The 144,179-nt window shown below is 39.3% G+C and overlaps 3 protein-coding genes and 2 pseudogenes across 5 annotated transcripts in view; 2 read left to right on the top strand and 3 right to left on the bottom strand.

Moving 5' to 3' along the window:
• LOC111142139 (netrin 4) overlaps window positions 1-43,993 on the bottom strand; it is a 114,146-nt gene extending 70,153 nt beyond the window's left edge. For 2 of the 3 annotated variants that reach the window (XM_022495120.1, XM_022495121.1), the window contains exons 1-3: window positions 43,045-43,252; window positions 39,722-40,251; window positions 3,777-4,055 (exon numbers count right to left, since the gene is read on the bottom strand). In XM_022495120.1, coding sequence (XP_022350828.1) covers window positions 3,777-4,055; window positions 39,722-40,251; window positions 43,045-43,099 — 864 coding nt within the window. In that variant the 5' untranslated portion in view covers window positions 43,100-43,252. Of the gene's footprint in view, window positions 1-3,776; window positions 4,056-39,721; window positions 40,252-43,044; window positions 43,253-43,938 lie in introns of those variants that run through there. The other variant, XM_022495119.1, reaches the window with a different exon arrangement.
• Window positions 69-1,949, bottom strand: LOC111142298 (annotated as a pseudogene).
• Window positions 43,994-89,149: 45,156 nt separating the features above from the next.
• Window positions 89,150-90,301, top strand: LOC111142323 (annotated as a pseudogene).
• Window positions 90,302-94,297: 3,996 nt separating this feature from the next.
• Window positions 94,298-101,032, top strand: LOC111142193 (small nuclear ribonucleoprotein polypeptide F). The gene is made up of 4 exons (XM_022495206.1): window positions 94,298-94,442; window positions 96,295-96,420; window positions 100,249-100,313; window positions 100,902-101,032. Exons 1-4 carry the CDS (start codon window positions 94,440-94,442, stop codon window positions 100,966-100,968), a joined length of 261 nt encoding a protein of 86 aa, XP_022350914.1. The 5' UTR covers window positions 94,298-94,439; the 3' UTR covers window positions 100,969-101,032.
• Window positions 101,033-102,063: 1,031 nt separating this feature from the next.
• On the bottom strand, window positions 102,064-143,505 carry LOC111142105 (coiled-coil domain containing 38). Its single transcript, XM_022495061.1, has 16 exons — window positions 143,466-143,505; window positions 139,749-139,849; window positions 137,755-137,920; window positions 132,715-132,779; window positions 130,841-131,004; window positions 130,649-130,729; window positions 127,868-128,028; window positions 126,349-126,438; window positions 125,598-125,649; window positions 121,757-121,826; window positions 113,665-113,816; window positions 112,251-112,386; window positions 108,153-108,338; window positions 106,940-107,145; window positions 104,873-104,966; window positions 102,064-102,177 (listed from the first exon to the last, which is right to left on the bottom strand). Exons 1-16 carry the CDS (start codon window positions 143,503-143,505, stop codon window positions 102,064-102,066), a joined length of 1,878 nt encoding a protein of 625 aa, XP_022350769.1.
• Window positions 143,506-144,179: the final 674 nt, after the last annotated feature.

Raw genomic sequence — 144,179 nt, 5'->3', positions numbered from 1 at the left:
TGTGAATCTCACATGTGCAAAGGCTGAAGGCAGGACAGTTTCGTCTCTGTTCCCTCTCATTAGGGAAATCACTTGGTGACCTGGTGAATGTCATGAACAAGGTAGCCCAGTTGTCCAAGATGACCCTTGCTACAGGGATGCAGCTGACCTCTGTCATTTAGATGGAGAACTCCTTGGTCAGCTGCTCCACCTGTTCAGGCTTTAGCCTTCTGAAACAAAACAGGCCAATCTGGTCGGGGATGTGCTGTCCAGGGTTGGGAGAAGCCCTCCCTCTTGAGGTTGGAGACCAGCTGAATCTGCATAGTAATAATGCAGTTGGCCATGACTTGCACTTCCTGCAACTATTGTTTTGGAAAAATCTGGGCTGGTCAGAATGGTCAAGGCAACCTGAGCTCTATTGAGAGGAGGGCTGGAATACACAGGGAAACATCAAGGTCTTCAGTTGTGACTCCACCCCTCTGACTTCAACATCTTTGCAGAGCACAGTGAAGTCTCCCACATGCTTACCATAGAAGCCCATGTTCTTGGTATGGGATTGGCAGAGACAAACATTAATGCCCTCTTTAGTGAAGTGGTGCACAACCCAGGCACCCTTGTTATCATCACTACTGGCAAAACCTTGGTAGGCCATGTCAAAGAACTAGAGAGATTCTTCTTTCACTGCTATTGCTGTTGCCTTCTATTGCTCAGGATGAGGGTCCACTCCCATGGGATTGTGGGCAGGAGTGTGCAGAAGAACACTTTGCTCTGGTGTTTTTGAAATATCCTCTCTAGTGCCTGTGAAGTTAAAGCTACAAGTCTTGGGGTCATAGTATTGATAACCTTGCAGCTGCATGCTAGTGTGTCTGATGGTTTGGGCAGAAGGACATCTTGGCTGAACTTAAAAAATCTTTGCAGAAGACTAGTTCTGATCCCTAAGGCCTCAGTTCCAGAAATGGTCTGCACAGTGACATACTGGCCGATTTTCAACACTTTGCTGTTCTCACCCAGGGTTAGTTTTACAGGTGCCTTGCAAAATTCAGCCAGTCCTGCAAGGGGCAGATTTTCTTTGTTCAGATATTTTGCAGCAGACTAGGCCTCTGCCTTCCAGACACCAGGAGGACGTAGGCTTTTCATGATACTGGTAGGCACCACCTACCAGATTCTTCTTTTTACTGCCGGTATCTCTCTTATAGGCTTTTGTGATTCCCAGGATTGGATCTGGGGGCCCCACCTCCGTATGGGCTCACCAGGAGCTGACTCTTGCAGAGGGCAGCTGGTGAGGTTGGTGTGGAAGGTGGCAGTGATTTTGGATAGAACACTGCTGGAATGCACAAGGTCATGGTGGAAGCAACAGGTTCGGTGGGTAGTGGCAGAATGGAGTGGAGGGCCAGCGGCACAGACGTGGAGGCTCAGGCTCATAGGCTGAGCCTTCTTGTTGGCAGAAGACTGTGTGGAGTAGTTATATTTTAAGACTTTTGCAGAAGTTTCTGTTAACTCTGTGTACGTGTCCCTTTTAGAATTTAGCAGAATTAGTAGAATTCTTTTTTTTTTTTTTTTAAATAAGAAAGCCATTTTTTAAAAAATTTCTAAAACTCTAGCATATATTTATAGGGGGTGCTGATGGTCACTCACCATACCTGTACCAAGTTGTCTGCGTAGCTAGCAAACAGTCTGGCCATCAGTAGAGCAGGGCAGGTGCACTGGGGAGGCCCTGACTTCCTGCTGGTGCTGATAATTTCTTGTTTCAGTTCATCTACAATGATCTTACCCTTCAAGTCCCAGATCTTGATGCTGTGGCCTATGGCAGCCCAGAGCCAGTAGTGGTGGGGGCTGAATCACAGGGCATTGACGATGTCCCTGCCATCTAGCATATGAAGGTACTTGCTTTTGTGGAGGTCCCACGTTATGGCCTGGCCAGCCATGCCTCCAGAAGCACAGAGGAATCCATCTAGCCAGTCACAGCCCATGTGGCCCAAGTGGTTGGTCTTCAGCTTACAGTTTTCCACATTTTATACCCTGACCGACTTGCGGCTTATGAACAAAAGAAATTTATTTCTCACAATTCCGGAGCATGGAAGTCCAAGATCAGGGTGCCGGCAGGGTCAGTGTCTTGTAAAGACCCTCTTCGGGGTGACAGACTACTGCCTGCTCATTGTATCCTCACATAGCTGAAAGAGAGCTAGCTAGCTCTCTGGTCTCTTAAGGCCACAAATCCCACTCATGAGGTCTCAACTCTCATGACCTAATTACCTCCCAAAGGCCCCACCTCCACATCCCATCACATTGTGATGAGGTTTTTGACATATGAATTTTGGAGGGACACAAACACTCAGCCCATTACAGCCCGCATGCTCTCCTTTCACTCATTCACTGAAATATAATGGCAGAAATGTACTGGCCTTCTACCTCACACCATCTTTCTAGTTTACAGTCTAGTAGATTGGCACATCTCTAGAATATCTGAGTTATTTTCTTTGTGAATCATACTCGAACCCCCCTAACTTAGGTATTACAAATTATTCCATCCTTTATTTGAAGCAATGTTAACTCAAAAATCCATAGTGTCTGCAAACCAGTAGGTGTTTTCCGGGTGAGTACTGCTTTTTCTCCAACTTGGAAGCCCTAGCTTCATTTCTAGAGTAAATAGCAGTGTTTTTGTTTTTGAAACTCTGGTCACTACCCTACTCATTTTCATTACTGCAGTGCTGTCCCACAGCCCAGGGACTTAGCCCAGCAAATACAAACTTCTCTGTTGGTTAACTGGTTCATGGTCCCTTATGGCTCTGTCCTCTATTAGGGCTGGGTGAAAGAAGACAAATGGTGGAAGTCTCCTCTCTAGGAAATGAAGTAAGGATACTTTGAGGTCTTAAATTTTTATTTAGTTTTTTGTCTTGCTCAGAAGTATCAGAGAAAAATATAAAATTTAAAAATTGGAGTGCTCTCTTCCTTGCCTTCTCTTTGCCCAATACCCAGCCATGGCTCTGGGTGCATCCCAACAAGGCACTTGCTGTCTGAGCCACTTCGTGTGTGTATGTGTGTGTGTGTGTTTTGGAAGAAAGTGATGTGAGGACAATGAGAAGTTTGTCATCATGTTTCTATTCCTGTGTTGCTCTCATTCAATCAGACACCTACCAAACACCTAACTCTGGTTCAGGTAACACACTGTCCTGAGGAGACATAGGTCATGCAGTCCTGGTCTTCGGGAGTTTGCGATCTCCCAGGAGATGCAGTCAAGTGAGAGTTCAGAGGAAACACAAGGGGATGTGTGACTGTAGAGGAAAGGGGGTTAACTCTGGCTTAAGGTGACAGGGGGTCAGGCCACTCTTCACAGAGGAGAATTATTATTCATTCTGTTGGCCAGATAGCAAAAGATACCAGGCATTAAACTGAGGTTCTTGTTTTTTCCACTTTAGAGTCAACTCAACAATGGTGCCCATTTACTGTCAAAGCTACTCCTGTGTGATAATGCCACAAATATGATTATGCCAACCTCTCCTGCCGCTCACCTTACACTTCATATCTGAAGGTCATAGTACTAAAAATTGGCATGGATGTATTCCAAGGAATCTGGTTATCATGCTTGACTATTTATAATTCTAAAATTGAAGAGTTAAAAAACGAGTTAATTGGCATTTTATAGCATGGGTATGGAGTCGGAAGAGTGAATCAGCAGAGGGAGAAACAGAAGCACTGTGTGAGCCAAGACCAACTCTGAGGAGACTTCGATTACCACTGCCCAAAGCTGAGGGTAACCCGTGGTTTGTTTTTCATAGGGGAGGAATTGTTTCACATACCACGTGGAATGCTCCTGGGGCCTTGACCGGTCTGAAGCCGTCAACAGGTACGCACTGGTCAGCATGGCCGTTGCAGAAGCAGCTACCCTTGACAATGAAATCATAGATTGCGTAATGTGTAAAATGTTGAGGCTTTGCGGTCAGGTCATTCCTCTGACAGGGGCAAGACTGCCGTTTCAGCAGCTGCACGCGGAGGTTGGTGATCTTCAGCTGCTCCTGCACTTTGGCACTGTAAGGGTTCTCTGCATCGTATGGCGGTGACAAAGCTCGGAAAATAACCTGTAAAGAAGAAGAATATTACCATGAGTATATAGGGCTGTGTGCAAACCCCAAATCATTTGCCTCATACAATTTTGATGCGACTTATACCTTTTGTCATCTGCAAGTGATAAGATAGGCAGCCTTTTGACCTTGATCACACAGCTGTGCTGCCTGTTTGGATGCAGGATAAGTATGAGATAAGTAGCCAGCAGGGACCTGACTCTTGAGATGAAGGCAGCCATGCAGAGACTGGGAAGAGCATTTTGGGCAGAAGAAACACAAGTTTAAAGGCCTGGAAGCTGAATCAAGCCTGGCTTTTTTTTTTTAAGATTTTATTTTTATTTATATGACAGAGAGAGCAAGTGCATAAGCAGGGGGAGCAGTGGAGGGAGAGGGAGAAGCAGATTCCCCGCTAAGCAGGGAGCCCAATTCGGGACTCGATCCCAGGACCCCAGGATCATGACCAGAGCTGAAGGCAGACGCTTAACCGACTGAGCCACCCAGGTGTCCTCAAGCCTGGCTTATTAAAGGAAGAAAAACAAGGCCAGTGTGACTGAGGTCCAGGAAACCAGGGGACAGTTTTCAGAGCAGAGGATGGAGCCAGGACAAGACAGATCATGAACAGAGAGCCCTTAAAGGCCATGGTAGTTATTCTAGCTGTAGTGGGAAGCCACTGAAAGGTCATACACAGAGAAGTGATGTGATCTGATTTGCATTTTTTAAAAAGACAATTCCCGCTCCTGTGAGGAGAATGGATTATAAAGCATGACGAATAGAAGCAGGAGAACCAGTTAGGAAGTGATTGCAAAATCAAGATCCAGACACTTCTATTTCCAGATAAAATGTGACCCTTTCGAAGACTAATCAGTTATTAATTAGGGTCATGGTTGCTACAAATACTTTGGGGTTCCCCTCTTCTGGATCTGCCTTCCACGCTTGTGGCACGTTCTTGGAATATTCTTACTAGCAGTAAATATACAGTCCTTTCAGAGTGGATTTGATTTCTGAAATCAGTTAAACGTCCCTTAAATCCACATATAGAGAGTAAAATGGCTGATCAAGTTAGTTAAGAGTACTTTGGTTAAATGCAAAGTAGAAGTAATAAAACGGTTTTTATTGTGTATGTTAGAGATAGACTCGAAAGGCCATTTAAAACTTGAGTTCTGAGGAGGAAACCAGAGGGAGGAAGATTCAGAAGGGACGGGCTTTGGGCATGTGTGTGTATCTATACATTATATGGGAGTAACAAAAGGGGCCCTGGGGTGGAGTGGTACAAACTTCTCTAAGGGTCTGTTAACTTTGGGGGAATAGAGGCTGGTGGAAGAGGAAATCATTGCTAGTGGAAACCAATGAATATAAAAAAGGAATTCCAAACAATCTCATGACATAAACCAGTATTATAAGGAGGCCAACACTAAATTACACCTTATTATGGAGATTTAAAAAAAAAAAAGAATAAAACCTCAAACAATCTTGTTAATTTATATAACGAGAGACAAAGCTCTCTTGAAAAATTCTTAGGTATCTCTTGATTTTTTAAAGATATGTTAAGGGGCTGGGTGGCTCAGATGGTTAAGCATCTGCCTTCAGCCCAGGTCATGGTCCCAGGCTTCTGGGATCGAGCCCCACATCGGGCTCCCTGTTCAGTGGGGAGAAGCAGGCTCCCCCTGCTGCTTCTCCCCCTGCTGCTTCCCCTGCTTGTGCTCTCGCTCTCTCTCAAATACATACATTAAAAAACCTTTAAAAAAGATATGCTAGAACTCTTTCAGAAATATTTGGATAACCAAGTAGTTTGAAAGTAAAGTAATTATTAAAAAGTAGGCTTTGGATAAACTTCCATTTAGAGAGAATGTATCTAAAAGTAGTTTTCTAGGAAAAAACTTCCTTAAGGAATACTTTGGATGTAAAAGTTTCATTTTGGAAATTGATTTTGCACTGAAAGTATGAAAGGCAAGAATCAACTGTGCAGGATCACATCTTCAGGCCCACTGGTACATAACTGTCCTAAATAAAATATAACTTTGGGGGAGGTGGTAATAAGTCAATGGATACTCTCTGTCCAGCAGCCAGAGTGATCCTCTATAAACAGAAGTTGGATCATGTCACTCTGCTTAAATTTACCTCCACCCAAAGACCTCCCATTTGTCTCAGAATAAAATATAAAGTCCTTGTAGCAGCCTTGCCTCATTTTTGTCCTTAGTGCTTATTACCAACTGACACATTGTAGTAGTAGTTGTGTAATGTTTTACCGTTGTCCCAGTCTAGAAAGTAAACTCCTTGAGGGTAATCACTGATCCCAGGACAGTGCCTGGTGCAGAGTCAATATTCAGTAAATTTTTCGTAAACTAATTGGTTGATTTTAACATTGTTCTTGTCATTCAAGTAATAGGTGAGAATTTTAAATAACTTAGCTTCCTCTTACAAGGTCTTAAATGGATTCACATACTGAATTCATGTTATAGCACTAGAAAGGAAGAGGTAGGAACTTGTATTATAAAAGTTATAAATAATTGAATCATTAACCAATTTCTGCATTTCTAGGTATTTTTGAACTTGAAAAAAGTTGTAGCCTAAACGTTAACAATATTCCACACCATTTATTCACATGTAAAGTGTTGGAAACAACATAGGGAATAAAATTTTCCAACAAATAATATGTTACCTACTTGGAAGTCAATAGATAACTAATGTCTCTTTTTAATTTTTTAAAATATTTTACTTAAGTTCAATTAAATAACAATAATTAAAAATTAACATCAATCAATTAATAAATTAACTAATTTAAGTTCAATTAATTAACTTTGATTGAATAATTAATAGTGTATTATTAGTTTCAGAGGTAGAGTTCAGTGATTCATCAGTTGCATATAACACCCAGTGCTCTAGAAGTAATCTCTTTCAATGATAGCCCATATCACAGCATAATTTTACATTTGAATCATTAAAAAAAAAAACACTGAATCCATTGTGAGTTATGTGGAGCTTATTTTTCATAAAATATCCCAAATACTGGCACTCTGTTAGACATGTGTGAGGAACTCTAAATAAAACCAATAATGTGGCTTCGTTTATTGACCACAGTAATGCAAGGACATGGAAAAGGTCACAGTGCTAACCAAGTAAGTAGTCTACTGGAAAGTCTACAGCATACTTCTCTAAATTGTGGCCCACCCTTCCTTTTCCTCCACATTGGTGGCAACTGTTTGCTCTCTGGGTTCCTATCACATATTTACCCTTGACATTTACCCTTGTTTCCTCTCCCTCCCTCCTTACAACCCTTTCCCTCCTGAGAATTGCTTTGCACATGCAAGGCTAGAGGAAGGTCTGTCAAGGTTTGTAGGAACTTAGAAGCTCTTTGGCTTCCTGAACCCAGACTGTGGAAGCTGAATGGCGTCTCTGTGCCAGTGTGCATGACACCACAGTTGGCACACAGATATCAGCGGGGAAGGGACATGATGACCCCTGAGGCTGTATGCTGGAACGGAGACAGCCAAGTGCCACAGACACAAAAATCAACGGGAATTTAAACCATGAAATCTTTTTTCCAGAAAGGAGACGCCTTAATCTGATACTCTGGGAAAAGGATCTACCCTGCATCAGGAAACAAAGAGTGCGCCAATCCAGATGCTTCAAGCTTCTGGCAGGTCGCCCTTTGGGTCCCACCCAGTTTTTCTTCAAACATCTCCAGAAGAAGTCTGCATGGCACTGCTAAAATGAAGAAAAGGCACAGAAACCCTCCCATAACACCAGCCTCTTCTGGTTTCGTCCCCATCAGGAACAGGACGTATCTATGAGCCCATCACTGCTCTTTTGTCTATGACTGCTTCTGAAGAGACACTCCTGACAAGACATAGAAGCCAGAAGGGAACTAAGACCAAGTCTGTTTTGATAGCAGCTTGTTACTGCTATTGGCCAGGACCTCCTGATCACTTTTTTTTTTTTAAGATTTTATTTATTTATTTGACAGACAGAGATCACAAGTAGGCAGAGAGGCAGACAGAGAGTGAGAGAGGAGGAAGCAGGCTCCCTGCTGAGCAGAGAGCCCGATGCAGGGCTCGATCCCAGGACCCTGGGATCATGACCCAAGCCAAAGGCAGAGGCTTTAACCCACTGAGCCTCCCAAGTGGCCCTCCTGATCATATTTTTCAAATTAAGAAAGTTGATTGTGTTTCAGTGGCTAATACTCTCATTATAGAGAAATCTGTCACTCAGAATGTAGGAGACATTAAGAATCTACAATGAGATCCCAAAGACAACCAGGAATACTAGCAACTCCACAATATTTTCCCATCCATACCTCTGTCTATATAGAATATATATAATATAGAATATATTGTAATATAATCACAATTATATGTTATTTATTTATTTATTTACAATAATTATAATTATATAATAATAAATACATAATATAATATAGAATATAATGTAAACAACTTTGTTTCAACTTAACAATACCTTGTAAATGTTTTCCGACTCAATGAAAGTAACTCCCCATCAGTGGTTCTCAAAGTGTGGCCCCCAGACCAACAACCTTGGTATAAAACCTGGGAACTAGTTAGAAATGCAAATTCTGTCTATCTATCTATGTATCTATGTATCTATCTAAGAGAGACAGTGAGAGAGAACAGGAGGGAGAGAGAATCTGAAGCAGACTTTGTGCTGAGCCTGATGTGGGGCTCGAACCCACGATGATGAGATCATGACCTGAGCAAAACCAAGAGTCAGAACCTCAACCAACTAGATCATCCAGACTTCCCGGAAATGCAGATTCTTGATCCCTGTACCAGACTGACCGATCAGAAACTCTGGAGATGGGGCCCAGCAATCTGGGTTTCAGCACGCCTTCTGATGCACAGATGCATGATTCTGATGCACAATGAAGTTTGAGAAACACTGCTGCATTACTTAAAAATCTGGTTAGAGATCCATTGTGTGGATATGACACAATTTATTTAACCAGGCTGCTGTTGTTAGGCATCTAGGTTGTTTCCGGCTTTTCAGTATAATCAACTATAGTGAACAATCATATAGCTAAAATGCAGAAGTTTATAATAATGTCTTGAAAATACATTTCCAAATGTGAATCTATGTTTTAGATTAAATGCATAATTTAAAAACATCTCTGAGCTTCTGAATGAATCACAGCCCCTTTCCTACCTAATCCTTGCAATCTTCACATTTCTCTGGTCTTGCCTCACTTTCTAAGCCTGGAATCCCTCAAACTTTACCTAAGGATCTGGATTTTTGGCTTAGGTTCTGCCATTTTTTATGCCCAAGTGTAACAAAGAGATCCTTAAAAAGTTCTGAGCAGGTTAGAATTATCTATATGTTCTTCCTTTTCTAACTCTCAATAATACTGAAAATTAGTTAAAATTGTGTTCCCTAGTCTTACTTTTACTCTGATATGAAACTTTCAACAGAGTATTAACACAATATGAACAGAATAAGAAGTAGAGTAAATATTAGGTACATAGTAGTCTGGGGTCCTTTTAATATCAAACTCATACCTTACATTTTACTCCATAACTCAAATTTTATCGCCTATGTTATTAGATCACAATAACACAAGAAACTTAGTTATCACATTTAAAAAATTATTTTTAGCCACTAGCTTGAGGAATATTTCAGGTCCAAGTTGATTACCCATCTTGTAGACTCTGTTGGCACCTGTCTTTCTGTGCTAGCACTTTCACACTAGTCCCTGTTATTGCCTATTTACTTATCTGTATCACACAATAGACTCTGCTCAGTGGGCAAGGATCTTGTTTGTCTGGTTAACAGCTGTGTCCCCAGCATGTCCCACGGTCTCTGGCATATTGTAGCATTTCATAATTACACTGAATGAATAAATGAATGAACTCTTTTTCCAAACAGTATTTTTAAAAAGGAGAAGCCAAATAGGGAACAAGATTTAGAAGATTAAAAAAGCAAAATGGTCTTACCACAAGTTCTGCACTTTTGATGAAGAGTGTAGAAACACACATATATATGTATAAGTACCTATGTAAAAATATGTAATACATTTCAAATGGTTTTATGGATTCTTTCTCTTCATCAGCACACAAGATCTTTCATATTCTTAAGAAAAGGGATCAGGCAGGTATTATCAAGCACCCAAACACATAGAAATATTAGGTCTTTTCCACGGTTTCTGGTCTAGCTTTCTTATTTACTAAAAATGGAAGCCTTAGGATCACAACTGCAATGGTTCTTTAATGTGTTTTTTAAATTCTTGAATTTTCATGTTCTCAAAAAAGCAGCTTTATTTTCAATGATTTTTTTTTCTATTTTATTTTTGCTTTTGTCTTTATTATTTTCTTCTACTTTGGGTTTAATTTTCTCTTCTCTTACTGGTTTCTTAAAGTAGAACTATAGATCCTTGATTTGAGGTGTTCCCCTCCCCATCAAATCCTTCTTTAGTTGCATCCATAAATTTTGTTACGTTGTGTTTTCAGTTCAAAATCCTTTCTAATTTCCCTTTTTTATTTCTTTTTTGACCCATAAGTTACTCAAAAGTATGTTATTTAATTTTCAAATATTTGTGCATTTCCCTTGTACCTCCTGTTATTGATTTCTTTTTTTTTTTAAGATTTTATTTATTTATTTGACAGAGAGAGACACAGTGAGAGAGGGAACACAAGCAGGGGGAGTGGAAAAGGGAGAAGCAGACTCCCCTACTGAACAGGGAGTCCGATGTGGGGCTCGATCCCAGAACCCTGGGACTGTGACCTGAGCTGAAGGCAGACCCTTAAAGACTGAGCCACCCAGGTGCCCCTCCTGTTATTGATTTCTAATCTAATTCCTTTGTGGTCAGAGAACATACTTTGTATGATTTGATTCTTTTACATTTATGTGTATTTGTTTTATGGTCTATCTTGAAAAATGGTCCTTTGGCCCCTGAAAAGATTGTGTATACTACTGTTTTTGGTGAAGTGTTATATAAATATTAATTAGGTCAAGTTGTTTGACAGTGTTAATCAAATCTTCTGTATCCTTACTGATTTTCTCTACTTGTTTTATCAATTTTTCCAGAAAAAAGATCTGAAAAAACTCAGCTATATTTATCAACTCATCTGTTTCTTTTTGCAGTTTTTTGCTTCATGTATTTTGAAGCCTTGCTCTTAGATGCATAAACATTTAAGATTGTTACATCCTCTTGATGAATTAGCACCTTTATCAATATGAAAATGTCCCTCTTTATCTCTGGTAATCTTTGATCTGAAATCTACTTGTCTAAAAATAAAGCCACTGCCAAAAATTTTCCTTTGGTTAGTGTTAGCATAGTATATCTTTTTACATTCTTTCACTTTTAACTTATTTATGTCTTTTTATTTAAAGATTTTATTTATTTATTTATTTATTTATTGCAGTGGGAGAGGAGGACAGTCAGATGATTAAGCAATCAACTCTTGATTTCAGCTCAGGTCTTGATCTCAGGGTCCTGAATTCAAACCGTATGCTGCTCTCCATGCTGAGCATGGAGCCTACTTGAAAAAATAAAGTGAATTTCTTACAGTTGCACCTTTTAAAAATTTTATCCAATCTGATAACCTATGCCTTTAATTGGAGTATTTAGACATTTTACATTTAATGTGATTGTTGAGATGGTTGTGTTTAAATCTTCCATTTTGGTTTTTGTTTTATATTCTACTCTTCCTTTTTTTTTTTTTCCTATCTTCTGTTGGATTGACTATTTTAGGGTCCTTTTTATTTCCTTTTTTTGTTTATTATTTGTAACCTTTTTTAAAAAAACAGTGGCTGCTTTAGAGTTTATAGTATATAAAGTATATATACTCTCTATATATAGAGTATATAGTATATATCTTTAACTTAACACAGTCTTTCCTTAGGTAATCTTTCTTACTTCAAATATAGCATAAAAAACTTAGAACAGTATACTCCCTTTTCCTTCTCTCAACCACTGCTCCATTGTTGTCATGCATTTGACTTCTGTATATAATTTAAGCTTCATAACATACTGTTAAAATTTTGGCTCTAAAAAGTCAATTATCTTTTATTTATTTTTATTTTATTTTTTAAGTAAACTCCATCCCCATCATGGGGCTCAAACTCATGACCCCAAGTTCAAGAGTCACATGCTCTATTGACTGAGCCAGCCAGGTGCCCCTCAATTATCTTTTAAAGAGATTATAAAAATAAGAAAAAAAGTATCTTATATGTATCCACCTATTTTCCCTTTTTGATGATCTTCACTCCTTTGTGAAGATCCAGATATCAATCCAGCATTATTTTTCTTCTGTCTGAAGGATTTCTTCCAATATTTCCTGCAATGCAAGTGTGCTGCTAATGAACTTTTTTTTTTCTTTTTAGCTTTTCTATGTCTTAAAAAGTCTTTATTTCACAGCTCTTCTCTCTGGTACATTGGCCTGCAAACTCTAGCCATCTTCCCTTCCCAGACTCTCAGCTCTTTAATTTAAAAAAAATCCATTAGGCTCCTCCTAGGTTCCTGCTTTCTGGACCTAGCCTGGAAGCTTTCTCTAGATAATAAGCTGGGACAATCATAGGACTCACCTCATTTGCTTCCGTTCTCTCAGGGATTACTGTTCTCTGCTGCCTGATGTCCAAAACCTGAAAACAGTTCTTTCATATATTTTGTCTATTTTTTTTTTTTTTTAGTTGTTTCAGGCAGTGGGGTTAGTCTGGTTCTTATTACTGCATATTGGCTAAGAGCTAAAGTCTAAAACACCAAGGCAGACTAACTTTTCTGAAGTACAATTTATAAAACTGTAACTGGATTAGCCCTTTTTAAAAAAAATATTTATTTATTTATTTATTTATTTGAGAGAAAGAGAGAGAGAGAGCACAAGTGGGAGGGGCAGAAGGAAAGGGAGAGAGAATCTGAAGCAGACTCTGTGCTGTACATGGAGTCTGATATGGGGCTTGATCTCAGGACCCTGAGATCATGACCTGAGCCAAAACCAAGTTGGCTACTTAAGGTACTGCACCACCCAGATGCCCCAAGCCCTTATTTTTATATAAAAATTTCATAGAAATGACATCAGAAGTTTGTTTTCTTTAAGATTTTATTTATTTATTTGAGAGAAAGAAAAAGAGAGAGAGACAGCATGAGTGGGGGGAGGGGTAGACAGAGGGAGAGTGCAGGAAGCCCACCCCAGGGATGATCCCAGGACTCTGGGATCATGACCTGAGCCAAAGGCAGACACTTAACCCACTGAGCTACCCAGGTGCCCCCAGAAGTTTGATAATAAAAGTATGAAAACTTGCTAAGAAGCCTTGACTCTCCCTGATGATAATACAAGTCAAGATTTTGGACCCCAGATCTGGACTTTTTCCTGTTCTACAAATCTAGTAACATTTTTGTAGGATGCTCATACATTTCATTCCTAGAGACACTATAATCAGTTTGCCATAACCATAGATTCTTATGGGTCAACTAGAAGTACAGTTAGATTTAATAGATTAAAAGTCCTGGAAAAACAAATTTGTTTTCTTATTGGCATCTCAAACTAAGAAATATGAAAAATAATTTAAAATATAAGCATCTAAATTTTGTATGTTTATTCAATAATTCTATTTTAGTAATTTGGACTTTTTAATAAATGGGTAAACCTCACTATAACTTTATAATTTATGATACCTATATATATTTGTCTATCTTACATTTTTTACATTTGTGCTATGCTTTGATTCATCTTTATATGCCCATCTAATACCATGTCTTATAGATTCTCAATAATATGTACTGGAGGGCCTGGGTGGGACAGTTGGTTAAGTATCCAACTTCTGGTTTCTACTTAGGTTGTGATCTCAGGGGTGTGAGATTGAGCCATGTGTTGGACTCTGTGCTCAGCATGGAGTCTGCTTGAGATTCTCTCTCCCTTTCCCTCTGCCCCTCCTGTTGTGCTCTTTCTCTCTATCTCAAATAAATAAATAAATCTTTCAAAAAATTATGCATTGAAGGAATGAGTCATTATAGAATTATGTTAAGACAGGTTCATTTTAATTTTGTGATATAAATTAATAATAAAAATATAATAAAATTTATTCATATAATTGCATTTTATTCATAAGAAAATATATTAGGCACATGGTACTTCACAATAAACCTATTATCTTATGAAATAGCTTACTGTATGGTATTCTTATACCATGTCCAACATGACTAGTAAAATTTAACTTTATAGAAAAAAAGAATTTAATATTAGTAAGTATTAAAATATTTTTTGAGTGCCAAATTTGAATAATGTATTGTTCAGGAATAAACCTAAACCAACCGCAAGAGTAACAATGACACATTTAGACAGGAATCATGCAACTCTGGCTTAATAAAATCTAATAAAAAGACAAATCACCTCAACAGTAAAAAATGATTTCTATAAAAGAAAAATAATCACAGTTTTTCCTTACTCTATTGAAGCCCAGTTAGAATAACATGTATATTGAGAAACATTTCCAGTTGTATTCATTTGTCTTATGTGGTTATTTACTAGTTGTTTACAAATAGCATCTGGTTAATTGAGTTGAATCTTGTGACACATTGACAACTCTTCTGTTTATTGTCAGGTAGATGGTATACCTAAGACCTAGCATGGAAACCGATATATTTGTCTCCATACCTACTGTTTATCAAGCTCTGTTATCTACCGTTTATTTAATATCAAGCTTGATATTAAATATCAAGTTTCTGAAGTTTAGTAGGATTCAAGCATTCCCAGGTCACCCCACCAACAAGGAAGGTTTCATATTAGTTGACTTCTGAAGCCAGTTATTGGCTCCATTTAAGTTGAAGTTGTAAGTACGTGGATGAAAGAGCATAGATTCTTTGAATGAGTACATGTGCCCTAATGTGTTCTTGAAACAGGGTTCCTGCTTTTTTGGATAGGCACCTTTGGGAAAGTATGTGACATTTTAGCTTTTAAAAGGTTGCCGTGCGTGGGAGTTTGGGTTTCATGGAGAGAGAAGGCTGGACAAGAAGATAGCATAATTGACTGGTGGGCGTCTGCAGCTGAGCAGCTGGTTGGTTTAATTTTAGAACATTCGTCCTTGACTGTGCCACTGCAAGTGGAGCACCTACTTGTCTTGAGAAGTGTGTCTGTCTTTTGGGCAGAACCAAAATCCTTTTTGCTTACACTCTGGAGCATTAGGCACCCTGTTTCATCAGATAGCCCACCTTTTAAAGTGGGAGAGTCTTATCTACTCAACTAGTCCTTCTGAGATAGGACAATATAACCTAATAAAGCTTTCAATGGAACAAGCTGAGGAATGCAGTGCACTCAAGTGACTTACTTGTACGATAATAACCTCAATTTGGGAGTACACAAAAGCCTCTTTGCATGTTTCAAGGGCATATTTACAGTTCTAAAGTGATGAAAGGCGGCTTCTTAAATATCTTCAGGGACAAGGAAAGTGACAGAACTGGAAGGAGGGACAAGAAACGAGACAGAAGACCAAAATAAAAATAAAGATTCGGGCTAAAAATAATATATAAAAATTGTTCAACACATTTGAAATCCTAGCTTTTTCTTTTCCCTCAGTACTTGGAGTCCTAAGATTTGGGAGTCAAAAAAGTCCTTGCCAATCAATGATCTGGTCCAACTGAGGAAACTGAGGTGCAGAGCACTTATGGTGACTTGCCAAAGGTCAACTGACAGGTTTGTGACAGAGCTATGACAAGAACCCAGTTTCCTGACTTCCAGTCTAATGATTTTTCCACTATAGCCCACTCTATACTTGCTTGGCAGCTAGCCATTCCTGGATTAAAGTTAAGTTAAAAATGTAGGATTAAGGTAAATATGACGTGTGATTTATCACACCTCCACTTGTCATCCTAATAATGGATAGGACTAACAGTGCCCCCTTTATTCTAGTAATGGATGTGACTAACTGTGTCCTTGATAAAAGTAATGATACCTGCTTCCAGTTGGTTTACAGGAATACAGCGAAGATTTTTAAAAACATATCAGATGTAGAAATGCCTTGAAAAATCACCGCTCCTATAAATACAAAGGATTACTAGACTTTTACTGGGGACCTGCCTTGTTTTTGCCAGTCTTACTTCTTTGAGCCCTATTAGTGAATGTGGCCCAGTATCCAGGATTCATTAATGGGCCTCTCAGTTGCTGATTGTCTTTCTACCTGGGTGATCATCTCCATTTCTTATCCCCATGCTTGCTTGGCCGACAGTTCAGAACACCCTCTGCTTCATTCTGATCACCAATACCTTCTGTTTGCCTGACCTATTCTGGAAATCGCATGCATAATCTCTCTGCTTTCACTGCCCATCACTTCCAACTCTTGCTCCTTCTCTTTGTACTCAACTTTATACTCCACTCATACCGAACTCTTTTCCATTTCTAGAAATCTCCTTGGTCTCCCTTCCTGGTCTTTGCCCATGCTATTACCCCATCAGGAATACTTTTCACACCTCTTTGTCATGGACACGCACTGCTCCACTCCCTTACTTGGCCCACTCTTCCTATCTTTTAGGTACCATTTTAAATGTCTCTTTTTTCAGGAAGCTTTCTTCACTATTTCTCTCCACTGCAAGCCTAGAGGAGATATTCTTCCTATGGGCTACTTCAAGCACCTGTTATTTCTCTTAGACTTAGAACTTACCATGTCTATTTTAATTGCTGTATTTCCTTCTAGACTGTCAGCTCCAGGTACAGAGGGCCTTGTCTGGTTGCCCACTGTTGTATAACCAATGCTGGGCACATATAAGTGTTAACATGTTCATCAAAAGACCATACTCATGCTTAATAATGATTTACATTTAATGAACCACCTGTATTTTTATTTATCTCATTTCAACCTTACAGTGAAACTATGGCATAGTGTTATTCATTCCCACGTTCAGATACAGAAACTCTGAGATGTTCATTGACTTGTCCATGGTCACCTAGTTAGTAAGTGGTAGAGCTAGTATTTGAACACAGGTTGTTGGAATCCAAATTCAGGATTATTACCATTATCACAGCTAACTTGGTTTGGTTAAACAATGATTGAAGGTCTTAACCAGGTGAACAGGGGAGTGAAATGATCAGAGTTTCCCTTCAGGAGAGTAAATCTCACAAAGAGAAGAGCCTGAACCATGGTGGAAGCAGTGAAGGCAGGGAGGGCAGAACAGCCTCACATGAGAGGCAAAGAAATGAGTATCAGGGCAAACACTAAGAACTAAAGGCTAAGCTTTAGGGGCCACTCATAGTTAGAGGTCAGAAGGGAAGAGACAAGCCAGAAATAATTCCAAAAAAAGGATCAGTGCAAAATGTAGGAAAATAATGGAAATTCATTGTTACAGAAGCCAAAAGAAGTGAGAATGCAAAGAAAGAAAATGTAATTAATAATGGCAAATGCCATTGAGGAGACAAGAAAGACGACGAAAAATTTGGGGGTTTGGCTGGTTCACAGAAGACTTTTAAGAGCCTAGATGGAATAAAGGACAGTTTGTAGAGCTTTCAAGAAAGAAGAGGGGACAAGGAAGTGGAAGTAAGAAAGAAGTGATTGAAGAATTTTGGCAGTTTGTTTATTCATTCATCAGTTGCTCGTCATTTGGGTTATTTGCAGATTTGGGCTATTATGAATAAAAGTGCAGTGGGCATTCACACAGAAGTCATTGTGAGAATATAAGTTATTTCTCATGGGTACTTAGGAGAGAAATTGCCAGGTGGTATGTTAAGAGCATATTTAACTTTATAAGGAACTGCAAGACTGTTTTCTAAAGTAATTGCACTATTTTGCATCTCTACTAGCAATATATGATGAAAGTGTAAGTTTTTGACATCTTCATCAACACTTGGTATTGTCGGTCTTAATTTTAGGCTTGATAGTGAATGTAAGCAGTATTTCATTGTGGTCTTAAAGTGCATTTCCCTGTTGACTAATGGTGTTGAGCATCTTTTATCTGCTTATTAGACATACATCTTCTTTGGTGAAGTATCTGTTCAAATCTTTTGCCCATATTTTTTTCTTGCTGTCATTCTTCTTGTTGAATTATAAGAGTTCTTTATAAATTCTGATATGTAAATATATATTTAGAGACATGATTTGCAAATATTTTCTCCTGGTTTGTGGCTTGTCTTTTCATGTTCTTAATAGTGTCTTAAAAGAAAAGTTTTAAGTTTTTATGAAATTCGGTTTATCAATATTTTCCTCTTATGGTATGTGCTTTTTGTGTGCCATCTAAGAAATGTTTGCTTCACTCAAGGTCAAAAAATACATTCTTCTAAGTTTTCTTCTAGAAATTTTATAGTTTCAACTCTTACATTGAGGTTTATGGTCTACTTCAAGTTAATTTTTCTGTATCATGTGAGCTGAGTATTGAAGTCCTTTTTTTTTCTTACTTCATTTTACAAATAGATGTCCAATTATTCCAGTACTATTTGTTGAAAAGACTATCTTTTCTTCATTGAATCACCTTGACAACTCTGTTTGAAATGGTTTTCTTCCTTTTTTTTTTTAAAAGATTTAATTTATTTATTTGTCAGAGAGAGAGAGCATGCACAAGCAGGCAGAATGGCAGGCAGAGGCAGAGAGAGAAGCAGGCTCCCCACTGAGCAAGTAGCCTGATGTGGGACTTGACCCCAGGACCCTGGGATCATGACCTGAGTCGGAGGCAGCAGCTTAACCCACTGAGCCACTGAGGCATCCCTGAAATGGTTTACTTTATGATTCTTTTGTTTGAGACTTATGGAGCTTCTTAGATCTGTAAATTTATCATTTCTATCAAGTTTGGAAAAATTTTGCCTACTATCTAACATTTTTTGTCCTTTGTTTCTCCTTTTAGACTTTAGTTAGGCCACCCAATATTGTCCCACAGTTTACCAGTGCTCTTTTTATTCAGTTCTCTTTTCTCTTGTGTGCTTCATTAATTTATAATTTCTGTTAGTCTGCCCTCAGATTCACAAATCTTTTCTTCTGCAGTATCTCATCTGCTATTCATTCCTTATAGTGTATTTCCATTTCAGATACTGCATTTTTTTCCATTTCTGGGAGTTCTATTTGGGTCTTTTTTTATATCATTTATTTCTGTCTTCAACGTGTTTGTTGAATGTGTGAAAAATATTTATAATAATGCTTTAATGCCCTTATCTGCTTTTTCTACCAGTTATGTTATTTCTGGATGTGATTCTATTAACTGATTTTTCTTCTAGTCAGGAGTGATATTTTCGTCCTATTTTAAGTTTTTGATTGAACATTAGACATTGTGGATTTTATGTTGCTGGTTGGTGAATTTTGATGCATTTCTCTAAGAAGGATTAGACTTCGTTCTGACACACGGTTAAATTTACTTGGGGTCAGTTTAATATTGTTTTAAATTTTTGTTAGGATGAATCTAGTCTAGCTTTTATTCTAGGGCTAATTTAATCCTACTACTAAGGCCATCTGAGGACTCTGCCCAGCACCTGTGAATTATGAGGACTTCCCCCTTTGGATGATAGAACATGAGCTATTCCCTGCCTCATTGGAATACTAGGAATTGTTTAGGTAGCTATTATTTTCTGGGGGTTCTTTCCCCACTCTCATAGAGTTTTAGCTCACACATATGCACCTCAGTATTCTGCCAATGATTTGAGAAGGTCTTTGTACAGCTTTCTGGATTTCTCTTTATGATGCACCCTCTACTCCAGTATTCTGCCCCACAAATCCTAGCTGCTTTGGCCTTTTTCAGTACTGATCTTAACCTCCTCAACTCCGTGAGACCACTGGACTGTGGTTCCCCTTCCTGGGCCGTGGCTTGGAGATGCCCCATTAGTAAGCTGGACAATCACAGGCCTTGCCATGTTTTTTCTCCCTCTCTCGGAAATCAGTCTTATGCTGCCTGATGTCCAATGTCTGAAACAATTGTATCAATTTTTTTTTCTGGTCTAGCGTTTTTAATGTGGGAAGGTAACTGACAATAGCAGTTACTCCTTTCTGAGCAGAAGCAGAAATTTCATTTCAAACTGAAAACTTCTAAGATGTTGCAACTTCTGAAGCGTCAGAAATGAGAGAAAAGGAAAAACTTTTCTGATTAAGGAGATCAGTCTGAATACTTAGATATAATTACTCTTCCTTTCTTATTCCTTCTCTACCCATATCCCCTTCCTTCCTAAAGGGAGAGGATCCTACTTGAGATTTTTCACTTGAGCAAATGAAACTTGCAGATGCAACTGCTTTTGATATAATTTGTTGCATTTGTAGGTATACTTAGTATTTAAGGAACAAAACCTATAGTGTTGCAGATATCCTTTTTTTGTCCAAAGTAGATGAAATTACAACAGCTCTGGGTAGCTGTTTTGCTTACAGAATTAAAAGTTCCAAGGATTTCACTTTTTCCATGCTATCATTCAACATGATCAGAACAAAGTTGTTTACACTCTTCTATGCTTCAGTCACTTAATTGTGATATCAGGGTAATTTAATGCATAATGTGAAGTTATACATGTAGTAAAAGTGAATTTTCCTACAGCAGGACAACAGAGATATTCCTTTAAATGAAGTGCACTAAGAGTCATCCTTGGATCTCCAGTTTACTTATAAAATCCAGTCACGTTACAAAAAAGATAAATTGTTAATATCCAATTATTGTTAATATCCAGAAATTCTCTGGGTCTGCCTAACTACATCTACATTTCTGTAACCACATAGTTCCTTCCTTTTACCCCTTCTTTAAGAGTAAGACAACTCTTAAACTTTAACAAGACCAAATGTGAATGAAATTACCCTTTGGGGCAAAAGATTTCAGCCATTTTTTTTTCACATTAAAGGCCTTAAAATGTTTTTATCCCCTTCTGTCTATTCCCTCCATTAATCTTCCTTATTAAAATGCATGCATGCATTAAAAATAAATACCTTGTTAAAAATATTATAATAATGTTAAAAATAAAAACTTTTCCTAGCTGGGTGCCATAGAAAACCACAGTTGGCAAATAATTTGACTTTAAAACTAGCTAACTTATTGAACATGTGTGTGCCTATTGGGGGATTTCCATAATGCAGAACTACACTAGAATGTGCTTTCAACTTTTTATTCAAGACAACCAAAATGTCCTGATTAAGGTTTAAAAAAATATCAAACTTTAAACACTGTTACCCTGGTGGGGAGATCCTGGCTACCAAACAAATAGACTTCAAAGGGACCTCCCAACTTTCTATAAACCACAGACAAATGTTTGCTATTACTATAGTACTTGGATAGCCTAGGGCCACTTTGTCCTTCACTTGTCGGAGACCTTGAAGATAGGATTAATCACTACCATGAAAAGGGTTTCCAGTAGAGATGAATCTCATATACCTTTTCCCCTTAAGTTCTAGTTTTATGCATAAAGATTAGCTGCAAGAGTTAAATTATGGAAGAGACCTGAAAGCCGGATGAGAAGACAGACTTGCAGCAATAAAGACCAGTAACGGGCTTAAAAAGCAAAAAAACAAAACAAACAAACAAACAAACAAAAAACAAAACAAAAACAAAAACAAAAAACCCCTCCAAAAACAAATAAACAAACAAACAAAATATACTACTTTCTCTACCTTGACTGATATATAGTGAATTACAATCAGTTCAACCAAAGGGCTGGTGACTTCATTTATATAATTCATAAAATAGAAAACAACAAATTTTTTAAAATTAGTCTATGTTTCCTTTGGCTCTAGATAGAGGTTATTTAGAGAAGAGCTAGAAATACAGAATTTTTCAGAATGCTGAAACCATTGGTTTACAGAGCAAAGAGCTCACTGTAGAAATTCTGACTGTTTTCTAAGGAAAAACAGGCCAACAAATTCAATCTCATTTCAGTTTTTGAGAATTTCTTTCTTACTCGTTAGAGAAGAAAAAGGCATTTCCAAGCTGATAGCTTGCAAGCTTGCTAATATAAATTCTAATTGTGTCTCATCATCAGTGGCATTTTTGTTTCTAAAATTCCAGGCCTCTGTTCCATTAAAATCACTTATTTATTAATTCAACCATTACTTAACCGAGGAAACACCATGTCAGGCATTGTGCTAGGTACTCTGGATACAGAATTGAGTAAGAAACCCAAGAATGTATAGGACATCAGTTGTTCCCTAATTCTCAGAAACTGAGCTCTGTCAGAAGTCATGCTAGAAGATACCTCAAGATATTTTTAGAAATCAGAAGAGAACACAAGGCCATTTAACCCAAATTTCTCAATGCAGGACATTTCCTCTAGAAGAGCTGATAAACCATCCATTCTCTGCTAGATCCCTCATGGGGCAGCATGTTTCATTTTTTTAATGGTTCTAGTTATTTAAAAGTTCCTCTGTGTTAAGCTAGGATCTGTCCTCTGAAACTTCTAGTACTGGTCTTGGACCTATACAAAAATAAGTATATTTTATCTTCAATAGGGAAGTCCTTCAAATACTTAAGGCCAGCCATCAACTGAACTTTTATTCTCCAGGTAAAATATTTGCAGTGTCTCATATCACATAGTTTCTAAACTATAGCTGAGTAGCAAATGACCCCAGTTTTATTTATATATGTAAGCTACTGATGACAATATTTTCCAGACATTTTCCTTCTGTAAGATGTCAAACAAACCCTTAATCAATTTCTGAGCATTCCTTTTTCTAATTTTATTTTACTTAATCCAAATGCATTTCAAAGTTTTTTTCTGTAACCTAAGCACATTCAGATTTTTAAAAATTTATAAAACTCACCTACAGCAGTTTGGGAAGAAATGGGATTGACAAGTGGAGACAGTGGTGTGAGAGGAAATAAATGAATTCTCTATGAGAATATCATTCATGTCAGCTCTTGGGCACCCATCTCCAATCACGGTAAAACAGGGAGGCAAGATTTAGGTCCAATATTATTGTTTTGGGAGGTGGGGAAGGGGAAGAAAGAATCACTTTAAAATCTCAGTAGAATGCCATGATACCTGCATATTTCTGTAGCATCTGTTCTTACATTATTTAATTCATGAAAATATAATATTTCTGGTTACACACCAACTAAAGTGACAGGTAAAGTTGAGGTTACAAAGGGGCCGAGTGGAGACGGCAGCAGTCTAAAAATTCAGTAGCTCCTAACGAAGGAGAATCCATTCTCCTTATCATCAGAGAGAGGAAGAGAGGGAGAAGCAATAGAAATGATGCAGGTGACTGGCTGGAAACTGACCAGGGGATTAAAATGGTCTTTGAGGACAATAGTACCAGGGGCCAGCCCCGTAGGTAATATATTCTCCCAATTACACTCACGTTACCCTCTAGACCATCTTGAAGTAGCTAACTGCTTTATCAAGTGGACTTTTTAAAAAGGAGAATTAAAAAGGAGCAGAAATAATTTATCACTGAACTCTTGACCGTGAATTTCCATGTGCACCTGGGGCATATTTTATAAAGTTCTAGGAAAACAGGTGTGTGTGAGTTCTGCCTACAGCACTGCAAACTGATAATCTTTTAAACACAGCTCCTTAACTTGAGCAGGACCTCAAGAAAGATTTTTTGCAAGCATATTATTTTAAGATCATTAACAACAAATCTGCCACGCAAAATCACAGAGTATATGTTCTTCACAAAAGAATGAAGGCAATTCCAAATAGGGAATCCAGACAAGAGCCGGGAACCTAACTGCTTGTTCAATCTGAGTTTGCTACCGAGCAACCTCTTACCAGGATTACTTGGAAATTCCTCCGTGAGTCTGAAATACCAACAAGGTGTAGGTGGATGCATTTTTTTCAGTTTTGATAAGAAATTTTACTTTACACTCATACTTGTGTCTTACTGTAACATTGCCATCTAAAAATATCTTTAAAAACTTAGTTCCTTATCTTGTACTTGACATAATACCGTTTAAAAAGAATCTGTAGAGTCACAGTAGATATGTAGGACTAAATATGGAATGGAGAGACATGAAGTGTCCTTTGTACATCTGATTTGTTCATTTTTCTCTAAATCTAATTCCTTCCAGTCTCTTTTTTGCCTATGAAGATGACTCGGTTACTGCTTTAATAACAAGTATATAATTCCTTTTTATTATTTTTTAATTTTTTAATTAACACATAATGTATTATTTCCCCCAAGGGTACAGGTCTGTGAATCATCAGACTTACACACTTCACAGCACTTACCATAGCACATACCCTCCTCAATGTCCATAACCCAGCCACCCTACCCCTACCCCCACCCCCCCAGGACCCCCCAGTTTGTTTTGTAAATTCTTTTTGGTTTTGTCCCCCCCCCGATCCCATCTTGTTTCATGTTTTCTTTCCCTAACCCCACAACCCCCCCCCACCCTGCCTCTCAAATTCCTCAAAGCAGGGAGATAATATGATAATTGTCTTTCTCTGATTGACTTATTTTGCTCAGCATAATACCCTCTAGTTCTATCCACATCATTGCAAATGGCAAGATTTCTTTTTTGATGGCTGCATAGTATTCCATTATATGTATATGTGTGTGTATATATATATATATACCACATCTTCTTTATACATTCATCTGTTGTTGGACATCTAGGCTCTTTCCATAGTTTGGCTATTGCGGACATTACTGCTATAAACATTCGGATGCACGTGCCCCTTCGGATCACTATGTTTGTATCTTTAGGGTAAATACCCAGTAGTGCAATTGCTGGGTCATAGGGTAGCTCTATTTTCAGCTTTTTGAGGGACCTCCATGCTGTTTTCCAGAGTGGCTGCACCAGCTTGCATTCCCACCAACAGTGCAGGAGGGTTCCCCTCTCTCCGCACCCTCGCCAGCATCTGTCATTTCCTGACTTGTTAATTTTAGCCATTCTGACTGGTGTGAGGTGGTATACAAGTATATAATTCTTTACATTCATTTTATCTACTATTAAATGACTAAGCTGATGTTCTCGGTTTGTCCGTCCAAAAGCATTAAGCCAAAATACAGACCTTCGGTGCTCTTGGAAACATTGACAGCTGACCAGTGTTAATATACGAAGTGTGAGTTAGGGACTCACAAATGGTTTGTGCTCTAAATTTTTTTTTTTTGTAAGTCATAGCCTAGGCTTTAGAATGCATTTTGTCTATTTTTGCTTACTACTCTATCCCCAGAGCGTGGTATAGTGCTAGACACAGAGTAGGAACCCATATATTTGGCTGAATGACTAGATAAAGTGGCCCCAAAGTTTACTTCGCTAATAATGTAATTGAATTACATGACTATGAATAATTAGTATTAATATAGTACTTTTAGCCATTTATAAAACACATTTATATATGGCCTGTCTTACTCTTTCTCACTTTGATTCAATTTACAAATGAAGAATCTGGAGCCCCTAACTGAGAGAGAGAGGCTACTGAGAGGTTCGAGTGTAAGATAAGGGAGTTTGAACTAAAGTGGTGACAGTGCCGGTGAGAGCTAACTTACAGACGGAACCACCGGAGCCTGGTAAGGGACCAAACGTGGGACTCCAACTCCTGTACATGTGCTGCCTCATTTCATCCGTTGATATTATGAACTACACATAAAATGTCATCTCTAATTACAAAATAGAGACTCAGGGAATAGGGACTCATTTCTTTTTCCCCTGCCTCCCTTTTCTTTAACAGTTAAGTGACTTCCTCTTGCTCAATGGTTAAGAAGAAGGACCACTCACTTTGCAAAAAAATGAGAACCCCCCCAAAAAGTTTACACCAAAACTGAGGACTGCTGCCTAGCTGGCCAGAACAACGCGCTGTGACTAGCTAAGCAGTGCTCACTCCAGGACCTGCGCTATTGGTGTTGTGTGGAGATAAAGGATTTTCGTAGTCATTTACTACTCGATGGAATGATCTGTGTGTTCAGAGGTAGGTGGGACACTAGAGTCCTGAAACAGACCTTTGAACCTATACACGATCACTCAGCCTTTCCTGACACATTCCATGAGATGAGAAATGCAGGGGAGCCCTCTGTCTTTTGGATACATCCAGTTTTTAAGAAAGTCTTTCTTTGGTCATAATCTTGCCTTCTGAAAGCATCAGAGTCCATTTAATCCCTCTTCAAACATCTGAAGAATGCTAGCAATTCCTGAACATCCATAAATCCTCTCTCATAAGCAAAATATCCTGAGTTAATTGTTCATTATATAATGAGATTTCTAATTGCTCTCACCAGTTCAGCTTGGCTTTCTCTAAATAGGAATATCTTGACCTGAACATAATATTCTAGCTATGCTTTGATAGGAGAACACAGCAGAAGGACTAGTCTCTCCTTTGTTTGAAACATTATTCTATTAATGTAGCCTAAGGTAGCATTAGCTTTTATGGCAATCATGATATATTGTTGACTCACAGTGAGATTACAGTCAACTGAAACCCTGAGGCCTTTTTCACACGAATGGCTGATAAGTCACACCTCTCTGGTGGTAGTACAGTTGATTTTTGGAAAAGAGGAATTGACATTTATCACTATTAAGTTTAATCTCATAAATTTTGCCCAAGAATTTTTCACACCGCTCCCTGAGTTGTTTTTTGTGAACAGTTCCAATTAGGCTATCCCTACCCTGAAGAGCTATCTATTGGTCTCCACCACCTACCAGACTGAGTCCAAAATATGGACACACTAGACCATTTGTAGTCTGACCCAATCCCCCAGGGCCAGCCTCGTGTTTCCCACATCCCTCACTCTTCCTCACTCCCACCATACTGTAGGCTCCAACCATTCTGAAAGTTGACTTTCCTTATACAGGTGCACTTTTCCATGGAATTCCCTGCCCCACCTTTCAATTATTATTCATCCTTTAAAAGACAGCAGTTCAGAAGTTTCAACTGGGGAGCCTGGGTGGCTCAGTCTGTTAAGTCTCTGCCTTTGGCTCAGATCATGATCTCAGGGTCCTGGGATGGGTCCCACACTGGGCTCCCTGCTCAATGGGGAGCCTGCTTCTCCCTCACCCTCTATCCCTCCCTGCTGCTTGCATGCTCTCTCTCAAATAAATAAATAAAATCTTTTTCTGAAAAGATTATTTACTTATTTGAGAGACAGCAAGAGAGAGTACAAGTGGATGGCAGGGGTGTTTGGGAGAGGGAGAATCAGGCTCCCTGCCAAGCAAGAAGCCAATGCAATGTGGGTAGATCCCAGGACCCCAGGATCATGACCTGAGCCAGCGGCAGACGCCCAACCAACTGAGCCACCCAGGCGCACCAAATAAATAAAATATTTAAAAAAGAAGTCTCAATTGGACAATAAACTCCTTGAAGCAGGAATATACTACTATGAATTTCAGGCAACAGAAAAGAGACACAGCTTCCAAATCTTACTTTTTTTTTTTTTTTTTGAGAATTTTTGTCTGTTTTGTCAAAGGAAATAATATTTAAACTTCTTTCTTCAAAGCTATGGAAAGCAGGTTAACAGAAACAGCAATTCTTTGGGAGAGGAAGTAACAAGCGTTTCAGTTTTTCTAAGTGAACGAAGTACCTACCCCAGTTTGTCCAGAGGCAGTGCCATGAGGTGACTGTTCCCTAGAATCACGAAACAAACACCCCTGCACCCAGCTTAGCATTCTGAGAAGAAACCCAGCTGGAAAAACTGCAAAAGCGTAATCAGGAGGCCCTCTGTGCGATCATTCTCAATGATACTGAGGAAAAATTAAACAAAATTCCCCAATTAACTTTCCATGCATCCTTCACTGGCTTTTGAGGGGTGGTGATAGATTTGTACCTTTCCATCTGTGCCAGGCCTTCAGAGGTTAGGAATAGAGCCTATGGTTTGGGTTTGCAAAGACACAGAACCGATGACGTTGTCCTTGCTGAGAAACTGTACTGATCAACTGCCTTGGATCTGTCATCCTAAATGGTAACTTAGGGGACATGCAGCAAGTTTTCTCCCAGACTGTTCAGTGTATCTGCCCACCACAGACCCTGCATACAAGCGCCTCAAGCCACAAAAAGCAGTAAGTGGTTATCACTGATAATATTAACAATAGCACCTCGGAGTTCATTTACTTAAAAAATATCTATTTACTATGTCAGGCAGCATGTTAGATGCTAAGATAGTACGTCTCAAAGCGCGACCTGAACTGCTTGAAGGGGCTCAGAGAACAAGGTGATAAATGCTACGACAGAGGTGAGCACGCGCTATGGGTGCACCCGTGTGGCACACATGTATGGTGCACATAACCCAGATTCTTCGGAAGAGGAGAAGTATAAGCAGCCCTTGGGGATGAATAATCTAGCCATCAACCCACCCACCCAAAAAATATTTGACTGACAAGTCAGCTAAGTGAATGAGAGGTAGGACTTGGGAAAGGGAACAGAAGAGAAGAGAGGAGCATCAGGACAAGGAAGCACGTGTGTCAGTAGGTACAGCTGGAACAGGGCAGATGAGGCCAGGGCATTCGGAAAGATCCCGGCATGCCACAGTAAGCAATGTCGACTATGTGGTAGGGGAACTGGGCAGTAAGCAGAGAAGTGACATTTCGGATTTTAAAGAAGCCCCTTGAGTGTGGCATAGAGAACAGATCAGAGAGCAAGCATGACCGAACAATGAGAACATTCAGAAGAATACTGCAATAATGAGTATAGGTGACAAATCACGGTGACTTGCGCCAGGACGGTTGTGTATGATGGAGAGAAGCAAGCATACTCAAAACAGACCCCAGGGGCAGAACTGGATAGGACCTGGTAAAAGACTGCCACTGGCTGAGGGAGAGAAAGGAATTGAGAATGAATCTCAGCTTTTGCCCTGATGGGCTGTTCTGGGTTAGCCTGTGATGCCATTCCCACAAGTTTTTATTTTCTCAGTGAGATAGGAGGCAAGTTCTTTAGCTGAAAACAAGAGGAAGTGGGGTGGTGGTGAGGAGGGGTGTGAGGGAGACGAGAGAAGCTCTTGAAGACTCACTACAGGAATGAAAGAGGGCTGAAGAAAAAAGGATTTCCAGGGAAACTTGAGGGCCAGATTAGACTGGAAAACATAAATTCATAGCAGTATCTCTCAGCACAATTGTGTGTTAAATTTTTCCCAGCAGAGTTCAGCTGTCTAGCTGAAGGAGCAAGAAGGTGAACAGTAGAATAAGAATGTGATGGGAACACAAGGGGAAAATGGAGTTGAGAGAAGCGACTGAAGATTCCAGAGAGAAAATCATGGGGGCAGGCTCGGTTGTCATGTTCATTTTCACAGACAGGTTCATATTTTGAGCCAGAGAAGAGATAAAAGAAGTGGTCTGATGTGGAAGAAACTCAATGCTTTGAGGAAAGAAATGAAAATTTCAAAGTAAAATGGCCATAAATAACACATTGGAATTGATAGCACACATGGGGAGGAAAGGAGTTGGGGAGAGGGAGCTGACAGTTACCTTGTGATTTTGGGTTTTTTGTTGTTGTTGTTTTTGCAAACTATACCTCCTCACTACACGCCACCCAAAGGAACCCCAGTGGGCTTACATTCTCCTGCACTTTGATAATCATCATGAAGGAAGCTGTTACACAGGGGTGAGTGTTGCCCCCCTTTGGGTGTGTCAGGGTAGGAAGCAACAAAGATAAGGGTTCTTGGGGAGTGCCTGGTTCTTCTAATAGATCATTGGTTTGAAATGTCCTTCATTGACCTTTGCTTTCATATGGAGATAGGGACAGAAGTCACATGAGAGAAATATAGCATGGATTACAAGAGAAATTGATGGAAACCCTCAAAGACCTCTGAAGGCTCAGATCGGCTAGAATAAAGGGAAACCATAGCCCTTAATGGAGATTAAACAGTTTAAGAGAGTGACTATATTTTCTCCAATCTAATTTTAAATGTAGAAGCCCTTTTCAGTGGCAGCCAAAAGATACAGTGTTAGCACAAATGAACATGATGTCATGTAGAAAGCATGGGAATATTTTGCACAATTATTTTATTGTTTTAGGAACTGTAATTATAAGCGTAAAGTAATATCAGCAAACACAGCTGATGCCTGAAAAGGCTTCTGTTCCTCTATCATTTGCAGGAAGGTTAGGAAGAGAAGAGAAACATGATGTAGAAAGAAGGTTGGTGTTTTGTTTTGTTTGTTCCTTAACAAGACAAACAATCCAGGAAAAGAGTTTATTTGCTCCTTAGAGATACAGAAAGATCTCTATGCAAAATGCTTGGCACGTTCTACCATGATCTCCAAATGTTGGCTTTCTGTTCCCCTCCTTGGCAAAATAATTAAACATCAATACAGTGAGCATTAATTAAAATATTAATAACACATTTTAAAAATTGTGACTGCATTTATTTTTTTTTAAAGATTTTATTTATTTGACAGAGAGAGATCACAAGTAGATGGAGAGGCAGGCAGAGAGAGAGAGAGAGAGGGAAGGAGGCTCCCTGCCGAGCAGAGAGTCCGATGCGGGACTCGATTCCAGGACCCCGAGATCATGACCTGAGCCAAAGGCAGCGGCTTAACCCACTAAACCACCCAGGCGCCCTGTGACTGCATTTAAATGGGATTAACCATATAGTTCCTGTGCCCTAGGTCGCTGCCTGTCATCGCATTCTGCAAATCAAATTTCACAACACACTAAGCAGGAAAAAATGTGTACAATGCTACATTTTAGTTTCCGATACTGTGATGGCCCAGGGGCACTCAAAAATAATTTTTTATAATCATTCTAAAAAATTGCTCCTGCAGCTGCAATTTTGAGTCAGAAGAGGGTAAAGAGTGGGATAGGTCAAGAGGAAATGGAATACAAGGCCCTTAAAATCTGAAGGTCACTAAAATCAACTTTTCCCTTCAGTACTCTTCCCTTTCCTTTTTCCATCCTCTTTCCGAATGCAGTCAGCACTTTCTCTTTTCCCTATGCGTTCTGGTCTTTCGGTGACCTAAAGTTGCAGCCCCTATGCCTTCCTTCACACTTGTCATTTTAGAATTTGCACTGGCCATCCTGACTGTGGAAAGGCAATGTTATTCGATGCATGCTGTTTCTTAATTAAGCAACCATTGGACCCCCAGACTGGCAAGACTGGTTTTCATATAAGCCTTGGGATTTGCAAGAGCGTTTTTTGTTTGTTTGTTTTATTTTTATTAATGGCAGCATTACTGGACGGAGTTTGATCCTCCCCGGACTCAGTTCTTGGACTTTCCTCTTTTCCATCCACATCCACTCCCTGATAATCTCATCCAGTTTCAGGGTTTTCAGTATCACCTCTACACAGATGACTCCCAAATTTATCTATGTAATACTGACCTCTCCTCTGAATTCTACACTCACAGATCTAGCTGCCTACTTGGTATCCACTCGTATGTCTCATAGGCAACTCATACTTAGCGTGTCCAGTAATGAGCTCCTGGCATTCCTCTCCAAATCTGCTTCCCTAGAGTCTTCTCCACCTGAGTAAATGGCCAGTCCATTCTTCCAGGTGATCAGACTAAAAGCATCCTTACTTCTCTCTTTCTCTCACACACTCCATCCCACCTGTCAGCAGATGCTGTTGGATCTTTCCACAGAATTGATCTCGAACTCAACTACCTTTCACCGTTTCCATTGCTCTCCTTTGTCCGTGCACTGTGAGATCTAGCCAGAATTATCACAGTAGCATTCTAACTAGTCTCCCAGCTTCCCTCTTTGTTTTTTTCTTAATACATAAGCCAAAGTGATCCTATGAAAAATAAATTCATCTTTTCTTCCCTCTGCTTAAAACCTCCAATGACTTCCAATCTCATCCAGGGTAAATTGATCTTATAATAACAACTTATAATACTTTATAGTCCAAATTGGGACTACTTGGAGAATGAAAGGGGATTCTAGAAATAATTAACAGGCTTTAACTGATCTGAGTGTAAATTTGGGCTATCCTGACACCTACTCTGAGGCATCACCCTCTAAATATCTCTCTGACCTCTGACCTCACATACTATGCTGTACCTCCATCCCTCTGTTTCATCACCAGCCTCCTCATTGTCCTGGTGACATCAGGCACACTTCCTTGGGGTCTTTGCTCTTTCCTTATATGTCCACTGCTCACTTCTGCTTTCCTTCAAGTCCTTATTCAAAAGTTCCAGTGAATTCTTTCCCTGGGAGTTCTTTCTAAACACTAAAAATCTCCTTCCTACTTTCTAGCCCCTTCCCCTGCTTTATTTTTTCCCTTACACTTACCACTGTCTAACATTGAGTATATTTTATCTTGTTTAGCATCTTACATTTAGAATGTAAGCTCAGGGGTAGGAATTTTTTTATTTTTTGCTCTGTATCTCCAACTCCTAAAATAATGGTTGGCATATAGGAGACGCTTTATAAATAATTATAGAAAGAATAAATGAATCATGACTACTTTGAAAAGCTTAGCGCTTAGCACTTAGTAGATGTGTAATATCCAACATAATAAACATTCATATGATTCAGTATGATTCAATTCAATAAATGTATTTTGGACAGTTATGCCTTGCAGAGATCTGTGCCAGGTACAGAGGCTGGGGGGCTGGGAGCCACAGGGCACACACAAGGGTAGATGCGACAGAGTTCCTCAAGAAGCGAACACTATAGGAGTAGAAGAGATAGGGGACATGATATGGTTATGTGCGAGTGACAGAGTACATGGGGGTGCAGAGGAGGGAGAGGGTTGTATTTACTGAGTTTTCAGACACTTCTGATTACTGATCAGAAGCAGTAACTTCTGTATTCTCTGTCATGATTCATTTTCCTCATCTTCCTAAGCCCTCAATCCCTATCACTGCCATTCTGGTTCTAGGGTTCTCCATGCCGTGGTAGGAAGCGCCTCTTCTATGCCCAGATGTACCTGACCCCCAGGTGCCTGCTCCTCGTCTGCTCTTCAATTTCTGGCCTTAATTTTTCAATGTGAATCATTCGTTGCTAACTCGGCATTTTATAATCTGATTTCTCAAAGTTTCCAGAATATTTTAACAAAATATTGGCAAAGTTAAACCATCTAATTGAACAAAGGCATAGCAAACAGATGCTAACAGACTTTTTTTTTTTTTAATAGCTAGAAAGGAGGTATTTTTGGAGGAAGAGTCTATTCTTTGAAATCAATAAATCAAAGTTTATTGATTTAATCTCTGGGGTGGTTCTAATTTTTATGTAGCTTCTTTAAGTAATTTTAATTAACAACTGCCTTGTGGATTTTTTTTTTTTAAACTAAAGGCATTTTTTTTTTTTTCCTGAAGAACACTGTTATAAATTTCTGGCCCCACCCCTACAGGAAAGGAGTATTCCAGGGTGTGGCTAATTGAAACACTCTAAACAAATATATACAACATTTTATTTTCAAGGAAGTTCAACAAAATTATACCTAGGAATATGCTTCAAAGCAAAACATTAATACACAGGATGAATAACTTGGTAAGAAAAATGACTTAAAGCAGCTACTAGCTAGTTTACTTTTTAAAAAATTTTTTTAGCTATAATAAAACCTAATCATGTAAATAATTTAAAGGCAAGCTGATAATCCCTGCTCTGGCGTGGGTTGGCTCATTTCTTATTTGAGTCTGACCAAGTTACTCTGACTCACTAAGTCTCAGTTTCTTTTTCTGTAGAATGGGGTTACTACTGGACCTAATTACCAGGGTTCTCGTGCTAATAAGGGGTATGGTGCTCTCTACAGAATGCCTGCCACATGGGTGTTCGCTGCCCCCTTGACTCACGGCATTGCTACTGCGACAATCAGCACAAGCAGGTTTCAGTGATTAAGAAAACACAAGGAGCTAACCAAAGAGGAGTGTTTAGAAAGTATTCCAATTCATGTATTACGTTATCTTTTCAGCTAAAAGTCTAAATATTGCTTAGCATATTGTAAATGTAAATACCTGCAAAAACCTGATTAAGTAATTAATCATTTTCTGCACACTTGTGCCAGTGACTTTACCACAAGGTATTGAAATGTAATCTTTTCTGTGCCAAAGAGACATCCTTCAAAGAGACAAATGATTACTCAGATTTTGAAAGGCGTGTTATTTGCACAACGTATCTGGGAATTAATCATACACTATCTCATATTATTTAATAAATCAGCCACCCCAAGGATCATGTTTAAGTTCTTACCCAGTAGATTGTAAGGACAGTAAAAGAAAGGAATGTATATCTTTTTTGTATCTTTCACACCACCTGACTTGAGACAAAGGAATTTCAAACTATTATAGTGGAAATAGCACTGGGCTACAAGTTAGGAAACAGATTTCAGCTGAGTAATTACAGACAAGTCATTTAACTCCCTTTAGGCTTCAGATTACTCATCAGTCATGTGTTTTTCCATCGATGACATGTAGGTTCCTTTTCAAATGCTCTCATTCTAAGAAACACTTGCAAGAGGAATTTTTCACAATGCTTGTCATTATAATACACAACTTCATTTTTCCATATCTACAGGTTGAATACACGGGACCCTTAATTACAGATTTTGTTCACTCAGAATAACTTGCCAGGAACTCAGAATTCTTGACTATTCCATCAAACACGAATCTTTCAATCTGTTTAGAAACATCAAGCCCTCCTTGCTAGCACTCCCCATCCTCCACCTTGTTTTCTTTTCCTTTCTTTTTATTCTTATTTCTTTTAATTTAATTTAATTTAATTTGGTCCTTATCACACTCTGACATACTGTCTATTTTACTCAAGTATTGGTTTTCTGTTCTCCCTCCAACCCCCTCCCCCAGCACCTAAGCCTCACGGGAATGGGGACTTTTATTGTTTTGATTCGCCACCATATCCCCAGCACCTGGAATGGCATCAGACACCTAACAGCCCAAAAATTATTTGATGAACAAATGAATGAATAAACGTAATTTAAGGTCCTTCATTAACTGCCTTTCCCCAACCACAGCTTATTTCATATTTTTACCAGTTCAATTTCTCCATGTTAACCAGGGTTTCTGAATCTTATCCCCCTCCCCGAGGCTTATATTCATTTTCCCCCTCTGTGTCATCTAAGGATATGCTCTTCCTTGTCATCTCTCTCATCTGTTCATGCTCATTTATTCAGCTACAGATTTACTGGATGCCTCCTGTGATCCCAGCAATGTGCTTACATGCTGGGAATACAGAGGCAAATAAGGCCGGCACAATCCTTCCCTGGTGCTTCATTTGAGACCAGCCTTCTTCTGTTCTTGGCTTCTCTGTGCTGCTGCCTCCCTTTGAATGTTTTATATTCATAGTGCCCTGGAGGGAAAAAAAAGTCTGTGTGGTTTGGTTGGTTGCTATCCAATTTTGAATAGAGCTTTTCTAGCAGTAAGTTATAGAGCAAGGGGCAGCAATGCTCGCTTCTGAGATGATGACTCCATCACCCTAGAGTTGCCGTGGGGTCGCTGGAACATTGCTGTCTCCTGAACAGTGACGACTGAAACTCCCTTTGAATGAAGCCTCACTGTGCAGAGCCTAAAATGATTTGCTGTAACTCACTTCCCTCTGTTTTCTGTACCCAGAGGGAGTCTGACAGTGCTTCTCTGAATCCCCCCAAAAGCTGACCTAACCTCTCATCTTTAGCTTCAAAGTTGTTATTACCCACGGCTCCAGCTCAGTAGAAGATGAAGCCCCCAACAGGCAAAGAGCTTTGATATCAAACCATGACAAGCACCAGGCCTCTCTGTGCCTTTTTAAAAATTATTGAGGTATATGTGAAAATTGAGAAGTATGTATATTTAAGGAGTATGATTTGGCGATTTGATGTACACATGCGTTGTGAAATAATCACCATGTTCAAGTTAATTAACGTACCCATCACCTCATTGACCACTTTTTTGTGTATGTGTGGTGAGAATCTTGATATGCCCTCTTAGTAAATTACAAACACACAAGGAAGTGTTGGTAAGTATAGTCACATTGCTGTACACTAGAATTTATTCATTATAAATTCACTAGAATTTACTCATCATCTCCAGAATTTATTCGTCTTGCATAACTGAAACTTTGTCCCCCTTGAACAACATCTCTCCCATCTGTCCTTTCACCAGGATTTGGGGAGCATTAACACCTCCATCCCAGCATTTTCCAACTTGTAATCTGGGGATCTCTGGGGTTCTGAAAGCTAGTAATTGGAGTTCTGCAAAAAGAGGGTTGCACTGGGTAAATAAGTTTGGGAATATCACATCCTATATTTCCCACTTGGGAACACAGGTCACATAATGAGAACATTTATGTATTTACAGGTGTTAATTTTGCTAAACCCACTCAGTGTTTCTCAACCTAGTTTGGTCATGGAACCTTTTATGCCCAGAACACCAGTAATACTCAGAGGACACTCCTGCTCAGGAGAAAGCTGTTTGGCACCACTTTTTTCACCTTCATGTCACATCCAGATGAGTAACAAATGGTTGTGACAGAGTGAGCAAGAAGAGAGATATGCAGACATCTCTCTGCAAGCAGTTCTTTGGGGGTCAATAATGACAACAGAACATAGTTTTGTGGAACAAACGCTAGACTTACAGTTACAAGACCCATGATTTAGTCCTACGTCTGCCATATAACTAACTAATGCAATGTTGTTGGGAAAATCGCTTCACCTCTGAGCCTTGGTTTCCTGTCCTGCAAAGAAGACACATTGTAGGAGAACCATTCATTGTAAATGCTGACTAGTTTAGGAAGTTGTTGTATAGCAGATTTAACCTTGATTTAACTTGATTAAAAAAGTATCCTTCTGGGAGGCTTTTGAGGACTGTATTGTTTTTAAAAAAGATTTTATATATTTATTTGAGAGAGAAAGTGTGTGCAAGTGGGGAGGAGAGGGAGAAGCAGGCTCCCAACGAGCAGGGAGCCCAATGTAGGACCCTAGGGTCATGACCTGAGTTGAAGGCAGACACTTAACTGATTGAGCCACCCAGGCACCCCACGGGGGCCCATATTTTTGAAAGTCCTCTTTCAGATGTCTGGTGCCTTCAACTCTGAAGATGGAGGTATCTGATTTCTTAGACATGAAGCTGCAGGTCTCTCTAAGGCCCTAAAAATCCAAAGAAGTATTTTGGAATGAATAATGGAAACAAATTAAGTCTGGGATATATTTATGTTAGCCTGAGTAGGAGGATAATACCTAGAGAAGTCCTAAGCAGTCTTATATTGAATGGAGAAAGATAGAGGTCTATAATAGTATAAGTAAGCAACAAATGAAATTTGAGATGACTTATTTGGCCCTAGGGTAACTGGCTTATTTTTCTGATCAGACAGTTTCCAAAGATGGAGACTGGGATAGAGAGTTGTACTGCAAAATTAATCTGTGGTTCAGCACTAACTTATATTTCACAGCAACACAGGAGACATAGGTAGTAAATACCTCCAGGGAGGTGTCCTCTGAACCTTATGTTTGAGGAAGACTCTCTCTACTTTCCAACTCAGGAGGGAAAGATTCACTCCCAAACCTGTGCTCTGAAGGGAAGAAATTCTATGATGGTTTACTGTATGCTTGCAAAAATACTTGAGAGGGAACCAGATGGCTCTTGATTTTTTTTCTTGCCATTGAATTTTAAGTCTACTGAAACAAACTGGATATAAAAGGTAACTAAAACTGGATATAAAAAGCAAAATATCTAACACAAATTTTAGTCTCTCTGTGCTTGAAATTTGATATAATAAGCACTGATGACAATAAGTAGTTGGGCTTTAAAGAAGATAAGATTTTGCGTCCACTCTGAGTTAAATAAATGTTACTTTAGTTATCTCTAAGTAATTGCTGGGCCATTGTAATACATTCAATGTGATATTTGCTAAGCAAGCATGCCTGCCATCTGGTTACTGAAAGACTGTATTTTTGCTGCTTCATAGATACACATGGCCCAGTAGCACTGAGATGTAGGGAACCGATATGAGCGTGTGGATCAATTCCAAAGCAATTTGAGAGTTCAAGCCATTCCCTTGTTTGCAACACAAAGTGTTCTCCACATAAGAAAACAATGAGTCTAACTTATCCGTCTCTTCCTGTCCTGGTATCTTTAAAAATGTCCATCGTGACAGGGTGCACATGGGTTTACAATATGAAGCCAACTTTATTATTTATTTAAGATTTATTTATTTATTTGAGAGAGAGAGAGAAAAAGAGAGAGAGAGCATGAGCAAGAAGGGCAGGGGGGAGAGAAGAGAATCTCAGGCACCCCACGCAGGGCTCCATCTCATGACCCTCAGCTCACGACCTGAGCCAAAACCAAGTCGGATGTTTAACTGACTGAGCCACCCAGGTGCCAACTTTAGAGACCAAGAAGAAGAAGTAGGAAAAGTCATCTGTTGGCTGTTTGTGCCACTCCCACTTGGTTCCCATGCCAGCGGCACTGTGCCCGGTCCACAGACAGCACACCAAAGAAGGAGCTGGGTAACATGGCTAAAGTCCATATGTGACTTTGGTAGCAGGGGGAAGAAGTTCCCAACAGCTTCTTCATTAGGCCGCTCGCAAGCACCCCTCTCCTCAAACCAAAGGCAGAATTAGTGGCACTGACTACAGTCCCTAATACATAGCAGGGGCTCCTAAGTGTTTACTAAATACAATCATCTGGGAAGCCGGAGAACAGTAATACAAAGGACGGCTAGGACTACTAGAAGAGAGCATATCTTAGTCTTTGTAGCTATTGTACTATAGACATTGGACATATGCCTCACACGTAGTCCAGGCTCTCTCAGCTTTGCTACTATTAACACAGGAGGCTAAGAATTCTTTGTTGGGAGTGGCAGTGAGAGTGGTACGACCGTCTTGTAGGAGCTTTAGCAGTCCCTGGCCTCCACCCACAAGATGCCCACAGCATCCCTCTCCCAGCAAAAATGTCTTCAGCCATTGCTAAATGTCCCCTGGGAGGGTCCAGGGGTGGAAAAATCACCCCTACTTGAGAAGCACTTATTTCGTCTGTGGGTTCATGACACGTGCCAGAATTAGAAAGATTATATTCTCTCTTCCCTTTTTTCCAGAATCAACATTTTTTAAACATGATTTTATTTTTTTAAGTAAGCTTTACATCCAACATGGGGCTTGTACACATGACTCTGAATGAGTTCTGCCGACTAAGCCAGCCAGGCACCTGTCTGAATCCATATTTCTTGATCTACATGATGGTATTTTACATTCTTAATCTGATTTCACTTAACTTAGTTTTCTCTAAATGTTTTCATAATGCTATACAGGGGTGAGGGGGATTTTCTAGGTATATCCACATAAGTTAAAAAGACCTGTTTTCCCATTAGGGAAGGGGAAATATGAAACAAGGAGAAAACAGTCCATACAGAAATTGGACTAGTAGCTAAGGAGGCTGTTTTGCAAAATGAGGTTGAGATGGTTTTGGGCCCAGGGTAGATAGAAGTCCCTAAACTGCAACTGTGAGTCCAAAAAGAACTTTTGTATCTTAAAAGACACTACCCTCATTTGTTTGCTATGCATTCTTGTAATCTTAACAATAAAACTCCACTGTTATACAAAAGTATCCTTCTGACAAACAGATTTTTTTCTCCCTTGGCTTTAGTTTTATTTACTTCCTATTTATGTTAACAGTTTCAGGAAGATACCAGCATGCATGGACTCCAGGAACCGGCTGTCTCAGTAACTCCTGTTCCTTTGGAATTACAGTAAGAAGTCTCACTAACTGAAGAAATCATTAGCCCTTTAAACCTCAAAGATAGAGTGATGATGCCATGTGTCTACTCTTCCTAAAATTAAGAAAATTAAAACCTTTGAATTCCCAGCCAAACCCAGCCAGTGGACAACCTGCTTGAAAATGACTACACATCCATATCTAAGGGTGAGAAATAATTTATGACAAATAAAGCTCATGAAAAATTCTAATTTCATTCATGTTGCTACAAGTACACCTTCATGCTTTAAAAAAATGTGGGCTGGTAACATTTTTCTACCTTACTTAGAGCGTGGAGTTAAACGCGTGCTCTTACCTCTCCTCCAGTGCACGGAAAAGGATTGGAGTATCTCGAAGTGCAAAGAGCTCCCTTCTTGACGACATCATCTTCCAGCCCAAATGTAGCTGAGCAGTTTGTGGCAAAGTACTTGTAAGGCTTCCATGTCTTCCCAAAGTCCTGGGACCGGTCCAGCACCATGGCTGCTGGCCTGGGGGACTTGAACACCATAATTAGATGAGTGAAGTAGAATTCAGCTTCCAGGTCTAACTGGATCTTTTCCCTGTGCACATCCTCAGCAGACTGCCACCACGTGCGGGGAAACCTGAACGATGAGTCTGCCATGGCGGCTGGCAGGTGAGCCAGGTGAGGCTGGGCGGCATTGCATTTGTCACATTTGGGCTGCCGACAAGTCAGATCAGCGTTCTCACTGTAGGAGCAGTACAGCTCAGTGGCGTTCTGGCCACAGGTGGTGTCCGCCCAGAGTTTTCTCCCTAAAGCCAAGTTTCCCATCCGAGGGTTGCAGGCTTTTTCACAGCGGGAACTCACTCCGGCTACTCCACTCAGTCCTAGGAAAGGGAAAGCATATGTTATTCAAGACAAACCCATCTGGAAAGCTCTTCTGTCTTCAACGGTCAAGTCATCCCCAAAGAGCTTAAGACTTTCACTAAAGAGGAAATTCTATCAAACTGGAGCACAGAATACTGTCCTGCATTTCCAGTGCGTTTTTCTATATGTGTGCAAGCATTTCATGGTCAGATACACGATTCACATAAAGGGGGTAAAATCACACAGATAAAGGGTGAGAGAAAGGAAAAGTGAAACACTGGGGGGGGGGAAGATATTGGCCTGAACTTTTTAAGTACTTTGCTTAAAAAGTACATTCTATTCCCTATATTTGAAATACGTGTTTGTTTTGAAGTAGGACTTAAATAATCCCTAAAAACAATAATGTTTTTAAGATCACCAAATTTAGTCTTTCAGATATAATTTGAGTCCTTAGCATTATCTAACATGCTTATTAGGATGCTTTAAGGAGGAAATGTTTTATTCTATTATATTTTTAATCCAAAAATGTGACAGGACAAATTCCCTAGGAAAAGCAATACGAGATATTTATCAATATACAGTGGGATCTCACTTAGGGAGGCAAAATGAGAGACCACTGGTGCTCAGATACATAATATCTATTTTTGATATTGAGTAAATATAACTAATAAAAGAATCTCTAAACTGCCAAATGGCAGAAAAGCTTATTTGACATGCTCTCTGCCTCTTGAGGGCTTCTACCTATGACAGATTATATAGTAGTTGCCTGTTTGCTTAACAGGAGAATGTTTACAGTCTGGCAGCCACTAACAGCACCTTTAAACATTATCTGTGAACTAAAACACCTTCTTAAAGAAACATGTGCTTCCATCCAAACAAAGGTCCAACAGACTTTAATGTTTCAAAATGACTTAAAATGATAAACATTATCCTCTTATTAACATCTTGACTACGTATTTTAATCCTTTAATTTGGGTTTGTCATGTTAATTATGAATACCTTAAGCAAAATCATCTATTTTAGAAGTTAAACCAGAGAAGGAAAGAAGGAAAAGGAAGTCAAACCCCAAATTCTGGCTAATTGAACGTTTCTGCTTCTTAAGAGAGAGCACCTCTGAACTGTTATCACTGGGCTGTTGGAGAAGCCAAATGACAGCTTAGACTAAAACAGAGACAGACATTTCACACACTGACTGACAATCACCAACCCCACATAGCCTCTGCAACCAAAAGAAAGGGCTTCTTTAGGCACGTTTTTTTAAATGTCAAATTCAAAGTGCATTATGCCCAGTCTCTGTTTGCCACTGTTCTGATTAGCGGCAGCAACAGTTGCTTGTGGCCAGATCACCCAAACACACAGTGAGCTATGACTCACCTGCAAAGCATTTCAGGGAAAATCATATACTGCCCGTACAAGTATTTTTGACTTGAAACACTTGCCTTGTGATATTTATTTACAACCTCTTGATTGCTTGCATGTTTTTGCCATAACATGGTTTGAAAAGGGAAAGATTTAATAAAATTCACTTTGTGGTTGGGGGAGCATGCATAAATGCAGGCAGGCGTGCATCCCTAAGAAGAATTAAAGTAAAATCTTAGACCTCTAATGGCTCCTTGGGGGAAAGTACTGGATCGTTTTAAATGCCTTCAAAGTAGTAAGTACAGAAAGGACTGGAGCCAGATAAATAATTGGTAGGCAAAATACTTGGAGCTCCGCAAAGAAGTGACTATCCAAGCATAGCAAGGATGCTCCTGAATCTGGCGGATTGGGGTGAAGATTCTAAAACTTTGCTTTACTGTTTGCCAGCGTCTCTGGGGGGCAGAGTGGAAGAAGGGAAGGTACAGGGCGCCAATGTTCTCTGTCCACCAGTCCGTCCCTCCAGCCCACACTCCCCTTTCTAGAGCAAAGGAGAAACGTTTGAGAGATTGGATGCGTGAAGAGTCAGTCCCTCACTTTCTTTCCCCCTCACACAGTGAGCTGACCTTACCCCTGACTAGAAACCAGGTGACCCTCAAGGGGGAGGGAGAGGAACAGAAGGGGGGCTCCCGAATTTAGAAACGGCGCGCTGGGAACGGGTGGCCAAGGACAGCCTAGGAAAGCGGGGGTGGGAGCAGGAGGGAGAGAGCCTCTGCCGACACCTTTGCCCGCCGTCCAGTTACCGAGACAGAGAGCAGACCCGCCCCCGACCTCCCACGGAGCCTCAGCCAGGGTACCAATTCCCTAGGGGCGGCCAGCCAGCTCGTGCAACCCAGGGTGATGACCACCTATCGTCCCAGCCCGGGGTCTCACTGCGTTCCAGCCACTGCCGTGGAGAAAGGGCACACACCCCACCCAGGTGTTCCTACCTGGTTCCCTAGTGCCCAGCATGAGGTGGGGGACTGCGGCGATCGCTCTCCACGAGAGAGCAGCCGAGGCCCACGCGCGCCCAGGGTCGCTGGGCCATCCCTCCCCATCATTCCTCAGGCCATGAAGTGCCGGGGGATGGCGAGCTTGGTCCTTTGTTCCTCACAAAGTGGAATAGCAGTTTTTCGCAAGCTCAAAACGAGAAAGAAACCAAGGCCGTGGTATCTCCGGCAGGGCGCACCCAGGATATCGGGTTATCTAAGGGCATGTGTATCGCAGTTGCAAAAAAATCAATAGTATTTTAAACTGCAGAGACCCGGGGGAAAGAGACGGAACATGGCCACTCATTTCATCCTCCGGAGCTGAGCTTAGCGCTCCCAGCCCGCACTCCCCTGCACCCCCGAGTCCCGAGGTAGGGAACAGAAAGAGCGAGGGAAAGGGGGTGGGGGCCCAGCAGCGTCACCACCCACCTGCGGCCACCGCGGAGCAGCCCCAGAGCAGCAGCAGCCGCGCGCAGCTCCCCATGGCCGGGAGGAGCCGGGAGGACCCGGGCCGGGCGGGTGCGGGAGGGAGCTGAGCCCTTTCGGTTGTGGGATGAAGCGCCAACAGTCCTCGGGAAGAACTGGGGCTCTTTATTTCTTCCCCCTCCTGGGGCGCCAAGCTCGGTCAGTGGGCGCCGGCTGCTGGGAGCCGCGGGCCGGGGCCGCGCCGGGCGGTGGGGTGACCCTCGCGCACCGGCCTGGAGGGGCCCGGGCACCTCAGGGGCGACGGGAGCCCCCGGACCATAGCCGGCCTGGCCGCGCAGCCCCTGCGGAGCGGTCCCGCGGACTTCTCCGCCGCTAGCCCGGGGCTCAGCGCCCGCAGCAGCCGCTGAACTTTGCGAGACCTTTCACTTCCCGGCCGCCGCCGCCGCTGCTGCCTCCCGGGCGTCCTCCTCCGCTTTTACCACCTCCTCTCGCTGCCGAGTCTCGGTCCCGTCCTTCTCCATGGGCAGTTCCATGGGATGCATTTTTATTGCACCGACACCGCGGCGCTCCGGTGCCAGCCCTCCTCCCCTTGCACCTCCACCCCTTCCTCCTGCCCGCCCCCAGCGCTCGCTTGACAGCCGGGGCGGTGCAGCCTGCGCTGCCGGGTCGCCGCCGCCGCCGCCGCCGCCGCGCCCCAGGAAGGGTCTCCCGGCCCCTCAGGCCGCCCTCGGAGCCTCGCTACCAGCTCGTTCCGCCCGCCTTAGCCCCCGCGGGTACGGGTCACCTCGGCCCCCAGCTTCCCTCGTGCTCCTCCCGGCGCTTGCCCTGCATCTCCCTGCGTGACCCCCCTGGTGCCCTTCAGCACCCACAGGCCTCTTCTGGGAAGCAGTCTCCCACCTTCTCCCGGAACATTCCAGAGAGCAGTTGACTCCCTCTTGATCAGGTCAGGACATGCCAAGGGGCTTAAAAAACCGCGAAACAGGCTAGCGCCTCCTTCCCACATCCCCCAGCAAAACAAACCCTCCCCTCCACTCCTCATCTCCGCCACCCCTTCTCCCGGAGCCTCTCAGTCCAAGAAAGGAACCCCCCAACCCGGATCTGGGTCGTGGGCTTTGGAAAGCGCACTGCTAAGTGGCCTTCGCTGCTTCTCTGCTGCCTTGGCGGGGGGGCGGGGGAGCCATTTGGGCTAAACAATCAATGCTTACTTTACCAGAGGTGTATCCATTTGGATGTAAAAAGCGTTCCCTAATTCAGACCCAAGGTGCTAAAAGAAAAGGGTCACAGGACTGGCTAATGGGCAGCGTAAAACATCCTTGTCTAGAGGCAGGGGCATGACAAAGAGAAATTGATCTTTCCAAGCACTCTCACTCCATATAAAATGCGTAGTGCTGTGAAACGATAATGTTGTGAAGTAAGTTATGGGGGCAACTTAGTAGCAACCAGAAGCAGCTAATTGTGGATAGGATTGCTCAGGGCTGCTGCTTATGGAAGGAGATTAATTAGCACTTGAGTCTGGGACTTTTGCAACTTCTATGAAAATATGATTCCATGCACACATCCAGGAGGAGGCAAAAGTTAAGTAGACAGCTGTGTTTTATTGCCATGTTCATTTTGTGCCTTTGAATATTTCCCAGAAAATTAACTACATTACAAGTACCTAATTCAGTTGTGTGTTACTGATGATGACAATTCAGAGTTTTGGGTCTCAAGTTCATATTTTTGATGGCTCACCTGGGGATATATAAGAAATTTGTATCTCCCAAGAAGAATTGGGATGAAGTCAGCTTCATCTATTTGGAAGACATTAAAATTATTCCTCTGGCCAATACTGGAGAGTGGCAAAAGGTATGGGACAGCAATTTATATAACACTTTAGGAAATAAACCCTTTGAGTTTTCAAATATTGGCAGTGTTGGGGTTTTCTTCGTATCTTATGGACACTCTCTCATTTGAGTCACTGGAACACCTCTCCAAATTATTCTTTTTACCAAATAAATGATAGGAAATTAAAATATCTAAAGTCTCATAGCCCCAATATTAACCTAATGGCCAAAGCAAAGTAAAGAAAGAGCACATTTATTACTAACCCCTGAGTCTGTGGTATTGAGCAGAACTACTCCATTTCTCATTACAGATTTCAGAAACATTTACTATCTGCACCAGTCCTGCCTGGATAAGATACTTCCTTGATTGCTTTATAACTGTTCTTGCTTCTTTAACAAGATACTAAGTACCTCGATGGCAAAGTAGTCTTTCATACTTAGTTTATATAAAACATTATTATGTTTTTCTTTTTTTTTTTCTTTTTTTTTTTTTTTTTTTTTTTTTTAGAGAGAGTGAGCACAGGCAGACAGAGTGGCAGGCAGAGGCAGAGGGAGAAGCAGGCTTCCGGCTGAGCAAGGAGCCCGATGTGGGACTCCATCCCAGGACGCTGGGATCATGACCCGAGCCGAAGGCAGCCGCTTAACCAACTGAGCCCTTTCTTTTTTTTTTTTTAAAGATTTTATTTACTTACTTGACAAAGAGAAGAGAACAAGTAGGCAGAGCAGCAGGCGGAGAGGGAGAAGCAGACATTTTGCTGAGTGGGGGAGCCCGACATAGCAGGGCTCCATCTCAGAGCCCTGGGATCATGACCTGAGCCAAAGGCAGCCACCTTAACTGAATGAGCCATCCAGGTGTCCCTATTATGTTTTTCTTATATTCTTCATTATTCTTAACTGAGAGCACCTGCTAGGTATAGACTAAGTTTTCATTAAATACTTTTTGAAGATTTTATTCGTTTATTTGACAGAGAGAGACAGTGAGAGAGGGAACACAAGCAGGGGGAGGGGGAGAGGGAGAAGCAGTCTCCCCATTGAGCAGGGAAACTGATGCGGGGCTCCATTCCAGGACCCTGGGATCACGACCTGAGTCACGAAGGCAGAAGCTTATCTAAGGACTGAGGTACCCCTCATTAAATATTGTTGAATTATGTTTAAACTATTGCCATATGTAAGTACAGGGTTAAGAAGAAAACCAACAAAATCAGAATGATTACCTATATTCTAAAGGAATCTGTACTTTTACACCAATACTTTCCATGCGAAACAGCTTAGGAGAGAAAAGTAATTAGCATTCTAATCAATTTCATTTGGTTACATAGTCTAGTTATAAGTTCTATTTCCATTCTGAAGAAGCTGTTCAGGGGAAGTTTATCTACATAAGGAAAATCTTGCTCAGTGATGAGTTTATCACTGCTTATGATTATTTTGGAAAAAATCAGTAATGGATTTAGAATTTTCTTCTTAAATTTTATGAATTAATAGGAACCTTAGCAAACTTATGGAATTTCAATAACAAGTTTCCAGAATTAAATCTAGAATACCCCCCAAGAACTTGGAAGAAAGCTAAAAAGGCCTTTAAGAACTAAAACAGATGACAAAAAGTCCATGCACCAAAGACCTTATTCATGGGAGACCTCTTCAGATGTTCATTTAAATTATTCATGCAATGTTAATAAGTTTGGTTATTCTGTTTTCCTTGACCACAACATATTAGAAGTAACAAATTAAAATGAAGTGGGATGACATTAAAAGAAGGAATGAGTTGAGGCCACCTTGTAATAAGAAGGATGACAGAAATATAAAAAATAGCCATAAAGAAAAAAAAAAAACACATAGCAGTCTGAGTGAGGCCTTTTAAAAAAAAAAATTATTTATTTGAGGACAGACAGACAGAGATAGTGAGAAGAGAGCATGGGTAGGGAGCAGAGGAAGAAGAAGGGTCCCACTGAGCAGGCCTCCCAACATGGGGCTCAATCCCAGGACCCTGGGATCATGACCTGAGCTGAAGCCAGATGCCCAATCTGCTGAGCCATTCAGGTACCCCTGAGTGAGGCCTTTTAGTGCAGAGACAAAGCACTAAAAGGCTGAAAAGGTGTCACTCTGTTATAACTTACCACAATGAGTGAGGTTCCAAATAATACAGGATATTCAGCATCAAGAAGGGACCTTAGGGGTCCGTAAGCCCAACTTCTCACCCTATAGGAAATCTCTCCACAAAAATCTCTGTCCAATAGTCATGCGGTTTCTGTTCTAGAAATCTCAGTAAACAAAAGTCCCAAAGAAGTTCTTTTCATTTTTGGTAGTGTTTTATTGAACTGGGACATCTCTCTTCTTAAAATTCTACCTATGTTGGACCTATGATGGACATCGGGGGGGGGAGGGTATGTGCTATGGTGAGTGCTATGAGTTGTGTAAGACTGATGATTCACAGCCATGTACCCCTGGAACAAAGAATATATTATATGTTTTTTTTAAATATTTTATTTATTATTTATCTGAGAGAAAATGAGAAAGAGAGACCATGAAGGGGGGAGGGTCAGAGGGAGAAGGAGACTCTCCACCAAACAGGGAGCCCGATATAGGACTCGATCCTGGGACTCCAGCATCATGACCTGAGCCAAAGACAGTTGCTTAATCAACTGAGCCACCCAGATTCCCAATACATTATGTGTTAATTTAAAAAATAAAAAATAAAAATAGCAAGAAAACTAAAAAAAAAAATTCTATGTTTATAGTTTACTTTTCTGCAACTATGTGGAATAGGTCCAATTTCCTTTCTGATAGGTATTCAGAGATTTGAAGTTAAGTTTTATTGCCCCGTTTAACTATTCTCTTCTCCAAGTGTTCGTTTACTTGTCCATGTGGGATGATTTCCACAGCTTTCACAAGCTTAGTCACTCCCTTTCAGATATACTACAGTTTATCAATGTTGTTCCTATACTGTGCATCTTGGACTCCAGTCCAGGTTTATCTGGATTGGTGTGGAATAAGACAGAACTAGTAGTTCCCTTAACTTAGGTTTAGGGCTTATATTCCTATAGCTTAAAAATGCATTAGCATCTTTGTGGTGTTGGCTGATATTATGCTTGAAGAAAATTCAAATTCCCTTTTCATTTATGGATGAAGAAGGGTTTTTGATAGAAGATAAGATACATTTTGTTTAATCAGAAGGAAGGAGTTCTATTAAAGTACATTGCAGGTAGTAAGCATTCAATAAATATTAATTTTTTTAAAAGATTTTATTTATTTATTTGACAGAGATCACAAGTAGGCAGAGAGAGAGAGAGGGAGGAAGCAGGCCCCTTGCTGAGCAGAGAGTCTGATGCAGGGCTTAATCCCAGGACCCTGGGATCATGACCTGAGCCGAAGACAGAGGCTTAACCCACTGAGCCACCCAGGTGAAAAAAATCAACAAGTTCAAATTAGAAAATTGGAAAAATGGCTAAAAATTTAAAAAGAAACTGTTAGTCCTAAATGGGATAAATATTTTCTGAAAAAAATAATCACTTCTATGGAAAAATTTGATTCTTCAATAAGACTGTATGTATACACATGGTATTACTATACTTTTCCAAGGGAAGGAAGAACTTTGTACTAGTGATATTTTTCGTACACCTAGTATCTTTCCTCATTGAACTATAAACATGATCTCATTTATCCTTGAAGCATCAGTGTGTGGGAGGGAACAGGAATAGTTGCATGCATTTACAGAGAGAGAAAGTGATGTGAAAGATGCAAGTGCCAAATTTAGATCATCCAATAAATATATACTGGAGATCAGACATGGGTTTTCAATTTTTTTTAAAGAAATCATTGTTTATCCATCAATTTTCCATAAATACGATCTTATCTCTCTTGGACTTAGAAGACTGTTGGGAAAAAATTTGATGGAGAATTATTTCCATTGAAATAATCCTGTGTTTTTTTTCCTACCTAGGTCTATGCCCATTAAAACATCATCTTGGGAATTTCCTTAAGCTTTAAGTTAAGCCTCCTGCCACTGGCACTGTTTCTTACTTCATGTGCTTCCTGGCTACAGCTGCTCATTCCTAGGAAGGGAGTGAGAGCCTTTGAAACTACATGTGCTTTTCCAGGAAGGTAAGCAGTAGTTTTCTTTAAAAAAAAAAAAAAAAAAAAAAATGCACGCATGCTCTCTCATGTTTAAATTAATTATATGGAGCCTAGAAAGTTCAAACAAACAAGAACAGTGTTGTTGTTACAGAGATAGCGACTCTGGACAGCACTGTACTGACACAAATTTTAAAACTTTTCCTCTAAATAGCCCTTAACTAAAACTTTCCATACATATTGCTACTCCTGACAGTGATGAAAAGATGCTCAGAGGCAAATTACTATTCTTTTAAATGTAAGAAAATAGACAAAGCAAGAATGACTAAAGGCCTCATGAGGATGAAAGAACAGTAATCAATATGGGTGACTCCCTTTATTTATCCGTGTCTTTTATGTAGTAGCTGTAGTGTTTTAGGAGCAAGGACTGGCCTGAGTCCCCAGGCGGGAACTGGGCTCTACCACCTACTAGCTGAGTGACTATGCACAATGATAAATAAATAACCTGCTGTGCAACTGTTTCCTCCTCTGCCCTATGGGAATAATAATAGCATCTAATTAATAAGATTACTATTAATGTTAAATGAGTTAATATTTATGAAGCAGTAGACAACAGCAAGACCCAGGAAGCACTTTAAGTTTTGTTAAATCCGTACAATAGTAAAATGCAAATCCATCATGTACATACAATCTCTTCTGATGCGCCCTGGAATTTCATCTTCAAGTTACATAGAGATCTTTAATAGGCAGAAGCTACATTGTTGCCCTGGCTTAATTTTAAATGTTGCCTCACGTCTGTGAAAGCAACACACAAGAAACCAAAGTGTGAGGTAACAGATCTTCTCCAGCTAGAGGGAGAGGGACATTAGCATTGATGGAGTAGGTGCAGCTTCCAGGCACAGTGTTGAGTGTGTTACAATTCTCACAACGACCCTCTAAGGTTAGGTTGTCAGCCCTTGGATACTGACTGTCAGAGAAGTCAGATGCCTGAGCCGAGTCACAGTAAGCAGACAAGAGAGGATTTGACGTCTGATGTGTCTGATTTTCAGTGGAGTCTTCTCTGAGAGAGGTGGCAGAGCCCCGCAGTTAAAGGAAGGGATCAAAACTAGACTGCTAATTTCTTCATCAGTTAAAAACTCTCCTAGAATGCTTTCTACTTTGACAATCGCAGTTTATTAAGCACCATCTACCTGCTTATTTCCAAATCTCAGTTATGAGATTCAGGGCTGTATATCCAACCGCCAATGGACAGCTCTACTTAGACACCTCAAGTTCAACACGTTCAAAACTAAATTCATCATCTTTCTCCTCTAACTTATGTCATTCCTCCTATATTCCCTATCCTGTAGAATGTCACAACTATTCATCTTCTGGATCAACCCAAGAAGAGTAACATTTTTCAGACTTCTGCAGAACACTCGTGTACAGTGAGACAAGTGTGTCTCACTGTGTCTTTTTTCACAAGTATTGTGAGGAAAAAGATTTCTCTGGTCAAATAATCTTAACAGTATGTTAAAGTTAAATAGGAATTCTCAGAATCTCTTAGATGCTAAGTTCCGTTCAAGTGTCCAAGAAATGGGGGTGCCTGGGTGGCTCAGTTGTTTAGGCGTCTGCCTGTAGCTCAGGTCATGAATCTGGGGTCCTGGGATCGAGTCCTGTATTAGGGCTCCATGCTTAGCAGGGAGCCTACTTTTCCCTCTCCCTCTGCCCCCCCTCCCTCTCCACCCCCTCTCCAGCTCATGCTCTTTCTCTCTCTCTCTCTTTCAAATAAATAAATAAAATCTTTAAAACAATCTCCAAGAATGGATATGGCATTCTATTAGATAGGATGACATTCAGTTGCATGAATCTAACTCAGTAGCTTAACCAAACTAAGACTGATTTTCTTCTCATGGTAAAAGGTATACAAGGAGGTATACAGCCCAGTACAAGTACAGCTGCTCAAGAAAGTCATCAGGACTTGCACCGTTTTCTTCCTCATGGTTGAAAGATGGCTGCTCTACTTCTAGGACTTGTGTCTGCCATTCCAGGCAAGAGAGTTGGAACAAAAGAGAAGGAAAAAAGACATATGCCGGCTAAGTCTTAAAAGCTTTCCCAGCAGCATTGCTTGCCTGCTTATATCTAACTGTGCAGAACTGGTTTATGTGGCTTCTTCAGACCATACGGAAGTCTGGGGAGATGAGTATTTTAATTTGGCTTATTGCCACCCTTTACAAAATCAGGCTGCTATTAGAAAGAAAAGGAGGTGGAATATTGAGTAGACAATTAGCTGTATATGTCATCAAAAGTTAGCAATTTCACCCATATATTTGGCCCAAGCACTTACTGACAGTAAGGGGCTCCCCATCATTGGCAGATGGTATTCATGTTGCTTGCTTGGCACCCAAACCTTCCGTGATGTTATCAGCTCCTGGCCACAGGCTCTCTAGCGCATCCCACAGTGAACTATCTGCCATCTCTGAGATGAACATCAGTGCTCCGTGCCTCTTACTTCTGCACACTCTCTGCCTTTGCCTCTTTTTCTCTCTTCCTTCTGGCTAACTCTGGCAGGTCCTCAGAAATTCAGTTAAACTGCTGTCACAGCTCCTTTTAGACTCTCTCCCCTTCCAACTGGGTTAGCTGTTCCCCTATCCTCCTCTGCATTACTATATTATCCTAAAGTATAGGTGTTTTTTTCCCCTTGTATACTGAGTGAAAAAAAAAAAACAAAAAACCCAACAACAACCCTGGATGCACAATTGTGTTTATGCTCTAATTATAACTGTAGGAAACAGACACATGAAAAAGGCATGGAATAGATCAAAATGTTAGAGATGATTGGTTCTCTGGCTTCTAAACTTTTAGCAAGCCATATAATTGTTATGATCACATTTTTATTCCAAAAATAGAACAACTGAAGGCAGAACATGATAAAGCAGGACATAACGAGTGTCATCTAAAGTAGGCAGTTAGCAGCAGGTGGAGCACTGTGGGCTCCGGAGGTGAGAAGAGCCACATGGAGGATGTGGACTAAGCTGGGTTGAATAGGTTTGGATGGATGTGGTGGCAGGTGTGGGCAAGCCTCATTGGTGATGGTCACATAAATGCTCAGGCCACATAAAGTGCCTCCTAGACAGTGAGTAGCGTCCATTAAGAGAAGGGATTCAGGGGCGCCTGGGTGGCTCAGTGGGTTAGGGCCTCTGCCTTCGGCTCAGGTCATGATCTCAGGGTCCTGGGATCGAGCCCCGCATTGGGCTCTCTGCTTGGCACGGAGCCTGCTTCCCTTCCTCTCTCTCTGCCTGCCTCTCTGCCTCCTTGTGATCTCTGTCTGTAAAAAATAAGTGAATAAAATTTAAAAAGAGAGAGAGAGAGAGAGAGGGAAGGGATTCATGGGAATCAGTGGGAGATGGGGAGGAAAGGGTAGATTAAAACCAAACAAAGGCTTTCGTGAGTTAGGCTCGTTTGTGTTGGCAAATTATTTTATAGATGTCTTTATCTGGAAATGGCATATAATAGATTAGAAAAGAGAGGACCTAGAAGAGGAATTAAGGGCTACTCTATGACAAGAGCTGGGTTGAAACCAAGGTGGTGATAGGGAAAGTGGAAAAAGAGAGATTGAAGAAAAAACGAAATACAAAGAATTGACAGGGCTTTGCAACCACTTGATGGTGGAATTGGCAAAAGAAGTTAAGAATGCCTTGGTGGCTCTGAATCTGGTTAGTTGGGAAAAAATGATAGTTTCTGGGGCGCCTGGGTGGCCCAGTGGGTTAAAGCCTCTGCCTTCAGCTCGGGTCATGATCCTGGGGTCCTGGGATCAAGCCCCTCATCGGGCTCTCTGCTCAGCAGGGAGCCTGCTTCCCCCCTCTCTGCCTGCCTCTCTGCCTACTTGTGATCTCTCTCTCTGTCAAATAAATAAAATAAAATCTTTTTTAAAAAATGATAGTTTCTTTTTCATAAATAGGAGACTCAGGAAATGTAGCTAGTCTAGGAGGTGGGACGATAAGAAATGGCCAGCTGCGTTGTGAAAAGGTTGATTTAGAAGGAATGGCAGGCCAGTCACGCCCAGCAGACAGTTAACCTGGCTTTGCAGCTTAGCAGAGAAAGTCAAGTCTCCAGATACAGGTTTAGGAATCATTTACATAAAGATACAGTTGAAATAATAAGCAGAAAAGAAATCTCCAAGAGAAGCAGACTATTTTAAGAACATTTACCATCAGTATTATAACTTAAGATAATTTGTAATTATCATGATAAAACATTAGTTTAGGAAAGACCTTGGACGTTATTTGGGCCAATCTCCTTTTTCAACATGAAAAACAGAGAATCATTGAAAATATACATTTAAAACCTAAAGCCTAATATCGTAGACCCCAGGGTATTCAAAGTTATACAGCTCATTAGGAATAGTGACTGGATTGTCATTGAGGTTTCTCTTTGCCCAGTGACTCTTACATCAGCAATCAAGAACACAAAGGTTCTGCTAAAATTTTCTGGCTCTTTCACTTAAAATCAAAGAAATCATTGTCCAAAAAACAGAAAACCATTTTTAAAAAACCCACAATTTCCTCCACATGAGACTCCTAACTCCAGGGAAACAAAGTGAGTGTTGCAGAAAGGGAGGTTGGTGGGGGGATGAGGTAACTGGGTGATGGGCATTAAGGAGGGCATGTGATGGGATGAGCACTGGGTGTTATACTGAACTGATGAATCATTGAATATTATATCAAAAACCAATGATGGTTGATACCTTGGCTAATTGAATCTAAAATTTTTTTTTTAAAAGCCCACATGGAGCACCTGGGTAGCTCAGAGATTTAAGCATCTGCCTTTGGCTCAGGTCATGATCCCAGGGTCCTGGGATCGAGCCCAGCAGGGAGCCTGCTTCTCCCTCTCCCTCTACTGCTCCCCCTGCTTGTGCTCTTTCACTCTGTCAAATAAATAAATAAATTTCTTTCATGAGTACTTTATAGTTTTCTGAGTACAGATTCTTAGCCTCTTTGGTTAGGTTTATTCCTAGGTATCTTATAGTTTTAGGTGCAATTGTAAATGGGATTGACTCCTTAATTTCCCTTTCTTCTGTCTTGTTGGCGTAGAGAAATGCAACTGATTTCTGTGCATTGATTTTATATCCTGAAACTTTACTGAATTCCTGTACAAGTTCTAGCAGTTTTGGAGTGGAGTCTTTTGGGTTTTCCACATATAGTATCATATTATCTGTGAAGAGTGATAGTTTGACTTCTTCTTTGCTGATTTGGATGCCTTTAATTTCCTTTTGTTGTCTGATTGCTGAGGCTAGGACTTCTAGTACTATGTTGAATAGCGGTGGTGATAATGGACATCCCTGCCGTGTTCCTGACCTTAGCGGAAAAGCTTTCAGTTTTTCTCCATTGAGAATGATATTTGCAGTGGGTTTTTCATAGATGGCTTTGATAATATTGAGGTATGTGCCCTCCATCATCAAGACAGCATGGTACTGGCACAAAAACAGACACATAGATCAATGGAACAGAATAGAGAGCCCAGAAATAGACCCTCAACTCTATGGTCAACTAATCTTTGACAAAGCAGGAAAGAATGTCCAATGGAAAAAAGACAGCCTCTTCAATAAATGGTGTTGGAAAAATTGGACAGCCACATGCAGAAAAATGAAATTGGACCATTTCCTTACACCACACACGAAAATAGACTCAAAATGGATGAAGGACCTCAATGTGAGAAAAGAATCCATCAAAATCCTTGAGGAGAACACAGGCAGCAACCTCTTCGACCTCAGCCGCAGCAACATCTTCCTAGGAACATCATCAAAGGCAAGGGAGGCAAGGGCAAAAATGAACTATTGAGATTTTATCAAGATCAAAAGCTTTTGCACAGCAAAGGAAACAGTTAACAAAACCAAAAGACAACTGACAGAATGGGAGAAGATATTTGCAAATGACATATCAGACAAAGGGCTAGTATCCAAAATCTATAAAGAACTTAGCAAACTCAACACCCAAAGAACAAATAATCCAATCAAGAAATGGGCAGAAGACATGAACAGACATTTCTGCAAAGAAGACATCCAGATGGCCAACAGACACATGAAAAAGTGCTCCATATCCCTCGGCATCAGGGAAATACAAATCAAAACCACAATGAGATATCACCTCACACCAGTCAGAATGGCTAAAATTAACAAGTCAGGAAATGACAGATGCTGGCGAGGATGCGGAGAAAGGGGAACCCTCCTACACTGTTGGTGGGAATGCAAGGTGGTGCAACCACTCTGGAAAACAGCATGGAGGTTCCTCAAAATGTTGAAAATAGAGCTACCCTATGACCCAGCAATTGCACTACTGGGTATTTACCCTAAAGATACAAAGGTAGTGGTCCGAAGGGGCACGTGCACCCGAATGTTTATAGCAGCAATGTCTACAATAGCCAAACTATGGAAAGAACCTAGATGTCCATCAACAGATGAATGGATAAAGAAGGTGTGGTATATATACACAATGGAATACTATGCAGCCATCAAAAGAAATGAAATCTTGCCATTTGTGATGACGTGGATGGAACTAGAGGGTATCATGCTTAGCGAAATAAGTCAATCGGAGAAAGACAACTATCATATGATCTCCCTGATATGAGGAAGTGGAGATGCAACATGGGGGCTTAAGGGGGTAGGAGAAGAGTAAATGAAACAAGGGATTGGGAGGGAGACAAACCATAAGTGACACTTAATCTCACAAAACAAACTGAGGGTTGCTGGGGGGAGGGGGGTTGGGAGAAGGGGGGTGGGATTATGGACATTGGGGAGGTTATGTGCTATGGTGAGTGCTGTGAAGTGTATAAACCTGGCGATTCACAGACCTGTACCCCTGGGGATAAAAATATATTATATGTTTATAATAAAAAATAAATAAATAAATAAATAAATAAATAAATAAATAAAATCTTAAAAAAAAAAAAGCCCACAATTTCCTAAAAGAGCAGTTTGATTAAAACAAAACAAAACAAAACTTTGTCTTTAGGTGGGATTTCAAAAGAAATAATATAGGACAATGTATTCAAACTGCTATTTAACCTAGCTATGCTTCTGATTTGATTTTAACTGTAGGTCTTAATTTCCCAGGATATTTATTTCCCTTAATTTCCCTGAGTGATGCTGCAATTTCAAACATAAGCAAGTTTCTGAAATTTTTTATTTCAAATCTTACAAGATTGCAATGCAATTTAGAGGGCCAGTCTATGACACCATCTGCTTTAACCCTAAATTCAGTATAATGGACCTTAGAAGAGAGATTCAGTTGCTAGGAAAATCAGAAGAACTTCATTATGCAATGTCTAATTATAACAGCATCATATAACAAGGTAATACCTTGTGGGTATTAATGTCTTTTTTTCCCCCAAGTTATGTATGTATGTATTTATTTATTTATTTAGGAGAGAGAGCATAAGCCAGGAGAAAGGCAAAGAGAGAAGCAGGCTCCTTGCTGATCAGGGAGCCTGAGGCGGGCCTTGATCCCAGGACCCTGAGATTATGACCTGAGCCGAAGGCAGACGCCTAATGACTGAGTCACCCAGGCACCCCTATCTTTTTTTTTTTTTTAAGATTTTATTTATCTATTTGAGAGAGAGCACAGAGTAAGGGAGAGAGAGAGAGAGAGAGCACAAGCAGGGAGAGGGGCAAAGGGAGAGGGAGAAGCAAACTCCCAGCTGAGCAGGGAGCCTGACTTGGGGCTCAGTACCAGGACCCTGAGATCAGGACCTGAGTTGAAGGCTGATGCTTAACCAACTGAGCCACCCAGGCGCCCCAGTACTAATGTCTTTTAAAAACCTGCAAATAAGTGGTAATAGACATTGCAAGTCCATAGACACCCAAGGTTATAATAAAAAGTTCATTTATGTTCCTGCAAAATCCAAAATAACACCTCCAATGTTCTACCTTAAACTTTCCCCTTATAAATGCTATTATTCACAGAAATATTCCCTATTAAATTTGAGGAATTAGAACCTTAAAGCCAAAGTTAATACAAAGATAATACAAAAATACTCATTACTTCGGTGAAGTTCAAGCACTTTTTCATGCCTGCAGTTAATCTCTGAACAAAACTATAGAAGATTTCTTCATCATGAGGGGCCAGTACTTCATTTTTCCACTTGCTTCCCTCCTTTAGGAATTCTCCTTTAGTGAATGCAAGTTTTATTGTAAGCAGAGAAGAGGGAATCTTCTTTTAAAATTATTAATTATTATTAGGATACAGGATATTCCTATTGTGGACAGAATTCTGGTTTTGGTAGTAAAAACATAGGGAAGGGGCACCTGAGTGGCTCAGTGTGTTGAGTGGCTGACCTTTGGTTTCGACTCAGGTCATGATCTCAGGATCCTGGGACTGGGCTCCGCTTTGGCCTCCACACTCATTAGGGGACCAGGAGGAGTCTGCTTGAGGATTCTCTCTCTCCCTCTCTCTGTGCCCCTCCCCACTCTCTCTCTCCTAAATAAATAAATAAATGTTAAAAACAACAACAACAACAACAAGAACACTGTATTAACATTGTTTAAAACAACACCGAAATTTATATTAAAAAGAATCCTGAAATATCAAGGGATTTCTCAGTCTACTAATGATCCTATAGGAAATTTGTTCTGTGGAGCTATCCTATTCTCTGGCCTCCCATCCAGCCAGCCCGGGAAAAGAAGGAAGTACAGATTACTATCTCTTACTCTGAAAAAACAAAACAAAACAAAACCTGCAGACTTGAGGTAATAAGTAGCTAAAGCCAGTAGCTTCAAATTCTTTTCTCAATCTCACTGTTGTGGTCCTGGGTATACCATTTTTTAATATACAGAGTCAAATACACTTAAGATTTCCTAGTGTATATTTTCTTTCTTGTGTTTTCCTTCTTCTTTTTCTTTCTTTTTCTTTTTTTTTTTTTTTTTTGTGCACAAAAGGATATTCAGTTGCCTCTATATGAACTCAAAATATCCTGAAATCAGTAAATACATGTCTTGAATGTGTATACTATCCAAAGGAATAAGTAAATGGAGTTGTATGTAGAAGTAAACCCCCCCCATGCAAATTTGGATGAAGTTGAAATCTTGATCGGACTCCTCCCACCCTTTTCTAACCGGTAACAATAACTAGCATTTACTGGGGACTTAATGTATGACAGGGCTTGTGCTAAACCTTCTGCACACATTCTCTTCAATCCTCACAGTCACCTAGGAAGAGGCCTTTAATCATCATCCTCACGTTACAAATAAGAACTGAGACTCCCGGCAAACAAGTGACCCATAACCCAAACCACAGATCTCCGAAGCTCATGAACAAACACACCATGTCCTTCAGGGGTCTTTGGGAAATATAGAGAAGCAGCAAGAAGGGCAAACCCATCATCCCAAGAAACTAGTTTTCATTTTGGCTCATTTCTTTCTGATCTTATTTCTATCCATACAATTTTTGTTCCATACTCTTTTTCACTTATTGTTGTTATTAAGTTACTAGAAATTCTCCCAAAATATCAATTTTTATGACCACATCCTGTTCCAATGAGTATATATACCTTGTTCTACTTAATACTGTATTTATTTGGATACTTTTGCTATTTTAAATAGTACTTTTATAAATATATTTGTGAATTAAATATTTTCTTAATCTGGGATTATTTCTTTATAATCATTAAACAGGAAATACCAGGGCAAAGAAAAACTATGTTTAAAGCCAGATTGCCAAATTTCTTTTTCAAAAGCGTTGCACTAGGGGTGCCTGGGTGGCTCAGTCTGTTAAGTGTCCAGCTTTTAGTTTCAGCTTATGTCATGATCTCAGGGTCTTGAGATCAATCCCTAGTCGGGCTCCACACTCAGTCTGGAGTCTGTTTGTCCCTCTCCCTCTGCTTCTCTCCTGCTTTCTCTCATAAATAAATAAAATCTTTTTTTTAAATGTTGCACTAATATATGGTACCTGTTTCACCTCACCCATATCAGTCCTGAATATTATATTTTAAAAATACAAATTTCCTAATTCAGCATGTGAAAAGTGATACTTAACAATTGTATTTCTTTGATTGGATTGTATGTAAAATTGAAAATGTTTTCTGTGCCTGCTAATAAGTTTTATTTCACCCTTTTCACTAGTTTCCTAAGGTGGAAGCTTAGGTTTTGATTTTAGATCTTTCTTCTTTTCTAACATACGCATTTAATGCTATGAATTTCCCTCTAAGCAGATTGATTTTGCTCTGTCCCACAAATTTTGATAAACTGTGCTTTTATTTTTCTTTAATTCAAAATATTTTAGATTTCTCTTGAGATTTCTTCTTTAGCTCATGGGTTGTTTAGAAATATGTTGTATAATTTTCAGATATTTGGGGATTTTCTAGCTATCCTTCTATTATTTATTTCTAGTTTAATTCCATTGTGGTACAAGAATGTGCTTTGCATGATTCCTGTTCTTTTAAATTTGTTAAGATATACTTTATGACCCAGATGTGGTCTATCTTGGTGAGTTTGAGAAAATGTGTATTCTGCTATGGTTGAACGGAGTACTTCCTCTATAAATGTCAACTCAATTAAACTGATCTGTTCAAGTCATCTATATTCTTACTCTCTTCACCCTTTTCAAATTGTACTCATTTTCAGCAACCAGTGAACAAGACAACAGAAAAGTAAATGAAAAGCTAAATTATACTTAAAATTTATATTGTAGGAAACAGATTTCCATATATGTTTTCCATGAAGTTTTTAGTGTTTGTCTATTACCTCTTTCTAACAATGAAAAGGATGTATGAGAGGAAAAAGCTGGGTGAGAGAGTAAGCCAGAAACACAGAAGAAAATGTTGAAAGGAAACACCAGTCACGTCACTAGTCTGAGATTTTTCCATACTCTGAATGATGCTCTCGTGCCTACTGGGGGGAAAAAAAGCTTATTGCCAAGGATTTTACTAATTTTTTTTTTAAGATTTTTTTTTTATTATTCATTTGAAAGAGAGAGAGACATGCACAGGGAGGGAAGGGGAGGAGTAGAGGGGGAAGGAAAGGGATAGGGAGGGAGACAAGCAGACTCCACATCAAGCATGGGGGTCCCATGTGGGACTTGATCCCACGACTCTGAGATCATGACCTGAGCTGAAACCAAGAGTTGGACACCACGCCCCCCACCAAGGATTTTATCTTTATCAGTCTTTCTGAGAATTCATAGTTTTTAATGAAAAGAGTAAAAATATAACACTTAAAAAAGGAGCATCTGTAATCTTGTGTTTTGAAATGGGCCTGTTTTCACTGTAAAATGTCATAAGCTCATGGTTATAGAATTGGAAAGGTACTGCAGTACAGAAAGTTCAGCTGATTACATAGTATTATAGTTTTAAGAGCTGCTTCAAAAGCAGTCAGACTATTTGGAAAATCTTTTTCATAACAAATGTGTTCTTCCTTTAAAATATAAACACCATGTCAATCTTAGAAGCAAACACTGACTGCATATTTATGTCAAGTCAGTTGTTGTAAGTATTTTAGTTACAACAATGCAAAAACGTGAAGCCTAGGTTTACTTTTTAACTCCAACCCTGTTCAAAGATCACTTATTGGCCTCTGAAGGAACAGGTGGCATGTCTGTTATAGTTTAACAAGTGGCCTTTCTGTGAGGTATAGTCAGTCAGATACCTCTGGATGCTTTGGATGCTCTCATGTGTGGCGGGGTGCACTTGCTAAAAACATTCTCCTCTCTAGACCTGGAAACCTAGAATTCTATATCTTGGGCATGAGGCATGTATTCCAGACTTCCCTTTTGAGTCATAAATGAAAAATGCCATGTTGCAACTGAGACAGCAATTCCTTTTCCAAGAAATCACATTATTAATTTCTTAATATTGACATAAATATTCCAGTTCTTGGTAAATCAGATAGCTTTCTGTTTGCAGTATATATCTGAGCATTTCATCCTTTTGATAACAAAGTTTATGTGGATTTTTTTCCTGTCCGAGGTACCATTAATTATACTAAGCTCCCCCAAAATTTCAGATTCACCTCAAATACCAGCAACTTGATTTTGCTCTACATTTGTTGGGTTGAGTTGAATTGGAATTAACTTATGTTTATAGCTAATTTTAGGAATGTTTACATCTTTAGGAAATTGAATTCACATTTTTATGAACATGGTATAATTCCCCATGTATTTAGGTCCTCTTATAGGCATTTCAATAGAGTTTTATAACTTTCTTTTTTTTATTTTTTATTTTTTATTAACATATAATGTATTATTAGCCCCAGGGGTACAGGTCTGTGAATCGCCAGGTTTATACACTTCACAGCACTCACCATAGCACATACCCTCCCCAATGTATAACTTTCTTCATAAAAATCTTGCCAATTTTTTATTAGACTCACTCCTAGATAGTATTTTTGGTTGTTTTTATAAAAGATGTCTTTTTAAAATGATATTTTTAAAGTCTCTGTTCTTGGTATATTGGATGTAATTTTTTTGTATATTGATCTTATATCTAGCAACCTTATTAGATTCTTGTAGGCTTTTGGATTCTTCTGTATAAACAACCGTATCACATGCATATACATTGTTTCTTCTTTTCCAATCCTTTTAACTTTTATTTGTTTTTCTTTGCTAATTATACTGGCTAGAACATTTAGTTCATTTTGAATAGTCACAATATTGGAAGACTAGTGATTTTCCTTATTCTCATGTGAGGTAGGCAGTGTGTTTAGAAGATGCTTTTCTTCTTTTTTCACCCTGCGCTAGTTGTTTTGTACAGCAAGAATTAAAGTTATCTAATCTTCACTATTGTCCGATTCGCTTCTTATCTTTAATCATTTCCCATATTTTTATCTTTTCTACTAGTTGAATTGCTCTTTATACACTTTGTGAGTCTATGTTCTAAATTAAATTTTCTCATTTCCAATGGTGTATTTTTTGGAAACTGAATATTGATTGTGAAATCAATTCCCTACTGAGAAATTGTCTTTCTCTGTTTATTCAAATTACTTTTTTTTTTTTTTAAGATTTTATTTGACACACAGAGAGAGATCACAAGTAGGCAGAGAGGCAGGCAGAGAGAGAAGGGGAAGCAGGCTCCTTGTTAAGCAGAGAGCCCGATGAGGGGCTCGATCCCAGGACCCTGAGACCATGACCTGAGCCAAAGGCAGAGGCTTAACCCACTGAGCCACCCAAGTGCCCCTATTCAAATTACTTCTTAACACTCATTGCTTTCAGGAAAAACTCAATTTAAAAATAAAATTTCTTTCCAAGACAACAAGATGACTATGGGTCTACCTAACACTTTTAGTGAAGTGTTCTTTATTTCTTCCTATGTTTCCAGTACTTCCAAACATGCAGATTGCTTGATTGTACAACATCAGAGGCACCACTCACATCATTGTCTATGTGAATGGCATGCCTTGGAATTATGCAGTGTACAACCTTCAAGACTGATGTGGTAACCTTGCCTATGTATTTTACTATTCTGTGTAATTAGGACTATAGGGTCTGTCCCAAACAAATAGTAATAATCTACAGATATCTGACTCCAAAAATAATCCTAAATGTGTTTCAAAAAGATTGTTTGGCTATAAGCAGAGAAATATTATGTTTGGGAGACATGTTTCTGTAATATAGCTTTAGAATGGCAATCTCCTTCTTCTACCCCAAATCAGTAATGATTCAGTGTTCTTTTAGTATTATGTAATTAAGTAAATCATCACTCTGTTTGTATAAATACAATTAGGTTGAGGAAAAAAATGGGAAGAGTGGGGAGGAATTCCTTGGGGGAAAGAATCATCATAAAACTAACACAATTATAAATCTCATTAGTGGTAATAATATTTGTGATGAGATAATGGTAAGATGGTGATAATAATGAATTCTAGTTATTTGGCTTAGTTCCAGATTTAAGCTACACTGGGGCTTAGATTCTGACATTAAAAAATATTTTAAAAAGAGAGAGAGAGAAAGGATTACATAGCACAGCTCCTAGTTTCTCACTAAGAAATGGATGCCAGGGGCGCCTGGGTGGCTCAGTGGGTTAAAGCCTCTGCCTTCGGCTCGGGTCATGATCTCAGGGTCCTGGGATCGAGCCCCGCGTCGGGCTCTCTGCTCCGCGGGGAGCCTGCTTCCTCCCCTTTCTCTCTGCCTGACTCTATGCCTACTTGTGATCTCTCTCTCTCTGTCTGTCAAATAAATAAAATCTTAAAAAAAAAAAAAAAAAAGAAATGGATGCCAAACGTACAGTGACACCGGATTTTAAACTGTAACCTTTTGAACTCTTATCTCATGCCCGAGCTAGGTCAAAATTAATTTTCTCTGATTGAAACCATAGAGTTATCTTTAGAAAAGCAGGTCTTTTGTTATAGAGTAAAAAAGACAAAGACTATAGTCAATTCATCTTTGTAGCTGCTCATTTAGAGCTTTTTTTTTTTTTTCCTCCCAACTCACTCATTCATTCAGTATTGGATAGCACAGGTTTAGACCTCCCAGAGGGGTTATGTCACAAAGGAAGTAACATGGGCTAGGTACTTTGGTAAGCACATGCACTAACTTCCACTAGCAGAAAAAAAGCACCTGTCTCCAAAATAAGTGTAAATTAATCACAACCTTGACAGAAAAGGATAAATTTGTATGCTCTGATGTATTTGCAAATAATGATACTGGCATAGGAGCTAAACAGAAGGCAAAAATCTAGATTACAGGTTGTAAGAAAAATGTTATCAATAGTCAAGAGTTGGAAAGGAACTTAAGTTCTGCAATGCATAAGGCGTACTAGGCTTGTCCCTCCTAGAAGGTGCCCAGAGAGCAGCAGCTGTGATTAACTCATCTTTATATCACTGGGGCTGGATAAAAATAAGTCCTCAATAAATATCTGTTGAAAACGTAGGAAAAATGATCAACTAGATAGCTATATGACCTAGTTAAAAATATTCCAGTTCACCAATGTCATGTGGCTAAAGCAAGTCTGTTTCTGAGTTGTTTCTGTGGGTGTGGTTCTCAGCCCAGGATTGGTGACACATCAGGAAAGATGGCAAACAGACCAAGAACAAGTGCGGCAAAAAGTGATCTCACTATAACAGCATGGGTGGGCCTGGTAGGTCAGTTCTCATAAAGGCACATTCATTCTAGAATGTTCTCAGATGACTAAGAAGAAGCTGACAGAAATTTGAACAGATTTCATCCTTAAACAAGTAGAAAACATCACATAGGTAATGGGAAATATTGAGTGATGGTAGGAAGAAATATTTTAGGTACTTTCATAACCTCCTGCCTCTTTCTTTCCCTTTCATACTCAGTTTTCTCCTCCTATCCCCCAAATCCCTCCCGCCCCTTCCCTACAAGACAGAGATGCTTTAATCAATTCAAGAGCACTGTCTTTGGAGGTTAAGTAACTTGCCCAAAACCACTTAAGAAGAGACAGAGCCAGGGTTTGGAAAAGTTGGCTGGAACTCCTGGTTATCACCATTCTACAAAACTAGATTATGCAGAAGTTACATAGCAGGTAGAAAGCAAAATGCCTTAGAGGTTTTGTTTTTTTTTTCCTATTCTATCATTAAGCAGCAATTATCCTTCAACCCAAAGATTCCAACCTTCATTACCCGAAAAAGCCATCTAAAAGTTCCTAAATTACCCACCAATATAAAACAAGAAAACAGCAAAGACCCAGAAATCTCTAGTAATAAAGAATAGAGGTGGGAGAGGACAGGCTGAGCATGTTACCTCCCACTTAACCTCATTCATAATGTGGAAATAATAACATGTATCTTACAGGTTTTGATAGGATTAAGTAAGTTAATAAAAGAACTTAGAAAAATGCTTGATACATAGTAAATATTTAATAAAAGTTAACTATTATTGGGGTTCCTGGGTGGCACAGTTAGTTAAGCATCTAACTCTTGATTTTGGCTCAGGTCATGAACTCAGGGTCCTTAGGGGGAGACCCATGTGCACTCGGTGGGGAGTCCACTTCAGGATTCTCTTTCTCTTTGCCCCTCCCACTGCTCTCTCTCTCACTCTCTCAAGTAAATAAAGTTAACTATCATTTATCTGTTTCCTATCAGGTATAACGGATATTTTTTTTTCCTAATTAGCCTAAAGAAAATTTCAGTATCATTCTGCGTCTTCAGTTTCTGTAGCCCAAGAATGTGGTTTCTAGCATATACCCATGTTTTTAAAATCTCTACGTAATGCATTTGGATATTCCATGTTGTAATGGAATACAGCATACTATAACTTATTATTTTAAACAGACACTCATACTGCTTTAACAGAAGTGAATTAACAGATTATTGATCATGCTGCAAAGGCAGAATGGTAAAATGGCTAAAAGCCCAGACTCTGGCATTCTCATTGTAGTTTAGAACCCCAGATCTTCCTCTGGGCTGATGGACTTTGAGTGAATTATCTCTCCTCCCTATGCCTCAGTTTCCTCATCTGTAAAGTGCAGTAGTAATAGTATCTACTTCATAGATTTGTTATGAAGATTAAATGAATCATTACATATAAAGTTCTAGGGATAGTTCTTGCATATACTCTGCACTCATGTAAGTTATGTCTTTTATAACTTATCCATCTACTTGAAAAATTGTATTTTGTCAATTGATTTTTAAAAATTTATCAGTAAAATGTTCATAGAGAAACATTCAAGTTTCCCCACTCTAAATGCCTAACATATTTAATATGTGGTTGAAATTCAAGTCTTTCTAGCTCTCTGCCTAATTTTAGTATATTGCGATCATTGTTTCAATCTTATTTTAATCCTCAGATAGTTAGTTGGAAGTTGTTGTCTTTTATTATCTTAGCCTGTGACTTCCCCCAAATCTGTGCATATGTTTCAGCTACAGTATTTATATAATTTCCTAACAAATTCCCAAACAAAGCAAACTGATAGAATATAGTAAATATGACAAATACTTAGAATATTTTATATTTTTATACAGATACTGCTAAACATCCTAAGTCTTAGGGCTCAATGATAAAACAAAATACATGTATATATTTTTAATCTTTATACTTCTACGATTTATGAAGTATTGAAATGAACAACAGGCTCAAATCGAGCAGGAAAATATGTTAGTGACTCATCACATTTTAATGCTTCTTAATTTTCAGGCTTCCTGTGTGAATTAGCTAAGAGTTACAGCAATTTTAAAGAATAATGACTAAAACCTTTTCTATTTCCTGCTTAATTTCCTACTAAAGGAAAAGTATTCGTTTTTAAATACTACTCTATGTAAAGAAAACCAGGGAATTAGAATTTTCTTAATAGGCATTTCTTTTAGAACTAAGAATTTCAGATGAAGGAGCAAGTGAATAGAATAAAAGTATTTTATAAGTTCAGAAAGAATGGGTCTGTGTAGATCTAGATAAAAAAATTCAATCAAATATCATCTGTGTCATGTTTAAATTGTTTGTATTATTGCTGTTCTTTGAATCTTCCAGTCTTGTCCCAATGTCTGGCATGATTCACATACCTGCACAACAGATGCTAAGTGGCATTAGGGCAGTCCCACAGAGATAACCTCCTCTAAGGAAAAAGAATGAATAAAAAAGTTTTGCCATTTGGATCACTCCTTGGAGAATGTCAGAGGTATAGTAGAAAAAAGAACTAAAATTACAAAGACATTTAAAAAATTAACTTATAAGGAAATCGAAGTAATCAGATTTCTTATTTGTAATTATGGAAAAACAATACACTCACATTACTAAAGGTGTAGATAAGATTTTCTTTAAGTAGGGCAAAGTCCTCTCAGTGGACTGGATATTTTTAATGTTATATACAGAATTTTTAAACTCTATTTATTTGAAATCGATGGCTACCCCAAAATTTGTGTCTTCCTCTGCTTCCATTTCATGATTTATAAGGAGTTAGCTTTAGCACTCTTTTTGGAGCATAGGTTGAAAAGGCATTTTAATTTCCACCTCAGAGTAATTTTAAAACCACATCAATTATTTTTCATGTGCAGCTGTTTTTTATCCACAAATTATTGCTCTAGGCATTTTTACTTTACCACACATTTCAGAAGAGAAGGAATGAAGGGGAACCAGCTAATCTACAAATATTTCACCAACAGTAGATCAGACCCAAAAAAAAGTGTGTGGTGGGGGGATTATGAACCAAAACTTCTTTAGAAATAAGAACTGCTCATTAATAGTCTGAACATGCTATATATAGTCCACTTAACTTGCATTTAATGATCACTAAAAGGTCAATTCCCAATTTACTTTCCTCCCTACCATTTATTCATTAAAAAAATATTTACTTTTGTGCTGGGAAATGTTAAGTGAGGATTAAGGCTACTCTCAAGAGACATTACAATCTGGGAAGACAGTAATTGCACATTAAACAATGAGAGAATAATATAAAGCAATAAAACACAGTAGAGACTGGGATGCCCAGAAGAAGAGCAGTGGGATGGAGAGGATAATAGGATTTGGATAAGCTAAAGCGGGGCAGGGATGGCATTCTCCAAAGGCATGAGTGAAGGTTTTAAGTGAATAGAGAATGTTTGGTATACACTGGGTAGGCATGTCTTAGAGGAACAGGGTGCACAGAGGTGAGTAGAATAACGATTTCGTATGGGAAGGGAGTTTAGAGGTCATCTTTCCAAACATGCAAATATCTCTTTTATAACATCTCTGGATAAAAGCCATTTAACGTCTACTATTATGCATTTCTTATTTGTTGGTTTGTTCGTTTAGCAGCATACTTATGTTCCAGTTACTGTTCTAAAGGCTTCTCAAACATGAATTCAGGTGGTCTCATAACAACCTTGTGAGAGAGGTATGATAATCATCCCCACTTTACAGATAAGGAAAAGAGGCAAGGAGAAGATAGGTCATTTGCCTCCAGTCACAGAGCTGGTGAGTGGCTGGTCCAGGATTCTCTCACACAGGCTCTGGCTGCAGAGTTCACGCTCTGACTGGGTGTTCACCCTTCCCCAGGGTAGATGGCCCTTCCACTGTTGGCTAGCTCAAAAGATTAGACACAAGGTTGAATAGCTTCTAAAATTTTCCAGCATTATCTTGTGATGTACATTTGCCTCATAAAAATCCAGATCTCAAGCAAGGAACACTTTGGAACTCTAAGGATTTCAGTCTAAGTGAGTTAAAACAGTCGCAAAGTATAATCACCTTGTACCTGTATAATATAAAACCAGTGATGTCTATGATTTTTAAAAAAAATTTCTCCTAAAATATATAAAGTGAATCTAACTTGACAAATTTCATGATTTTGCATGTAAAAATAGATGTGCTTTATGTATTCACTTGTGAAAATCTTTAAAGAACTTAGTGGCTCAGGATACTATCACTTCAGAGGTAGAAGTTTCTCTGCGAATTTGAAAATGTTTATCACTAAGAACCTTGATGCTACTTGGGAACTTAGGCTTCTTATCCAGATTCCCATGATCCTAAATATTGGATTTGCTCACTCATCCATTCAGTCAATTCTGACCGAGTTACCTCTAGGTGCCAGGCACTGGTTCAGGCACTGAGGATTCTGAAGGAAATAAAACAGACCAGGTAGGTTCCTGCTCTCATGACACTTAACGCTTTTTTTGGTGTGAGGGATGCAGGTGGGATTTAATCAGGAATGTAACATATTTTCTGTTTCGCCAAAATTGTTGGTATTGGATTCCCATCTGCCCCCCCAATTACTCCTATTGTGTTATCTAAGAAGGAGAAAAGACTGTAAGACTTTGAGATACATAACTTAATAAAAGGAAGATGCAACTTGAGCCAGAAAGAGAGTCTGTTTTTCCAAGTAGCAGAATAAGGAAGTGGAGCCAGATTTCAGGAACGCCTGGGTGTAAGGTTCTCTCCCAGCAGTCCTCAATGAACTTCTCCCCAAGTTGAGAAATTCTAAACTTAAAAAAATTATGATAATTTGTTAACTGCCAAGAATGATGATAAAATAAACATTTAAATTCAGCATCGGGTATTAGCACATAAGCACAAAATATTTTATCATACAACCAGAAATTGACAGAATGATCACATGTTATTATTGGATTGGAACTTGGATCTTGGCTATAGAACTGGAAATATGAGCCTATTGATTAAGCCTCCTCTGATTCATAGAGGGCGACTTCCTCCATGGAAAAGCTGACCATTCAGTAGAGCACTTATGACAATAGTTTTCATAAAGAAAAGTCAGATGCTTCCAAGTTTTAAGGCCAGTGAGAGAGAGTTAAATCAGTAACTTAAAATCTACAGATTTTATTGGATAAATGGTTAAATATTTAGTTGTGAAAATATAAGTTTTTCTCCATGGAGTTAAAATGTTTATACTGACCTCTTTCTTTAAGAAAACATCCTAGGGGCATTATGAATTATAAACAAAGAAGGATCAGTACTCAGGCTCTTTGTTTTAAGGAAGCAGAACTCTGAATTTTTGTTTAACTGCCTAAATTAAACTGTGTATGGAGCCCTTTCTGTCTTGGATTAAAGCCACATGTTCTCCTATATCTGTTAGAGAGGGTTGTGGAAGTTTTTGGTGGTCAAGTGGTTAGAACCCAAGATAGAGTCTGTTCTAGAGCAGCTTCCACTTTCCACATGTAATTTCACAACGGCTGCTATAACTGGCTGTTTCATCACTGCACCAAACCAGGTCTCCAAAACACTCTTGTCTGACTTAACCAAGGCTTAACACATGCAGTAGAATTGCACAGTAGGAGAAAAAGAAACTCTGGTACCATTTGATACCATTCTTATGACATTAACATAATCTCTATAGAGTAAAACCACAATTTTTTAAAAAGTACTCCATTTTACCTATTGTAACTGTGGCCCACATAGCTCAAATAAAAGGGTTCTCATGATAAAGAAGAATCCTGTTTGTCACCGAACACCTGATAATGGTAGATGGATAATGTGGCTAACAGAAGAGACCTTATGAATAAGGAAAGGTCTAGAACAAAGAAGATAAAAAGGTTTCAAGCTTATTTGATTTTGAGTGTCTTTACAATGTTAGTGAAATTTCTTTAACTCATATTCATAAAATCAATTACCATCACCTAGTTCAGGCTAAAGATTGCTTTAAAAATATTTATGATGCAAGAAAATAAATAATAAAAATTTTAAAATAGTTCTTTCTAGTTAGGATGTATATAGAGAAAACAGTTGGACAAATAGGCACAAGGAAATATTTTTAATTCATGGAGCAATTCTGGAAATTTAGTTTGCTCCCCAGGGAAAATCAAGCTTCTAAATACATATTTTAATAAATAAATATATAATTATTTTTTTTCTTAAATATTCTGATGGAAAAAAAAAATGTATATGTAACTAGTTTGACTCGAAACTATAAGCCAGATATTTCCAAAATAAATAGTGCCTATGTTTGGTTAATACCTGAATTTACAGGGTTAGTGTCCATATTATGTATTTACACAATTAAATTGTGTAGCTACATCATGTGTGCAGACCTCAGCCACATCCTCAGTTGTGATTTCCATTCTCAGTTTTGCCAGAGTGAATGCAGAGTTTAAGGAACTTTGGGGAAGTACCTGGGCAAGTGCTTTTGATGATCCCAGGGATTCCAATCTGGGGTCCATGCATGAACCTTAAGCACGTCTGCAAATCTGCAGAAATGGCCGGAAACAATTTTTACATGTTTATATAGAAATGTTCATAAAGTCCGTGTGGTTTTTTTTTGAAGATTTTATTTGTTTGTTTATTTATTTATATATTTATTGTCAGAGAGACAGGGAGAGTGAGAAAGAGAGCACGAGCAGGGGGGCAGCAGGCAGAGGGAGAAGCAGGCTCCCCGCTGAGCAAAAAGCCCAATTTAGGACCTAGGACCCTGGGATCATGACCTGGGTAGAAGGCAGATGCTTCACCGACTGAGCCATCCAAGCATCCCAAGAAAGCCCATGTTTTTAATGATTATCAAAGGTATTTATCCCCCTAAAAGGGTAAAAATTATTGATTTAAGGGGTCCTTGTTTGTGGAAAATGTAGTGCTCCAATGAACTGCAATATAACTTCAAATTAAAAGATCTGAAATGATGTCCCCTCCGCATTGACCACAAACTGGGCTTTGAGATTAGAGACATAACATTTGCCTGGCAAGTCTCTCATACACCTGCCATCTGAAAGAAGACTGTTCCAAATGTAACTTCATACATTTTGGCGACATTAAACATTTCTTCTGTTAAATTTTCTTATACCCTTTGTCTGTTGAACTAACAGTATTTCTACAATCCTCTTATGTGCGGTAGATGTTGAGAATAAAACTACGAACCCAAACAGACATGTCCTTGCCTTCTTGAATGGTTATATAGCAGCGAGCACTCTTAGTTTTCCTCATTTTCCATATCCACTGGAGGAGAACAATTATAAATGATATTCAAGTTCATCTAATTTCACCAGAAAGCTCTCGTATTAAACTAAATGCATGAAGTAAAGTGACATCTAGTGTTGGTTAAGTGGCAGTGAACTATGTGTCACAACACTGGGTAGTTTTAATTTACTCTTTGGAAATCATGTTAAACTTGGCTTGATCAATTCTTAAAAGCATAGTTTTGTTTCTTTTTTTATATTTTAAAATAATATTGAAATAACCTGAATTTGAATGTTAATAACATTGTCTTTTCTTTCTTAAAAAAAAAAATAGAATAATCAAAGTGTAGAGAAAAGTCTAAAGAACCAAATAATACTCATGTTTCTATCACCCAGTTTTGGCCAGTCTTAACATTTTGTTATAGTTCCTTTAGACAGTTTAAAAATAAAACATAGTAGACATACTTGATGTCCTATGAACTCCTTCCTGATTTTATTTCTGTTGTTTTCTCCTGAGAGGTAACCACTCTGTGGTTAATTACTTATCTCTGTGACTGTTTTCATACTTTCATTATATATTTGCATACCTATAAAGTCTATAATATTGTATTTTTTTACACTTGATATAAACAATAACATACTGTATAAATTCTGCTGCACCTTGCTTTTTCTAGTTCTGTAGTCTGCTTTTCAGATTTACTTAGACTGGTCATTAGTTCTACTCATTTATTTTAATAAATTGGCTGGATTATACCGTAATTTACTTTATCATTGATGGATATTTGAGTTATTTCTAGTCTCTTGCTCTTATAAACAATCCTGCAGTAAATACTCTCTTTTTTAAAAGATTTTATTTATTTATTTGACAGACATCACGAATAGGCAGAGAGGCAGGCAGAGAGAGGAGGGGGGAAGCAGGCTCCCCGCTGAACAGAGAGCCCAATGTGAGACTCCATCTCAGGAAGCCAAGATCATGACCTAAGCCAAAGGCAGAGGCTTAACCCACTGGGCCACCCAGGCGCCCCTGCAGTGAATACTCTTAAATGCGATTACTTGTGTGCACATTTGAAAGTTTCTCTAGTCTGTATGCCTAGAAGTTGGTGCTCAGGTGTATACGTCTACAACATCCGTAGATACTGAGAATTCGCGCTTCTAAAGAGTTGTACCAATTCACACCCTCACTGGCAGCATAAGAGAATTTCTGTTGCTTCTCACCAACACTTAGTATTGTTAGGCTTTTTAACTTCTGATAATTTGCTTGGTGCAAAATGTTATTTCATTGTGTTTCTTGGATTCATAGTAAAATGAGCTCCCTAAAAAAATATTGGATTTTTCCCCCACAAAAGTTTCTTCTATGAATTGTTTATTCCTCTCATGTGTCTGTTGGATTTTTGACACTTCCCTTATTGAATTGTTAAGGTCTTTAACATACTCTTAATGTAAGTACTTTGTAGGTTTGATGTATTGCAAATATTGTTCCTCAGTTTATGTCTCAGCTTTTCACGATGTTCATGGGATCTTTTCCCTTTAATGTAATCAATGTTATCCATCTTTCCCTTTTGATAGCTTATTTTAAAAATCCTTCATTAGGCTTTTCTCCTTTATTTCCTTCTTAAATGTTTAAAGTTGTAATTTCCATGTTTAGACTTCTGCGTTAATTTTTTTTTTTTTTTTTTGTGTGTGTGTGTGTGTGTGTGTGTGTGTGTGAGGGGTAGGGAATTGTTCCCTTCCCTGTGGATAATAATTGTGCCAGCATTACTCCCTGAAGAGACTATTCTTTCCTCATTATTCACTTTTTTTTTTTTTTTTTTTTTTTTTTGAGAGAGAGAGAGTGGGGAGGGGAAGGGGAGGAGGAGAGAGAATCCCACGAGGCTCCATGTCCAGCACAGAGCCTGACACGGGGCTTGATCTCATGACCCTGAGATCATGACCCGAGCTGAAATCAAGAGTTGGACACTTACACCAAATTGAGCCATCCAGGTGGCCCCACTTTTTGTTGTTGTTCACTTTTTGTCTCACCACCACAGTCACTCAACAAATTAGTTGTGCAGCATTTCTCTTGGGTAGTGTTACTTGTAGAGTATCCTGAGTTTCTCTCTATCAGGTCAAGTCTTTCTACTGACTTCCATCTATGGCTTTATCCTGACTCATATTCTAAGCCTGGTTTGCATCTGAGAAATACTGGTCAATCTCAGGATCATTCTTCCTAATGTTCCCAGACTCTGTGCCTGTGTTCTGACTACTAGTTCCTCCTTAGTGATTTGCCCTCTATTCTGGGTTATTCTATTCTGAGTAAGGATGATCAACCACCCGCACTGTGACCAGGACTGAGGAGTTTCCTTAATGCGGGACCATAAGTGTTAAAACAGGGATGGTTGTTGGTAAAGCAGGATAGGATTGGTCACTTTCCTTCTTACTTCCAGTTTCAGCTTCCTTCTAAGTTGACTCCTTGGTTCTTTAGTCAAGGTGTTATCTCTGTGCTCACCAATCATCTTCACATTGAACTTATATTTGTTGCAGTCCTACTATAAGTGTGATGTGTTTCACATCATATAGTATCTCATTGAACACTTACAACAGCTTTGTCTTCCTTTTACACGTGAGGAAAATTGCATTTAATTGGCAAAGATCACAAAATTAGTGACATAAAACAATGAACCCAAGCCTTTTGATTAAAAACATTTTATTTCTATAAAATGCTATCTTTCTAAGCTGAGGAAAACACAGCTGTAATTGCATGAATGGACTTACACCCATACTAACTGAACTTATGGGTGGAACCCTATATATTTTTGGTCTACTAAGATTCCTGTCACCTTTGATAGTACACGAAATCAACTTTGTATATATAATAAAGCATAAGTCATAATTCCATTTGTTTTGCAACAGTACAAATATTTCAAATGTTGCATTAAGACAAAAAAAAACTAAGAAGAAAGATAACAGGAATAGTATCACATAGCAGTTCACGTTGCCACATCAGAGTGTATCCCTCCAGTCAAAATGTCACTGCATGGATAGGGGACCATTTTATTCTATGCATCTGCTTTATCAATCTTCACCTTTTTATAGCTTATTGAAGAAATCTTGTAATAAGTTTTTCTCTTTTAATTACTCCAAACCCCAAAAGTTATTTGTAGATTAACACAAAAGCATATACAAAATACAGAATACTATTATTTGTATAGTATTAGTTCCCCAAATATTAACAGGAGTTAGGGAGGGGAGAAAATGGTCCAATTAGTTTGGGAAACAAATTTATTGTAGAATTTATCAGCTTATTTGTTAATTTGCATTGTGATTTCCTTACACAGAGATAGTGCAGCATTTTCCAAATGATTTGACCATGAAGCCTTTTTGCTTTGTTTCATGACTTCTCACTAGCTTTGAAGTATACATAGGGAGATGGTGTTTTCATCTGTAACAACACAGTACCCTCCAGAGGGCAGCATATTCCCTTGGCATATGGCCAATCACCTGTTCATTGAATAGATTGACAAAGGTTTTAGAACATGGTCTACTATATTTCTGGTAATGGATGTAAAATTTCTAGTTCCTGTAGAAGAAATAGGCATTGAAGTTTAACTTCACGCTGATAATAAAATAAATGTATGGTACTAAGATATAATACTAAAAAATAAACCAATTGGGTCTCTAATTGATCACAATTACATCATTGGACTGTAAAGTTCAGATCCCAGGTCCAATCTTTCCTTCTTATCTTTCTTCTTATGTTCAAACAACAAAAATTAATTGAATGTTTCATAAGCAGTAAAATGAAGTATTAGAATCAATTCCTTTCCCAGAGATCAGAGATCAGGGAGATATTAAAATAGCACATTAACCCATTCACTTTCTTGCCCAGCTGCAAATTCAAATCACCTGGGGGACTTTTAAACATTAATAATGCCCAGGTCCCACCTCAGAACAATTAAATTGGAATCTCTGTGTTTGGTTTTAAGTGTGGCATTAAAAAAATATTCTCTGATGATTTAATGTGTAGTTAGAATTGAGAACCAGTGTACTAAAATGAAAATAATGTTTTAGATAAGAGGTTTCTGACATTTTTTTAAAAGATTTTATTTATTTATTTGAAAGACAGAGATTACAAGTAGGCAGAGAGGCAGGCAGAGAGAGAGGGGGAAGCAGGCTCCCCACTGAGCAGAGAGCCCAATGCAGGGCTCAATCCCAGGACCCTGGGATCATGACCGGAGCCGAAGACAGAGGCTTTAACCCACCGAGCCACCCAGGTGCCCCTGTTTCTGACATTTTTAAAGAGGAGAAATTTAGGCTCCCCCTCTTCCAGGGGGAATGTTTTAAATGTAGAAGAGTATAAAAAGAAAATGATCTTTCTTACATCCTCTGCCCATTTAACCTTTGTCAACATCTTTATTCTTTCTTAGCCATCTAGACTGCCTAAAACAAAACCAAACAAAAATTCCACATCTTATAGTTCCTAAACTTAACTTCAGAAAACATTTTCTAGTCTTAGAGTAAGATATCATTTTTTTTGCTTTCAAAAATTCATTATAGCTCACCTTAGTTAACAAGTAGCCTAGGGCATTCCAAATAAATCCGTTGGACCCATAGACCTCATCTGGCAAAAATAAATTCTGTTCACTTGCTCCTTGAATTGAGCTAAGAAGATTATTTTTTTTAAAGAACTTTTTTAAATTTTTATTTATGTTTTTTAAAGATTATTTATTTATTTGACAGGCAGAAATCACAAGTAGGCAGAGAAGCAGGCAGAGAGAGAGAGAGGAGGAAGCAGGCTCCCCGCTGAGCAGAGAGCCCGATGTGGGACTCGATTCCATGACCCTGAGATCATGACCTGAGCTGAAGGCAGAGGCTTCACCCACTGAGCCACCCAGGCGCCCCTAAGAAGATTATTTTTGCAAACACTAACTGGGAAGGCAGAGAAGGAGAGAGCAAGAGATCAAGAAAATATTAATGAATATATACCTTCCAATTGCAAAAAGATATGGAAGAAACATCTGTTTAGGTGGTTAGAATGAGTATAGGCTATGGTTATGGATTGGAGGTTTTCTTTATGCAATGTTAACTGGCTTATAGTGGGCAGTGAATTCATGGACATGTGTCTTATTAATATCATGTTCTTACTTTGAACTCAGTGTGATAGGATGGCTGTTTTTAGGGCATCATTGGACTGGAGAACTCCTGAAGGCAATTAAAAGTCTTTGAATTAAAAGACAATCTTTGGGGCTCCTGGCTGGCTCAGTTGGTAGAACATATGATTCTTGATCTCAGGGTTGTAAGTTCAAGCCCCATGTTGGGTGTAGAGATTACTTAATGAAATCTTAAATTCCACAAATGAGTGAAATCACATGGTGTCTGTCTTTCTCTGACTGATTTCATTTCATATAATGCTTTCTAGCTCCATCCATGTCGTTGCAAATGTCAAGATTCCATTCTTTTTTTTTTTTTTTTTTAAAGATTTTATTTATTTATTTGACAGAGAGATCACAAGCAGGCAGAGAGGCAGGCAGAGAGAGAGAGGAGGAAGCAGGCTCCCCTAGAGAGCAGAGAGCCCGATGCGGGGCTCGATCCCAGGACTCTGAGATCATGACCTGAGCCAAGGCAGCGGCCTAACCCACTGAGCCACCCAGGCGCCCCTCAAGATTCCATTCTTGTTTATGGCCAAGTAATATTGCATTATATATATATAGTATATTCCATTAAATATACATATTTATATACACATGTGTGTACACACACACACACACACACCTCATCTCCTTTATCCATTCATCAGTTGATGGACATTTGTATTCTTTCCATAATCCGGCTATTGTTGCTAATGCTGCCATAACATCAGGTGCATGTATCCCTTCAAACCAGTGTTTTTTTTTTTTTTATCCTTTGGGTAAATACCTAGTAGTGCAATTGTTGGATCATTGGGTAGCTCTATTTTTAACCAACTGAGCCACCCAGGCGTCCCAGGTAGCTCTATTTTTAACTTTTTGAGGAAACTCTACACTGTTTTCCAGAGTGGTTCAACCAGTTTGTATTCCCACCAACAGTGTAGGAGGGTTCCCCTTTCTCCACTCCTTGTTAACACCTGTTGTTTCCCATGTTGTTAATTTTAGCCATTCTGACCGGTGTCAGGTGATATCTCATTGTGATTTTGATTTGTATTTCCCTGATGACGAGTGATGTTGAGCATCGTTTCCTGTATCTGTTAGTTATCTGTATATCTTCTTTGGAAAAAAAAGTCTATTCATGTTTTCTGTCCATTTTTTAACTGGATTATTTGTTTTTTTGTGTGTTCAGTTTTATAAGTTCCTTTGTATATTTTGGATAGTAACCCTGTATCAGATGTGGGATTTAATAAACAAAACAGATGAACGTGGATGTTTGGGGAGGGCAGGGGCAGCGGAGAGGCACACCAGGAAACAGACTCTTAACTATAGAGAACAAACTGAGGGTTACTGGAGGGGAAGTGGGTGGGGGAGGGGCACAGGGAGATGTGTTAAATAGGTGTTGGAAATTAAGGAGGGCACTCGGGGTGAGCATTGGGTATTGTATATAAGCAATGAATCATTAAATTTTACACCTGAAACTAATATTACACTGTATGTTAACAAACTGGAATTTAAATTAAAACTTGAGGGACACCTGCATGGCACAGTTGGTTAAGTGATCCCCTCTTGATTTCAGCTCAGGTAGTGATCCCAGGGTCATGGGATTAAGCCTCGCCTCAGCCTCTGTGCTCAGCATGGACTCTGCTTAGAGTTTCTCTCTCCCTCTGCCCCTCCCCACTCTCAAATAAATACATCTTAAAAAAAAAAAAACTTGAAAGAAAAAAAAATAAAATCTTTACAAGAAAAAAGGATAATCTTTGAAAATAAAATACAGGCAGAAATAAGGGCTCAGTTCCTGTTGTGAAATTTAATAAAGGGAAACATCACTAAAATGGAGTTAGAGGTTTGGCAGGGTACATTCTCATGCCCTAGCATGCAGGATCAGTTGCAAACCCAGCAAGAAGAGAGGGACCTTACCTGTGAGACACTACTTTACTATCCCAGTGGAAGGAAGAAAGCCTTCCCCCAACTCCCACTCTGATAGCCCAGCTCTTGAGAGGTGGCACAATTTAGCCAATGAGAAGCCACTATACTTTGAACACCCAGTTTAATCCAATAGACTTTATGTTTAAAATAGCCCCTCCAACTTCTCTACCCTCTTTGCTTTATAAAAGGGCATACCTCTCCTTTGTTTTTTGGAATTGTCTATGGTTTTGTCGTAGCTTTCTTGTCCTAGGTTGCAATTCTCTGCTATTCCTGAATAAACCCATTTTTTGCTGATAAAAATTACCAGCAGCTTTATTTTATAAGGTTAATACTCTGACAGTTGATAGGTATTTTAAGCAAAGAATCAGATCCATCTCTTCGTTAGAAATCAAACTAAAAATCCCTAGTTGAAGTGTACCATGAGGGATCCAAAAGGAAATATTACTATCTTCATTTTATAGATGAAGTTTTTAAATCAGAAAAATTAAGTAATTTCTCCAAGGGCTACATGCAGATCAGAAGCAGACAGGGAGTTGAAACCAAGCAAATTGGCTTTAGAGTCTACATGCCTAACAACTACGCTGCATTGCCTCAGAACTTATAGGAAAAAAACCAATGTTGCAATAAAGAAAACATACATATGCACACATTCCTTGTATTACCTATTCTAAAGTACACATTTTAATGCTTCTAAAGTTGGGATATTACCAGAAATCAATGGATGTCTACAAATAAAACTCACACATAAGCTGATACTTAAATGATACCTATAATTATAATTGGCACATAATCGGTACATAAAACAACGGCGCATCTTTGAGATACAGTAAAATCTCATAGACACTTGTATTTGTTCTTTCTTATGGGAAGGTGTTCATAAAATCAGAAACTTTCCTTTTTAAAGAAAAATAATAAAGAAAAGTGATCAAGATAAATACAAATTTCTCCAAGTGAAAGTTCACTTCCTCACTGAGCCAAGTATTTGTTAAGTTTGGTGATCAGAGTAGTAAAGAGATCCAGCTCTGGAATCAGACAGACCTGGATCATATTCTGGCCAAACCATTTTCAAGCTATAGGACTTTGAGTAAGTTACCTACTCTTTCTAAACCTCAGCAAGATGGAGATGCTAATGGCATCTCACGGATTGTTGTGAGGATTAAATGTAATAATTCATTCAAGGGATAGCACAATGTTTGGCACATTGATAAATGTCTTCTACTGTTAGATGACACCCCTTCCCTATTTTTTTTTAAATAGTCTTCCTTTGGGGCACCTGGCTGGCTCAGTTGGTAGAGCATGCAATTCTATTGCATGTGATCTAGGAGAAGATTCAAAGTAGGTAATCCAAAAATATGTGTTAAATAAAATTGAACTGCATATCTCTTCTTTCAAATTTGCTGAGTTGGAAAACCGCAAAGAGCCTTCTCCTGTTTTTTTTTTTTTAATTAAAAAAATTAAGGATTTTTTTTAACAGTTTATTTATTTGACAGACAGAGGTCACAAGTAGGCAGAGAGGCAGGCAGAGAGTGAGAAGGAAGCAGGCTCCTCGCCAAGCAGAGAGCCCGACGGGGGGCTCGATCCCAGGACCCTAAGATCATGATCTGAGCTGAAGGCAGAGGCTTTAACCCACCGAGCCACCCAGGTGCCCCAAGGATTTTTTTTTCTTTTAGCAATCTCTACACCCAACATGGGGCTCAAACTTAGAATCCTGAGATCAGGAGTTGCATGCTCTACTGACTGACCCAGCCAGGCATCTTATTCAGATAGTTTTTTTAAAAAATAGTTTTCCTTTGGGTCACCTGGCTGGCTCAGTTAGAACATGTGATTCTTGATCTTGGGGTTGTGAGTTCGAGCCCCACATTGGGTATAGATGTCACTTAAAAAATTAGTTTTCCTCCAATAAAAATAAAAATATTCCTTAAAAATAGTTTTCCTTTAAAAATTTTATTACAGAATCATAGGAAATTTTAAAATATCAAAAATATAGATCCACCTTCCAATTACACATTCATATATTTCACTCATTGTCATATGTATTATCCTCACACATTAAGTTGCTCTTTACTACTATAGTAATTACTTTTATCACCAGCTATAATGCTGAGTTGCCTAAAAATTCAGTTTATCACATAAAGTGAGTTAGGCCCCAAAAATAAATTCTTAGTGATCTTTCACCCAACTCTTTAATAATTGTCACCTCTATGCAAGATGAAAAGAAGAGGGGAAGTGAGATAGTTTAGTGGCTCAGTTTCTTTTTTTTAATACAGATTTTATTTATTTATTTGAGAGAGGGGGAGAGAGAGGGAGAAGCATACTCCCCGCTGAGCAGAGGGCCTGACATGAGGCTCAATCCCAGGACCGTGAGATTATGATCTGAGCTAAAGGCAGACACTTAACCAACCAAGCCACCCAGGCACCCCTATGTTTCTTCATATCAGATGAGAACTAGGGAAAGCATGGTACTTTCATGGCTCTTACCTTATAGCAAAAAGTGGCCGGTCCAGTACAGGTTTCCTGCTTCCACTATAAGGTCATGATTTATCTATGTTCCTGGCCTCAGTTTCCTTGTTTGGAAATAAAGGATCTGAAAGAGATTTTTTATTTAAGTATTTTTTGTGACTATATAAGTAATATATGCACTGATTTCTGAACATTTGGGGGAAAAAAAACAACTATTAACATTTTGACATATTTCTTTCAAGAAAGAGGAAAAGAGAAACACAGGAGAGCACATATACAAGTGAGAAACAGGACAAAACCAGAAGTATAGATAAAATCAAACAATAGGAAAATACTAGTGTTTTATGAAAATAAAACAAGATATAAATGGTCCTTAAGAAAATATAAATTGCATGAATTGACTCAAGAATAAATAGCAGAAAACCTGAATAGGGGGCACCTGGGTGGCTCAGTGGGTTAATGCCTCTACCTTCGGCTCAGGTCATGATCCCAGGGTCCTGGGATCGAGCCCCGCATCGGGCTCTCTGCTCAGCAGGGAGCCTGCTTCCCTTCCTCTCTCTCTCTGCCTGATTCTCTGCCTGCTTGTGATCTCTGTCTGTCAAATAAATAAACAAAATCTTAAAAAAAAAAAAAAAAAGAAAACCTGAGTAGATCTATAACTAGGAAAATAACCTGGAAACATTTGCAGAAACTTACTTCTACAAGGTAAGTATCATTATGATCCCCATTTTACAGAATGGGGAAACTTGAAAGGCTACACATCAAGAAATTAGCAGAACTGGTCCTTGTCAATAGTTTCCACTATTGCAACCAGTGTACTCTGAGAAGGTGTGGACCCCAACAAGGAAAAATTCATACTATGGTAGTGAAATCATTTAATAATCAGGAACTTAGACCATGTTCTGTGCTAGGCACTGATCTGGATCTGCAAAGATGAATGCTATGGTCCCTGTGTTCAAGATGTTTCTAGCTGAGTCCAGATAGACAAATAATTATAGAGACTACACTGCAACATGATAATTGTTATAATAGAGGTAGAAAAAAAGTGGGATCAGAGCTCAGAACAAGTGAGGCTAGGGAGTCAGGGAAGGGCTCAAATGGAAATTTCCACTTGGGCTGGCTCTGGAAAGGCAGAGGAAGGAAAGGAAGGCAGAGGAAGGAGAGAAAGAAGGCATTCCATACAGAGGGAACAGCATATGCAGAGGTAAAATGCTTTTGATATGTTGACTTCTTCATAAAATATTTTAAAAAACAACAATGCAAAGAGACATGATATGTTTTTGACAGAAGGCAATGGTGCTCTGCAGCATTTTTCCTTATTCCATCCTGATAAAAACCTGCAGTTATTTCACGTTAAAATGGTTGGGATATTTGGCAAAAATCTACTGTATTCTTTCTTAATGAGTTGTCAGAGATTCTGCCGTGCCATTTGTCTTCTAAGCAAGTTATTATGAAGGCTGTCAGTAAAGAGTAAAGATGAGGATAAACAATATATTCATCAGTCAGCAGGGGGCTGAGAATCTGTTCATTCAGAATCAGCAGGGGGCCGTGGGAAAATGTCTACCCTTTAAGCAAGCCTCAGAAGGACTACCATTCAAAAGAGAGGGTAGGTTTGTGAGAAGTTAAGAAAGTCTTCCCCTAATTTCAACTTCTAGGTGCTTTCTGTGGGCCTTCTGCTTCCAGAGAATGAATGAAGCATAGCAGTGATCTTAATTTTGACCACTCACCAAAACCTAATTCAGAGACTGACAGATGAATCTGATACTATACAGAAGGTCACGTGTATGGGTAATTAAGTTGACAGTCACAAATGTCAAAATAATTCACACTCAGTCTGCAGTACCAGGATTTCACCGTCTTTGTGAGGCTGTTATTAAGTATGTGGCAATTAAGAATTAAAACTGCTTGTTTGTCTTCCCCAAAGTTCTTACAGTTTGGGTTAGAAGAGCAAAGGAGCAAAGTTTAGAGAAAGACATATGTGGGCTCTGAGGCTTGTTCCTTGCGGGATTTTGAACAGGTTACTTAGCAACTCTAGCTAATAACGTCTACTTCACAGACTTGCCGTAAGGATTAAATTAGATAATATATGTAAAGTGTTGATACATCAGTGCTTTAAAAATGGCAGTCATAACGATGTTGCTGCTGGCTTAAATATTATTATTATTATTATCATATAGATTCAAGGACAGTCTAGACTTTTCTCTGAACATAGTATGTTCTGATAGGAAGAAGAAAACCTTTATTAAACCTAAATATGTATGGATAAATTAACTACATGATGAAGAAAAATATATTCTGTTGATAAATTTTATCTCTTGTACTGTCACTAACACAATCTAACTTATTGTCTATGATCAGGCAGAAACAGAACCAGTTTTAGTTCCCGTTCTTAATTTATCACATTTCTAATTGTTCTACTATATTTTGAGAATCTGGGTATAAGTATTCACAGCATCATTGAAAGATGTCATTTTTTCAGTGTATGGTTTTAAAATAATTATATTTTCCTGCCTAATGTCCTCAACATACACGGTCAACTGAAAGGTTTAACCTTCTAGAAACTTATTATTACTTAAATTGGAAAGTGATTTTGTCCTTTGAGAGGTTAAAGGGTTAATCTATAATTGGAACCATAGTTAGAACTCAAGGGATATTACTTATTTTAATCTTTATTTTTTCCAGTTATTAATTTAAACTATCAGAGAACGACAGTATATTAAAGCTAAAAATGTCCTTAAAATGAACTATTTCAATTCCTCAATTTGAGGCAAAACTAAGTCCTGGGACATAACTAAATACCAAGTGTGGTACTTTAACATTTTTGTTTTTGGTATTGCAGCGCCTATACATAATATATCCTGATAATTGATAGAAGTAAATAATGGAACTAATTTGGTATGGGACAAACCTTTCTAACTTGACTGGTTTTCACACCTAAGGATAAATCTCAGCTCTTTGGAACATCGTGGATACTATTAAGTGCCTCACTTCTAGTTCTTTGAATAATAGCTCACATTATTTTGATAACACATGGAAACATTCTCTAATGTCTGAAAGTTAAAGTGGTACTCAAAATCCCTCATTTTAGGTGTTGGATAGATAGCACTGGATGCAGAATATTTTGCTTTGGGAAATTTAATGCATTTCCTGACATACAACTAATATCTCTCTCAAATATTTGTCTGTATTGTCTTGTTCACTGTAACTACATTATATATTGGCCGACAAGATAAAATATTTTTTGACAGATATATTCTTTTGGTCTAAGAATAACACAGAATAGATTGTTCCTGTAGGCCAGTTTATGTCACTCTATAAAATTTGCAGTAATTATGATTTAAAAAAAAAAAACTAAAATAGACTTTTTAACCCTATACTTGAACAATTTTCACCCATACACATTCAGTCATGCATGTAAAGCTGTCATTTCCAATCTAGACTTTTTCTGATTAATCCTTGCTATTCTGAAGCAATGCCAATCACAGTGATTATGTTATCACCATTGTGGCAATTAAATGCTCTATTTGTTTACTACTGAAAGCACAACTGATCTGACACGCAGTCAAGTTACAAATAGTTCTGTGTCTGATATTAATGAATGCCCATAATGCATTTTTCCGAAGTTATTTCTTTACAGTTAAAATGACACAGGGATTCTCAACTAGGGGCAACTTTGCCTCCCAGAGGACATTTGGAAACGTCGAAAGACATTTTTGATTGTCGTAGCCGGGAGAAGAGGAATCTAATGGGTAGAGGCCAGGGCTGCTGCTAAACATGCTACAACGTACAGGTCAGGACAGCCCCCCACCCCCCAAAACCACCCCAGTGAAGAATTATCTGATCCAAAATATCAATAGTTTAAAAGTTCTGGGGATGGATGATGGTGATGGTTGTACAACAATGCGCATGTACTTAATGCCGATTAACTGTATACTTCAAAATAGTTAACATGGTAAATTTTATGTTATGTACACTTTACCACAGTTTAAAAAAAAAAAAAATCAGTAGTCCTGAGGCTGAGAGCAAATAGGGGAAGGGATTTCTAGACGGAGAGAATATCATGTGTTGGAAAGAAGTCCGGTTCGTGATTCAAAGGCAGGCATTGTGATTTGTGGGACAGAATGGAGAGAGATGAAGTTGGAGAGAAACTTGGGCAAAGGGTTTGTTTCAGGCTGTTAGTAACTGGGAACCATCCAAGGCTGGCAAGCAACAGAATTGTATGTCCAGATTTTCATTTTGTTTTGGAGGAGGGGAGTTCAGAGTCACCTCTGGTAAAAGGTGGGTAACAGCTGATGAGGTAGGATACCAAGGTTTATTTTTTAAAACTTTGATTCAATGTAAATATTTGACAGATGAGGAAAGTGGCAGGGGTGGGGTGGGGAGGAGGAGATACGAAACAGGGGACTGTGGGAGAAATTCCATGAGCTTTTGTTTCGTTTCATCTGTGTTGTGCAAACAGTGAAGTCCCCATTTGTACAGATTAACTTGCAAATGCCTGTGTGTCAATTACAGATTTTATTCAAAACTTACCAATGCCACCCCATGGAAGGACGGCAAGGAACTGCAGTATGTTTAAAGTCAATATTTAATGTTGGTCCTCCATTTGAGGGATTCCCAGCTTTTTTTATCTCCAAAGGTTTTTTTTATGATCTACCCTCCACCCCAAGTTGAATCAATGATTTATAAAACTAAAAAATATCATTTTTCCTATTTTTATAAATCAGATACATATATAAATGCCAATCAGAGCTCCTGATCCGTGATAATCAACCAGTATTTATATTTTGAGTTGATTTCATTCTAATAAAAGCAAAAAAACACAAGATTTGTTTTATGCAGTCTACATTAGATAAATGTACAATTGTTCAACTATATTTGATTTGTTAGTTGTTTTGTTTTTTAATAATAAAAATAGTTTGCCAAGTTCCAATACTATCTACAAAGTGATCCAAGTCTGGGGAGCATGTTTTTATAAACCACAGTTGATCTAATCCACTGATTTTCAACAGGGGGCAATTATGCCCCCTGGAGGACATTGGGCAATGTCTGGAGACATTTTTGGTTGTCACAACTTGGGGAAAAGGGGGAGTGGGGTAGCAACTGGCATCTAGCTGGTAGAGGCCAGGGATGCCACTACAATACAGGGAGAGGCCTCACAACAAGAATAGTCTGGCCCAAAATGTCAGTAGTACCAAAGGTTGAAAACCCTGGTCTAGTCTAACCCCTTCATTGTACAAATGAAGAAAATGAGACCCAGGATTGTTAAATGACTCTTCCTTTTATTTCAAAAAATTTAGTTTAATTTTTAATTAGGCAATACATTCAAGGATTCCAAAAATAGAATGTACGTAAATGTATCCAGGACTCAAACAGACATTTCTCCAAAGATATACAAGTGGCCAGTAATGACATGAAAAGATGCTCAACATCTGGGGCGCCTGGGTGGCTGAGTGGGTTAAGCTGCTGCCTTGGGCTCGGGTCATGATCCCAGGTCCTGGGTTCAAGCCCCATGTCGGGCTTTCTGCTCAGCAGGGAGCCTGCTTCCTCCTCTCTCTCTGCCTGCCTCTCTGCCTACTTGTGATTTCTCTCTGTCAAATAAATAAATAAAATCTTTAAAAAAAAAAAAAAAAGATGCTCAACATCATTAGTCATTAGGGAAATGTATATCAAAAACTACAATGAGAAGGTTTTTAAAAATTATTATTAGGCTATCAATAATTTTTTAAATGGAAGATAACAAATGTTTGTGAGAATGTGGAGAAATTTGGACACTTGTACATTGCTAGTGGGAATGTAAAATGTGCAGGCATTGGATAACAGTTGAGTAGTACTCCAAAAAGTTAAGCATAGAATTATTATATGACCCAACAATTCTACTTGTATGCATATATCTAAAAGAACTTGAAAATAGGTACTCAAATAAATACATGTACATGGATGTTCATAGCAGCATTACCCACGGTAGCCAAAAAGTGGAAAAAACTCAAATATTCATCAGCAGATGCATGGATAAATAAGATGAGATATGTACACACACACACACACACACACACACACACACACGTTACTCAGCCATTAAAAGGAATCAACTGCTGCTACACGCTACAATGTGCATGAACTTTGAAAATATTATATGAAGTGAAAGAAGCCAGAGACAAAAGGTCACAAGTTTTTCCATTTATATGAAACATCCAAACTAGGTAAATGCATAGAGACAGAAAGCAGATTGGTGGTTGCCAGCAGTTGCAGGGGAGGGGGAAAGAGGAGGTGACTTCTTAAAAGGTACAGGATTTTCTTTTGAGATATGTGGTTGCAACTACATTATGAATATACTAAATTCCATTGAACCGTATACTTTAATAATTTCATATTATGTGAGTTTCATAATAAAAGGAAGTTTAAAAAAGGTATATCGTGAAAAGCTTATCTTTGGTCCACTTTCGGCCCAGTTCCTACCACACCCACCCACAGGTAACCAGTGCTCTTAGTATCTGAGGAATCCTCCAGTAGACTGATGCATAAAGAAACAAATGGGTAGATTGTTATCTCCTCTCTTTTTTTCACACACGGGTAGCACGTTATATAAATTATTCTGTGCCAGGCTTTTCTCAGTAATTTACTTCAGCGATCATCTGAGACACGGACACTCTTGAACATCACAGGCCAGTTAATTAGTGAAATGTTCATCAATCTGGTTCATCTGATATTTCCTGATTATTAGATTCGGATTATGTGTTTTTGGTAAGAATACCACAGAAGTGTGTCTTTTCAGCTGCAAGTGGCACACTATTTTGATTTGTTCCATTGTGGTCACTTAATCATTGGATTAAGGTGGTACCTGCCAGGCTTTTTCACTATAAAGCTATTTTTCCCCCACTGTGTAATCAGTTAGCCATCAATTACGTAACATGCACTATTAAATCTACTACAACAATGTATTCGATGACAACTTCTATCTTATATATTGCCCTTTTCTAAATTACTTTTTTATTAACATATGTATCATTTGTTTCAGGGGTACAGGTCTGTGAATCATCGGTCTTATACAATTCACAGCACTCACTATAGCACATACCCTCCCCAGTGTCCATCCCCCAGCCACTCCACCCCTCTCACCCCCTCCCCGCCCAAGAACCCTCAGTTTGTTTCTTGAGATTGAGTCTCTTATAATTTGTCTCCCTCTCTGGTTTCATCCTGTTTCATTTTCTCCCTCCCTTCCCCAATGATTCTCTGTCTTGTTTCTCAAATTCCTCACATCAGAGAGATCATATGATAATTCTTTCTCTGATTGACTTATTTCACTTATCAAAACAGCCTCTAGTTCCATCCACATCATTATAAATTATATTACCCTTTTTAATATAACATGTATATGAGTAAATTTTTTCATATGAATAAATTTTGTGTGTCAACTCAGATTTCCTCAGTCTCATCTGTCTCGGGGGTCCTGCCTCTGCAAGGACTACTTCCTGAGGTCCTAGGTTCCTCCACCTGAGGCTGACTGTCTAGGCTCCTCCCACCACACTAAGCTGTAAAGCCTGGGAGCTGATTTCCTCAGCTATGCTCAGCCAGGAGATAGGACAGAACCAGTAGGGAAATTCCCTCTCCATACCTAGGAACCCTTTTCGGGACTGTTCCAATGCATAATATTTTAATAAACCTGTCCGGAGACATCCTGCATGGCTGACCAACTGACTATTTCTGTGAAGGAGCTGTGAGCAGCTCAATAATGTGAAACCCAGTATTTGCTTCTCATTCTTCCCTGTCTTACCTTTTGGTTTCATGCGTACTGCCCTGGGATTGTGCCTGCCAATAAAACATTCACACTTAAATTTTGCCTTGGGGTCCATTTACAGGGATCACGGACTTGATACTATGGGAGAAATTTCTCTTCTATCAGACTAAATAGAAACAACTGTGTTTTCCCTGAATAACTTTTTAAAAAATATTATGGAAATTGGATCATGTAACCAATCATATTTCTCTTTCCTAGGACTCCAAAAGTTTAGAGAGAAATGTGCAGCCCATCTCTACCCAGTGCATAAGGCAATATGGTGTAGGTGTCTGCATTCTAATCTTATATCTGGTTGTATATTTTCTTCATCCTTCCTTACTCCATTATTTCTTTTTGTGTGTGTTTTTTTATAAGAAACTTAAAATCATTTGTAGAATATCCAGAAGATAAAGAATGTAGCTAAGAATAATAACAAAGGCACAAAATGAGAGACAGAGGCTATTCTGGGGCTCTCTCTAAATCATGGTATGACCATGTTTTCATCATCTACAAAATTTTAGGTTTAGACTAGGTATCTCTAGGTTCTGTCCTAAGTTCAAAACTCAATGATGTGGGACAGCTGGGTGGCTTAGTCAGTTAAGTGTCTGCCTCTGGGAGCAGTGTGAAGAAGAGGAAAGAACAACCCCTCCCCCCCAACTGACGGGGCAAAGTCCACGCACCGCTGCATCCCTGCGACCAGCGCTTATGTCCCACCACAGTTGCCACCATGCCCAAGAGAAGGGCTGAAGGGGATGCTAAAGGAGATAAAGCCAAGGTGAACGATGAGCCACCGAGAAGATCTGCAGGGTTATTTGCTAAATCTGCCCCTCCACAGCCAGAGCCCAAGCCTAAACAGGCTCCTGCAAAGAAGGGAAAGAAGGTACCCAAAAGGAAAAAGGGGAAAGTTGATGCTGGCAAGGATGGGAAAAACCCTGCAGAAAATGGAGTCGCCAAAACAGACCAGGCACAGAAAACTGAAGGTGCTGGAGAGGCCAAACGAAGTGTGCACATTTTTGATGACTGTGCACATCTGGTGACTATACAGTTGGAAATACTATTTTTTATCAAATTTTATAAAAATGCAGAATTTTGTTTTACTTTTTTTTTTAGGCTTTATATTGTTGTTTTGGGGGAAGGGCATATGTCACAAATAGAATATCTCCGAAGCTAGAATGACACAGGGGAAAAACACCTTTCCCTTCTAGTTTTGAGAAACTTCCTCTTGGCTCCCAAGGGATTTCTTGACATTGACACACATGAGCCATCTTGGCACAAACCCCTGGGTGGTGTGGGAAAACTAAAACTCATTTTTTATGTCCTTTTCCTCCTCTCCGCCTTCAACATAGACTTGACTCCCTTAAATCTAGAGACCTGTGGGAACCTGTCCCCTAAGACATGGTTCCCAGTATGTCAGGCAATCTGGACTTTACAGTGTCACCACTGAGATGGTATCCCTCAAAAGAGTTCCCTTTTGGAGGACATTGGGAGATGGAGAGGAGAAGTGAGTTGGGGGAAACTGGAGGGGGAGACAAACCATGAGAAGTCTCTCATGGTGTACTCTGAGAAACAAACTGAGGGTTTTGGAGGGGTGAAGGGGTGGAGGTTGTGTGAGCCTGGTGATGGGTATTCAGGAAGGCATGTATTGCATGGAGCACTGGTGTGGTGCATAAACAATGAATGCTGGGACACCAAAAAGAAATAAAATAAAACGGGAAAAAAAAAGAGTTCCTTTTTCACCTCTTGGATCTTCAGATGGATAATTCTGCCATTTTCATTTCATTTCCAGAAAGGGTCAGCTTGTGAAAAGTTGTTAAATGACATGCTAAATATGAACTGTCAGTTCTCACTCTAAACTTTCCCTCTTCAGAGCATCACATGAAGACTTCATTGGGTTTTATAGTGGCTTTCTGATTTTGGTAACCCATTGGAGAAGGGAGTTTGAAAGTTATTGTATACTGTTGATCATCTACCCATGCCCTGCCTGAAATACCATGATTGTTTATGAAAAGTATCTTTAATAAAGTTGGATACAATTTGGCTTGGGGGAAAAAAAGTGTCTGCCTCTGGCTCAGGTCATGATCCCAGGGTCTGGGGATAGATTCCCACATTGGGCTCCCTGCTCAGCAGGGAACCTGCTTCTGCCTCTGCCTCTGCTCCTTTCCCTGCTGTGCTCTCTCTCTCTTCCTCAAATAAGTAAAATCTTTAATTAAAAAAAAACCTTAAAATTCAATGATTCATCAATGCCAACTTAAGAATTGGAGCACACTTGACTCCTAATCACATACCAGGTTTCCCTTAAAATATGATTCTCTCTCTTATGATGGTAGAAAGAATATGGGCCTTGCACCACCAAAAAGGCCTGGATTCTAATCTAGGTTTAGTGGCTATATGATCGAGGAAGTGAATATATTTTGAGCATTAATTTCTTCTCTAAACAAAACACACCTTTCAAGTTTGACATAGTATGTGTAAAGCTTCCACCAGACCAAGGCCCTCAGATCTTGCCTCCCTCCCCACACTCCTATCCTTTTCCGCCTCACCCCTTTACATCTACTTTGAAGCCTTAACTGATTATGACTATAATCATAGGAAAACAAAATGTTAAGATTATGGGAATAAAGAAAATAAAAGGAAGAGCTCGTCAATTTTGTAAGTAACTTTCTAAACGATCCCACTTCGTCTTGCACTTATGTTTATATTTCTATGTTTTCTACATATTTGATATATATTTCTATGGATTTGATATAAATTGTATATATCTATGTATTTATTTGTACTCAAACACATTTTAGGGACAGGCGGCATTGTGTCAAGGAAAAATCTTAGGTTTTGTAGACATTTCACCATCTACGTGGCCCTTAGCAAAATACATAACATTCCTGAATCTGTCTCCTCATCTCTAAATTGTGGCTAATTATACCTACCTGGAAGTGTTGTATTAAATAAATTATATTATATCCTAGCATAACACAGCAGGCACTCAATATGTATTGGTTCCCTTCTTCTCAAAGAGGTTTCAAGTTCCATGAGGCAGAGATCACATGTTCATTTTATTCATCTTAATAAATATTTCTTGGTCACTAAACAAATTATTTTTTAAATGTTTACTTACCACCAGAATTTCTGGGTTGTATGCTGAGCAGTAGAACCCAGGCCTTACCAAACTGTTCACCCTAATTAGTAATTAGGGACTGTTTTCTCAGAATGCTCAAAATGTGCTCAAAATGTATTCTATCTCATCTTCAAAAAATATAGACCCATGATTCCACCATATTAGAGCCAATTATTCTGATGGCTATTCTGTTGAGCTGTATGCTAACCTGGCAATATATACTTTTAAAATAATTATGCCTTTTAGCCTAGAAATTTTACTTCCTTGGATTTATTGTAAAGAATCAGAGATATACTCAAAGACTCATGTTCAAAAGTATGTTCAAAACACATTTGTTTAGGGGCACCTGGGTGGCTCAGTTATTAAGTGTCTGCCTTCGGCTCAGGCCATGATCCCAGGGTCCTGGGATCAAGCCCCCGAATTGGGCTCCCTGCTCAGCGGGAAGCCTGCTGTCTCCCTCTCCCGCTCCCCCTGCTTATGTTCCCTCTCTCGTTGTATCTCTGTCAAATAAATAAAATCTTAAAACAAAACAAAATACATTGTTTATAATGGGGTAAATGGGAACAACAGAGTGATTAATACACTAGCACATATATATATAATAGCTATTATGCGTAATAGATGTTACACTACTTTTTAGAATATTTTTGGTTTTTGTGGGTTTTTTTTAAAGATTTTATTTATTTATAAATAAAGAGACAGATCACAAGTAGGCAGAGAGGCAGGCAGAGAGACAGAGAGGGAAGCAGGCTCCCCGCTGAACAGAGAGCCCCATGCAGGACTCGATCCCAGGACCCTGGGATCATGACCTGAGCCCAAGGCAGAGGCTTAATCCACTGAGCCACCCAGGCGCCCTTAGAAGAATATTTAATTACCTGAGCATTTGCTTAATATAAAGTGAAGAAAACAAGCTAAAAACTCTATGTGGATTATCTTTTTTTTCTTTTTAAAGTGCATATGTTACAATAAATAGTGCACCAAAAAGTGAAGTTGTTTTCTTTGGTGATATTAGTTATTTGTTTGTTTTAGAACTTCCTGTATTTCCAAATTCTCACAAAAATGTACATATGGTTTTTAAAATTCAAAAAGTACTAATGGCCTTATGCCCACTTATTTTGAAAAAGGTAAGATTAATATTTAACATGAGGATAAAAACCAACTTTAGGGTCACTTGGGTGGCTCAGGCAGTTTTGCATCTGACTTGATCTTGGCTCAGGTCATGATCTCAGGGTTGTGAGTTCAAGGCCTGAATTGGGTGTGGAGCCTACTTAAAAAACACAAACAAACAACAACAACTTTAAATACAGCTATGTTTACAAAGGTTATGGTAATACTTTGTTTCACTTCACTGAGAAAACATTTTTTTTTTAAAATCACACTTTTAAAGCGCATGTTGAGCTTTTGAAAGGTAATTTTATGAAGTAGAAAAAGCAGAGTTTTCAGAGTAAAAGCCAGCTACGTAGCCCTTGTCAAGTTACCTGCTGAGCCATTTTCCTCATCTCTAAAATGGGAGCATAACACCCAAATCACAGGCTGTATAGTAAGACTTCCATTATAGCAACTGAAGGAGGCCGGCAAATAATAGGAACGCAAAGTCTGTACAAAGGCTAAATGTTCATTAAGGGATGGTCAAACTAAGGGTAAAACCCATTGAACTCTGGGGTAAATAATTCCAACTGTTCGGCATAAATTACACTAAAAACTACTGTATTTTGTCAGTATTCTCCACCATCTTCAAGGACATTAAAAATAACAGTAAACATTCACTAGCTCTTAAGTCCCAACCTCTTTCACATTATTTCTCACAAACCGTAGGAGAGTACCGGTTTTGAGGCCATTTGTAGCTAAGTAAACAAAGGTCTTAAGGAGGAGACAAAGGCCTTAGTTAAGAAACTACCCAGCACAATCCCTAAGTGATGGACAGAGGTTCTGAACTCAAGCTGCCTCCAAAGTCTTACCCATGACTCCGTAATGCCTCCATATGCAACATTCAAACCTCAATTCCAAATCCATTTTCTTAGGGCCGCAAAAACAAAACGGAAACAAAAATAAAACCCAGCACTTCTCAAAGTGCTTATTCTCCAAGACCTGCCTTTAGCATTTCAGATCAGAGCTGAAATGAGATTCTGATTAATACCGTTGATTAAATCCTTCAAACCCGAAGGATTAAAGACATCGCCGGGTCCCTGGTGGCAACGTAAAAGAAACAGATCTGCAGGGAGACCACCACACTATATTCTAGAATCAATTTGATCTCATCTGAACCACATTCTGTACTTGACTTTCTCTGGTGAGTTTCACCTTAGTTTAGTCCTGCTTCTCCCCCTTCCTTTAAAGTGGGCTGAAATAAGCGTTACAAAATAGAGAAGGAGACTGTGGAATAGGAGTCCCCAAATCACAGAATCTGTGGGAAAGTGAGCAAGAGCCAAGAATCCGTCCTCATTGGTGTAAAATGAGAAGAAACCCCTATTAGCTAGGCAGGCAAGAAATCACATCTGCTCTGTACAGGGTACACGGCCGAACCCTCCAGGCAGCTGAGCAGACAAGGACAAGAAACCCGGACCAGCTCCCTGCATTTGCAGCCTATCCAGGACCCCTTACCGCAAGCCGTGCTACTGAAGTTTCCCACAGGGCTGTGCGCCGCGCAGAAGGCTCGAACAACAGTGCTACCGCTGGTTGCCAGGAGACACTGCTCAGCCATTTCCTCCAATCAGGACGCGTCTCTCTGTACCCAATCACAGAAGCTGAGAGATCTGTAGTCGGAGGTGAAAGGTTACGCTGCTGTTTGGCGGCCATTTCTCTGGAAGCTCCGCGATTCGCGCCCAGCGGGAGTTACTCCAGTCACGAGGGACGGACTACACCTGGGTCGGCGGCGAGTTACCTGCAACATTTGCTTGTAGTCGCGATGGTAAGGAGGAAAAAGAGAGAGCAAGAGAGAACGGTGACCAGCTTGCCGGGCCTGGTGGTTGACTCGCGCGTTTCCCATTCATCCGCGTGAGGAGCCGCGCACCCGGTCCCCAGCCCCGTTCTCCCTGCTCTGGGGATTTGAGGCGCGCGCTCTCTTTCTGATGCCCTTCCCCTAAGTGCCCGGCCCCTTCCCCTCTTCGTTTGAATGTGAGCCTGAGGTATCCTTGCATCCTGAAACCGCAGGGTCGGTTTAAAGATGAAGCGGTTTTCAGGTTTCACTTCTCACGCCCAGAATCGGCTGTCTTTCATTTCATCATGTTGGGATTCTTAGCCCCGCAGCCCTTTGGAATACAGAGGGCAAGCACTGGAGCATTTATTTGTTCGTTGACCAAATATTTCCTGCTACCTACCAGATGCTGTTGTAGGCGTCAGAATATACGGTGAAAAGTACTGACGCGGACCCCGCTTGAGATTTACTCAGTCGGGTATGAAAGACAGGTTCTATCTATCTAAATAGTATCAACGTGTAATTGCAAATAATGTGAAGTGCTAAGAAGAGAGCAAACGGGATGCTATGAAGATGCGCGATGGTACACTGGAAGAGTGCTCAGGGATGGGATCCAGAAACCTACGTGATAGGAAATACGAAAGCCAGCCCCTTAAAGAGCAAGAGGAAGAGTGTACAAAGGACGGGGAACAGGAGCATAGACCCCAAGGCCGGAAAGAAAGCTTGACCAGTTGGAGGAATTGAGAGAAAGCCATTAAGCTTGCAAGAACAGTGGTTATGAGATAGGGTCGGGCAGATCTTTTAGGTCATGTCAGGAGGTCTGGATTTTACTTAAAAGGGCAGTTGAAAGCTATCGAGGCATTTTAAGCAGAGATAGCCCATGGTAAAAATACTTGCCGTGTGCATAAGTTGGAGAAAGACAAGTAAAACCTATTAGGAAGTCATTGCAGTAGCTCCTATGTTCTTTGACATCACTCTGAATATGCTTATCTAAAGAACTTCAGTAGTCAAGTTTCTTGGTTCTTTTTCTTTCTTTGGGCTGATGGGTGAGCAGATGAGGGAAGGAAAAGTCTGAATTCACTAGGGGATACTACTACTGGTTTGCTGAATAAACAAACATTAAATGATTGCCCATATGTATAGGCAGCTTTGCTAAGTCAAATAAGACCCACCAGACCAAGCTCCTGAAATTCAAGTGAAAGCTGTCAAATGCCATCTGCCCCCTCCTTCCCTCTGTAGCCTCATATTTGGACTATGACATCTCTGAATTGTTCTGTTTGTCTGTGAGAGCACCTTGTTGCTTTACCCTTCCATCCTTTTACATAGGTAGCCTCTTCTCTAGAACAGCCCCTTTCCCCTCTGGAAATACCTCTCATCCTTTAAACTGGAGGCATTCCTTATTTTGGGCAACCTCTCCTTTTGACTCTGGATTGATTTGGTACCTTTGTACATAGCATATCTCCTCTTACTGCATTGCAATGTAATGTCTGTCTGTATGTGTTTTGCCTCTCTTCCTCCTGTATGCTCGAGGACAAGGAGTATAATCTGCATTTTTTTCCCCACTGCTTTTACTTTTGTTTCTTTATAGCCTGAAACAATGAGTAATGTATAGTAGGTGTTCATTGTTTAAGTGAATGCAGAATGAAATTCCCTAACTGGGTATTTAAATTTCTCTTAGGCTTTTCAACAAATAGAAGTGAAAATTATGTAGTAAAGTGCGAGTGAGTCCAGAGCTTGCTTTATTTGGATACCATAAAATATTGGTGATTTGGTAGAGGGGATTAGGTAACGGAAACTGAGCTAAGGAAAAGTAATTGATTGAGTCTTGTTATTGTTTTTTGTGCAGAGTTTGCCTCTCAATCCCAAACCTTTCCTGAATGGATTAACAGGAAAGCCAGTAATGGTGAAACTTAAGTGGGGAATGGAGTACAAAGGCTACCTGGTATCTGTAGATGGCTATATGAACATGCAGGTAAGCTAAAGCTATAAGAATCATTAAATTGTATTTATTTTGCTTTGCCTTAACTCCTCAAAGGTTTACTGTGATTTATAAGAATGCAATCAACCAAACCGACAGACATAAAACAAAATTCAGAAATAAAGTCAAGTTCAGGGAGGATGTTATATCTATGATAAACTGTGTATGAAACCTGTAAAACCAAAATTCAGCCACAGAATTGACTTCTAGTGGTTAAAATAAAAAGAACTCAAATATTGGGAGTCACGGTGGCATAAGGGAAACACAAATGAGGTTTTTGGGGTTTTTTTTTGCAGAAAAGGCAAAACACTCCCAACATTTAGCTCTGAAATTTTTCTTTTTTATTTTTTTAATGAAAGAAATTTTTCAAGTGAATTTCTTAAGTCTTTTAATGAATGCTAAAGACATAATATCAAAGTAATTCAGTAAAAGGATTTCTCGAAGAAGTGGACAGGAACCAAAGGAACTGACTGAATGTCTGTTAAGCAAGCTTCTATAAATGTTTAGGATGGGTGTTGTTGTTTTTGTTTTTAAAGATTTATTTATTTGGGGGGGGGGCAGTGGGGACCAGGTAGAAGGAAGAGAGAATCTCAAGCAGACTCCCTGCTGAGCTTTGAGCCCAACATGCAGCTCCATCTCATGATGCTGAGATTGTGACCTGAGCTGAAATCAAGAGTCAGATGCTTAACTGACTGAGCCACCCAGGCACCCCTTGTTTTGTTTTTGTAATTGTGGTAAAATATATCTAACATAAAATTTACCACTTTGACCATTTTCAAGTGTAGAACTCAGTGGCATTAAGTTCATTCACATTATTGTGCATCTATCGCCATTACCAATTTCTGAAACTCTTATATTGTCCCTAACTGAAACTATACCCATTAAAAAGTAACTCCTCTTTCGCCTGTTCCCTGGTAAATGTTATTCTTTCTATTTCTGTTCCAGCTCATATAAGTGGAATCTTACAGTATTTGTCCTTTTGTGTCTGACTTATTTCATTTAGCATAATATTTTTAAGGTTCATCCATGTTGTAGCATGTATCAGAATTTCATTCCTTTTAATGACTGAAATAATAATTCCATTTATGTATATATCACATTTTAATCCATTCATCTGTTGATAGACATTTGAATTGTTTTCCACCTTCTGGCTGTTGTGAATAATGCAATGAACATGGGTGTACAAATACCTATTAGAGGTTCTGCTTTCACTTCTTTTGGATGTATATCCAGAAGTGGAATTGCTAGATTATACATTAATTAAATTTTTGAGGGACTGCCATACTGTTTTCTGTCTTTCTTTGTTTTTTTTTATTTGAGAGAGAGAATGAGAGAGAGCGCATGAGAAGGGGAAGGGTTAGCGGGAGAAGCTGGCTCCCTGCTGAGCAGGGAGCCCAATCGGGTAGGATTGAGTCCAGTCCCACGACTCCAGGATCACGACTTGAGCCTAAGGCAGTAGCTCAACCAACTGAGCCACCCAGGCGCCCTGCCAGACTGTTTTCTCTAGCAGCTGTATCATTTTACATTGAACCAGCAAAGCATACAGGTTCCAGTTTCTTCACATCCTCACCAATGCCTGTTTTTTTCAGTTTCTTTGATAATAGGCATCCTCATGAGTATAAAATATCTCGTGGTTTTTATTTGCATTAATTCAATGATTAGTGATACTGTGATTTTTATGTGCTTATTGGCCATTTATTTATATATATATATATATATATATATATATATATATTTTTTTTTTTTTTTTGAGAAATGCCTGTTCATGTCCTTTGCTCATTTAAAAACTGGGGTGTTTTGGGGTGCCTGGGTGGTTAAGCCTCTGCCTTCGGCTCAGGTCATGATCTCAGGGTCCTGGGATTGAGCCCTGCATTGGGCTCTCTGGTCAGCAGGGAGCCTGCTTCCCCCCTTCTCTCTCTGCCTGCCTCTCTGCCTACTTGTGATCTCTGTCAAATAAATAAATAAAATCTTAAAAAAAAAAACAAAGCTGGGGTGTTTTATTTCTTTGTTGCTTAATTGTAGTAGTTTCCAGCCAGGTTTTCAATGAAGGAATTTGAAGTTTTATTTTCCTGAAGCATAGTATTTATGTGACTGATTGATGGCAGGTGGATTTTAAAGGTTACTTAAGTGGGTAGTCAGTCCCAGCATGACTCCCAGGTATTTCATAGTGGAGTACTTGTAGGAAAAGTACTAATAGAGGCACTTGTAGGCAGAAAGCTGAGATTTTCCTTAATTTAAGAGGTTACTACTTGAACAGATGATGCTTAGGTACCCAAAGTTCTTACAGAGCATGGTTTTGGCCTGGAAGATTCCTCAAGCAGGAATCATATACAAAGGCCATAGAAAGATCTGAAGAGTGTACTATTCTGCTCAGTTCCAGACTTAGTGGTGGTGATTATACAACTTTATGAATATATTAAAAACCACTGACTTGTACACTGTAAAAATGAATTTTATGCTATGGGAATTATATCTCAATAAAAGAATACCCACTGAATATTTGATTTTAGAAGTAATGTAGTTCTGTTGAGCTGCTAGAGTTATGAAATGTATCTGAGTAGCCACATTAATGATTTTAATTTGTTTATTCAGCAAACATTAAGAGCTCATGTGCTTGGCTCTGTGTATATAGCAATGAACAAAACTAAGTCACTACTTTGGAGGAGTTTGTGTTGTAATAGTGGCAGATGGCAATGTAATGCAATATCAGGTAATGATAGACACTACTGAGAAAAAGAAAGCAAAAACGGGTAGTGACAAGAGTGTGCAGTGTTAGATAGGATAGCCAGGGAAAGGTTCTCTGAGGGAATGAATTTAAGCAGAGAAAGGATTGAGTGTGCAACTGAAGAGAGTATCAAAGGAAGAGCCTCTCAGTTTAAGGGAGCTGTAAGTACATAGGCCTTGGGGCAGGAACTTGCTTGGTGTATTCAAGGCATGGCAAGAAGGCCAAAGCACAGGTGCCTGGGTGGCTCAGTTGGTTAAGTGTCTGCCTTCGGCTCAGGTTAAGGCAGTGATCCCAGGGCCCTGGGATTGAGCCCTGCGCCAGAGCAGGGAGTCTGCTTCTCCCTCTCCTCCCCACTTGTGCTGTCTGTCGCTTTCTCTCTCTTAAATAAATAAATAAAATTAAAAAAAAAAAAAGAGGCTGAAGCAAAATGACGTAGGGGAAAAATGATAAAAAGTTTGGAAAGGTAGACATAGAGAGCCTTTTGAGTGATTGTGGTTTTTAAAAGTAACAAAGTTTATTACTTATATATGGAAGGAAACCTAAACATTTTGTTGTAAAATTAGTTTCCTGAAATAACTATAAAGGTAACTCTGAATTGTTTAACTTTCTCTTAACTTATTTTGTTCTATTAGCACGTAATTTAAAAAAAATTACTGTTCAGTTCTTTGGTTTGGGTCTTGACTATATAAGAGTATTTGATATTTTAGCTCTAGATTTTGTGCTCTGAATTTTGTAACGTTTTGCAACTGAATTTTTGGAAAGCTTTAAAATCATAACTTATTCATAAATTGGAGACTGTCTTCTTTAATATACTGTTTTAATGTCTAATAGAAATGTTACATAACAGATTTTAAAAATTATGTTGAAACAAGCTTTATTATATATTTTACATCCATCAGTGTTAACTTTACAGAATGTTTATATAAAACCCAAAGGTATTGCAGTAGTAAAAGCTAATCTATCAATTATAGATAATTATTGGTATAGCAAGGTCTCAGTTAATAAGTTATTTCACCAGTATTACCTAATAATTTTTTAGGTAGTGCTATACTATTTTCCTCCTGTGTTATGCTAATATATTTTCTTTTGATTTAAAGCTTGCAAACACAGAAGAATACATAGATGGAGCATTGTCTGGACATTTGGGTGAAGTTTTAATAAGGTAACAAAACAGCAGTAGTATATATGAGTGACTAGAGAACATTAGAAATACCTGTTTAAATAGACTAGTGCCTCAATTTCAGAATTACTTTGTTTAAATCACTATTAATTTAACATATTCTACAATTAAGACTTAATTTTGAAATCCTTAAATTTGTCCAAGAAAATGGAAATTTTTTGGAGTTACTCATCTGTAAGGTTTTTCTAGTGATTAAACTTTCTAGCTCTTAGCTGTAACCTTTTTTAGTGGTTTTAGTTGCAAGAGCTTGGTTTTGAATTTTACTTGGATCTGCCTGGAGTTAGAGATTTTTATTTTATTCATTTTCTTGAACTAGAGTCACATTTTCAAATTTGAGTCATTCCTTTTGGAAGATCATAAAGATGCTATTTTGTAACATCCACTGGGTGAATAAGTGCCAAGTGCTTTTTAACAAATCAATGGTAAAAACATTTTTAAAAAAGAAAGAAATGATACACTGTAAATTTAGCATTCAGTATTTTTGTAACCAAAAATATCTAGCAATAGTAATTCAGATCTTAATGTGGTTTCCAGTTGGAAGAACAAAATGGATTGTTTTTCTGTTTACAGGTGTAATAATGTCCTTTATATCAGGGGTGTTGAAGAAGAAGAAGAAGATGGGGAAATGAGAGAATAGCATCTTTTGTGGGGAACTTTTTTTATATATATTTCTAGACAATAAACTTTTTTTTTTCAACTTGACTCATGAACTATTCATATTCAGATATTTAAATGTAGAGCTCAAATGTTGAAACAATTGAAAGATTATTCAGAATTAATACTTTAAGAGCCACTCAGCTTCATTCAAATTGGTTTTCTTTTGTAAGCTCAGTACTCTCTCTTTTTTTCTACAGGGAAAATTTTTTTGCTTCATAAACATTTATGAAGGTGAATTTCAGTCCTTTTCTTGTAATTATATATTAACCGAGACCTTTTAAAAACAACTCTTTTAAAGTTATTTTTGAACAACTTTTGACATGTATAAAGTTAAATATTTTCTTAGAATTAATATATACTGTTTTATTTTACATAGTCAACAAATTACATGTTAATTCTGTCAGTATAATCTAAGTAATGTACATGTTATAGCTAAAATTGAAACATCATCTGAAAATTAAAATGATTGTGGATATAGCGCACAGTAGAAACTGTGAATTGATAATTTAGGCTAAAAGCATATGGTTTGTTCACTTGCAAGAATTAAGTGTTCTCAACAGAACTCCTTAATGTGAATTAAAAACCAGTCTCACAGTTAAATTCTGAGAATATACTAGTGGTTTTCATTTATGTTTTAGACTCCTCAAAACCATTTAGAATTATACATTGTTAAAATGTATTCTCCACAGTGATAAAATGTATACTATGAACTGTGGACTGGTTAAAAACAATTTAGACCATTTAAAGTCCCCAGTTGTCCGAGAATGCCATTGTTGCACTTTAGCGAGTCATTCACCACATAGTTACACCTGTAAGGTAAACTTTGGATGTGTATCCAACCGGGACAACTCAAGGATAAAAATGTTCAGCTGTATGGAATTTTACTTAGTATATGATAATAAAAGCCTTCAACAAAGGAAAATAACTCCCATTCCCAATCCTATAACCACTAGAATAAGTGTGGTCCTCAAATTGGTTAGGCCAGCATATGGGGCAGAATATTGCCATTAATGGAAACCAGAATCTACAAAATATGCCTAAAATATTCTGGTAATAAATGTCTTACTGCTTCTATTCAAGTGAAAAAATATTCATCCTCTAGTGATTTTGTTCTTGTATCCTTGACTAAAAGTAGTTCATGTTTGTTAGCAGATGGAGGTTTTGAGCGATAGACAAGTCGTCTTCCCAGCTGAAACAAAAGAAAAATACTTAATATTTTTTAGCATAACTATTTTCTGTTGAACCATCAGTAAAATAATAACATTAACATGATTTTTCCAAGGAATAACATGACTCAAAATAGTAAATAATCACAGTTACATAGGGATTGATGACCTAATGGGTGTCCAGCATGCTAGGTAGGGTTAAGTAACAAATAAAGCACCACAGCATGCAGGAGACAGAGCAGTTAGGTTATATGGGAAAGTCAGGAGATTTAGTTAGTATCAAAAAGCCTATGTTTCAGATGTGGTCGGCCTAGAAAAGCACCACCTTTGAGGCCAACATTTCATTTCTCAGTGCCATAGCAAAATTTCTCCTCCATTGGTTAGGATAGATCATTTTCCTCTGCTGAACACCAGTTGACTGGCATTTAAAAATTCTGTTAGACAAAAATTTGAGAAAACCATGTATATCTTCAACACTAGTAATCCTGTTGGCCCTTAGATGTGTTCTCACCAGGAGAGGCTTAGGGAAAGCCCTTGATTTGTACCTATTCATTCTCTGGGGTATATGCTCAAGTTTATTATACTAATTATTTTTCTTTTTTAGTCTCCCCCCCCCCTCCTTTAAGTATTTATTTGGTTTTGCTTCTATATCTGAATTTGTGTAAAAGAAATGGATGAGAAAGTTACTCTGTTGAAAATGAGATTTTTTTTTTTTTTTTAAAGATTTTATTTATTTGAGAGACAGAGAGAATGCACACAAACAGCGGGGAGGGCAGAGGGAGAGGCAGGCTCCCTACTGAGCAGGGAGCCCAGTGCGGGACTCCGTCCCGGGACCCTCAGATCATGACCAGAGCTGAAGGCAGACGCTTAATGACTGAGCCACCCAGGCGTCCCTGAAAATCAGATTTGATGGAATATCTCCACTGTGTCTCAAAAGGGGCACTATCACTATGTGAGACTGTCCCGTGCATTGCAGAATTTGACATTCCTGGCCTTTGAGAACTAACAGTGGCAGTCCTCCCCATCATTTTATTAACAGAAATGTTCTTTGGGACTGGAATCCCCGAATTCCTTTCTTGTCAGATGTCAGATTTTGTTTTTTTGTCTCAATGATCTTTTGGTAGTCTTTGTTATTAATACTGTCTGAGAGAGTTGCCAATGATAAAGTGCCCTCACTGATAAGAACTTTTGTTAGAAGTCTTTGTACATTGTCAGCTGATCAAATGGGTATCATTTTTTTTCATTTTTCTTCCCATTTTAGTTTTCACTCTCATTTTTAGTCTGCTAATTCAATAAGCATTTATTGAATCTCCTCTGTGTAGCAGGCGCTGGGGACACAAAGGTCATAAGAACTCACTCATGGTCTAGAAGGAAAGCTGGTTGTATTAAAAATACATTTCAATTTGGTGAACGTAGTGAATAGTAGTATGTTTACATGGAAGGGTGATGAATGGTTAATTTGCCTTTGGGAGAAAGAGGACAAGTCAGGTCTTCATAGGAAAAGCTGAACTAGAGAAGCCAGACCCTTTTTAAGTTGACATGCTTATTTAAATGAAATTAAGATAATCAACACCTTTTGACATGTATATTAACAGTTACTGTATTTCAGAAACTTCTTCAAGTACTTACCTCAAAAGTTGGTTATGAGGCACACAATAAGCATTCACCATAGTTTAGCTATTACTGTGGTAAGAATCAATGTCCATAGTAGCTTTGTAGATAACCATAAAATTAGCTTCCCCACATATATTTCAGACCCTAACCCAGAGGACAGTGGCATACAGAAACACAAGGCCCTCCATACCCAGTGGGAAGTCATGGACCCCATGTACTCAGTGACTGCCTAATCCCATGCTTCTTATTGGTTAGGTAATCTTGCAATATGAAGAACTTTGACTTCTGATGCTGAACCTGCTGCTAAATCTAAAGCGACTCTGGGTAAATCATTTTAACATCAACTATTAATCTCATTATTTTTCACAAAGTGAGGATTAGAAGACCCTCCCAATTATATGCACTTCTCTGGATTTGCTATCTCCATTGTTGATTGAAAGTAGCAGGGCTCGGGGCGCCTGGGTGGCTCAGTGGGTTAAAGCCTCTGCCTTCGGCTCAGGTCATGATCCCAGGGTCCTGGGATCGAGCCCCGCATTGGGCTGTCTGTTCAGTGGGAAGCCTACTTCCTCCTCTCTCTGCCTGCCTCTCTGCCTACTTGTGATCTCTGTCAAATAGATAAATAAAATCTTTAAAAAAAAAAAAAAAAAGAAAGTAGCAGGGCTCATGGCTATTATATGTAAGAAGGAGAAGATATACATAAATAAATAGAATATTTCCAGAAGGATGCAGATGAAACTTTAAGATCTTGCATCCAGGGAGGGGAACTAAGGATGATTTACTTCCACTAAATATTATTGTATCTTTTGAACTTTGAGCCGTATGCTTGTTATTACCTATTCAAATAATTAAAGAAAAAATTATCTGGCTTCATGAACCAGGAGCTAAAGAACAAGAGGAGAGGGGAAGAAAGGTTTCTTTTACTAAAAAGAGTGGGTCTAATGGAGAACCGTAGACCCAGAAATTTGAATTATCCTCAGAGTAACAAGGAATCAGGGAGAGACCAATCAAAGCTGGATAAATTACATGAATTAGGTATTTTGTTTTTACACCACAGGAGCACTCACATATTGATGTAGCTGGACCTATTGGTAATAAAACACAAACCTTTTTCTTCGGTTGTGCTACTGCTCTTTCCAGAGCAGCTCTTAGCCTTTCCTCCTGGTGTTTTTGTTTTTCTTTCATTTTCTCTTCACGTAACCTGTCAAAAAAGGAAAACATTCTTGTAACTATAAATCACAGAAAGTAAAAGAAGACCTGTATTATTTTTGGGTAATAGACTTCCTAAATATTATAAAATCTCCCTAAAAGCTCACATAATAATTCACCTTCACCCATACTATGACATTTGAATATTCCGGTGAAATCTCAGCAACAGATCCCATTTGTGTTAAAATGGGAGAAAACTGCTTGTCACCATTTTGAAGAATCAAAATCTACCTAGATCTTGGTCTAGAACAAGCACCTCAGCAAAGCCTTTTTGTCACCCCACTTACATTTTAGCACTTTACAGTTAATGTATACAAGGCCTCTTGAATTAACACCCAGACCCCCCCCATTAGCCTTTTTACTAAAGTATAGTGTACAGAAAAGTGCACAAACCACAGTGTATACAGTTCAATGAGTTACCACAAAAGTGTACTTTTCCAGTTAATCTTTCTCAATGGTATCCTGAAATTAAGACCAAGAAATGCTTTTTTTCTTGTTCTCTTCAGGGTTGTTAGGATAAAATTAAATGAAATGACCCATGTTAACTGTCCAGGCGAATGCCTGGTACAGAATAGACCCTCAATAAGTGATAACTATTTTATGGATTTACACAGTTACAAGCATGACATTTACTGAACATTTTTTATGCAAAATTAGGTGTTATGTACCTGGGAAAAACAAAATTCTCTTTTTGATAAGAAGCATAAACAATTGGAACTAGGTTCATACATCACAACTGAAAATAAGTTGTAATTACGATTCAGTGAGAATATATTTCTGACTGCAGAAAAGATGCAAGTGCTGTTAATGTAATTGGTCATAGGTCATCTTACGGGAGGAATTTTTTGTAATTTAAAAAAATTTTGCTTTATATTTAATAAAATCCCATCAGGATCACCTTAATATATTCTGGACTTTGTTCTGATATGGGGAAAACAATATCCCCCCCATATACCAACCAGTAAGCAATAACAAAATATCTAACATTAATGCTTAATATTTGAATACTTACTATGTGCCAAGCACAAACCCTTTGAGATAAGTGCCATTATTACTGCCATTTTACAGATAAACTGAGACTTATGAAAGGTTATTTACCCTGCCTAAGATCACAGAAGTTGTAAATGGCGGAACCTGCATTGAAGCCAAGCAGGTCAGCCATAGTGCTAGTCTGCCTCTTAACTTTGTTATTGTTGTTATGACAGGAACAATAGTCCACCTATAAGCATTCTTTACCTGCTACATTATACTAGGGATCATATATATAGGGATCATCATTATAATCATAATCATTGCCTCAAAGGTAGTTATCCTTATTTAACTTGATATAGAAGTTTGTAAATCAGTACAGTCTCCTGGAAAGGCAGGTAGGCAAGGATGTGGGTATGTCGGGGTGAGGAGAGGGTGCTGTTCCAGGGTTGATAATTCTCATGAAGTTGTCTCGAGGAATGAATCAGTAAATGTGGAGATGCTGTGTGTAAGCGTTGCTAGTTATGCACTGAGAAAAACCCTCATTGCATGGCTCTTGACTTTCAAACAATTCTTTTATATAAAGTCTTGCAGTGAAGGGCTCTTAATTCCACGCTTTGGGCCCTCCACTACAATTGCAAGAGATACCTCTTCAAAAAATAGTAAGTAGTGAATACTCATTCTGAAAATCCATCTTTTTCCAGCTAAAATGACCCTTTATCCATCTCAAACTAGATCAGTTGCCCCAGTGAACTCTTATTCACAATGCTCATTATTGGTAATGACACATTATTTCTTAAGAATATTTGATGAGTGTGTCTTCCGCATTAAGTAATCACTCTGAGAAGGGCACGTCTGGGTTTGGGTCTACTGCATCTTTATCATGATCCTTGCCATGTAATAGGGGCTTGCTCAGTGTTGTGGAATCCCAGCAAAGATCGTTTCTCATCTCATTAAGTCGCTCACTACACTTCTATCATAAGACATTGACTGTACTTTTGCCGCCGTTCTTTCTGTTTTATCCTCTCAATTGCCTCCACATTTTCTTTGGGTATGGATTCAATGAGATCACTCAGTTCTACCAGGCGAGACTCTACTTTTACCAGCTTTTGAACCGGGTTGAGGCTGCCAACATCAGCATCTCCAATGCAGACTCTGTATACTTGATTAATTTTTTTACTAAGAGAGTCTATCAGTTTTTCCTGAGATTGAAAAGAAAAAGGGAACAGAAAACATAACATCTCATCACCATTTTCTTATTCATTCAATAAATGTAAAATTCCATTTTACTATCTTAAAATGAAAAGGCTCTTATATGCTACTACATACTTCCTTTTTAAAAGAAAAACTTTAATGGGGTTGCCTGGGTGGCTCAGTCAGTTAAGGGCCTGACTTCGGCTCAGGTCATGATCTCAGAGTCCTGAGATTGAGCCCACGTGCTGCAGGGCAGGCTCCCTGCTCAACAGGGAGTCTGCTTGTCTCTCTCCTCCCTCTGCCCCTTCCCCCACTCATGCTCTCTCTCTCTCTCTCTCAAATAAATCATCTTTAAAATAAAAGAAAAACTTCAGTATAACATAGAACAGTGAGAAAATGCAGCAGCAATATAATTTATAGTCAGAATTATAGTGTAGTAACATCTTGGACTATTTTCTGTTAAAGATATTGCAGTCTAGGTATAAAAAGCAATTTTAGTATGACCGTATCTTTTTGCTTGAGTGTTTTTGTGTATCTGATTCCATGAGCATTCAGGTAGAGCCAACGGATATATACATTTTAAATCCTTTTTGTTTTTTGCCAAGCTAGTGCACTTCCTTGCAACACAGGGTGGGAGCTTTGGTGGTGGTTTGTTTTGTTTTCTTTTGCACTTACTATTCATTGCTGAAACTACAGTCATCCTATGTGAAAGCTATTTGCATACTTGCCTTATTTCCCCTTCTAGACTGTAAGCAACTGGAGGGTAGGAGTTATTTCTTATGTTGACATTTATACCTAAAGCAGCACCTTGCTCATAACTATGCACTTAATAAATGTTTGCTGAATAAATGACTGAATGCATACTCAGAGGGAAAAAAAAGTTACAAGCAAACAGATTGCCAGGCTGACCTACAAAGTCTTTCAAGGAGTTTAATTTTCTCTCTTGCCATTGGAAAGCCGTTGCAGTATTCTGGTCTAAGCATACGCTTAGGCCAAACCTTGCTGATCCCTGTACCTGGCCACTGCGCCGTCTTAACTGTTGGTAGATACGCTCGAGCTGGTAGGTAACGTGTTTCGGGACCAAAAAACTTTCAGCCTCTTTCTCCACCGTGAATTTGGCATTCGCAGTTAAGAGGATCTCAATAAACTGCTGGGCAAAGTAAATCGTTCTCCAGGTAGCATCCTGCCCCAATTCCTGATTCTGCTCAAGAAGATGAGAATCATCATGAAGCCAACGATAAATAACACTCAAGACAGATGTGGCTCCAGGAGCCATGGGAAACCCCTCCTGGAATCACAGTCTCCTTACAGAGCCACCAACACTTAATTACAAGTCAAGACCTGTTACTAATAGTTTACTTCCAACAGCTTGTCTTTCCCACCTCCTGGTTTAACCACCTTTCTGATGGTACTGTTTACCACTAAGCACCCCTTTTCTTCTCTGACACTTATGTGTTTCCTGTTTATATTTAAAACATGCTCCTTTTTATACCTGAAACTGGTAAAACTTTGTTTATTGGAATTAAAATTCAAAACTTTAAAAAATGGTCCTTTTAGAAAACTTGGAGAACCACAAAGTAATATTATTAAAAGAAAAAAGCAAAAGGCCTGTTTGCCATAAAGCTCTTTTTTGCTCTCCCTTTCTACATAACATTTATTATATTTCCTATTTATATCAGTGTATTCCTTTTAGAAAACTTCAGAAATACAGAAAACTATAAAAGGGAAAATAAAAGCAACCCACCCATCAAGGAGAAGTATGTATTGGTTATGTAAAAACAATTTTGCTGCAGTGGGAGTCCTATTTTTAAAAATATTTTGAACCCTGGTTCTGAGAAAAGAGCAACTTTAATAAGAACGGTTAGTAGTTAATGAAAATTTCTGAAGGAGAGCTCTTGAACACTTTAGAGTTTTAGGAGTAGATGGGCAGTAGCCTTTCAGGATGTCTTTTTTCCAGAATGCCTTTTTTTTTTTTTTTTTTTTTAAGTTCTCCTTGTGAAAAGGAAAGGAAAAGACAAAGAGAGATGTTTTCTTAAGATAACAAGGTAAGAACAGCAGAAGAAATAGGATTAGGGAATGAGGTTAAGGAATAAATACTCGTATGAGAAAGATTGAGGGCCTGGCCCAACAGCAAAAGGGCAAAGGAAAAAGGGAGCTCATAGTACAGGCCTTCCGATGACAGAGTGAAAAGTGTCCAATCTCGGGAGCTGCCACTAGATGGCAGACGCAGCCCAGAGTCCCTCAAAGAAGGGCCTGCCTGGGAGGCTGCCAAAGATGGGAGGAGCTCTTGCTGTTTGGAGAGGTAGAGTGGGCCAAAATTGTGGGAGACCAGAAACTGGGATGAGTAAGGACTGGATGCCTTCCAACAGTGAATGGGAAGTGATCTGACCAGAATGATGTTTAGGAGTGATTATATCAAATTTGGATAGGAGCAGGAGCTGTCTCTGTCATTTTAAGTTTTTGTAGTTCAAGCCTGTGTGCTGACTGCAAATAACTCCCAATTGAACTAGATCAGCTCACTGTTTGAAAGAAAGAAACAAGAGATTAATACGTCCTGCAGATTGTGCAGTAGCTTACATTCCATTTCATGTTCAATGAAAATGTAACTGCTACACCAAATAACGTGGATGAATCTCACAAATACAATTTTGAGAAATAGAAGCCAGACATACTACATGATTCCATTTAAATAAAGTTCAAAACATGAAAGCTAATTGATGGTAAGAGAAGTCAGGATTGTGACCACAATCCCCTTTGAGGGATAGCAGAGACAGGAAAGGGGGCGTGAGGGAGGCTTCTGAGGTGTGTTATAATGATCTATTCCCTAATCCAGGGTGGAGGGGTGTTACATGAGTATATTCACTGTGAGGAAATTTTTTAAGAGATAATTTATAATTACCTTATAATTTGTGTGCTTTTCAATATTATATTTGAATTTTAAATTTTATTTTAAAATATTAAGGATGCCTGGGGTGGCTCTGTTGGTTAAAGTGCCTGTCTTCATTAAGTGTCTCCAGGTCAAGATCATGGAGTCCCAGGATCAGAGTCCTACATCCAGATCCTCGCTCAGCAGAAAGTCCGCTTCTCCCTCTGACCCTCCCCATCTCATGCTTCTCGCTCTCTCTCTCTCCTCTCTCAGATAAATAAAATCTTAAAAAAAAAAAGTAAAATATTGAATCAAAAATGTTTTTAGGGATTAAGTAGTTAGGAGTGTGGAAGTTTAGAAAGAATAAAATACTGATTTTATTATTACAAATCCAAAGTAACTATGATGATTTATGAATATCAAAATTAGATAAAACTGTTTACTCATAAAGGATTATGTTTTGCCCATCTGAAAGAATGGGAGTGATTCTAAGAATATTTTTCCCCTGTCAACTTTCCTGCTCTGTCCCCCCTATTCCACACTAGCATTTCACATCTCTAGGACACACTATGAATTATTAGGCCTATTTTCCCAGACTGTGCAATACTTGAATACCAAAATTATACCTGTGACCCAAATTTATCTTTTAAAAAGTAATTTTCAGATCAATTCTACCTATTGTGTTTAGGGATCCAGTTGCCTTGACATTTAAGAGTATTGAAAATGTTACTGTTTTATATAGCTCTCCTAAACTTGGATGAAGGGGGTTTGGTTGGGGGAGGGTGAAACATCGCTGATATTTATCTGACCTTTTTTTTGTGTCAGTCAGTTTCAGAATTATTTAAAACAGCTGAAGGGTGGAAGCACCCCAAATGTTCATCAGCAGAGAAATGGATAAACAGAATGTGGAATGTAAATACAGTAGAATATTATTCAGCCCTAAAAGCAATTAAATTCTGACACATGCTACAACATGGATGAACCTTGAAAACATGATGCTAAGTGAAAGAAGCCAGGCACAAAAGGACAACTATTGTATGATTCCATTTATGTGAGGTACCTGAAAATAGGCAAATTTATAGAGACAGAAAGTAGGATAAAAATTACCAGAGGCCAGGAAAATTGTTTAATGGATACAGAGTTTCTATTTGGGATAATGAAAAACTCTGTAAATAGATGGTGGTGATGGTTACCCAACACTGCAGATATACCTAATGTCCCTTAACTGTACACTTAGAATGGTTAAATGGTAAATTCTGTTACATATATTTTACCGCACACAAGGTTTAGAAAAAGCCAACACTGAAGAACTGAAACGTGGCTGTCAATCACACTGTGCTCTAGCAGTGCATGACCCCTTTCCCTCCTAACTCACGATACTTACTCTACCACCCTAGGAAATGTGTGTGTGTGAACGAGTCATAAATAACTTTGGCTTTTGTAACCTTACCCATCCTATGGTTAGGGAGGACAGTCTTCTGAGTGAATTCCCCCAAATCTACCTCTGTTTGAAAATCAAGTTCGTAACCATAAATGTTTTATTAGCCTCACAGATGAGATGTGGATTTTTATTTCATTTGAGATTGTTTACAAGGAAATCAGTGCTAGTGGGAGTTTGTTGTGGGTCTAGAAACTATAATCATTCATTCAACAAACATTTATTGAGCACCTACTTTATAGGGACACTTAACATATCTAACTAGGAAGGCTCATACAATCCCTGCCCTGAAGGGATTTGCACCCAGTTGGGAGAGATGTGCAGGTAAATAGTACATAAATGTGCGTCACAGGGGCTCCAATAATGGATCTACATATGCAAGAGAAGCCAAAATCTGTTAGAGGCTCAGTGCTGGGCAGATACTCCATTCAGTTTTGATTCAGTGCTTCCCTATTAATTATTTGCTCTTCAAATTACTATCAAAATGGTCATAAGCAATGAACTACTTCATGTATATACACTCTGACTAAAAGAAATGTATCTATGGGGCGGGGGGGAAGGTCAGTATCAGACCTTGTAATAATTAGAGCAACATTTTAAGAGAGTCCCATTGCCATTTTGAATGCTTTCTACTCTGTAAATTGATCATTGCATACTGGCACGATAATCCCAAGCTGGTTTTCTGCCTCTGTCATCAGCCTAGGATTTGTGGTGTGCTTTAACTCCCCACTCCAATGCTTAGTGGACAGGGAATGCACATTATTATTAATATGAGCCAAAATAAAATTACCTAGGCAAAGAAGGATTACCTGAGTGTCTGACTGAAATTCTCCAAAACTAAATAGCCTGGACCTTAATTCCAGTTCTGCTGCTTTTTCCTCTTCTCTCTCACAGCTAGCCTTAAGCATTTCCTTGTGCTTCAGAAGAAACTCTATGTTGCTATTTCTATGGCAAAAGAAGAAAGAGACCCTTGTCTGTAATTTCTGGTTTAGAAATAAATCATCAGTCAGGACTTTCAACACTTTCCATATCATGTATCAACATCCTATGTCTAGCAAGCCAAATACAAGTTCATAGTCTAAGACTTCATCAAATTACATGCAACTTTTCAGGTAAAATGAGAATAGTAAATGCATATATGCTGCTTTTAACTTCCACCAGGAAGCATTTTCTTCCTGTGGTTCCCCTGAAACCCTCCAAATAACGGCAGAGATGATGTCTCAGGAAGCCAAGTTGTGATGTGATCTAGAGATAGATTCTGTTCTTAGATCCCCTTTTCCTGCCCAACCTACCCACATCGTCCCCAAAACTCACATATGTCAGGGCGAGAGCACCATATGTGGTAAGGATTGGGAGAGAGGAGACACGGGTGAAAAGGATACACTAGTGGTAATGGGGTGGCTATAAAATCATGATTTGTAGGGTCTTAACTTTTGAGTAAGTTAATTTGTTCCAAAGTTCAGTGTAGTTTCACCTACTGTTTGAAAAGACTGCCATCTTTTGCCCCAGAAAACTTCCTAAAAAGGCTTTATACATTTTTATAATGGGTAGATAAATGCATTTAGTCTCTGCAATTTGAAGCTATTGGCCAGTAGCTTCCAATATTACTTCCAATTATATGAAATTTTACGGAAGGTGTTTTGTGAGTCATCAAATCCAGCCTCCTTCCCCCGACAGAAATCCCTTTTATGAGAGGCCAGCTCTATCTACATATGTACATTATAAAATGCTACAGTATTTGAGGCACATAACTTTGTTGAGAGTCAGACCAGGGAAAATGCATGGGTTAGCATTATCATCCAAAGCCTGATTTGATTCGTTGGATGGAGAGTGAAAACTGCCCCAAACAAAACCTAATGAGTTGTGGGGTCACTGTGCTGTATGCCTGAAACTAATGTAACACATGTGTCAACTCTATTTCAATAAGAAAAAAATTAAGACAGTACCTGTTAATTCTTTATAAAAATCTTTCAAACTACCTTTTATTATTGGTAGTTAGGAAAATATTTTGACAAGTGAAAGGAAGTAGAGACTAAAATGAAAGTCTATTCTGTGTAAATATAACTTCTACATTTTACACCCTATAATATAAATTACTATTAATAAAAATCCCACCCTAAATCCAGAGAGACTCTGAGGAAGGTTCACTTAGGAATAAGATGGAATCTGTCTCTGGTTAGAAAATGCTTAATGGAATAAATCTACTTGTTCTTAATAACTTACATTTTATCCTGTATAAGTTTTTCTCTTTTATTTACATCTTCAAGATTTTCATCTACATCTTGGGAATATTGTACCAAAGTTAGATTCTGCTCTTCCAGCTCTGTGAGGACTTGAAGTAACTCTTCTGGTTCTTTGAAGTAAAGCTCCGGCTCCTAATCAGTCAGTAATGAATATAATTCACTTAAAAATATGCTACTTATACTTATCTAGAAAAATACAGTGAGGAAAAGGAATGCCATTCTGATTATGAGGGAGGTAGGCAGAGAATGGCAAAAGAGCCTATCTCCATGACAGCTGGACTTCAGGAAGAGGACATTTAGGGTGCTGGGGGAGATGCAAGGTAATATAGAAGGAAAAAAGGAAGATAAGGAAAACAGAAAGAAGAGATGGAGAAGAGGAGGCCAAGGCAGGAAGAAAGGGAAAATGGGTCAAGGGAAAGGCAGGAAAGGGAATAAAAGAAAGAAAAAGGAGGCTAAGTGAAGGTCATTTTCTCCCTCCATTTTATTTTATATTTTCCCAAAACTTAATAAATATATGTATTACTTTAAGTAAATTTAATTTTTAAAATGATGGCGTGGGTATTTCACGCCATGTTCATCATATTTACTATAGCAAAGAGGTGGAAGCAACCTAAAGGTCCATTAATGGATGAATGGATAAAGAAAACACAGTATTACCATACAATGGGATATTATTCAACCTTAAAAAACAAGGAAATCCTGGCACACGCTACCACATGGGTGAATCTGGAGGACATCAGGTTCTGTGAAAAAAGCCAAGTTACAGAGAGACAAAACTGCATGATTCCACTTTTATGAGGTATCTAAAGTAATCAAACTCTTAGAAAGTAGAACCGTGGTTGCCTGGGCTACAGGGAGGAAGAATAGAGAGGTTCAGTGGGTACAGGTCTCTGTTTTGCAAGATAAAAAAGTTCTAGAGATCTGTTGCACAAAAATGTGCATATAGTTAACACTATACATTTAAATATAAAAATGGTTAGGACGATAAATTCTGTTACTTTTTTTTTTAACCGCAATTTTGAAAAAAGATCACTTGTATAAGATGTGTTACATGTAATAAGGGATGGCGTTTTGAAGCGTTTTTTGTTTCTTGTGAGTTCCTGTGGTTATATTCAGGATGGGGTTAGCTCAAAGTCAGTCTTGTAAAATAAAGGGCTGTTTTGTGGAAGTCTTACAGTACAGCTACACAGCATATCTCAAGCTCCATTAAAATGATAAGCAGTCAGAAAGTGACTATTTTATGCTCTGCAGGAAGACTGTAGAGAATATATATATCTCCTAAATTATTACTTCTTATAAACATTTTTCATTAGATGATGACAAAGATGAACTATAGATGCAACTGGGAAACAGCGTCAAAATCTTCCCTTCTGGAAAGTTGTGGAATATTTGGAATAGGAAATTTTAATTTTTAAAAAATATTTTATTTAGTTTTCATTTCTTTTATTAATTATTTTTATTAACATATAATGTATTATTTGCACCAGGGGTACGGGTCTGTGAATCATCGGGCTTACACACTTCACAGCACTCACCATTTCACATACCCTCCCCAATGTCCATAACCCAACCACCATCTCCATACCAACCCCTCCCCCCAGCAGCCCTCAATTTGTTTTGTGAGATTAAGAGACTCTTATGGTTTGTCTCTTTCCTGATCCCATCTTGCTTCATTTTTTCCTTCCCTACCCCCTAAACCCCCCACTCTGCCTCTTAAATTCCTCATATCAGGGAGATCCTATAATAATTGTCTTTCTCTTGAAAGACTTATTGTCTTGACTTATTTTGCTCAGCATAATACCCTCTAGTTTCATCTATGTCCTTGCAAATGGCAAGATTTCATTTCTTTTGATGGCTGCGTAGCATTCCATTGTGTGTGTGTGTGTGTGTGTGTGTGTGTGTGTGTGTGTGTGTGTATCACATCTTCTTTATCCATTCATCTGTTGATGGACATCTAGGTTCTCTCCATAGTTTGGCTATTGCAGACATTGCTGCTATAAACATTCGGGTGCCCGTGCTCCTTTGGATCATTACATTTGTATCTTTAGGGTAAATACCCAGTAGTGCGATTGCTGGGTCATAGGGTAGCTCTGTTTTCAACTTTTTGAGGAGCCTCCATACTGTTTTCCAGAGTGGCTGCACCAGCTTACATTCCCACCAACAGTGTAAGAGGGTTCCCCTCTCTCTGCATCCTCTCCAACATCTGTCATTTCCTGACTTGTTAGTTTTAGCCATTCTGACTGGTGTGAGGTGGTATCTCATTGTGGTTTTAATTTGTATTTCCCTGATGCCAAGTGATGTTGAGCATTTTTTCATATGTCTGTTGGCCATCTGGATGTCTCCTTTGCAGAAATGTCTGTTCATGTCCTCTGCCCATTTCTTGACTGGATTATTTGTTCTTTGGGTGTTGAGTTTGACAAGTTCTTTATAGATTTTGGATACTAGCCCTTTATCTGATATGTCGTTTGTGAATATCTTCTCCTATTCTGTCAGTTGTCTTTTGGTTTTGTGACTGTTTCCTTGGTGTGCAAAAGCTTTTGATCTTGATGAGGTTCCAGTAGTTCATTTTTGCCCTTGCTTCCCTTACCTTTGGCGATGATTCTAGGAAGAAGTTGCTGTGCCTGAGGTCAGGGAGGTTGCTGCCTGTGTTCTCCTCAAGGATTTTGATGGATTCCTGTCCCACATTGAAGTCTTTCATCCATTTTGAGTCTATTTTTGTGTGTGGTGTAAGGAAATGGTCTGATTTCATTTTTCTGCATGTGGCTGTCCAATTTTCCCAACACTATTTGTTGAAGAGACTGTCTTTTTTCCATTGGACATTCTTTCCTGCTTTGTCGAAGATTAGTTGACCATAGAGTTGAGGGTCTATTTCTGGGCTCTCTATTCTGTTCAACTGATCTGTGTGTCTGTTTTTGTGCCAGTACCATACTGTCTTGATGATGACAGCTTTGTAATAGAGCTTTAAAGTCTGGATTGTGATGCCACCAACTTTGGCTTTCTTTTTCAACATTCCTCTGGCTATTTGGGGTCTTTTCTGGCTCCATATAAATTTTAGGATTATTTGTCCCATTTCTTTGAAAAAAAATTGATGGTATTTTGACAGGGATTGCATTAAATGTATAGATTGCTTTAGGTAGCATAGACATTTTCACAGTTATTGTTCTTCCAATCCATGAACATGGAAAGCTTTTCCATTTCTTTGTGTCTTCCTCAATTTCTTTCATGAGTACTCTATAGTTTTCTGAGTACAGATTCTTTGCCTCTTTGGTTAGGTTTATTCCTAGGTATCTTATGGTTTGGGGTGCAATTGTAAGTGGGGTTGTCTCCTTAATATCTCTTTCTTCTGTCTTGCTGTTGGTGTATAGAAATGCAACTGATTTCTGTGCATTGATTTTATATCCTGACACTTTACTGAATTCCTGTATGAGTTCTAGCAGTTTTGGAGTGGAGTCTTTTGGGTTTTCCACATAAAGTATCATATCATCTGCAAAGAGTGAAAGTTTGACTTCTTTGCTGATTCAGATGCCTGTAATTTCTTTTTGTTGTGTGATTGCTGAGGCTAGGACATCTAATACTGTGTTGAATAGCAGTGGTGATAGTGGACATCCCTGCCATGTTCCTGATCTTAGCAGAAAAGCTCTGTTTTTCCCCATCGAGAATGATATTCACTGTGGGTTTTTCATAGATGGCTTTAATGATACTGAGGAATGTACCCTCTATCCCTACACTTTTAAGAGTTTTGATCAAGAAAGGATGCTGTACTTTGTCAAATGCTTTTTCAGCATCTATTGAGAGTATCATATGGTTCTTTTTTTTTTTTTTAAGATTTTATTTATTTATTTGTCAGAGAGAGAGGAGCTAGAGAGAGCACAGGCAGAGTGGCAGGCAGAGGCAGAGGGAGAAGCAGGCTCCCTGCCAAGCAAGGAGCCCGATGTGGGACTCGATCCCAGGACGCTGGGATCATGACCTGAGCTGAAGGCAGCTGCTTAACCAACTGAGCCACCCAGGCATCCCCATATGGTTCTTTTTGTTCTTTTATTAATGTATTGTATCACATTGATTGATTTGCAGATGTTGAAACAACCTTGCAGCCCAGGAATAAATCCCACTTGGTTGTGGTGAATAATCCTTTTAATGTACTGTTGCATCGTACTTTCTTGTTTCTTGCAAAAGGCTTGTATGGCTATATACTTTCCTCTCAGGACCACCTTTGCTGTGTCCCACAGATTTTGAACAGTTGTGTTTTCATTATCATTTATTTCCATGAATTTTTTCAATTCTTCTTTAATTTCCTGGTTGACCCATTCATTCTTTAGTAGGATGCTCTTTAGCCTCCATGTATTTGAGTTCTTTCCAACTTTCCTCTTGTGATTGAGTTCTAGCTTCAGAGCATTGTGGTCTGAAAATATTCAGGGAATGATCCCAATCTTTTGGTACTGGTTGAGACCTGCTTTGTAACCCAGGATGTGATCTATTCTGGAGAATGTTCCATGTGCACTAGAGAAGAATGTGTATTCTGTTGCTTTGGGATGGAATGTTCTGGATATATCTGTGATGTCCATCTGTTCCAGTGTGTCATTTAAGGCCTTTATTTCCTTGTTGATTTTTGCTTGGATGATCTGTCCATTTCAGTGAGCGGGGGGTGTTAAAGTCCCCTACTATTATTATGTTATTGTCGATGTGTTTCTTTGATTTTGTTATTAATTGGTTTATATAGTTGGCTGCTCGCATGTTAGGGGCATAGATACTTAAAATTGTTAGATCTTGTTGGACAGACCCTTTGAGTCTTGATCCTTGAGTCCTTCCTCATCTCTTATAATAGTCTTTGGCTTAAAATCTAATTTATCTGATGTAAGGATTGCCCGCCCAGCTTTCTTTTGATGTCCATTAGCATGGTAAATAGTTTTCCACCCCCTCACTTTAAATCTGGAGGTGTCTTTGGGTCTAAAATGAGTTTCTTGTAGACAGCATATGGATGGGTTTTGTTTTTTATCCATTCTGATACCCTCTGTCATTTGTTTGGTACACTTAGCCCATTTACATTCAGGGTAACTATTGAAAGAGATGAATTTAGTGCCATTGTATTGCCTGTAAGGTGACTGTTACTGTATATTGTCTCTGTTCCTTTCTGGGCTACTTTTAGGCTCTCTCTTTGCCTAGAGGACCACTTTCAATATTTTCTGTAGGGCTGGTTTGGTGTTTGCAAATTCTTTTAGTTTTTGTTTGTCCTGGAGGCTTTTTATCTCTCATTCTATTTTCAATAATAGCCTAGCTGGATATAGTATTCTTGGCTGCATATTTTATTCCTTTAGTGCTCTGAATATATCATGCCAGTTCTTTCTGGCCTGCCAGGTCTCTGTGGATAAGTCCGCTGCCAGTCTAATATTTTTACCATTGTATGTTACAGACTTCTTGTCCTGAGCTGTTTTCAGGATTTTCTCTTTGTCACTAAGATGATGGGGTGTGGACCCGTTTTTATTGATTTTGAGGGGGGGTTCTCTGTCCCTCTTGGATTTTGATGCTTGTTCCCTTTGCCATATTAAGGAATTTCTCTATTATAATTTGTTCCAGTATACCTTCTGCCCCTCTTTCTCTTTCTTCTTCTTCTGGAACCCCAATTATTCTAATATTGTTTTGTCTTATGGTATCACTTATCTCTTGAATTCTCTCCTTTTGTTCTAGTATTTGTTTGTCTCTCTTTTGCTCAGCTCCTTTATTGCCCCATCATTTCGTCTTCTATATCACTAATTCTCTCTTCTGCCTCATTTATCCTAGCAATAAGAGCCTCCATTCTTGACTGTGCCTCATTAATACCTTTTTTATTTCAGCTTGGTTAGATTTTAGTTCTTTTATTTCTCCAGAAAGGGGTTTTATTTCTCCAGGCAGGGTTTCTCTTATATATTCCATGCCTTTCTCGAGCCCAGCTAGCACCTTGAGAATCAATCTGAACTCTAGATCTGACATATTATCAATGTCTGTACTGATTAGGTCCATAGCCATCAGTACTGCCTCTTGTTCTTTTTTTCGGTGAGTTTTTCCTGCCTTGTCATTTTATCCAGATAAGAATATATGTATGAGAGAATAAAATACTAAAAGGGTGGCAAAGATCCCAGAAAAATGTACGCTAACCAAATCAGAAGAGACCCCAAACTGAGGGGAGAAGAAAGGGGGTAAAAAGAAAAGAAAAAAAAAAAAAAATATATATATATATATTAGACTGGTGAATAGAACAGAGCCACCCACTTTAGGAGTTTTTTGGAGTATTTTTAGGAGTATTTTAGGAGTATTTTGGTCTCTTAGAAGAAACTACCTCCCAAAATTTTAAAGAAAGAAAACCTTATATATATACAAAAATAAGAGTAAACATAATGAAGGGATGGAATATGACTGTAAAGATGAAAATTTTAAAAACTTTCTAAAAAAAAGAATTGATAAGATAAGTTGGTTGGAAAAAGAAAGAAGAAGAAAAAGTGGGGGAGAGAATGTGCTCAGGCTGGAGACTAGAACAAAGCCTGTACTAGATTTAGGGTATATTTTGATCTATTAGAAGAAGTTATATCCCAAAATTTTTTAGAAAAAGAAAAACCCTATATGTATACAAAAAATAAGGTTAAATACAATGAAGGATAAAATGTGACTATAATAATGAAGGTTTAAAAAGATTTTTTTAGAAAGGTATTGTTAAGATAAACTAGTTAAAAAACATTAAAAGAGAAAGAGGAAAAATTTTTAAAAATAGAAAAAGAAAAAAATAAAATTTAAAAAATTTAATTTTACTTTGCAAGACTAAAGCATCATGGGGAGAAAGCCTTGAATTTCATGCATTGCTTTCCCGTAGCGCTGGAGTTCCGCTGTTCTCCTTGATCAGTGAGCTTGTTCTTGGCTGGATGTTCTTGTTGATCTTCTGGGGGAGGGGCCTGTTGTAGTGATTCTCAAATGTCTTTGCCTGAGGCAGAATTGCACCACCCTTGCCAGGGGCCGGGCTAAGAAATCTGCTCGAGTTCTCTCTTGGGAGCTTTTGTTCCCTGAATGCTTTCTGTAGAGCTCTGGAGAACGGGAATGAAAATGGCAGCCTCCCAATCCACTCCTCAGTGTCTTCAGAGAAAAGGGGTCAGTCACTCCCATCTCCCTGGTCTCCGGCTCTGCTCTGGGTTCACCCGGCCTGTGATCGAGCGTTTCTATCTCTGATGCACAGTCCCATTTGGAGTCTCCAAACCCAGCAGATTCCTGTCTCCAGAGGAGGAAGGTGAGTCTCCCCAGATCTGCCACTTGTGGGGTCCCTGCTTAAAGAACAGTGGTCCAACTGTGCCACAGATCACGGTTTAAGGTAATTCCGAGCTGAGAACTCACTCCTGGGCTCTGTCTCTGTAGTCAGCTTCCCCACTCCAATTCCTGGGAGCTCTGCCACACTCCAACAGCCCCGATCTTTCAGTGACCCCACAGGTCCTGAGACTACACTGTCCTGGGAGGGCTTACCGCTTCCCCTTACCCCTTCCCCACTTAGCCTCTGGAGCAATGTCCCTCAGTGGAGCAGACTTCTAAAAGTTCGGATTTTGTGCTCCACTGCTCTGCTGCTTGCCAGGATCCGGCCCCGCCCCCCACGGTCTATCTTCCCATCGCCTAGGATTCACTTCTCCACACATCCTACCTTTCAGAAAGTGGCCAATTTTCTGTTCCTAGAATTGCTGCTTATCTTCTCTTAGATCTCCTGTTGAGTTTGTAGGTGTTCGGAATGGTTGGATAACTATCTAGCTGAACTCCTGCAACCTGATGTCATTTCAGTCTGCTACTCCTCCACCATCTTAGATTTTATTTATTTATTTGACATAGAGAGACATAGGAAGAGAGAGAACACAAGCAGGGGGAGAGGGAGAAGCAGACTTCCCACTGAGCAGGGAGCTCGATGTGGGGCTTAGTCCCAGGGCCCTGGATCATGACCTGAGCTGAAGGTAGACACTTAACAACAGAGCCACCCAGGCGCCCCTAGGAAATTTTAAATTTAAAAGAAAAAAATGAGCTCTTATTCTCGTCACCAAACACAATATTTAAATTAAAAAAGATAATCTTGTTACCAGATCATAGTCCATATCATTCTCTAAAAATAATTCCAAGCTGTCTTCTGAACTGATGCTCTCAGTGTGGCTGTAAAAGAAAGAAAATGTCTGATTTCTGAGCCACTTTCAGTCAACAGATTTGCTTCATTTCTAAATTGTCTTTGGAACCTAACTATAACGTAGTCCTTTTCAATAGCCTTTTTAGCCTTTTAGGAAACTGCTGTTTGCAGGAATCAATGGATTCCATACATAGGCAAAAGAAAATCAGATTCCATCCAGACAAGGGTGACATATCTAAACAAGTGAGACCACAAGGAAGGGCCAAACCACATGGTACCAATTATTTGAGGTGCATTTATAAGAAATCTTTTTAAAGAAACACATGACAACCTACATTTCTGCATCTGTTTTGTTTCTTTTAATGCAGTCTTCTTGACAAACTAAACATGTGCTCTAGTGCTCAAAACAAAGCTTGTTCCCAGAGTAACACAATATTTGTCTTCTGAAGAGTGGATTTTACTTTTTAAAATATCTTCTGATCAGGCTGAGGAATGTTGGTTGGAGGGACAGGAGATGAGGTACACTCTTAAAGAGTAATTATGTGGTTTGCATAGAGGCTTTGGAAAAATCCTTTAAGAAGGATAAATTGAAAATGATTGGAAAATTAAAGAGGTAGAGACTAGAGACAGTAAGGTGGCTGTTGGTGTGATCTAGGTAATGAACATGTTCAAGTAGAAGGTAGTGATGAAGGGAAGAGTGAGTAAATGGGCTGGGGATGGGAGGAGAATCTAGAGATACATGAAAGAATGAAATCCTGGGAACCATGAGTAGAAAGAGCTACCGGAGCCAAAAAAGAAGAGACAGAGATGACTCCAACATTTGTAGTCTGTGAATCTGGAATAATGGAAGTCATCCTAATAAGATGGAAAACAGTTAAAGGATGAGCTAAGAAAAAAATTAGTATTTGCTTTGTTTGTGTTGAGTTTGAGGGAACAAAATGGAGCTGCCCTTTAAGGCATGGGAAATAAAGTGTGGGAACATGGAGAAAGAGCCATAGAAGTAAATGAATATTTGGGAAACATCCTCTGAGAAAGCATTTGGTAACTACTGTCCACTCAGCTCTTCTCTTGATCCAATAGTATCGTTTTCTCATCAGTCTTCTCCCACCTCTCTGAAATTCTTGTTACCTTTTTGGTTTCCTTTTCAACATAAATGTCTGTGGTTCCTCAGCCTTCTTCCCCTCTCATTTTACCTACTCTTTAGGGGTTATTCACCCTCTTTCATGGATTCTATCACTGCTAATATACTAATGGCTCCCACATATCTATCTCTTTCTCTTGAGCTCTAGACTTCAGTGTCCAACTTCCAACTGGATATCAGTGTCTGCTTGGCTGTCCTACAAGGAGCTAAAACTAAAACAATCCAAAATCACACTCCTTATCTTCCCTTCAGGCCCGCTTCCCTAACAGTGTTCCAAGTATTATTGAATGCCAACACCATACAACCAGTTGCCACACAGAGATTTCGGAGCTATGCTTGACAAAATCTGTGAGTTATTTGTTATGTTTTCATTATCTCTCCCTTGACTTGTGATACCAGGCTCTTAACTGGACCCTCTTACCTCTAGATTTGTCTCCCTCCATTTCATTCTCTAAAATACTCCCACTTCCAATTTTCTAAAATGTACATCTGATTGAGTCTCTGTTATACCCTTGCTTAAAACCCTCAGTGGCTCCCCAGGACCCTTGGGACAAAGCACCACTGCTTACCTGCTCATGATACAGTAACTATTCATTCCTTGAGCCTCTCACTTTCACCCTGTGGCCCAGCCATTTTGAGGATGGGTGGGAGATGGGCACAATGTGAAGGGGAGTGGGAGATACAGGCTTCCAGTTATGGAATGAATAAGTCACAAGAATAAAAGGCACAGCATAAGGAATATAGTCAATGATAGCATAATAGTGTTGCATGGTGATGGCTATACTTGTGATGAGCATAGCACTGTATCATGATATTGTACACCCAAAACTAATGTAACATTGTATGTCCACTATACTCAAATAAAAAAATAAAAAATAACGAGGATAAACTTTTTTTAAAAAAGCAAAATAAGATATATACATCTAAAAAATTATTTAAAAAAGAGCAAAAAAAAGAGAGAGATCTACATCTATCAGAATAGCTAAAATTAAAAAAATAATGAAAACAGTAAATGCTGATGAGAATGTAGAGAAACTGGATCCCTTGTTCATTACTAGTGGGGATGTAAAATGGTGTAGCCACTCTGGGAAAAAAATTGGCAGTTTCTTTAAAAACTAAGCATATACATACCATCCAACTCAGCAACTGCAGTATAGGCATTTATTCCAAAGAAATGGAAATAATGTGCACACAACAAGTTGCACAAAGATATTTATAGCGATTTTATTCTTTATAGCCCCAAACTGGAAACAATCTGGATGTCATTCAGTGAGTGAATAGTTAATTTGTAGTGTGTCCATACCATATTATCGTTGACTCTGTAACAACCTCTACACTGTCAAAAATCTGCATATAACTTTTGACTCCCCCAAAACTTAACCACTAATAGCCAACTGCTGACCTGAATCCTTACCAATAACTTAAACAGTTAACATATTTTGTATGTTATATGTATTACATACTATATTCATACAACAAAGTAGGCTAAATAAAAAAATGTCAAGAAGAACATAAGGAAAATACACTTACAGTACTATACTATGTTTATCAAAAAAATCCACATATAAGGGAAAATGCATAGTTCAAACCCATATTGTGCAAGGGTTTAACTGTGATACTACTCAGCGATAAAAAGGAGCCAACTCCTGATAGACCCAACAGCTTGGATGAACCTTCAGAGAATGTATGGTCTGTAAAACATCCACTCCCAAAAGATTACATACTGTATGATTACATTTATGTAACAGTTTTGAAATGGTAAAAAAATCAAAGCGATAGAGAACAGATTAGTGATTCCAGGACTTAAGGAGAGGAAGAGAGAGGGAAGTGGATATACTACAAAGGGGCAACATGAAGAATCCTTGTGATGATGTTCTGTATTTGTTTGTATCTTGACTGAACCAATGCCAATATCCTGCTTGTGATATTGTACTGCAGTTTTGCAAGATGTTACCATTGGGGGAAACTGGATAAAGGGTACACAGATCTCTCTGCATTATTTCTTGCAACTGTATGTGAATCTACAACTATCTCAAAATTAAAAAAAAAACATTAATTAAAAGCAAAGTAAAACTGTGACTCTTAAGTGCCACGGAAGTGGAGTGACCTCAGGGTCCCTGGCATTTAGAGTACAGTGTCTGTGTTGACTTTTGTCATGTGTGATTGTCATGGATACTGTGTTGCTGGCCCAGATCCTCTCCTGGGGGCCAGTGTACCCATCCTGGTCATCAATATATTTTCTTAAATAACCAGGGTTGAGAACTAGCAATTTATGAAATAATGAGTATTAACGACTCAACAATCGTGTAAGGGACAAAACAAACAAAAAAGTTTTGTGATCCGATTGCAGCAGTTTTGAATGATGTGGTAAAACTGCAAATGCAGGAGTCAGCAGAGTAGCTTATCTTAGCTCTCTGAGAGCCAGACCCAGGACGCAGAGGGCAGGTGGTTTCTGCAAACAGCAGTGGCAGGCACTCATCAAAGAATGCGTGGGGGCCTGTGGGAGCTCAGCCACCTCAGGAGCACCCGGAAATGGCAGCCGCCACCTCCTGTATCTGTTAGGACGGGTATTTGTAGGTGGTCTCCATGTTGAAGAAAGGCTAAAAGGGATATTTTCTGAAAAATATTTCCAAGAGAGTTAATGAAGTAAGTACTGTACCTTGATACAGATGATTTCTTACTCTCTGGAGTGGGCTTCTTGTGTGGTTTTCCTATTCATAATGTCCAGGCAAAGTCCACGTCATTGGTGATGGTGGAGATGAAAAGAAATAACATAGAATTAGAAATGAGTCCTAGTTATTTGGTGCAAGATACTCATTTCTTCTGCATGGATATGCCCATTCTTTTTATTAGAATGATAATAATAGAATGCCTGAGCTAATAGATACCCGAGCTTATTTATTCTAATGAAATTGGATTCCAAGCCTAAAAGTAAAATCAAAGGTAGTGGTGGGGTGGGGTGGGGGCTGGTGCAGTGCGAGGTACGTATTATCAAAAACATGATATAACTATCGATAGTCCCAAATCAGGGGCATAAATTGTGAAATATAAATCATGGTTCTTTTTTTTTTTTTAACCTAACCAGGTATATTTCATATATAATCACAGATTTTTAAAAATCAAGGCAAAAAATAAAAATGATGAACACTGCAGTTGTTACATTTTGTGGAGGGGATGTCTTGTGCTGGTTCTCTGCCCCTGACTTCTGTGCCTGTTGTGTCCATTCATCCACCTCTCCCGAGTCTTGTAATCATGTCAGAGAGAAAGAAATGGAACACCTAGCTCCCAAGGATGCTGGGTGATGTGGTCACCACCGTTTGTTTGCCAGGTTAGCTCAGAGGTCCCGGATTTCCAATTTGAGATGGGCACCTCCCTGGTTTTACTTTTGTGAATGAAGTCTCTGGTGTTACCTTGGCGATCTCTTTCCACATAATAGTCATCTGAAAATGATATCTTCCTGGGATCCTCAGTACTGCCATCTGTTTTCGTTTTATTTAATTCTAGAAATGAAAAAAGGTGGGGGAGAAAAAAGGGGAAAACACTTCTGAGAGGTTTGTCTCATGATACAAGGACAGAAGTGTAGGATGGGGGCATTGTAACAAGCAAATGTATGATGCTGAAGGCAAGGGCTGGTCTCTGGAACAGGCAGAATGGAGGGGAACTGACCTGCAGGGCACAAGGAGGTCCCTGTTTCCTGCCTCAGTCAACAGCCTGATAACTTCTGTAATCCCTGCATCAGCCATTCACTCCTCTAGACTGAGGGACTCATTGCTTTCTAAGTATCCGCTAGTTAAAGGACAAGTCTAGGAGCACTGAAGTTTAAGCTGCTAAATGCAATTACTTCCTGATTTTCCTTTCTATAGGTTTTCTCTCTTGTCAAACTGTGCTGAGTTTAACCAAGTGCCATCACTGTGCTCAATACTCTGTACACATGATTTAACTTAATAATAGCAAAGTGAGCTGTGACAGCCACCGCTGCTGTGCTGGGAAGTGTTTAACCATCAGCTCTCTGGAAGAGTTCTCCCTGGTTTGTAGTTTACTTGCTTCTGTGGGGTAAATGCTCTTACCCAGGAGTCTCAGGATCAGCCCTCAGCTGAAGACTCTGGAGAGAACTCTCTGTGTAGCTCTCTCCTCTCCAGGACTCTGCTCTGGGAAATCCAGCCTCCCTATATATATCCTTAGCTCCGTCTCTGCAATTCATGGGGACTGCTGGGCTCCTCCTTCCTCTGCTACATCCTGGAAATGCTCCCCAGGCACTATGCTGAGACCATCATTTGGCTTATCTCATTTGTCTCTCCTCTCTCATGGATATCTCTGCTTCTCTCCTTGATGCCTGATGCCTGAAACTTTCATATATTTTTCACATTTTTTTTTTAAGCAGGAGGATAAGTCTGGTCCATGTCACCCCAATGTTGCTGGAAGTGGTAGTTTTCCTCTTTGATTTGTATTCTGATCACTTATTCGATTCTTACCTATAATAGATCTATTTTTGGTCCATTGAGCTGACTTCGTAATACAAGTACCATGGGGTGTTAATTTCTGAGACTCTGGGATAACATATTACATAATACTTTAAAAGATTAGTAACACCAGGACACCTAGGTGGCTCAGTGTGTGAGCAACTGACTCTTGATTTCGGCTCAGGTCATGGTCTCAGTCAGGGTCCTGAGATGGAGCCCCACGTTGGGCTCCATGCTCAGTGAGGAGCCTACTTGGGATTCTCTCCCTCTGCCCCTCTCCCCACTTGCTCTTTAGATAAATAAATAAATAAAATCTTTAAAAAAAATAATACCAGAGATAGTGGGAATTCTTGTTCAGGTTCTGCTTAAAACAGAAATTCTGACTGTTTAATAAATTACTCAAATAAATATTGAAACATCTAAAAATTAGGGATATTTACTTAATTGAAATTAAGAACATGTGACTCACTTGTTAGTACTGGAAGACTGACATTCATACTCTCTCTACTCTTTCTCATCTGCGCCCTTTTCAGCACTTGTTGGATTTGCCAGTGTTTTGGAGACAATTTCAGCAGAAAAAATCCATATTTCATGTACTCTCTAAGGAGGAATTCTGTTTTTGCTATATCACTACTCAAAAGAAATGAAGATATCATTAGAAATATTCATGTGAAAGCATGTTCATTTAAAAAAAGAAAGGTTTCACCAATTTGTTCCCTTGATTATGTATTTGAATAATAATTTATATAACAAAAATTGTAAGTAGGGTCATAAAAATATGGGCGTCAAGAAGATAAGATGAGGGGCGCCTGGGTGCCTCAGTGGCTTAAACCTCTGCCTTTGGCTCAGGTCATGATCTCATGGTCCTGGGGTCGAGCCCCGCATCGGGCTCTCTGCTCGGCAGGGTGCCTGCTTCCTCCTCTCTCTCTCTCTGCCTATTTGTGATCTCTGTCAGGTAAATAAATAAAATCTTAAAAAAAAAAAAAAAAAAAAAAAAAAAGATGAGAAAAGAACCCATAGGAGTGCTACTGAATAAAACATGCCCAGGATATACACACATGGAATAGACTGATGCAATTTTACTCATTTATTTCGGAGGGAAATCTCGTATTAAATTTTAGACATAGGAAGAAATTAGTAGGCAGCATATGATGGGACTTATGTGAGAAGAAAAAAGAAAACTAACACGAGCGAGCTCCTACTATGGAGTGGGCAATACGCAGGAGCGTGACGGATACCATCGCCTTCTCTGTACAGCACTTTACAGTCGGTACCACTCCCACCTTTTGGAAGAAGAAATGAATGACTTGCAGAGTCATCTGTCTAGTAAAGGCAGAGCCGGCACTCAGGTGCGGCTGCGGCTGACTCAGAGGCCCAAGCTCTCACCTCTGCTACCCAGGGACTTGGACTGAACCCTCTCCCCAGCCTCACACTGCTTTCCCATAATCGTGCTACAAAGTGGACCTTGAAGGAATGTTTGAAATAGCCACGAAGGCCCTCATGAAAGGGAGCTCCACCCGTTTTCTTCCCAGCGTCTTCAGTTATGCCCTCTTCAACACCCTCAGCAGTGTCCTCTGCCCCAGCAGCGTCAGCTCCACCACTTCTTGCAGGCGGTGCCTCCTTCCTCCCTGATGGGAGTGAGATTCAAGAGCCAGCAAGCATCTGGCTCATGCATCATGCTCCAAGACCTAGGGGGCCCCTCATGCTACTGCCACTTTGTTTTTAGTTGGAAAGCCTCCCAGAGGCGCTGCAAGAACAGGGTTAAAATGGCTAGCATTGCACAGCTTTCGAGCAAAAGCTTCAGAACAAGATTCCTTCCCCTTTGTAAACAGATGTCCAGCCCTACCTGCAGTGGACAACCTTCCCGGGCCATCTCCAGGCCACAGAGAGAAAAAGGAAATAAATAGCAGGTGCCTGCATCCTTTGTGCTGTCCCCAGCTTGTTTTTCATAACCTTTTGCACCTTTCTAGGATGACGAGACACATACACACTAAGCCAGCTCTTTTCAGCAGGGCTGTTCGGGGGTTGGCCATTGTGCATAAACACAGGACTCCGTGCAGGCACAGAGGCTGCTACTCTGGCTCCATAAATAGAACAGAATCTTCTAATTACATGACAGAGTGAAGGCAGGAAGGGAATGCTCCACCTTGGAATGACTTCAACTTTAGGCTTCTAAAATAGAAGAGGCTCCGGAGCCAGGATGTGTTTGAAAACACACATTCTGTTAATATCAACTGGTTTCAAAGAAACTACCATCTGGTTCATTTGCTATATTTTAGACAAGCTGCTGTCCTCTACTCCAAAAACTCTAGGACTTGGTTTTAGAGGAAGGGTAAGTATCAAATCCTCAAAAAGAAAAAAGAAAAGAAAACAAGTTATAGTATGACTTGATAACAAAACTAGTGTCTCCTGGGTCATGAAACTACTGTCCAAGAATGATGATAGAAGGAAGCTTCTTTAGATATTTAAAATTAGACCAAGTGAGATACACTTGACTACAGAAGAAAACATCCAGGCTTGGGGGTGGGGGGAGTGGTAGGTGGTATAAATTTATCCCAACTCTCCTTCCTGTAAATATGTCATTATAGATTCTGGCTTTTTTTTTTTTTTAAGATTTTATTTATTTGACAGAGAGAGAGAGATCACAAGTAGGTGGAGAGGCAGGCAGAGAGAGAGAGGAGGAAGCAGGCTCCCCACTGAGCAGAGAGCCCGATACGGGGCTCGATCCCAGGACCCTGGGATCACGACCCGAGCTGAAGGCAGAGGCTTTAACCCACTGAGCCACCCAGGTGCCCCAGATTCTGGCTTTTAATATCAATTCTAGGTTCAACTAAGTATAACTATAAAAAATCCTGCCAATTATAGTTGAGAGATGGTTGTAAAAATGAATCCCAATTTTAGAGTTGTTAAAAATGTGGAGAGAAATATGCCTTCAGATGAATGAAAGAGGGCACTTAGAAAATAATTTGTGGTACACTCTTAACATTGGCTTGCTTCTTTTCAACCAGTTTCTAGGCTTCTACATTGACAAGTTACAGAAACTTTTCAGCCAGAGGTCACGATGCTCCGATATCCAGGCAGAGATAGATGGTCCTTATTTAAAAGAGACAGATTACGTGTTTAAAAATAAGGTTATGTGTAGAAAATCATCAACTGATAAGGAATATTCCCATGAAGGTCTTGCTGGGCACAGGGAAGTTTCCATGGGGCTGGGACCTTTGAGAAGGAAAAGATGGTGCCCAGGGCTCACCTTTTCACGGCCTGCACCTCCATACTGGCTTTCTTGAGCTCTGCTGTCATTTGGAGTTTGTTTATAGTTTCCTGTGCTGCACTGAAAAGTAACAGGCATCAGTTAGTTTGTTTTGTGTTGTGTTGTATTCTGAGAAACTAAAAAGGAAGAGGGAGGGGAAAAGGCAATTTGGCCCGAGTAATAAAAACGAACATTTTAAGAGCATCTACAGATCGCTGGTCATTTTCTCGAAGGAACTCTTCAAAGGCCATTGCGTCTTCTTGGAGTTTTTTTTCTGCTCTTGTGAGTTGCCGTTCTTTTGCCACCATGTGTTTTTCAAACTTTTTAATTGTATTTCTTTTGGTTGACAGGGCATACTAGGAATATTGAAAACAGAAGTGCAACATTATGCCACATTTCCAGCTCATTGCTAGTACATTTCATCAGTATGCTAATAAAGGGGAAAGTAACTTGCATAGTAAGTGATCACTTGTATTAGAAATAATAGCATGCCAAGTCTTGAGACGATAGCCTTTATTTTACGAATGAATTTATTTTGGGATCGTTAGAAGGGAGACTCATTCTTCTCTTTCACTTTTATGAAGAGGCTCAATATGGTTCCCAAAAATCAAAAGGAGCTGCATATCCCCTCAGGCTCTAGCCTAAAAAATAAAAATTAAAACAACAACAACAATAACAACTATGTATCCCTCCAAAGAGGAGGTCTACCTGGTATGATCCACAATAGCCCTCCAATATTTCTGGCCATTGGGAAATTGGTGGTCTGCAGTCACAAAGCCTCTTCCATTAGGAAGTAGCCCAGAACAATGAGGTTTTCACCCTGCTATGCCTATGACACATTCCGCCAAGCTGCCCAAGGGTAGGGGTCTTTAACCAGCCTCCAAGAACCCTGTGTAAATCCCCAAATACAACTTTGATATCTAGCCTTGGTATTTTTTTATTACAGAATATAGGAATTCACTATGGTTTATAATGGCATGCATGAAAAAGAAATTATAAATAAAATCACATACATTATAATATAAATGAATTTAAAGTATGTAAATGAGATCGTTTTAAAGAAATAACAACTGGGGAGTCAGGGGCCAGACAAAGTCACCAGAGGTCTTCAGTAGAGGTGGGACGCATGTGGAGAACAGACTGTAGGGAGAAAAGTGGAGGCAGACCAGTGCTCAGAAGTTGTAACAATAATTCACGCAAGTGATATTGGTAACAGTGGCAGCAGGGAAGGTCATGAAAAGTAGTGTGAGTATGGGTATATTGGGAAAAAATACATTTGAAAGCATATTTGGATGTGGGTTGTAGGTAGGAGAGTAGAGGATAGCTCCAGTGTTTTTGGCCTAAATAACCAGAAAAATGAAACTGCTACTCACTACGATAGGGCACTCCGTGAGATGCAGATTTGCAGGGGTAGGGAAGAGTATAGGAGGGGCAAAATTTTAGAAATGGGAAGTCCAAGGTGCCTACTGGGCGTCTAACCAGAGATGTTAAGAACTACAGTTGCCTTTGTGAGTCTGGAGTTCAGGGAAAAGATCAGGGTAGAGAAATAAGTTTGGAAGTTGTTAACGGGGAAGTGGAATTTAAAGCCATGGGCCTGGAGGAGGGTAGATAGAGCATAGGATGAGGGGTGAGTCTGGGGGCATTCCAACATTTGGAGATCCAGGAGAAGAGGAATAAGAAAAGCAATCTGTGAAGACATGAGCAGCCAGTGACGAGGAAGAACCAAGAGACTGTGGGTCCTGGAAACCAGCCGAAGAAGACATTTCAAGAAAGAGGAAGTGACCGAATGATCTAACTGCTGCTGGGAAGGAAAAGGAAGGAAAAGCAAGACTGTGAGGTGACAATTTGAACTTGGCAATGGGAAGGTCACTGAGAACCTTCACAAAAGCAGTTTTGGTGGAATGATGAGGAAAAAAAGCCCAACTGAAGTTGTTTAGGAAAGGATCAGAGGTACTATAAATCTGGAGCATGTAATAAAAAAAATAAGTTGTTGAGGTGAAAATTTGGCAATGCTCTGCCAGAAGTCCTCTGTTTGACTAATGGGAGAAAAAAATTATTTTTACTACCTCCAGCAGAAACCTGTCTCTCTGGTCATTAATAAATTCATAAATAGTCCTTTTTGTGTCCGCACCTTCAAAGAAAATTGAAATAGACCTAGGTTTAGTTCATTATCCCTCAAGAGCGCCTATAATATAAAAGCTATGTAATTAAATTATTGTATTTGGTATGTATCTGACTTAAAAAACTACTATCCCTTCAAATAAAGTTTTTTTCTAATCACTAAAAAACTGATTTCCTAATAGTAACTACCATTTATTTTGTGTCCATCATATTCCAAGAACTTTATTAGACATTTTAAATAAATCATTTTATTTGATCCTAACAGTAACCCCAATGAGGTACATATTTCTGAACCCATCCTGTATGTGAGCTCAGAGATGTCAAGACACTTGCCCAAGATAACAAAGCTAACACCTGGCAGAAGGGGCATATGACTCCGAAGCCCGTGCTGAAGGAGACAGAGCTGTTTTAAATCTTAGTGTTTTGGCCAGTCTGGATATCAAACCAAAGTCCTTTGGCAAAACGTGTGTGGGGATTTTACGGCAGGAAGAAAAAAGATGACAGCTAGCTTTACCATCTAATAATAAAAAAGACTAAGTTTCCTTTCAAGGTTTCTTCATTCTGGAAAAATTACATATAGGCTGCATTTCAACAAGGTTCGCTTCATGAAAAACAAACAGAATGTGATATAGAACAAAGTCTCCTGATTAAAACATAGATAAAAGTAGAAATAAAACAGTGTTTCCTGGATAACCAGTGAGGCTCTGCTGCCCTGGGAAGCCCAGAGTCCCATTGGGTCATATTCTGCCCCCGCCTCTTAGTAGCTATGAGGACCTGAGTAAATTACTCACCCTCTCCAAGCCTCAGTTTCTTTGTCTGTAAAATTGAGGATCCTAACTGTGGTAGATTGTATTATTGTTCCAAACTATTTCCTGCCCCTCTGTGGAAGAAGATCATCTCTCCCTCCCCTCACTCGTGTTGGGCTTGACCACTGACTTGATTTGGCTCATGGAACGCCAGTGGCAGTGACCTGCATGGCTTCCAGGCAGAAGTTTTAAGAACCACCACTGGTTCCCTTTTCCTGCCTCTGCTGTAACTCCAGCAACATACCAGTCAGGGACTCTTCCTTCAGAGCAGGACCCAATGAAAAGCACCAACATTGAAAGGTGAATGACAAATAAACTTATGTTGTTGCAAGCCACTGAAATTGAGGAATGGTTTATGACCACAGCAAAAATTAGTCTAAGTGGGTAATTACTATTACCTTTACCTCATAGTGGTATTATGAGAAGAAGGAAGTGAAGCAACATTTTATAAAACATAGTAACTTCTTTTTCTTAGACAAAGAGAGAATGAGAGAGAGCCGGTGAGCTGGGAGGGGCAGGAGGAGAGGGAGAGAGAATCTTCAGCAGGTTCCACATCCAGTGTGTCAAGAGTAGAAGCTTCACTGACTGAGCCATCCAGGCACCCCAACACATAACAACTTCTTAACAATTGCTAGCTATTATTAAAAATACAATTGCAATGAGTAATCACTTAATTTTTCCAGGTCAATAATAGCAATATAATGATTATTTTAATCATAAAAAATAGTTCTGTAATTATGGGTGACAACAAGCCTTGGAGTCGGACAAGCATTGGTTTGAATTCTGCATCTACCTAGTGATCTTTAATTAGTGATTCAATCTCACTGAGCCATTTCATCAGAGGAGGAGAAGAGAAACATCTAACAGCATTTTGTTGAGGATTAGATAAAGTAACATATGTGAAGATAATAAGCACCTAGTTATAATGGTTTTCTTTTTAATACATAAAACTTTTTATTATAGAAATCCTCAACATTCGGGGTGCCTGGTTTGCTCAGTCATTAAGTGTCTCCTCCCTTCAGCTCAAGTCATGATTCCAGGGTCCTGGGATCCAGCCCTGCATCTGGCTCCCTGCTCAGTGGGGAGCTTCTTTCTCCCTCTCCTGTTCCCCCTGCTTGTGCTCTTTCTCTGTCAAATAAATAAATATAATCTTAAAAAAAAATCCTCAACATTCATAAAATGAACTGCCTTGTACCTATCACCTACTTCAACACAATCAGCATCTTATCTCTCTTGTTTCATCTATTGCTATCCCTCATTCCCCCCTCACTGGCATATTTTAAAGCAAATCCAAGCCATCATTATCATTTAATCCATAAATACTTCAGTATATAACTCCATCAGATAAAAAAGCTTTAAAACATAGTCATGATACAGCTATCACCCCCCAAAAAATGAACAATTCCTTAGGACCATCTTATACCTAGTCTGGGTTCAAATTTTCCCAGTGGTCTCAAAAATAATTTTTTAGAATTAAAAAAATTAAAATCTAAACAAATATAAATTTGGTTGGTATAGCCCCTAAAGTCAACTTTTTATCTATAACTGCCATCCCTACCTCCCCCGCACATGACCTTTTCTCCATGCCATTTACTGGTTTAAGGAAACAGAGGAGGGGCGCATGGGTGGTTCAGTCACTTAAGTGCCTGACTTGATTTTGGCTCAGGTCATGACCTCGGGGTCATGAGATCGAGCCCTACGTTGGGCTCCTTGGGGGCATGGAGTCTGCTTAACATTCTCTCTCTCCAACCCCCTGCCCCTCCCCCACCCCCTCTTTCCCTCTTTTAAAAAACAAAACCAAAACGAAAACCAGACCAATTTCCCTCTAGAATTTCCTGAATAACGGATCTGGCAGATTGCATCCTCATGGTATTATTTAACATGTGCTCAATCGCCCATGTTTACCTGATCAGATTCAGGTTCAATTTACCTAAAGAATATTTTTAGTAGAAAAGAAGCATGAAAGTGCTTACTGTCGCTTTCGCTCAGTCACTTATGATGGATCACATGAATTGGAATACATTTCAATTAAAAAAATCCTATACTGGGGCGCCTGGGTGGCTCAGTGGGTTAGGCCGCTGCCTTCGGCTCAGGTCATGATCTCGGGGTCCTGGGATCGAGCCCCGCATCGGGCTCTCTGCTCAGCGGGGAGCCTGCTTCCTCCTCTCTCTCTGCCTGCCTCTCTGCCTGCTTGTGTTCTCTGTCTGTCAAATAAATAAATTAAAAAAAAATCCTATACTGTCCATTTACTAAATATTAGAGTCATGCTTACCATTTTAGGCTACTTTAACATGGTACTATCTGGCTGAGTTGATGTGATTTTATTCTTTCTGTGATCTTTATTCTGGTAATTCTGAAAGATTCTGATGTGATCTTTATTCTAGTAAATAGACTGGTTATAGTGGGTTTCCCACTTTGGCTTTTCTAGCTATCCAGAAGGTTTTTTGAAACAAGGAGACCATGTATGATAAAACCATCTTCCAAGCACTAGTGTCCCTCAACACCAGAGTATCTCACCACTCACTGGGGATGTGATCCAGTGGTGTCGCCCCTTGAGAGTAAAACCACGGTCAGGATGCCGGCTCCCTGGAAGGGGAGATGGCACTTCTAGGACGCAGCCCAACTCATCTGTCTGTGACAGTAGCCTGCGTAATTTCTTTGAGGTGATCTAGCAGTTGGCTACTACCGCATACACAAAAATAACTAGGCTCCCAAAGTAGGGGAAACTTGCTCATTTTATACCACATAGGCTTGTCTTTAATCAGAATTCAGGCAGGAAACGTGAGGTTGGTAAATGGGCGCTTCACCAAAGCAAATCATGATTAGAAAGTCTGAGGGGGATTTCTTTATTTTCAATGAAAATTGTCCAAATGGCTTATCTTTGTAATCAGAAACTGACAACCTGATTTCCATTGCTGACAGAGCTCAGATGGTCTTGGATAATACCAAACAATTTTACCATTTCCTTTTAAGAGTCTAGTGTATTTCATTTACTGTTAAGAGACCAGTAACCCCTCTGTCAACCAGCCTGGTGTCAAATAGGGTCATCTGCAAAGTCATATTTGCTTGTTCTCTCAGAAGTGGTAGTGTGGCATGGATTTTTGAAGGTAGCCACTTTGTGTAGAACTCAAAAACACGTCACGTATAATTTTAAGTGCTCTTGATGACTTAGGGTTCACCATTCTACAGAGGTGAGCTATGAGACACAAGACTGACGCTAGCTATACCCTATCCATGGTATAGTCACTGATACCGCCATGTTGCCTGACATTTTTGCACTTCTTTGTACAACGATAGTGCAGAATACGCATCTCCAAGATCTAAAAAAGTTAACATGGCTCCCCTCTTCTACACTAGTTATTGACTCCAAAGTTCTTTCCCAACTGTTTCTTTTTTGTTGCTCTCTGAAGACTTTTTTTTTTAATCACAGTTTGGCAGAGTTACCAAATTTTTAAGTTACCACAGCAAATCCTGGGCACTCGATGTAACTTTCTTCCTCTTTGCCTCCCTTCCTTTCTTCTTTACTTTTTAATTTTAATTTAAAAACTTAGTTAAGACTCATCCTGGGGGAAGATTTTATGACCCCATCATCCTATCATTAATCACTTCAACCACACTTTAAACTGCTTTCTATCTCATTTGTAAGCACTTCTTGATCTGATAAGTAAGAAAAGTCAATGAAATTTTGATTACCATATTGTTCCTTTTCATAGAGCAATAATTAATATCCTGTAATATTTTATCTTGTTGCCCTCAAGTGCCATTAAAACAGGTTGTGTTTTTGCAACAACAGGAAAACCTATTTAATTCTATTAGCTTCCTGATTCTGGATATATAAGCTGTATGGTGCAGAAAATCAACACTTTGCTTTAGAAAGTTTCTATATATTTCTACATTTAGAAATGGGTTTAAATGGCTGTAGCCATAACCTTTAATACTGTATCATTTTAGCAATGACTTTCTTCCTTAGAGCCATGAAAATGAGTAACAGTGTATTTCTTAGAAATATGTTTTCTTATTTAAAATAGATTTTGTCCCAACTCTCAGTTTCCATTTACAACCCCCCCCAACCATAGTATGAGACAGCATACTTTTCTTTTTAACCTCCAGAAAGCCCCTAAACCTGACATTAACAGTAAATATTCAAAACAATATTCTTAAACAGTAATCTAGACTTACCTTCTGTTAATCTTAGAATAAGAGAGGGATCTAGCCCAAATTTTTCGAATGAGCCACCAGCTGTGTCAGAGTAGAAAGCTACTTGGCCCAGGTGTGAACGACTCTTCATTCGAGATGAAAATGTAGACTTCTGGTAGACTTTCATGCTGCGGTTTATAAATTTTTCCTGCCCAAGTGCAAAAGTTGAAAAGAATTTCTAATATACCAAAATAATGTTGTCTTTAAAAATAATAATCAGATATAAAACTATCATTTACAGTAAGTCTTTTTCTCATAACTGGTACATTTCTCATTACTGATACAACTTTGAGTTCTTATCTCTGAAGGAGCAGGTATAGTTTACAATTCCTTCTCTTATGAAGCTGAGCACAAATATAAAGACATTCAACATTTACTAAACATGTACATCATAAACATGAGTGTGGGAAGGGTTTTGGCTTTATCTTCATTTTCATTATTTTTTAAAGATTTTATTTATTTATTTGACAGACAGAGATCACAAGTAGGCAGAGAGGCAGGCAGAGAGAGAGGAGGAAGCAGGCTCTCTGCTGAGCAGAGATCCCAAAAACGGTGCTCGATCCCAGGACCCTGGGATCATGACCTGGGCCGAAGACAGAGCTTTAACGCACTGAGCCACCCAGGCGCCCCCATTTTCATTTTTATTTTTTAATCCTTGTCTTGCCCAACTGCAGGAACTTGGAAATTCCACTGATTTGAAAGGATTGGTTCTGTGGAATTGAATTGAAAACTTGAGAGGAAAAGGACCTCCCAAGTACACATAAATAAATCAGACTTTGAAGTTCATGGATCTTTGCTCAATTTAATTTTGGACACTTTCAATAAAACTATACAACACAAGCATAAATCCTTCACCTTACAGATGAATCTGTTATTGAGCATTTCAAGATAACTTCTTCATTCCAAATGGTTTTTTTTTTAAAAAATCCTATAATCACTCTTTATCTCTAGGAATAAGGACAGCAAACCTCTTGAAATCCAAATCATGTATTAAATGGTATAATAATATAAGTAGGGAGATTAACTGCAAAACACAGCTTTGGTAGCCTCATCTCTAATTTAGCTTCATACCAAATAATTCTAAAATGACTCCCTCCTCCACTTTTGTTCCTTCTTCCTTCCCTGCCCTCTTCCCTAATACACACATACACATTCTCTATCTGTATTTGCCTGACAAATTTTAACTTATTCTTAACAATTCAGCTCTTGCTATCTCTTCAGTGATGTCTTTGTGCACGTGTGTGCACAGAGACAACCACAGACACACATACACACCACCACCACCATCCTCTCCAACAAAGATGCTCACTCCTTTCTCTACATGTCCATGTCCTTTGCTCTATTACTGTAATGTATCAGCTCTAAGATATCATTGGATGCAGATGCACTATTATTTTATGCACTGCCTGTTGTGCATGGCATCCCACCTATATAAGTTGGATCCCAATTTCAGGAATGAGAAAATGTGGAAAAAAATATGGGCAATGGGGACGCCTGGGTGGCTCAGTTGGTTAAGCAGCTGCCTTCGGCTCAGGTCATGATCCCAGCATCCTGGGATCAAGTCCCATATCGGGCTCCTTGCTTGGCAGGGAGCCTGCTTCTCCCTCTGCCTCTGCCTGCCGCTCTGTCTGCCTGTGCTCGCTCGCCCGCTCTCTCTGACAAATAAATAAATAAATAAATAAATAAATAAATAAATAAAATCTTAAAAAAATATATGGGCAATGAAGTGGGATATACCATAATTGTCATATGTGTTGGTCAGAGTGTGTCTGTCTTCCCCCAGTAGGCAATGATCATTGGGTCCTTCCCATGGGCTGGATGCTCTTCCTGTTGTGCATGCTTATGCCCCAGCATAGCGGGCGATGCACACATCCACACCTGACCCCTTGTCTTCACCCAGCAGAGTTCATAAAAGTGAAGGATAAGAAGATAAATTTCTAACATTAATTTGGAGTAGGCTTTTAATAAAACCTTACCTTTTTCTTTGCTGCCATTTCATTTTCTTTGAAAAGAAAGAGATCTTTGAAAAAGATCCTATATGGCTTGTCCTTTTTGACTGGTTCATCTTTTCCTTTATCTGTAAAAAAAAAAAAAAAGGAAAAGAAAAACATCTGTCGTCCCTGTTCTGTTGATCAGAAGGACCAGGCTTCCACCAGCCAGGCTGGAGCAGGTGGACGGGTGGGTCTCTGAGGTGGAGGGCACAGGCAGCCCTTGCCTCTCCAACTGATCTAGAGATTCAGGGCCTGGATCTCAAGGGCAGAAGATGCAGCTCATCTGTCTGTTTCCCTTGGCACCAAGCACAGTGCTTAATACTTCAGGGGAATGAGTCTATATTTGTTGTGTAAATAGAGAAGGGGGCCTATTACAGGATAGTGGGATCTTGAGGCATTTAGATTTTGCTTCTTCTGGTCACTACAAATATATGTACTATTACCCTTACACTGCCATTTTTGCAGCAATAGACGCAGTCAGTACCCTTAGGGACATCCTCAGTCCAGACTAGAGAGTCTCCAAAAAAAAAAAAAAAAAAAAATCAAAGATAATGACAAGTATGGGCAAGGGTGTGGAGGAACTGGAATCTTAACATTCTGCTAATGGGAAGGGAAAATAGTGCAGCCGCTTTGGAAAACAGCCTCAAAAAGTTGAACATATAGTTGCTATATGACCCATCCCTTCCACTCCTAGAAATGAAAATGTATGTCCACATGAAAACTTGTATATGAATATTTATAGCAGTATTATACAGAATAGTCAAAAGATAGAAACAACCCAAATATCTATCAACCGATGAACGGGTAAACAAAATGTGGTGTATCCATACAATGGACTATTAGTCAGCTGTAAGAAGGATACATACTCTAAGACTGATGAAACTTGGAAATATTATATTAAGTAAAAGGAGCCACATGAAGTCCCTACATTATAAGATTCCATTATATACCATGAAATGTCAAGAATAGGCACAACCATGGAGCCAAAATGTAGATTAGCGGTTGCTGAGGGCTAGATGGGAGTTAGGGGCTAAGGGGCACAGGGTTTCTTTCTGAGATGATAAAAATGTTCTAAAATGGACTGTGGTGATGGTGGCACATATCTGTGAGTACAAAGCATGGACTTAAATACTTAATAAAAAAAGAAGCCTGGCCATAAGGGGGCTCGTGAAGAAAAGGGAGAGGAAGGGAGGGAGAGAGAAGTCAACTGAATTTCTGAATGAACTTTTTGTTTTTATTCATAAAATCTGATGGGGAACCTGGGTGGTTCAGTGGGTTAAGGCCTCTGCCTTCAGCTTGGGTCATGATCCCAGGGTCCTGGGATCGAGCCCCGAATTGGGCTCTCTGCTCAGTGGGGAGCCTGCTTCCCTCTCTCTCTCTGCCTCTCTGCCTACTTGTGATCTGTCAAATAAATAAATAAAATCTTTAAAAAAAAAATCTGAAATGATAAAAGGTTTTTCTCTTTTTCTTTCTTTCTGGCTTTTTAATGCTTGGGGGTGGAAATTTTAGCTTCAGATCCAAGAGCCAAAAGCAGGAATTCTGGAGCTTAGAACTGACACCTTAAGTCAGAGAAGGGGAGGGGACAACTGAAAACACATCCCCCTTCCTGCCCCAGCCCCTGCACCACTTTCACCTCCCAAAATACCAGAGCATCTTGAAAGTACCCCTCCTCTCTAAGTGGCTGAAAGAGACAATAGGGCCAGGAGTTATTGGTCTGGAGCTTAAAGGCTGCCTGAGAATGAGCTGTTTGCCAGGGATTCAGTTGGGAAAGTGGGAATGCCTGGGATAGAAACCTCAGGCACGTTTTTCTGTGGGTAATGGGTTAGGAAGAAAGAAAATTGCAGAGGTGGGAGCTTTGAGCTTCTGATTCACCTTGTCGGTAAAGGAGGGATCCCCTGCCCCAAATAGTATGAGATGATTGAACATATGACACTCCACACTGGACTGATGAGATAGATAGAGGTTTATTAGTCACTTACACTCACAGCTCAGGGAGGAGGACACCACCTGCTATATAGGGCCACATCAAAGAGGTCAAGACAATACATGAAATTAGGCCTTATAATACATGAGCAGACAGGTGGGAGGGGTCCAGGCAGCTGGGCTTGGAGACAGCAAGAGTATGGAAGGGCATAGCCAACAGACTGAGGCCCAGGAGGCAACAGAAGTCAAGGACCCAAAGGTTCTTGGGCTTGAGTGGCATTGCCAGAGTTCATGACCTATACCCTGTATTCTCAGGCCAGAGCTAGGCCTGACATCCCAGGAAGGGACCGCTGATGTCCTCCAAAGGGCGAACCATTGGTAGGCTGGACATCTGTCTCAACCAACCCTCTCTCCTCCCAAGAAAAACCTCACAAACTTACTGTCCACCCCATCCTAGGTGACTTAACGCCTTGAATGCCTGAGTTTAAATTCTGTCCAACCAGGTTTCAGTGTCCTGGATTGCAAAATATTTTTTTCCCCTCCAACTCCAAACCCAAGTTCCTTTTGGTATAAAGAAATAGCAAAAACGTAAAACTCTAAACACCAAGTATATTAGTTTCCTACGGCTGCCATAATAAATGGCCACAAACTTGGCAGCTTAAGACAAGAGAATTTCTCTCACAGTCCTGGAGCTCAGGCGTCCCTCATCAAAGTGTCAGCAGGACTACGCTCCCTCCAAAGGCTCTGTGGGAGACTCCTTCCTCATCTCTTCCAGCTTCTGGTGGCTTCAGGCATGCATTGGCCTTTTAACTCCAATGTTTGCCTCCGTGTTCACAGGGACTTCTTTTTCTCACAAAGACACTTGTCATTTAGGATTTAGGACCCACCTTAAGTCCAGGATGATCTCATCTTGAGATCCTTACCTCAATTACATTTGAAAGACCCTTTTGCCAAATAAGGTCACATCGCCGGGGTAAAGACACGGAGAGCTACTATTTTGGAGGGACCACTTTCAACCCACTCTAACAAGTTTCCTGAATTATAAACTCACTCTAAGCACTGGCCCTTAGCCAGTCCTTCTCTCCACCTGAATGACTTCCCAGTCACGTGGAACTGGGGCCGCCACAACAAATTACTGCAAACAGAGCGGCTTAAAACAGCAGGCACGGATTCTCTCCCAGTCCTGAAGGCCAGAGGTCTAAGAAGAAGGTGTGGGGTTGGTTCCTTCCGGAGTCTCTGAGGAAGAATCTATGGCGTGACTTTCCCTGAGCCCCATAGAAAGTGCCTATGGAACGCCTGTCCCCTGTAACACACTCTTGGTTTTATCCAATGTTCAAAGCTTTGTCAAACCTGTCAGTGACAAAGAAGCCATTCTTCTATACCGATAAATATGAATTCCTTGTATACTTTTAAAGAAGCAGGAGGAGGAGAGAAAGGCTGGAAAAGGAAAGGAGAGGACAGATTTTGATAAAATGTGGTTATTCATGTCCTTTATTATGACAAATAATTGAGTTAATTGTTTTATGTCATGAAATTCCCTAGCAACCTAGCTAAATATGACCATTTAATGCCTCTCCGATGTGAAGATTTTTTCTTGGCAGAATTAAAATTGGAAGAGAAATTTCTCTTCTCAGTAGGCCATTTATAAACTCCTGACATAGAAAGACCATGTGTGATGCTTGTCGTGTGCCGTTCTCCTTTTGCTACGTTCCCAATCCACCATGGAGACTGACCATACCAGGCACAAAGCAAGAACTCATTGACAGATTTCCTCTTTACCTTCAGGAGCCCGTGATACCGGCAAAAAAGTTGATGACATTTTGTCTCCTGGCCCTGTCCAAAGAAAAGGAAATGCATTAAAAATAAATTCTGTAAAACTGAGAATCAGGTGATGTACGCAATTGTCGAGTCACTAAATTGTACACCTGAAACTAATATAACACTTCATGCTAACTAACTGGAATTGAAATAAAAACCTAAAAAAAAAAAATAAATTCTGTAAACCTTGCGGAAAGGGGCTGAGTTCAACAACCAGTGATTCCAAATAGCCTTCATTGCTTTTAAAAGCACAGACTCTTTGGTCCAGCAATTCCAAGTCTGGGAATGTACCCCAAGAAGATAATTGGGTAAGTGGGCAAAGTGAGTAAGTACAATAATGTTTGTTGGCATGTTATTTAATAAACAGGGAGTTGATTAAATAACTCTGGGATACCCATAACACGGATTGTCCTATGGTCCCTCAAAAACAATGCTCTGGTCACTAGTCCCTCTGTTAACTATCTATCAAAAGTGAAAAACAAGGGGCGCCTGGGTGGCTCAGTGGGTTAAGCCTCTGCCTTTGGCTCAGGTTATGATCCCAGGGTCCTGGGATGGAGCCCCGCATCAGGCTCTCTGCTCTGCGGGGAGCCTGCTTCCCCTTCTCTCTCTGCCTGCCTCTATGCCTACTTGTGATCTCTCTCTGTCAAATAAATAAATAAAATCTTTAAAAAAAAT

This window comes from Enhydra lutris, unplaced genomic scaffold (assembly GCF_002288905.1).
Source record: "Enhydra lutris kenyoni isolate GAN:26980312 unplaced genomic scaffold, ASM228890v2 scaffoldscaffold7, whole genome shotgun sequence".
Classification (NCBI taxonomy): domain Eukaryota; kingdom Metazoa; phylum Chordata; class Mammalia; order Carnivora; family Mustelidae; genus Enhydra; species Enhydra lutris.
Note: the sequence above shows the minus strand (reverse complement) of the source record. Positions and strands in the feature narration are given on the sequence as shown.

Excerpts from the sequence above, each read along its gene's own strand:
- LOC111142193 (XM_022495206.1), top strand. Across the intron at positions 96,421-100,248 it reads ATGGCTATATGAACATGCAG|CTTGCAAACACAGAAGAATA; the intron begins GTAAGCTAAAGC and ends TTTGATTTAAAG. Across the intron at positions 100,314-100,901 it reads TTGGGTGAAGTTTTAATAAG|GTGTAATAATGTCCTTTATA; the intron begins GTAACAAAACAG and ends TTCTGTTTACAG.
- LOC111142105 (XM_022495061.1), bottom strand. The coding sequence starts at position 143,505 with ATGTCATCAACTTTTTTGCCGGTATCACGGGCTCCTGAAG. Across the intron at positions 132,780-137,754 it reads TATTCTAAGATTAACAGAAG|GTGCGGACACAAAAAGGACT; the intron begins GTAAGTCTAGAT and ends TTTTCTTTGAAG. Across the intron at positions 107,146-108,152 it reads TAAGACGGCGCAGTGGCCAG|GAAAAACTGATAGACTCTCT; the intron begins GTACAGGGATCA and ends TTTCAATCTCAG.